Source organism: Salvia hispanica, chromosome 1, assembly GCF_029641045.1.
Source record: "Salvia hispanica isolate PSC_SH4W2 chromosome 1, Shi_PSC_v1, whole genome shotgun sequence".
Lineage (NCBI taxonomy): Eukaryota > Viridiplantae > Streptophyta > Magnoliopsida > Lamiales > Lamiaceae > Salvia > Salvia hispanica.
The window spans coordinates 20,580,004-20,704,616 of record NC_142692.1 but is presented as its reverse complement, the minus strand read 5'-3'; the positions used below and the strand labels follow the sequence as shown (position 1 = coordinate 20,704,616).

Below are 124,613 nucleotides of genomic sequence, written 5' to 3'. Positions count from 1 at the left end.
GCCTAATGTACTAGCGGAGAAGTTTCATTTGTGATATTTTCTCTTCAATGAAGAAATAAATAAATACGTAAAAATCAAATATCTAATTTGGAGCCCGATGTTGATAATTATTTAAAAAATAGTTGAAAAATATTTATTTATAATAATTTGACTTTAATTAGTATTATGTTTGTTAATTTTAATATATATTACAAAATATTAATAATAAGAATACATTTTCAATTATACTTTTTTTATACAAGTGATTGATTTCTCTTTTAAGTTCGTCCCACTGCAAGTGAGTAATTTTCATTTTTAAGCAAAAAAATAATGTTCTCTCCGCCTTAAAAGATAGACTATTTTACCATTTTTTGTCATCCTCTAACATTAGACCAAGTCTAAATATGGAAGTTTTTTTTACCAATTACACTACGTTTTCACTCTCTTTTTCTTACTTTTTACCATCTCTCTCTTACTTTACGAATTGCACATTAAAACCCATGTTATATACAAATTTGTCTATTTTTTTTGGACGTCTATTAATTATTTTATTCTCTCTTAATCTCTCATACTCTATTCTCTATCATTTGATTCAATATAATTTTCTCATTCGTTCTCATTATTGAATATTCTTGAATAAAACTAGTAAGGTAAAATTTGTACATATATTATCTTAATTCATAGTGTCCAATTTATATTATAATAATTTTTGCTAAATGTAAAAGTCTTAGTCCAGCTCAATTATCTATGTTAATGTAAATTAAATTGTATTGATTATTGTTTAGTCTATATAGCAATATTTAAATCATTCAATATATAACATTTCTTCAAACTATTTCATAAAGTCATCGAGTAAATAAAAATTAAATATAACATAATGACATAATAAACTAATATATTTAATTAAAACCATAATTAAAAGGAGAAATAATTAACTTTGTCTTTAGAAAATTTCTTGAAACCTACGAAACAAAGCCCAATAGTAATTATTTATTGAAACAAACCCTTAGGCATTAACTAAAATCTTACTATTAAATTAGGTCAAAATCCCACTGTGGGTTAAGTTTAATAGCACACAATTCTTCATTATACAGAAATTCTAATCAATCCTGCCGCCGACATTTCCTCTCCGCCGCCGCTGCTACCGCTGCCTCTCTCACCGGCTTGCACCATCCTGAACCTTCCTCTCACGGTTCTCTCTCCAATGTTTGCTTCTAATTTTACTAAAGCATTATATATGCAAATGTTCTTGTGAATTTTGATTGCTTTATATGAATTTCGTGCACATGTATTTGTGAATTCGCAATTGCAGATATAATATAGTTCCATCTGCAAATTGCTCTTAATTGATCATATTGCTTGTTAATGTTAATTAATAACTTTCATTTTTCTGTCTTTATTTTAATTCTAGTTGTTTCTTTATTTATTTTTTATATATTAATTGTTAATAGATGCTTCATATCATGTTTATTAAGTACATTTTTAATGTCAAATTTCTTTTATTATTAGAACGAGATATGAATGCAGCACTTGTGGATGTCAATCTCATGGGTGATGATGGGCACATACTTCTGGATGGAAGGAAGCAATTTCAAAAGGATACACATACTGGGTTTGGTAAGTGTGTAATATATAAAAATTCTTATAGTAGATTTATTATTTGTAGTAATGTTAGTCTTATTATATTTTGATAAATAGACGGCGGAAAAAGTTGTTCAAATCAATGACTGTGTGTATGAACCGTTCATGGTACGATAGAAGAAGTGAAGACTATAAAAGAGAGTATCAACTAGTACATGCCCCAGCAGTCCCAGCACTGTAGTCACTCTACTGTCAGTCTAGTCGTGATGATCTGCGGAATTAGTAGATTGACATTTGTTTTTTTTATTTATAAACTAGTATAGTTTAAACTTATAACGGTACCAGATTTCATTTTTTTTTTTAAAAGTACATTACTATTACTTTATCAATCTATATTACTTGTCTACAAATTGATGTTGTTTATTTTATATTTTGTTGGTTTGCTATAAGCAATTTGTTGTAACTGGATAAACAAACAAATAATTGAAACAATAATGTGTAACTTAAACTTAGTAGCAAAATACCAATCAATGATTTTTTTAAAATATTAAATTTGGGCTGAATTGAGCTTGTTGCTAATTTGTTGATAATTTTAGGACAAATTAAGTGTGTTGCTAACAGTTTGTAACGGACTAAGTTTGTTGCTAATTTTTTCGATCCCTTTTTGATGCCGATAATTTAGGAGCAAATTTGGTGCGCTGCTAATTTCGTTGCTAACAATTTGTAACGGACTAAGTTTGTTGCTAATATTTTCGATCACTTTTTGATTCCAACAATTTAGGAGCAAATTTGGTACACTGCTAATTCGTTGCTAATAATTTGTAACGGACTAAGTTTGTTGCTAATATTTTCGATCCCTTTTTGATTCCAACAATTTAGGAGCAAATTTGGTGCATTGCTAATTCGTTGCTAACAATTTGCAACATACTAAGTTTGTTGCTAAATTTTTCGATTCCCTTTTGATGCCAACAATTATCAACAGACACATTCTGTTACTAATTTGTTACTAAACCATTAGTAGCACAATTTTGGTTGTTGCTAAATTTAGCAGCAAGGAATTTACTAGCAGTGTTGATCTGTTGCTAATGCGTTGCTCTAATCCATTTTACTAGCGGAATTATGCGAATTAGCAACAAAATTTTCCGCTAGTAAACCGACAGTTTTTTGTAGTGTTACTCCTTGTGTCACTTTTTAATACTCATCTCATGTTTCCTTTTATGTGCATTTAATTAAATACTATATCACATTTTTAATTTATTATTTTTATTCAAAACATTATTTATATTTTATTATTACATGAAACACTAAAAAAAAATCTTTTAAGGACATCAAAATTGAGACTCAATTACTAGCATTCGGAATTATTTTTAAAATAATCATAATTTAGGATTCAAAAGAAAGCGTCCCTAAGTTGATGACAAACTATTTTAATATTTTGTTTTTTTTAGCACGATTTTATTTGTATCATCTAATTTTAGCTGGGACACCAACAATAAGAAAATTTTATAAAAAGTTATGGTATAATTAGACAGACAGCTAGCGTCCTTAATAACATTAAAAATGTTCTTAGCCCTTTTTTTATTGTAGTGAAAATAAGATATAGTACATTATATTAATTTTACTCCACTTTCATTTATATTTATAAAAATTCATAGAAAATTAAAATGGCGTTTTACAATTGTACTTTACTCTTTCTTCATTAACTCACACAATACTATATAAAATTCCGTGCTGAAAACCAAATACTTCATATTTATTGGGTCAGAAAGAGTATTACTTTGATCTTTTGTCCAAAAGAAATACCTCTATTTGTACTCCCTCCGTTCCATAGTAATAGAGTCATTTTGTCATTTTGGTACGTTCCATAGTAATAGAGTCATTTCTCTTTTTAGTAAAAGTCAACACATTTTTCCACACCTACTTTATTCTCTCTTACTTTTTTCTCTCTCTATCTCTCTACTTTTTCATTTTCCACTTTATTCTCCATTTATTTAACTCACCTAACACAATTTTTCTTAATCTCCGTGCCGATCATATTCATCAGTACATTCAACCTAGAAGGGACCTACAATGGGGCATGGGGGTCCCATGGAACCCCCAACTTTCAAAATTCAGGAGAATATCAAGTAAACGTAGAAATAGATCATCAAATTCGTTCAAGAAAGGGCAAATGTGTAGTGATTTTTATTCCTTTCGTCCCACAATAATTGTTACTCTTTTCCATTTCGGTCCGTTCCATAATAATTGTCACACTTAATTTTTACCATAAATGATAAGTAGGTCCCACATTCCACTAACTCACTTCACTCACATTTTATTATAAAATCAATATAAAAAATGGGGTCTCACATTCCACTAATTTTTCCAACCAACTTCTTTTTACATTTCTTAAAACTCGTGCCCACAATAAGAGTGGTAATTATTGTGGGACGAAGGAAGTACTATATATACTACTTCCTCCATCCCAAGGAAGATGACCTCTTCCTTGGGCGGTACGAGAATTTATGCAACTTTATTTTGTGTGGAGTAAAAAGAGTAAAGTAAGAGAGAGAATAATGTAGAGATAGATGTGTTTCCATTTATAGTAATGGTCATCTTAATTGGGACAAATCAAAAAGGAAAATGAATTATCTTCAATGGATCAGATGGAGTATTAATTTCAGATATTAACATAATTCTCCGTAAGCGCAGGTGGCTGACTCCTTAGTATCCCTTTTGAGAGGTCCAGGTTTGAATCCTATTTGGACCGAATTTATGCTCAGTTTGTGCTTTCATTTACATATGCACAAAGAGTCTCTGAATTTTATATTTTTTGTTACTTATCATCTTTACAAATACACAAGCTTTTAGTTTTAACTTCTTGCAATAAAAAAATATTCTCAGTTATTACCTTTCATTAAAATTAAAACAACATCATCTCTATTTTTCTCTCTCTTACTTTATCATTTTCTTATTTTACTTAAAAATTTTATGGAGAATACTTCTCATTTTATCAAATATACACAAGCTTTTAATTTTAACTTACACACACTTTTTTTTATTTTGCACACAATTTGCAATAAAAAAAAATCTCCTTATTTATTACTCCCCAATAAATTGGAAACATAATCATCTATATATTTTTTTTTCTCTTTATCATTTTTTAGTCAACTAAAAGAATTTAACACTATATAATATCTCGTGCAGAAAAACAAAGTGTTTCGCATAGTGGGACAGAGGAAGCTATTGTCACCACCCTTTTATTATTCGTACTAATTATTCATCTATATATTTCGTAACTTTCAACCATTACGTTGAGGATAAATATCAAAAAATACTTTATTACCGTTAATTGAAAAACAAAGTGTTTCGCATTTAGCGGGACAGAGGAAGCTATTGTCACCACCCTTTTATTATTCGTACTAATTATTCATCTATATATCTCGTAACTTCCAACCACCCTATACAACTACTTACGTTGAGGATAAATATCGAAAAATACTTTATTACCGTTGATTGTAAATTGGACCACATAGTCAAAATTCCGCGTCCGTCGCCGCCTGAAATTGCGCTAGTTCACCTTATCTTGATATTTATTTATGAGTAAAATTAAATGTTTCCCAATTTGCGCCAACAATTACAGGGTGTTTAATTACAATTACAGGGTGTTTAATTGTTTATTATTAATGCATGGACCTATCTAAAACAGGTAGGTAGAGTTAGATATCTAGTGGCAACAAATCGCAAAAATTAAGCTTTTATGATTCACACAAAAGCTCGCGCCGTTCCGCCACCCTACACCCTTCTTGCCCTTCAAATATATTTATAACCTAATTAAATTATTTATCTTGCAAGTTGCAAACATAAAACTTTTTTAATCACTGATTCTTCGACTTCTCCTCCCTCTGTTCTATTGTAGTAGAGTTCATTTGCTATTTTTTATGCTTTATAATAGTGAAATCATTTTTATTTTTTAAGTAAAAGTCAACACATTTCTTTTCACTTACTTAATTCTCTCCTACTTTATTATCTCTTCATCTCTCTACCTTTTTCATTTCATATTTTACCTTTTCCTTTACTTAACCTACTTAACACAATTTTTCTTAAATCGCGTGCTGAAAAGAAATGCCTCCACTAATATGAAACGAAGGGAGTATATGATTATTTATTAAAATCGGTTAATAAAATAGTTACCCATAATCTTCTTCATATTGATTATGTATGCAAAATGATGAGTTATAGCAAAAAGGATATATATAGTCTAGACCTGTCCAAGGTTTACCGAATCGCGATTCGGTTAAAACGGAAACCGTAACCACCGGTACGGTTCCGAATCGAAACCGTGAGAATTTACCCGAATCGAAACCGTCAATTTTCAAACCGTGGTTAGGTTCAAAAATTTTCGAACCGAAATCGTACCGAAACAGCTAGTTCCGGGTGTTTCCAAATCGGAACCGCTAATAACCGGCGGTTCGGAATCGTAAAAAACCGTTGGTTTGGAACCGAAACCGAAACTGGCGGTTTTGGAATCGAAACCGCAACCGTGAAACACCCTTGTAATTTGGTTCCGGTTCGTCAATTTCCAAAACCGGAACCAACGGTTCCAAACCGTAACCGTCGGTTCTGAAACAGTAGGCACCTCTAATTTAGTGCTGTTGTATTCCTAAACCGATTTATACGGAGCAGTATATTTTAGCAATATAAAAATAGGTTCTAGAATGTAATTATGTAATTTTCCTATAGAACTTTATAATCAAGAGGTACACACTAAATCATATAGATACAGGAGAACGCAATATTAATCACTCTACTTAATTATTTCTCCGCGATTGTTAATCTCCACATTAATTAATATTTTTCGCCACGTAAACCATAATTTTCATCAATAATTAAAAACTACCCTATATATATAAGTCATTTAACCCCCCCAAATCCTTCAATCCAACACCGTCCATTCATCCACACTAGAACAATCTAACATATTCTCAATGACCAAATATTGGGCTACTTTCATTGTGTTGTTTTTAAGTGTGATGTTGCTCGCCCCCAAGGCGCATGCCGTAACCTGTGACTCGGTGGCGAGCAGCTTGCAGGCATGTAGTTCTGCCTTGCAGAAGGGTGGAACCGTGTCATCGGGTTGCTGCAGTGGGATTAAGTCTTTAAGCAAATCAGCCAACACCCCGGCGGCACGAAAGACTGTTTGCCAGTGCGTAAGGGGTTTGGCTAAATCTTACAAAATAAATTCTCATACTATTTCCTCCATCACTACCAAGTGTAAGGTCAAAGTTCCCAGCCTCAGCTCCAACATTGATTGTAACAAGTAATATACCATCTCTTTATTGTACAAATATTCTTTTATTTATCTTATTTTAATGCCTAACTAATAAAGTTTTTTTTTTCAGGGTCTACTAATATATAATTGAACGGACGTGGTAGCAGCCTGCATTTGCTTTTTCACTTGTATCATAAATTGCAGGATCACGTTTTAAATAAACATTTTATGGATCTATGTAGTTATGATTTATTTACTATTATTAGCGTGGTGATACGGCAATATTAGTTATTGCTAGCATAAGGCGATATGTACAATAAACTTTAATGGTTTTATTTAGTTTTCTGTCGTTACGTTGTTTGGTGTTATTATAAGTATCAAAGTTTCTGTAATACTAGATGGTTGCTTTAATTTAAAAAAACTTTTTTTCTTTGTGCTATTGGTTTGAATCTAGAGGTAAGAGCATCCACAATAGCGGACATTCTGGCTGGCGTTCGACCGGCGACCGGCTCGTCCGTCGGGGACGTCCACTATTGAGGCGGACGAGCGGGCCGGTGACGGACGTCCCGGACGGATGAGAGGTTGTCCGTGATCATGCGCGGACGTCCGTCGGTTCGTCCGTCCTCTCGTCCGCTATTGTGGTCAGGAGACGGACGTCCTGGCGGGCAAGAGCATTTTTTGAATTTTTTTTTTCTTTGAAAACTCTATGTATACGGCTCGTTGCACTTCATTTCATTTGTACCACGGACGAACGACCGGTTAATACATGTATTGCCATGCACAACATGATCGTCGGAAATGAAGGCCTAAAACAAAAACATATCATAGCGTCGGGCCGAGCGAGACCCTCGTTCGACTAGCGGCAAACTATACAGATACAAGGCATACTAACATGTACTTTGTTTGAAGCGTTTTTTTTAATTGTACTATGTTAATTTTTTTTTATTTAATGAAATTATTATTGCACTTTCTCCATCCGTATTCGTGTCGAAATTTAATTCCGTATTTGTGAATTTGTTTAATTGGTTATTATTGTGCTAGGCTATTGAGATGTCCTAGAACTAATCCGTCATTGTGCAATGGGATGTCCTAGTGACGTAGCAAAAGGTGTTTTTGGAAGGTCCTAGTGCTATATGCTATTGGGATGTCGACGCAAGTATGAATGCTCTAAACTATTTTTAATTATAAATATATGGAGTACAAATTAAATAAATAAAAAATAAAGGTGGGCCAAGTAAGCCAATTTTGATTGGTAAGTAAAGCCTAGCTCATAAATTATCACCTCATTTAGGCTTACGTTTTAATAATCTAGTTCAATTCTATCATTGGGTAGGGATGTCGGACCAAGTCAGCGAGGATCAACTCAATTCATATTGCAAACTAGTTGGGTACTGGCTAATATGAATGAAACTTTATCAGATTATATATTTTTAATCTTTAACTCTGAATGTTCGACTACCGGTCTAACTTAATAGTCTAATAGTTGCTAACAACGAATTTAACATGCATGTGGCTAATGCAATATATATTGATAAAAATTAGTCATATATATAGAATGTAAACATTTTGTTATGAGAATTTCGGATGATACTAAAATCGAACGTGAATAAATACTAATTGTGTAATATATATGGCATGAAATAAGAACAATATCCTACTAACAATATCCTACGCTATTTGTCCCATTTTATGTGACACATTTTTTTAGCACGTGGTTTAAAAAAATTATACTAATAAATAGTTAAAGTATAGGAAAACTCAAGTAAAAAATATGTCACTTAAAATGAGACGAAGGAAGTATAGGCTAGTATCGACTAAATCTGAGCAGTGCAAATTCAATATCTTGCAAATGAAAGAATGTCATAAAATACCACAAAATACCAAATTTGTAATAACTTCTTTATTTAATATTTCCTCCATCCTATCATAAGTGAGACACTTTTTTTAGAAACGAAGTTTAAAAAATTGATATTTAAAGAGTTAAGTGGGAACATAGTAAAATATAGAAAAATGTACTCCAGAAAACCGAATTCGTGGGATCGAAAAATAATTAATAATAGTACACAATATAATATTTAAATAATTATTATATCATATATTAATACAATTTAAATATTGTATCTTTTTGTTAAGCACGGTAATTAATTAGTGCCAGTATCCATATTTTTGAAAATATAAAAAACACCTCATGCAATAATTTAACTGTTAAGGCTGTTCTGAATTTTTTAATATTTCATCCTCTTTAATATTCTAACTATACTTTCGTTTACTTCTTAGAATACTATTTATTTTATTTGTAATTTACAAATATTATTATTATTTAACTGCAAATAAAAATAAGAGGCAAATCAAATGAAATTAATGAATCATACTAAATGACAATTATTTTTAATATTTTACACATTTTAAACTTACTTGAACTATTAATAAAACATATTAAATCAAACAAACACTTGTTAATAATACCACTAGTATTTACGTTTACACTTAAAAAGAACAAATAAAATAACGCCACATTAAATTATATTCCGAAGGATTACTAAAACAAATTACAGCTTTGCCCCGCTTATTCTCCATTATTCTCTTTTCCAATTTTTCTTCTTTTTCAATTTTTTCATGAAGCTTTTTCTATTTGGCGAAAATATTTCACCTTTCCCCTGAATATGTTTTTTTCTAATTCTTTTCCTCAATTCTCGTCCATTGAGACGAAGCAGCCATAGTGTGGGGTCGGAGCCGGTGCAACGCTAGGTCGACGACTGATTTTGGGAGGTTCTCGGAGATATTCACGGACCGGCGGTGGGGTCGGCCGACCCCACTCATTGCTTTTTCCTAAAAGCGCAATAGCTCACTTATGGTAGAAGACCCCAAAAATAAAAGAGACTCCATATGATAGGACATGTGGAGTATTTTTTAATGTACCTGGAGTCAAATTATAGGTAATTTTATATGGATTTTAATGGAATTCTGATTCTAATTGTATATGTTTAGAGGAATGTTTTATAAAAAAATTATTAAAAAAATAAAAAAAATATGTAACGAAAATTTGTAATTGTAAAGATAAAATACAAATATTTGTATCAGTATAAAGTATATGGATCAGTATACAACTCAAATGTAACGTATTAGTATTATACCAGCGTGGATCATTATATAGGTCTATGTGGATCAGTATAGCTGCCACTAGGAGTCTCATTTGAGTTCGACACGGAATTTAAGAAATACTTCATCCGTCTTAAGGATGATTACCACTTTTTTGGGTGGCACGAAATTTTATACAGTTATTTTTGTGTATTATGTGGAGAGTATAAAGTAAGAGATAGAGAAAGAGAATAAAGTAGAGATAAAATGATTTCTATTTCTAGTATAAGTCATCTTGCGTGGGACACTTGGATCATCTTCAATTCTTAAGTGCGAGGTGCGACGGGGGGAGTATATGAATGAGAAAAGATAGTGGAATATGTGATCCTTTTTTATGTATTAATTTTATAATAGAACATGGATTAAATGAGTCAGTGAAAACTGAGGTATACCTACCATTTATTGTAAAAATGAACCGAGACTCTTAATGGTTAACAAACTAAAATAGTAAATCGGAACTCTTATAACAGATGGAAGGAGTATTGATTTTCGCTAAAATCCAAAAGTCATTCTCATCCATCTACATCTTATATTAGGTATCTAGATTTAAGCGTTATTATGATACATTGTAACATGGTGTGTGCGAAGGTTAATGCGCTATATTAGTATCCTTCATATTCTTATAACTCAAGAGTCATGACATATGCTTCATGAAAACTGTTAATTGCAAATGAATTTGTGGAACTACACACTCAACGAGTTTTTTAATTATCTTATGCTAAATATATATATATGTATCATGCGTCCAATTTATTGTATAAAATCGAAATATGTACGTCAATTCAAGCTGAAGCATAAATCGTAGGAGTAGAATTTATCGGTTTTAAAAAAATCAGATGCATATGACTTTTTAAATCATGGCCATATATGGATACGTCTAAATGTGAAATTTAGAACGAGATATTGATCCAATTAATTAGCGCATTAAATGGGATGCTAGTTCGGCCTAATTCCTAATTAATACCCAAACCAAATCCAACGTGACATGTTACTCTAAAACTTTGAACAATATGATCAAAATATATAGTTAATTATCTACATATTCTAAACCAATATACGTATACTACATCACCGATATTTAAACTATATAATGCGCATTAAATGGGATGCTAGTTCGGCCTAATTCCTAATTAATACCCAAACCAAATCCAACGTGACATGTTACTCTAAAACTTTGAACAATATGATCAAAATATATAGTTAATTATCTACATATTCTAAACCAATATACGTATACTACATCACCGATATTTAAACTATATAATATATGTTTGTGTTAAAATGACAACCTCTCTTAAAATGACACCGTAACACCACTTATTCAGCAATATTATAAATTCTACATAGCAATATTACAAACACTACACAACAATCTATAGATTGTTGTATAGTGTGTCGGATATTGTTGGACAAGAAATATTGTTGTATAAAGACCAGCAAATTGCTGACCGTCTTTTTCAGTTTTTCTTTTTTTTTGCCACGTGATATAATATAGGGGCATGTTAGGGTGCCACCACCCCTTAAAATAACACCATACCACCATTCCTAGCCAATCATTTGTACACGTGGACGAATAATAAGCTGCCGTGGCAAAAAAAAAATAAAAAAAAATCTGAAAAAGACGGCCAACAATTTGTTGGTCTTTATCCAGCAATTTTTCTTGTCCAGCAATATCCGCCACACTATACAGCAATCTGTGTAGTGTTTGTAATATTGCTGTGTAGCGTTTATAATATTGCTGTATAAGTGGTGTCACGGTGTCACTTTAAGAGGAGTTGTCATTTTAACACAAACCTATAATATATATATATATATATATATATATATATATATATATATATATATATATATATATATAGGATTGTGATCAATTGAGATTTTTTATGCTAATTGAGAAATGAGATGCAATATCAGCCACTCACTTTTATTAAATGAGTGGTCCAGATTTTTCCACATGGAAAATATCTTTAGATTAATTAATTATGAAAGGGCAGAATGATAATATCATGGTACATTTTATTCAATAAATATTTTTTAAAAATTTTTAATTTTAATTTTTTTAATATATATATATATATATTTTCAACTACATATACAATTCATGTCAACTACACACATATAATGTCAACTATGTGTACAATCCATGTCAACCACACACACAATTCATGTCAACTACACACATATAATGTCAATTATGTGTACAATCCATGTCAATTACATATACAATTCATGTTAACTACACAATATAATGTCAACTACATGTACAATTCATGTCAAATAGTATTTATTGAATAAAGTTGTTGACATTTGATGTGTAGTTGACATGAATTGTATATGTAGTTGACAAAAAAAATGATTTTTTTTTAAAATAAAAAATTATAAAAATTATAAAAATTATAAAAAATTAATAAAATTAATAAAATTACAATTATGCCCCCGTGTTGACATAAACTACATGCTATTAACATTTCACAAATATTTTGGATGAGTGGCTGAGATTGCATCTCAATTCTCAATTAAGTTCATAAATCTCAACCTAACAAGACTATATATATATATATATATATATATATATGTATATATATATATATATATATGTATATATATATATATGGGGAGATGATCAAAATAAGAATGCATTTAAATCCAGAAATGCAGCCCAAATCTTGGCCCTAAGATTAGATGATCTAATGGTCAATAATTAACCAAAAATACGGAAGGTCATAATTAAGTAGTTTTAGGTCATATTATAAGATTTGGGTTTATGTCATATTAAGATCATTTTAGGTCATGCTTTGTTAGCATTACCGAAAAATAAATTAACTATGACCTAAAAATGCCCTATGTATGACTTTGTTCTACGTTTCTGTATTTAAATTTGGTCTTTATAGATCAAAACCCTATATATATGACTGGATATTAAAATAGTAGTACTGCATATTGCATCATCAATTTATTTCATGTCTGTTTTTCTTTTTCTTTTCTTTTTTATTAACTAGCATTTGACACAATAATTTATTTGAGTATACTTGTCTAGTGATTTTTTTAGTGATTTGACTAAACTAATACAAAGGCTATTTAATATTTATCAAATCAGAAAAGCAACGTTTAAGATTTCAGCTCTATAGTTGATAAAGGTCTTCATGTAGAAACAGTAATATTAATGAAGGTCTTTATGTAGAAACATATAATAATGATAATGGTAAGTATTTGGCTTTATAATGAAGGTATTTAATAAAAATAAATATAATAAATTTATACTATTATCTAATTATTATACTTTTCATTTTGTCATTTGGATTCATCCATTAAAACTAGTCTACTTTTATTTTGAAAACATCTTGTACACCACATACTACTAGTCAGTCTCAATATCTACTAACAATGTGTATATACTTCAATTACTTTTTCTCATTTCACGTTAAAACTCGTATTATTCTTTTAGGAGACGGATGGTTTATTACCATGTACTAGCTCAAATTAATCAAACAAATTATACACATTACGGGTCCAAATTAACAAGATTTACCTGCAACTAAATTTAGAAAAAAGCTAGAAGTATAGAGTATGAACTATATGTATCGATGGCCCAATAATTTAATTTGTATAACCCATATAATTATTATTGGAAAAATAATTGAGCTCACATTCGAGTAATATTTTGTTCAAAAAATAAGATATAAGTGAAATTTTAATATGAATAGTTTGCCATGACGACACGTAATGTAATTGGTAGATGTAAATAAGATCAATAATTGGGCCAATTAATCCCATGTGATAGTCTACGTCGATTTCCTAATTTGCCATACAAAACCATTTCTATGTGGCGTGCATGTTAGATTCAAAACTACAACAATTTTTGATATTTGCTTCATCGTTTAATGGATGTGTATCAATTAAGTACTGAAGAGTTACTCTCTGCCGACGGAGCATATATAATTAAGTTATTCACGAATATTATTATAATGGGAATACTTCCACTAGGATTATATTTTATGACAATTTGAATATGACATGAGAGAAATAAATTGATGAATCATAAATTTGAATATTTGGAGGATAATTAAAATGTTCAATCAAGTTCAAAAATAGCAAATCTGCTAAAATACAAATGATTGATTAATTAGATTAGATTATTTTTTATCCATATAATCATTTACAGTAAGCGCCCTTACTTAGATTAATTTCTGCCGACAAGTAGTTGATCAAATTTGATAGTTACAAAATTGTTATAAACAAATACGCAAGCAGCTCATGCAGCAGTCTATATATAGTGACAATGCGAGAGCACTATTATTCACTCACAACAAATTCCAATCCCCCCTCAAAAAAAAAAAAAAAGTACACCATATATTTAAGGCAAAAAATGGGTGGTTTTGGAGAAGTTAAGGTAGTGTGTTTGGTGGTGATTGTGGTGGTGGCGGCGGCTGCGACTGCGGAAGGAGCCATCTCATGCGGGCAGGTAATGAGCAGCGTGTCCCCCTGCCTGGCATACCTCCGAGGAAGCGGACCAGTGGCGGCCTCTTGCTGTGATGGCGTGAAAAACTTGAACAAGGCCGCGGCCACAACGCCTGATAGGCAGGCCGTGTGTGGCTGCGTAAAGTCTCTTGCACCAAGCGTCGGGGCCAAGCCGGAATTGATTAATAGCCTCATTACAAAATGTGGCGTCGCCCTTCCGTACCGCTACTCCCCATCCATGGACTGCTCCAAGTAATTACAACTCTCCCTCGAATTAATTATTACTCCATTTTTCATGTGTCACCTAGTTCTATTTTTTATGCATTTTCGTAATTTGTGTTTATATGTGGCTGCAGGGTCCAGTAATGGAAGTTTGCAATGGAAAGTTTACATATTTATGATATGAATAAGATGACTGTAATTTATAAATTGTGATTGTACTATCTTTACGACCTCCGTCCGGAGTCCTATTAGTATTGTAATGATTTGTGAAATAGTGATATTTATTTAGTAATAAAGCGAACTTGTTTTTTCGCAACTATAGAAAGATAGTACTACTAATAACTTGGATATGATCTCCAAAACTGAAAATGGGTTAAGATTTAGATACAATCATCCATATACTATTGAAGATTACAAAAGTTGCGAATATGTCATCACTTCAAATTGTCTAGATATGTTTAACTCTTCTGAAATAATTGATTTGTTGGATGTTTTACATTTTTTATAATTAATTAAATTGAGATTAAATACATTGCCGGTGTTGTAAAACGTGGTTTGTCATTTCACGACTAAATGGATTCCAATTTCCAAGTTAATGAGTTTCGTTGTAACCACAAATAAGTTGAAGTATGCCAATTTATAAGATACGGCGTTGACCTTCGCCTTATCGTCGTGATGACCAAAAGATATGTTGTAAAGAATAGCTTTAATTATCGACAACCCAAGAAATACGATAAATATACATTTTGAGCAATTCATCTTATTCGTGTGTAAGCACAACTCGCCAATAATTTCTGCCATTTTGAGCAATTCATCAATTATTTGTGTGTAAGCACAACTCTGCCAATAATTTCTGCATAAGTAATTAAAGAGATATGTAGTTGCTACATATCGTTCCTCAGTAATTAAATAGGACGTGACACTACTTATTAAAACAATTTTCTGCATAAATCAGTATTCATTGATATAATTGAAATACGAGTACACACTATATAATTCGAAAGAACTTCATAGATAATAAAATAAAATTACAACTTCGTAAAATATAACTAAAATAACTACTCACTTGATAGAGACCTAGACTTTTATTTTATTTCGGAAGGAAGCTGATAATCTCTCTGTACATTTATTAGCTTATTTTATGTTTTATTATTTAGTTGTTATGATTTAATTTACTTTCGAAGTATAAGAAAGGGAAAAAAGTAGATAGAGTTAAAAGAAAATAAAGTAGATGAAATAATAAAGTAAGAGAGATGAAATATACTATCTCCGTCTTTGAAAAATAGAAACTTTTGAAACGACACGATTTTTAATACATAATTGATAAAGTAAGAGAGATGAAAAGAAAATTGAATAAAGTAAGAGAGAGTACGAGAAAAAGTAGTGGAGGTAGTGTTAGTGAATTATGGGATCTACGTCCTAAAATAGAAAGATTCAAAAGTTTCTATTTTTAAGGGACGGATGTATTACTTTTTGCTAAAAGGAGCAATAGCTCACTTATGGTGGGAGACCCCAAAAAGTAAAGTAACTGCATGTTGTATACCATAGATGGAGATTTTTTTAATATACCATATATCAAATTATTAGAAATTTTATAAGGATTCTAATGGAATTCTAATGGTATATGTTTAGAGGAATGTTTTATACTTCATCCATTTCCATAATAATTTACATTTGGTCTGAGTATGAGTTTTAAAAAAAGTAAAAAGTAATGGGTTGGAAAAGTTAGTGGGATATGAGATCCATTTTTTTATATCGATTTAATAATAGAATGTGAGTGAAGTGAGTCAGTGGAATGTGAGACCTACTTACCATTTATGGTAAAAATGAAATATGATTCTTATCGTCGAATGCACTGAAATGACAAAATGTGACTCTTATTGTGAAATAGAGGGAGTAAAAAATATAAAAATAAATGAAAAAAATGTAACGAAAATCTATAGTTGTAAAGAAAATACAAAAATTTACTAGTATAAGTATAGATCAGTATACAACTCGGTATGTAATATATATATAGTAAGTTAAATAATAATAATACACAGCAATATGATGTTAGTACATAGATTCAATTAGATCATTATACTGAATTATTACGAATGATTATACAATTTAATAGTACACAGATTCAATTAGAATATTATACTATTCCATTTTAACTATTTATTATAATTTTTATAAAATGATTGTGCAAAAATGACTTGGACTTTTAAAATAGGACGAAGAGATTCTAAAATAGGACGAAGAGAGTAATTCATAATACAAATTACGAATTACGAATCATTATACAGTTGAGCTGCAGAGCATGAATCAGTATATACATCATATGACATTAATACATAGATTCAATATGGATCATTAGTGATTCATAACGTATTATTACACTAGCGTGGATCATTATAGAGTTCAATGTGGACTAATATAGTTTCGTCCGCTATTAGGAGTTTCATTTGATTTAGTACAAATTTTAAGAACAATCCCTTCGTTTATAGGAAGATGACTCTTCCCTTGGGCGGTATAGAATTGTATGCAATTTCATTTTATGTGTTAGGTGGAGAGAATAAAGTAAGAGAGAGAGAGAGACAGAGAATAAAATAGAGATAAAAGTGTTTCTATTTTTAGTACGAGTCATCTTGGGTGGGACAAACTAAAAAGGAAAATGAGTCATCTTCAGTGGGACGGAGGAAACATAAAGGAAAGTAGGTGAGAAAAGATAGTGGAATGTGGGGTCCATTTCTTATATACTTCCCCCGTCCCATAAAAATATGAGCAATTGAAATGACACGAGAATTAATGCATAATTGGTAAAGCAAGAGAGGGGATGAGAAGGGTAGTTAAAGTACTGGAGAGTGAGACCCACATTATTATTAGTGTTTAAAAAAGTTGTAATGATGAGCCATAATGGTATAAGTTATAAATAAATTGATGTATATGGCTAATGAGTTGGGGACAAGTATCTATAAATGAAAATGCTCATATTTTAATGGTACGGAGGGAGTATTAGTTTTATAGTAGAATGTGAGTGGAATGAATTATTGAAAAGTAAAGCGTACCTACTATTTTTTATAAGTGAATCATGACTCTTAATGGTGGAGGACTAAAATAATAAATCGGGACTCATAATAACGAACAAAGGGAATATTGATTTTCGCTAAATCCAAAAGACAGTTTCATCCATCTACATCTTAAATTCAAGTACATAGATTTAAGTAGGGATGTCAATGTAGCCCGCAACCCGTGGGTTGGCCCGAATAGCCCGCTAAATTTATAGGGTTAGGGTCGGAAAATTCTAGCCCGATAAAAATAAAACCCGATAAGCCTGCACCCGATTAACCCACAACCCGTTAGGGCCAGACCCCGAAAACCTGATGGGCTGGCCCGATAACCCGGTAAAATTTATATTTTTTTAATTTTTTACTCCTAATTCGACACTTCGTTGACTAATTTTATGATATAGATAACTAAAAAAAGATAACTATCAATTTTATGGTAAATATATAAATTATATATTGAATTTTTATTAATATAATAATTGTTAAATAAATTAATCTCACTAAAAGAATATTTAAATTTTTAACATGCATTAAAATTTCATGAAATATTACAAATATTAGTATTTTATGATTGAGTTTAAGCATATATATTAAATTTATCATAATTAAATATTTTATATTTTATAAATATAACTAATTTTCATCATGATTTATTGGATTGACTAAACTAATTTTCGAGCCTTAACCTTATCGGCAGCAACCCCGATTAACCCGCCGGGCTAGCCCGAAACCCGAGCTTTTAAGGTTAGGGTCGAACTTTTATAACCCGAAAGAAATCACAACCCGACAAGCCCGCACACAATTGACCCGTAACCCAAATAAGGTTGGCCCGAAACTCGATGGGCCGACCCGATTGACATCCCTAGATTTAAGTATAAGGTGGTGTGCGCGGAGGTTAATGCACTATATTTGACTACCATTATCATTGGTCTGGTCTGTCCAGGCCACCTTTTCAATTAAAAGAAATATAAAGTAAAATTTTGGCCTCTCTCTTGACAGCCTGCAATCTCATGGTTGCCGATCGGTGACCATCAGGTCTCCCTTTCTTCTTGTCAACCAATGAAATTATGTCATTTAAAATTATATTTAAAATTTAAATATTTCTTATATATTACATTACATAATTATAAAAATTATATTAAAATTTATAATTTTTCATTCTCTACGAATAGAGACCACAATTGCTATATAATTTAAAAAAAAAAAAAAATTATCTTTTTTTATCCACATATAATTCCTTTTCTTTAATATTATTTCTTATTTTAATGTAAATTATTGTGCCTTTTTGCAAACTTTATTATTCAATGATATAATATTTCAAATAATATTATTATTATTAAAAATAATATACATAAATAAATAATGGTGTAGTTGGGTGGTCATTGATAAACCATATAGAAAAGAAGATGATTGGGTTGAATGAATATTAACGATGTTAAAGATATATAAAAGAGTAAGAAATTAATTAAATATTGAAAAAGTGAGTTAATTGGATTAAGTTGAGTGGTTACTTATAAATATAGTCTCCATATGCCGAGATTAGTGCACTATATTAGTATCCTTCATTACTTTATAACTCGTTATATATTCTACACTCAACCAGTGAATTGCAAATCAATTGTGGAACTACACACTCAACGAGTTTTTTAATTATCTTAGGCTAAATATATGTATCATGCGTCCAATTTATTGTATAAATTCGAAATATGTACATCAATTCAAACTGAAGCATAAATCGTAGGGGTATAATATATTCATTTTAACAAAATCAGATGGGCTGCTAATTCGGCCGAATTCCTAATTAAGACCCAAACCAAACCCAACGTGACGTGTCAGTTCCATTCATAATAAATAATCTCATTTGTAAACAACATGTGAATATGAATAAGTGAATTGATAAAATAAGAGAAAATAAGAAAATATAAATAAATAAATAAGAGGAAAAAAGGGGATAAAATATCAAAAAGCTAGGAAGAAAAAATGAATAAAGTAAAAGAAAAAAAACTTTCAATTTTTATAAATGAAACTATTATTTTATAGATATTCCAAATGACAAAACAAAATTATGTTTCGTGAACGAATATATAGTTTACTTATCTACATAGTTGATTACTCATAAAGTAATAAATGATTTTCATACGACATTAGATAATTAAATAGGAGTATTTGTTAATAGGGTCATAGAGTGAAAGAAAAAAAAATTCAGTAAACTAGACACACCAATGTGAAAATAGGATTTAATATGTTAACTAATAGTAATATTTTGACAAATGGAAATATAAAAGCTTCACGTTTAGCTGGAACTAAAAGTAAAAAGCGGCAATATTGTGAACTAAGGAAACTATTCTAAATCAATATACACGTAATATATCTAATTAAAGTGAATATTTGCATCACCAATTTCTTTCATGACGGTTTTTCTTTTTTTCTTTTTTAACTAGCATTTGACACAATAATTTATTTTACTTTTTTGGTAAATACACAATAATTTATTTGAGCATATTTGTCTAGTGATTTTTTTGTGTGGTTTGACTAAACTAATACAAGGGTATTTAGTACTCAATTAAGACTAAACTATGACAAAGGCTATTTAAGACTAAATTGAGCTTACATTTGAGTAATATTTTGTTCGAAAAATTAGATATTAGTGAAATTCATATAAATAGTTTGCCATGACGGCACATAATGTAATTGGTAGGTGTAAATAAGATCAATAATTGGGCCAATTAATCCCATGTGATAGTCTACGTCGATTTCCTAATTTTGCCATACAAAACCATTTCTACGTGGCGTGTTAGATTCAAAACTGCAACAATTAATTTGATATTAGGTTCATCGTTTAATGGATATGTATCAATTTGGTACTGAAGAATTACTCTCTAGTCTACCGACGAAGCATTATATTAAAATTCTTAAATCTTGTCCCACAACAATTTTGTGATGATCCTTGCTCATCTATATAAATGTGAATAACCCTCTTCTTTATAAGGTCTTTTAAGGGGTGAGTGACTCATTTCTAATATGGTATCAGAGCGGGCCTAAGTCGATGATTGATTTTATCTATTTATCTATTTTCTTGCCTACCTACGTGATAGAAGTCTGATGTATCATTCTGGCCCACATGTGAGAGGTCTGTTAAAACTCTTAAATCTAGTCCCACATTGACTTGGTAATAATCCTAGCCCATCTATAAAAGTGTTAATAATCCTCCACCTTATAAGGCATTTTAAGGAGTGAGCGACTCATTTCTAATACATTAATACATTATCAAGTTATTCATGAACACTGTTATAATGAGAATACTTCTAGTTATCTTCATATTCTGCAATCCTGTGTATGCAAAAACATTTAAAAACACTTAGCACTATTCACATTTATTTATTTTTCTTTATCATTCACAATTTCAACTTTTTTGATATAACGATAAAAATATTAAATTTTTAAATGAAATTTAAAATTATATAATTGAAAAAATTAAAATTATATAATTTAAAAATAAGCTAATTATGGAATTTGTGTAATGGTCCTAATGGAGCCTTTTGGGTAACAATAAACTAGTGCGTTGCTCGATCTACACTAAACCAGACAAATTTCTAGTCATCGACGTCGTGTAATACAGAGCTAGGAAGCTAACATAATTGGCTCGTTTTAGTCGTTATCCTTATAGTATTGGTCAAGGGAGTCAAAAGACGTAGATGTCGCCTTACTCTTTCTATTGTGCTTCATGCCTTCTACCTGATTGGGAGGCTTCTCATGGCGTTTGGCTCACCACCACCTCCTTAGGCAAATCTTTGTAAGCACTCTTCGATCTCTTCTCTCAGCTGCCCAAACCGTTAGCTCTCCTGATTTCCCGTAGTATTGCACCTTCGTCCAAGCCAAATGGTACTTGAAGGACGTCCTCATGACTCATCTCTTCTTCAATCAAAGGAGTATAATGTAGGGGCGGAGCTAGGATTTCATTTGAGGAGGGAAAAAATATATTATATAGAAAATATTTATGTATTTGAGAGGGGCATTTAGAGTATTTTGTTAATATAATTGAGAATTTTTATGTAAAAATAAAATAATGTTGAAGGCATGGTGGTGGGGTGGGGGCGGGGGGGCATTTGACCCTGCTCCATACATGCCGGCTCCGCCCCTGGTATAATGCCTCTTGGAGTGGATTTGGGCAATGGAGCACGCAGCGACGTGCTTTGGGGAGTCACTAAGCATGCCGTTGTACATGCTTTTAGTGTGTTTAGCGAAGAAAATAGAGTTAGAAATTCTATTTTTAAAATGTACATTTTGGAAGAAAAATATGACAATTTGAATATGATACGAGATAAATAAATTGATAAATCATACATTTGAATATTTGGAAGATAGGGTCCTATTCTAATGCTTATAGCACCCTGATCCAAAATCAAGACTAATCTCCATCCTTGGATTTTAAAATGAGTGGATGAGATTAAAGCTCACAAAATCTCAATAAATAGTAGACAAAATATCAACAAAAGGGTAATATCGTCATTATGTTATCATATGATAATTTTCGTGAGTGTTTTATTATATCAACATTGTGTATTACAAATATCAATAATATGACATTAGAATATCAACACAAGAACAAGAAAATATCAACACATTTTTATTGAGATTGGACATGCATAATATTGAGATTTTGCCTACAATATATTGAGATTTTTTGTTGTATTTGTTGAAAATAACTGCTTATCAACATGTACGAAAATTGAAATATAATTTATCAAATTTCATCACCCGAACATCGTCGGAACATATGCAATTGAGATCTCGTTGGAATCCTTATTAAATTATCTTTAATTTGATATATTTTTTGCTAACAAATAATTTAAATTGAGAGAGTTACGTAAATTTAAAGATTTGAGATGATTTTGAAAAGAGAGAAAGTAGTTAGTTATAATTACTACATATAAGATTTGACATTAATACCCTTTTAATTTAATTAATAATTATTTAAATTTAAAATATATTACACTTGGCATTATATTAACCACAAGATCTTCTAATCTAATGGTTGAAAATTAGTCTCAATTTGGGATTGATAATTAGTTAGCAATTGATTACATCCCTTGGAGGATCAAACAAATTCAAAAATAACCAATCTACTAAAATAAATGACTAATTAATTTGTTTAGATTATTTTTATATCCATATTATAATTTTATAGTAAACACCCTAACTTGGATTAATCTCTACCGAAAAATGGTTGCTCAAATTATCAATGTTTCAAAAATTTGAAACTATTGTTATAAACACATATGCACATGCAGCAGTCTATATATAGTGACAATGCAAGAGCACTATTATCAGATGCAACAAATTCCAATACAGAAAAAAAAAAAAAAAAAAAAGTAGACCATATACTTAAGGCAAAAAAAATGGGTGGTTTTGGTGAAGTTAAGGTAGTGTGTTTGGTGGTGATTGTGGTCGTGGCGGCAGCTGCGACTGCGGAAGGCGCCATCTCATGCGGGCAAGTAATGAGCAGCGTGTCCCCCTGCCTGGCATACCTCCGTGGAAGCGGACCAGTGGCGGCCTCTTGCTGTGATGGCGTGAAAAACTTGAACAAGGCCGCGGCCACAACGCCTGATAGGCAGGCCGTGTGTGGCTGCGTAAAGTCTCTTGCACCAAGCGTCGGGGCCAAGCCGGAATTGATTAATAGCCTCATTACAAAATGTGGCGTCGCCCTTCCGTACCGCTACTCCCCATCCATGGACTGCTCCAAGTAATTACAACTCTCCCTCGAATTAATTATTACTCCATTTTTCATGTGTCATCCAGTTTTAATTTTTTATGCAATTTCGTAATTCGTGTTTATGTGGCTGCAGGGTCCAGTGATGGAAGTTTGTAATGGAAAGTTTACATATTTATGATATGAATAAGATGATTGTAATTTATAACTTGTGATTGTACTATCTTTACGACCTCCATCTGGAGTCCTATTATTATTGTAATGATTTGTGAAATAATATTTGTTTAGTAATAAAGCGAATTGTATTTTCGCAATTATAGAAGAATTTCAAATTAAAATTAGCTATAGACCGTATATTGCAATTTCAACATCTATTTATGATTGAATGCTTAATCTTACCGGAAAATGTGTTTTCAATTGCCCTTGGAATGCTCTTAGCCATCGGAATAATTCATATCTCACACTTTTTCTTATCTACCGGAAAATGTCTCATTTGTAGTCATCAATCACCGCCTTATCTTATTTGTCTCCATTTTCCCAACCCGCTCTCTCCCCGGAACCCCTATACACATTGTTTCCACGAATTTGGTGAGATGTCGATTTGCATCCTCTATGTCTCTTCCCGCGAAGCCATTTTGTTCAACCCTATTGATTAAGGGTATCCCAAGTTGTTGGCCTCTATCTGCAGACCTGTAGGAATGTCCACAACATTACCATACTAGTGGAGTCATTTTCTTTTTTAATAAAAGTCAACACATTTCTTCTCAGTTAATTACTTTAGTCTCTCTTACTTTATTCTCTTTTCATCTCTTTACATTTTTTACTTCCAACTTTATTTTTTTTCTTTCCTTAACTCATTTAACATAATTTTTCTTAATTTTCATGCCGTAAAAAAATACATCCACTACTATAGAACGAATGGAGTGTCTTTTTAATATATAGTTATGCTCTCTCCATTTTATTACATATTTATTTAAAATCTTAAAAATTTATTTTAATCTCTTTTGAGTTTTAGTTTATGCAAAAAGTTTCTTTATTTTCTAATGTCTATTATGGGGATGTTCGGTTTGGAAGATTGTATCCGTGATTAAATTTGTAGTGTGTTTGGTTTATGAGATTCAATCCCACAACTCAATCCTAGATGGATAATCATAGGATAATTAGTCATAGTTAACTCCCTATAACTAAAATAATCTCACAACTCTATCCTAGATAGTATCTTGGTATTATTTTATCTTGCAAACCGAACACCACCTATATGTATATGGTCAAAGAATCATAATCTAGAGAAAGTTAAAGCATAAAAATTAAAGTTTAAACTTTTAATAATTGTCAATAAATAATACTCCCTCCGTCCCATAGTAGATGTCACACTTGGGGATTGACACGTGATTTTAGGAGGTGTTTTGTGTGTTAAGTGGAAAGAGAAAATAATATATATATTTATAATAATATGAGAGAGAACTTTTTCAAATAAGGAAATGTGACATCTTTTGTGGAACAAACTAAAAAGGAAAGTGTGACATCTACTATGGGACGGAGGGAGTACTAGTATTGTGTTATTTTTAAAATTTATTTCTCATAACAATATAATTTATATAAATAGAATAAAACTTGAAATATAATAATTTCGGATTTATAGGTACCCGATTAGTTGGGTTCGGGTACCCGCATCGGGTATTAGGGTATCCGAATTCACATACGGGTCGAGTATTGGGTATTATATTTTTTAGATTTCGGGTTTGGGTACCCGAATTTGCAGGCCTACGCTCAACATATCCCGATACGTCCATCCTTGTTCAACCCCTTGAACCGGATCGGCTAGTAACCCCCGCTGGTTACAGCCCATCAATGATGACAAAATTAATGTCTGTGTTGACCAGCAACCTCCACATGCATTGGATTGTTCCTATGAATAGACGTTGCGATCGGTTGCTCCGCAGGCCAATGCGGAGCCGATATACCATCGGCTGGGGCGATCACTCGGCGCGGGGTGAAGGCATGTGGGGGGGTGGGGGGACTAATCCCATGCATATATCAGCATATATACGATACGAATAATAGATATGGGGATTTGGATAAAATATTTAAATATAAAGATTAAATTTTAAGGTGTAATTTGATAAGTAAATAATATACTCCCTCCGCCCCAAGGAAGATGACCCCTTCCTTGGGTGACACGAGATTTTATGCAGTTAGTTTTTGTGTATTAAGAGGAGAGAGTAATAAGAGAGATGGAATAAAGTAGAGATAAATGTGTTTCCATTTTAATTAATGTGTCATTTTGGATGAGACAAATCAAAAAGGAAAGTAGGTCATCTTTAATGAGACGGAGTGAATAATTAATAATAAAATTGGTTTAATTAAAACCAGTTCGAACTGATTAACAACTCAAAGGGTATTATATATGTAGAATATATGTACATTTATCTTTTCTCAAATTACCAATATCTTTTCCTTCTATAGTATATGTCCAAAAATTATACGCACATAATTTATTTTTAGTTACTATATTAAGCTACTGAACATGTAAACGTTTAACTATACTATGTAAAAGAATAGAAAAATTAAATTATGGTCAGGGTTTTTATTTCTGTAGATTTTTTAATAGTATATATTTATGTACATAAATAAATAAGAAAAAGAAAATTAAAACCATATAATTTAAAATAATTCTAATAAATTGTTGTTGTATTATTAGAAATCTAGATAGGCCGGGGTTTTGATGGCCATAGGATTAGAAATATTTGAAGGAATTGGGCAGTATATTATATCTTTAATAGTCTAAAGAGTAAAGTTCTTTTTTTTCCCTAACATATGACGATTTTACGATTTTGGTCTAAAACATTATCTTATGAATTATTTGGTCCATCGCAATTGAAATGGGTCGTATTTAGTCCTTTTTGGACGAAACTGTTTAAAATTAACAGTGAACATCTATTTAATTGATTTTGACCAGATTAGAGATTTAATTAGAATTTTTAATTTTTTTCAAAATAAATAAAATTATTATTCTAGAAAATCAAATTAAAAAGAACCTCCCAATTCAGCTCAATTTCTCCTGAGAAATTTTGGAATAAGATTCTCAATTCACTTACAGATAAGGGATTAAATTCGCTGACCTTTTGAAATATGGGTCCGTGGCATGCGAATTTTTCGGAATAAGGATTTTCACCTTTTTATATTTATTCTCTTTATTTTCCTTATTATTTTCCTTCCAATAATTATAAATTGACTAAACTACCCTTTAATCCAATTCCTCCACCTCCACCTCCACCCTCCACTTCGCCTCCACCTCCACCTCCACCGTTTGCCACGCCCAATCTTTTTATTCTCTGCATTCTCTGATGACTTTCTTCAAACACATTCCTACAATTAAACAATCGACACTAAAACTTCGCTCATTTTCCGGCAGCGAAAGCCGGTGGCTTTTCACGCGCCTCCGCTGCGGCAGCTGTTATCCCGAATTTTGAGGCATTGACTTCGCGCCAAAAGCATCAAGTTCGTCTCTACATTGACCTCCTCCTCGAATGGAACCAGGTGTTACAAATACCATTATAGCTTTCATCGTGTTTTTTTAATTGGCTGGAATAAGAATTTGACGGCGGTGAAAGAGGAAAATGAGGTGATAGAGGACGAATTTGAGTGTTGTTGACGTTGGAAGTGGAGTAGGACTTCTGGGAGTGATTCTGGCTATGGCATGCCCTAGTACTAATCATGATTTGAATTGATTTTCAGGGAAAATGATTTTCTCTATAATTTTCTGCTTATGGCTGATTTTGTGTTGCTCAGGTTGGAAGGTGACTTCGTTAGAGTCCTTGAATAAGTGCCGGCGGTGACTGAATGAGGAGAATTTGTGAGAGAATGCAATTGGGTTAAAGGGTACTTACGTCAATTTATAATTATTGGAAGGGAAATACTTAGAAAAGTGAAGAGAATAAATATAAAAAGGTGAAAAGCCCTTATTCTGAAAAATTCGCATGCCTCGGACCCATATTTCAAACGGTCAGCGAATTTAATCTCTCATCTCAAAAGGTCAGCGAATTGAGACCCTTATTCCGAAATTTCTCATTTCTCCTTGAGTTGAAGGAACACAAGGGAAAGCAAGGAAATTAACCCATATTAGAGCTCCGCAGCTCAATCCCCGGCTGCAACAGAGCAGCACCGCCGCCAGCGGAATTCCACCACGAACAAGGGTGGCGATTCAGTGAGCAAAGCTATATAGCGCAGTACACCGTGGACGCAATGCTGCACTCTGTTTTCAAGCAATCCGGCGAGTCTGGAAGATCCTTTGATTACATACAAAGCAAGCTTAAGAACAGTCAATCAATCCGTCTCCGAGTAGCAGATCACAACTTATTTCTCAAAAATTCAGCGCGGAGGTCACATTCAACTGCTGTTTGGCGTATGATAGCTGTCGATGAACAGAGTTTTCGCGTCATTGCTTTCTCGACAAAAGCTCATAACTCTGACAATTGGCACCGACGACAGGAACCTCTTCACCCCTTCGAGCTCGGCTCTACTCGAGAGGGCTTTTGGGGCACGGGAGATTACTTTATTAAATCTAGTTCGGATTCATTCCAAGAACTCCGGTAAACCCTTTTACGCGATTTTGCACAGGATAGATGTAGGTATAAAAGATTTAGAGCATGCTAGGAAGGAGGACCCTGCCCTTTCCATAGCTGGGGTTGTACGGTCAATGGCTGCTTGCATATCCCGCCTTATGGCGAAATTGCGGTATGTGCGTCGTCTTCTCGAAGCCAGTTTCTCCCAGATCTACTAGGGTTCTTCAAAGAAGATGAAATGATGAACCAAGAAAGAAGAAGAAGAATCAGATATGGCTCCCAGATCTACTAGGGTTCTTCAAAGAAACCGATAAAGAAAAAGAAAAATTAGATATGCAAGAGGTAATTTTAGGTTTGGGTTAATTATATATTAGCCATTAATTAAACATAATAAAACTCTTAATCTGGTCAAAATCGATCTAAAAATTGTTGACCGTTAAATTTTAACAGTTCCGTGATTCCGTCAATTTCGGACTAAATGTGACCCATTTTTTTTATGGACCAAATAATTCAAAAGATAATGGTACACGAAAATCATAAAATCTATGTTAAGGACAAAAAAGAGACTTTATACTGGTTTAAAATATTTGGTGGCCCATTAAGCTATTGATAAAAAAGATCTCCCACTCCAAATTGTAACGGCTAGTTGGTTGGGACATGCGGCCATAAATGTAATTTCGATGCAGCGTTTTGCTTCAATCGATGAATCAACTGCAGCCATGGACGCTCAGCTTCAGAGCAAAGGCAAAGCGATTCAATTTCATTTTCGATTTCAATTATTCCAAAATCTTGCCTATTTGCAAACTCAGGTTCAAGCTCCGCCGCTATACATTCGAGTTCGAATCTAAACCCCAATCACGAAAATTTCCAGACCTCAAATTCCTGCGGATGTTCAACGGTTTTCGCCGCAAGCGATCCCGATCCAAGATCTGGCTAGATCGAGAGGTAACACTGATTTGGCCTCATTTTTAGTTTCAATTTCGTCTTGCGATGTGTATCAATTATTGAATTTACTTCTTTGGTTTGAAGAATTATTGGTTTGGGAGAAGAAAATTTGGAGTTCGGTTTCGGTTTCTGCTTTTCGCGGCGGTGAGCTGTTTCCTGATTTTGCTGCTGCGATCTCATATCCGTACAAGATTTTTGTGGAATTTTGTTTGGGTGATTTGGAATTATGCTGTTTTCTTGCACCAATTTTTCAAGGTAATTTAATCTGTTTATTATTTATGCATTTATTGTTTTTAGGCCTCCACTCCTACAGCATGACTTTTCTCCCTTTTTTTATTTGTAAATTAAATACAATGATATTTTTCAGGTTATTTTTCAAGAGTTTTCTGGATAGTGGGAAGATTTTATGATATGTATCATGTACTTGAATGAGAAAATATTTATTTAAAAAGAAAATATCATTGATATAGTAGAATATTTCGGGACTACTATGGATTTGCTCAATTCATTTTCCACCTTTGTTTATTTACATTCTGCCTAATCTTTTTGTTTTAAGTCTAATAAATTTATCCCCTTTTCATACTTTTCTTCATCCTACTCTCATGATTGATTGTGTTTTGTAGTACTTGTTCTGGGACAAATTTGATGCCTGTTTTTGTAGTGAATTCTAGTTGAATCTTTCATAACCATGTAACATGATACACCCCATTTTAATACTCCCACACTTCACCACTGAACCATGGTGCAAGAGGTCAGTCCTAGCAAGAGGTGTTCCCCACAACTCCCTGCCTGTGGTAGAATGAGAAAGAATAGACATGGTGCAAGTAGAAGTATCTCACATCTTTTTATTTACACTTACACACCATCCCCAATCAAGCACAAATAAAGCAAGGAGTAAGAGATATAGCAATTGGAGTTTCATCCTGCCACCTGAATTTCCATCCCTCACACCAGGTAATTCCCCACACCCATGGTGTTCTTTTTGTTATGAACTAGACACACGTACTCACAAATATAAAAGAGGAGCATGAGGAATCGTTTACCAAATTCGATAAGATGTGAAACTACGTATAGGTGAGATGCCGAATCCTGGATTTACAATGAGAAAACAACTCTACATATTGAGAAAATAGACGGCCACAATTTAGGGACACACGTGCCCAAAATACAGGCTCCACAACCCAACAATCTCTCACTTGAAAGTACATCCACTCCTGACATTCTCTTTCACTTTCAAGTCCAATTGAATCTATGCATAACTTTACCTTCTTTAACTTCTCTAAGGTCACCATCTTACTCTCATTGTTCCGCGGTAGTAGAGATAGTTCTTTTTGGCACGTGATTTAAGAAAAATTGTGTCAAGTGAGTTAAATAAAGAAAAAATAAAATAGGAAATGAAAAGGAGTGTGAGATGAAGAGAGAATAAATTAAGAGAGAGTAATGTAAGTGAGAAGAAATGTGTTGACTTTTACTAAAAGAGAAGTGACTCTACTACTATGGAACGTACCGAAATGACAAAATGACTCCACTACTATGGAACGTAAAGAGTAGTAAATATGTCTGTAGGATCCTAACTTCCACTTATCTTCTCAAGTTGCAAGATAACTTCACACATAAATCTTTTTACAGAGACGATATATAATTTTATACTCCCTCCACCCCAAGGAAGATGATCCTTTCTTGGGCAACACAGGATTTTATGCATGCAAACTTAAAGTGTTTAGGAAGAGAGAGAGAAAGTTGTTAGGAGTTTAAAAATATGAAAGATGAATAGAGTAGGAGAGATAACAGGTTGTTGATGTTTAAAGTAGGAGAGAGAAAAAGTTGTTGAGTGTTTAAAAGTAGAAGAGATGAATAAAGTAAGAAAGTAGAAAGATAAATTGAGTATTTTCAAGATTTCCTAAATAAGAAAGGGGTCATCTTGGTTGGGACAGATGATGAAAAAGAAAAGTGCGACGGATGGAGTATTTTCTAATCTCTTAAGGTGGTGTTCGGTTTCCTAAATTAAATAATACCAAAATACAATCTAGGATTGAGTTGTGAGATTATTTTAGTAATGAGGTTAGTTATGAATAATTATCCCATGATTATCTACTTAGGATTAGATTGTCAGATTGAATCTCATAAACCAAACAGACTACATATTTAATTTGGGATACAATCTTGCAAATCGAACACCCCCTAAAAAGATGCAAAAGCAATTATAATAATTCACTCAGCACATAAGCACATAAATACAACCATTTACATTGGTAACTTATCCAAATAGGATAATTAAAATCTAAAGAAACCATGTCCCTTGTCTTGTCTTTTCTTATTTAAAGAAAATCTAAAAATTACTTTATTCGTCCCTTCGTAGTTGAGTCGTAATTCTTTTTGAATTGTTCCATTGTAGTTGAGTCATTTTCTTATTTAACAAAATATAGTGGGCATTGATTTCATCGGCCCTTTTCCTCCATCTAATGGGGTTCTAATACATCTTGTTAACTGTGGACTACGATTCAAAGGTGGTGATCAAATTTGTTCAATAACATATATTTTCATGCAATTCAGTGTACCACGAGCTATATTATAAGTGATGGAGACTCCCATTTACGAAATAGGTGGCTAGAGGCAGCCTTAGCAAGTGAAGCATGAAGTGAAGCATCAGGTAACTACTCCTTATCACCCACAAGCTAATGGTCAAACTGAGTTGTTCAATAGGGATATCTACTAATCTGGCGGGTGATGAGGCGGCCGCGAGGCCATGAAACTGGCTAGTAAAGGATTATGAATTGCAATTATGTTCAAGAATAAGATAAGGCTAACGTCCTCTCCTATTACTACTATATCCACTAAGAAGATTCAAGGAGACTGCGAGCAAGTTCTAAAAACATATTACATAGTTGATGAAAAATCACACAATTTTTTTTTCCTTTTTTTTAGAAAGAGGGAACATCTTTTTTTGTCCATGAACTTTGCCAAAGTATCATTTTAGGTCCGTGAACTTTGAAAATATCATTTGAGATCCATCAACTATTGGTTAATATCATTTGAAGTACTTTTTTACTATTTCCAAGTTTTTTTCTGGACGAAAATACCATCAATACCTCAAAGGGTATATATTTTTAATAAACTTATCATATACTCATATTTTTTATAAATATCTTTACAATATATTTTTTACGAATTTTTTAAATATAATTTGGTCTTCAATATTATCAATTAAAGAACTTTTCTTTAATAATAAAAAATTGAGTAAGGATCTTTTCTTGCATGTCACAAAATTAAGTGATAATATTGAAGGTCAAATTATGTTTAGAAAATTCATCAAAAATATATACTCCCTCCGTCCCGGCTAAGATGAATATTTTAATAGGAGTGAGTATTAATTGGAGAGAGAAAGTTACCAAAAAAGGAAATGTATCATCTTAGTTGGGACAAACTAAAAAGGAAAATGTGTCATCTTAAGCGGGACGAAGGGGGTAGTAAAGATATTTATTAAAAATATGAGTATATGATAAGTTTATTAAAAATATATACCCTTAAAAATATTGAGGGTATTTTTGTCTAGAAAAACTTGTAAATAGTATAAAAGTATTTCAATTGATATTAACCCATAGTTGGCAGACCTCAAATGATATTTTCAAAGTTCAAGAACCTAAAATGATACTTTGACAAAGTTCGTGGACAAAAAAAGATGTTCCCTCTTTTAGAAAAGATATGGTCTTAATCCTCACAAGGTACTTTTTGGCAAAAGACAAACCAACGAGCAATTTACTTTTGACAAATCACAATTAGGAAACACAAGACTTCACTTAGCTAAATCAACAAGTTTTCGCAAAACATTTTTAACCACATTTCATCATAGGCGACTATCCAACAAACATGCTTAGTTCATCTTGCAATATCACCCAATTTCCATTCAATTTCATCCAAGGGAGTTTACAAACAACAAAAATCATACAAAATGAAAAACACTAAAAATAAAAAGATAACTATACGACTAACACCCACACAAAATGCCATCATATCATTTTAGATACAAGATCACTCAAATCATCACGAATTACATAACGGGGAGTCACAAAATAGGGAGAAGGGTTTGAAAGAGACTCAATTTCACTAGACACCCCCAAAACTTATTCAAAGCAAGGCAAGGATAAGTTTGAAAGAGTGGAATTGGGGTGGACCTCTACTGATCTGGCGGGTGATAAATTTCACTAGACACCAGCTGGCCATGCAGTCCTGTTGCTGCACAAAAGTGACCCATTTTTCATCATACTGGGTATAGAAATTCCAAACTGGGCATTGATGCTCGACCATTGATCACTGCTCTGTTGGTGCCACTAAGCTCCATTGTCCTCTCGCAGTTGTTGTTCATTCTGTTTCACGTTGTCTAGTCTGTTGTTGATCGGGTGATATCCTCCTCAAGTCTATACCCGCGGGAGAAATTACCAAAATGTTTTAACACGCCAATGGGTTTAGGGTTTAGGGTTTAGGGGCCGATGGCACAATTTAAGGAAATATTTGGATTCACGGGGGAGGTTACCAAAATGTTGTTTGAGTTCAGTCACCGTACAAACAAAGTTGAAGGACATTACAAACAAAAAGAAGTTTTGTGCCGCCAACAGGGCAAAAGGTTCTTCTATTAGGAACTCCGTCTTGCGTATCCCTTCAGAAGACATATGTTTGCCCGTGTATAGCACGGAAGTATAACAGAGATGAGCTCTTTCTATTGTGGTAGATCTTGTACAAACAACCACCCCTGAACTTAGGCCAATTTATGATCAACCACCCTGAACTTAGGTACACTGTGTGTTGGTGCAGTGGTATCTACCATAGGCACTCCACCTTGTTGGAGCACTGGGAGGTTTGGAATCCGACATTGGTGATCATGGCACGTCTTCAACCCTGTTATTGGACATAACCTTCCTGGAGAGAACTTATGTGATCAGACTCGGATAGGCGCAGCTAGGTCTACTTGAAGTGAAAGGCAGATGATCATTTTCCCCCGACCCCGACAGCATAAAACCCCGGGGAATGTGAATGTGAGCTTGAGCTCAAGTGATTACGAAGGAGAAGAAGAGAAGAATGAAGACGCATCAACCCAGCAAATAGAAGATGGGCCAGGCCAAGCACCTTAGGACAGAGAAACCACGGGAATAGACTTGAGAAGGATATCACCATGATCAACAACAGCTAGACAGCGTGGAGCTGAATGAACAGGTGTGAGAAGACAATTGAGCTCAGTGGCGCCAACAGAGCAATGATCAATGGCCGAGCATCAATGCCCCAGTTGGGAATTTCTACACCTAGTACGATGAAAGATGGGCCACTCTCTTACAGTAACAGCAGGACTACATGGCCAGCTAGCGGCCGTCACATCACCCCCTAGATCAGTTGAGGACGCCCCAATTCCACACTCTTTCAAAATTATCCTTGACTTAGCTTTGAATAAGTTTTGGGGGTGTCTAGTGAGATCGAGTCTCTTTCTATTCCATTCTCCCTATTTTGTGACTCCTTGTTATGTAATTCGTGGTGATTTAAGTGATCATGGCATGTACTCTAAACTGATATGATGGCATTCTGTGTGGGTGTTGGTAGTATAGTTATCTTTTTATTTTGGGTGTTGTGGTTTTTTTAATATTTTTTTTTTGTTTGTGAACTCCCTTGGATGAAATTGAATGGTAATTGAGTGATATTGCAAGATGAACTAAGCATGTTTGTTGGATGAGTTGCCTATGATGAAATGTGGTAAAAAATATTTGCGAAAACTTGTTGATTTAGCTTGACTTGTGTTTCTTAATTGTGATTTGTCTAAAGTGAATTGCTCGTTGGATTGTCTTTTGCCAAAAAGTACCTTGTGAGGATTAAGACCATATCTTTTCTAAAAAAAAAGAAAAAAAGTATTTGTGTGATTTTTCATCAACTATGTAATATGTTTCTAGAACTTGCTCGCAGTCTCCTTGAATCTTCTTAGTGGTTATAGTAATAGGAGAGCATCACGTTAGCCCTATCTTAATCTTGAACATAATTACAAATCATAATCCTTTACTAGCCAACTTCATTGCCAGCTGGTGGCCGCCTCATCACCCGCCAGATTAGTAGAGGTCCGCCCCAATTTCACACTCTTTCAAACTTACCCTTGCCTTGGCTTGGAATATAAGTTTGGGTGTCTAGTGGAATTGAGTCTCTTCTTCTCCCTATTGGCCAACTCAGTTTGACCATTAGCTTGTGGGTGATAAGGAGTTGTCACCCAATGCTTCACTCCATGCCTTGCCTTTAGCTCACCTATTTCGAAAATGGGAGCCCCCATCATTTACTATAGCCCGTGGTATGCCGAATTGCATGAATATGTTTTTTTGGACAAATTTGATCACCACCTTTGAATCATTGGTTTTGGTAAAAATGGCTTCCACCCACCTCGATACATAGTTCACGCCAATAAGAAGTATTGGAACCTATTAGATGGAGGAAAAGGGCCCATGAAATCAATGGCCCACTATATTTTGTCAAATAAGAAAATGACTAACTACAATGGAATAAAAGTTCTTAGAGAGGTTGTTCCTTCTAAGCTCTAGGCAGAGATCTCTCACTTTAGTATCAAGAGCCAAGAGTCGATGTTCAAAGCAGGGGAAAGATTAAATGCTTTGTTGAAAAAATGTCCCAACCATGGTTTATCTCTAGGCCATCAAAGCAGTGGATGCTCGGACTTCATGGAAAGTCAACTAAACTTTGGCTCCCGGGGGTCATTCTTGGATAGAACTTAGTAACTCATATTCAAATCCATAACACAAGAAACATGTTGTGGAAATTCAATATATAGAACACAAAAACGGATATCTAAAAGTCGTGATAAACACTTTCAGATCAAATCAATTTGACAGTTCTACCAAACTATTCGATCGGATAAAATTCAGAAGATTGGTTTGAACTTTTCGAATACAATTGTTGAAGATGATCATAACCATAAATAACGATCGGATCGGTTTATAAACATGAACAGACGCATCTGTTCATTTCCTAACCGAAAATAACAGAATTTTAAAGGTTTTGGAAATTGCAACTTGGTCCTTTTACTTTTCCGAAATTACATTTTCGGATGAATTTCTTATACAGCTCCACCCCAGCTAGGGGCTCTGCCCCTTGGACCCCGCTATCCGGGGGCGCTGCCCCCGGACCCCCGTTCATCTGTTCAGGGGCTTCGCTCTTAACATCATAACAAATTCAAATAAGTGTGCACTCCGCACCCTCCATACTTATATGATGTATCGTTATGATAATACCAATCAATCAAGTTAATCCAATTACACTAAAATATCCAACAAAACATCTAAGGAAATAGAAGAAAACATAGTAAATAAGGGAATAGGAACTTCCAATAGGTGGAAATGATGTGGAAAGTCTTCTTCCTTCAATACTCTTGGATGGGTGAAACTCTTTTGCCATCAAATCAACTCTAGGTCTTCGATTTGGATCAATTTGTGTGTGTGTGAGTTATAGGATCGAGTATGTGAAAAGTGGGCAAAATTGGGCGTCAGTAGCAATCGCCCGACCAACCAATTTTCATATATGAAAACGCCGCATTCTCTCGATATCCCATTTTTCAAGGAAAACCCCTGGCCGGGAACATTCTCTGGAACTCCAATTCTATTTTCGCCAGAACACTCTAGTGGGCATTTCTTTGCCTAGAAAACGATAGGGCAGGCAAACTCTCTGTATTGGCCCGTTCAACCCCGTTAAAACTCGTTTAACACGTTTTTGCTTAAAGACTTCGACAAACTCGTTAGCTCTAAGAAGTAGCAAATAAGTGGATGAAACTTAAACTTTACACCTCAAATTACTCAACAACTTGTGTCAATCACCCATACAAACATCCTAAACTATGAGTTTGTCACCAAACCTCTTGATCTTTTACTAATTAAATTGAGCTTCGATTAAATACAAGCTGAATAGAATATTATAACCAGTCACTACATAAAATAATATTAACTGTCCATATTAGGAGTAATCCGTGGCTTTAGTTCTTTAATTTATTATTTCTCATTTTTAAGATATAAATATCCATTAATTAATTTGTCTACTATTTAACATTAATTAATTAATACCTTTTTCCAAGAATTGTCTACTTCAAAAACATTATTTACAACTCCATTCGTTCTGCAGTAGTAGAGCCATTTCATTTCTTGCACTCGTTTTGGAAAAATAATTATAAGTAGTTAAAGTAGAGAAAGAGTAAAGTAATACTCCCTCCGTCCCAAGATATTAGACCCCTTTCTTTTGGGCACAGGAATTTAGGAGATGTTGTTTAGTGGTGTAAGTGGAGTTGGTAGTAAAGTAAATTTTTACCATAAATAGAAATGACTTGAATATGTTGGGACACCCCAAAAAGGAATAAGGGTCATCCTGGGACGGAGGGAGTAGTATTATTATGGAATAAATTCCAACTAATCTGATTACTGAATAATAAAACCTTTTTTGAACACCTCTTGAGGGTATTATCAAACTTGACTCACCCAACACACGATTCATTGCAATAAAAATACTTGAACCTCTAGATATTGATCACCACTATCCAAGATATTAAGATTTTTGGATTACGAAAAACGCACAATTTGATAAATCAAAGTAGTGCATAATCAATTTGGTATAATCATGTGAACAATGATTATGAAACAACAATCATCTAGACCTTGTCTTTCAGTAAAGAATAAGAATCCTTCATTGTTATACCACACCAGTGTCGTTTATTTCCTATGGTAAGAAAACATGCAGACTGACACTGCAACATTTCAAGAGTGGTAGTCAAAGCCTATCAAGGTTGTGAAATTCTATTTCTCTTCTACAAAAAACGATAGCGTCGCATTCTATTAATGTCGTCACATTCTATTAGACTTTTCGTTCACAACTTGTCTACTATACATTTAAATGTTTGAGAAACATCATTGACAAGTCATTTTCTAAGCCTTGGTTACTGGTTAGGATGATCTGCTTAATCGGATATTATGTGCAAGAAAGTTGCTAAAGTGTGCAGGTTAGGGTACAAGTCAGGAAGAAAGGGGTCGAAGATGTGTAAAGTGAAAATGATGCTAGAATGGTGCAATTTGAACAGGATGCATGCCACAGAGCTTGAGCAGGAAAAGGAAGGGAATTGCAAGGAAACAATCAACTATTGGGAAGGGCAGAATTGTTACTTCAGAAGAAGAGAAGCTCTAGAGATTGAGGCAAGCCAACCTATAAATAGAAGATCAAAGGAAGAAGAAGGAGGACACTTGGAGACTAGCTCAATTCCACTCCCATAGCTAATTAGATCTAGGAGTCTCTCAAGTGTTTACATGAATTGATCGGTGTAATCTTTAGGAAATGCATGAGATCTGTGTTTAGTTCATTTTCGTCACCTTGCATGTTGGTCAACGTACATAGTAGTGGATTTCTACATGAATTGGTGTTCTTAATCTATTATGGAATCTAGATCTGGTTTTATAATTTCGATTTCAAGCTTTCGTCCGTGGAGTTCTAGATTTTCCTAGTTTTTGTTACTTGATGAAGAAGACACTTTGCAAGAGTTTGGGACCACATTATGCCTTTAGCCACCTTTTACTTCTGTCCTTTCACTTTTTTCAGTTTATCTGGGTAGTTAGTTGGTCAGTGCAGTCGATTATTCCATTAGTAAGTTTTCACTTTTCACATGCACATTGGCAGTCCATGTACACATTCCACAGCACGAAGGATTCGATTACATCTGGATAGGTATAGTCACTTAAACGTTAACTAAACTGAGACTATGTTACAGGATTAACGACAAGATGGGATAACTACTCCGAATTTGGTTCGGGTTGAGATTATGTTCCTATCTCGAAATTAAGATTCTGTGTTTCAAGGATCCACGAGAGTCTTAGACTCTTCCGCTGATCACTGATCAAAGAATGGTACACCGAGGATAAGCTAATTATTTTCCCAAACTCTACTCACTAATCCATCACCCACCCCTACAAGATGCATAGACAACACCTTAGTAACTTATCACCCCTACAAGATGCATAGTATGCACCAAAAATAGGTTAACGATTCATCCTATTAACTATAACCTCACACGCTTCTAGTTCATAGGGTTTCCAATCTATGTTAGCTCCTAACTCTAAGTTAAAGAGACCCGAGATAAAGAGCATGCATTACGGTAAAAGCCTAAATGGGCATGTACTATTCATCGGGCATGTACAATAGTAAAGAGACATCAAATAAAGGACATGTTACTACAAACACACATTAAATAAGCCTAATAGAAAGAAGAGAGAAACTTATGAACACAAGAAAACTCAAATTAATCAGTATATGGAAAACAGGTTTAGCGAACCCTTCTACAAACTAAGATTAATTTAAAGAACTAGCCCCACATCGTGATCGTAAATCATTGATGCACTTTTTATTAGCACTAAATAAACCTACAAGTATACAAAGTATATATAGTATAGCTAAAAGTCAGTACCCAGATATCGATCACGGGAAAAACTATCGCAGATTGTCTATCTTCTACTAAGCTTCTTTTACTATTTGAAAAACAAAGAATCGGGTTTTGAAAGTAACATTATAAAAACAAAGAAAGAAGTAAACAATCACAGATAAATTCACATAGAAAATCCAGATGAGAAAAGGGAATTCATGGGATGTGCTTTCACATTTATGGAGATAAAAGTTCCAAATACAACACCCCAGCATAGTTCATGCTTCACTAGAACGAATCACATAAATATTGTCCATGCGGCACAAAGTAGATTACAGACACTAAGGGCGTCAATCCTAGATTTACAACTCCTAAAAGCTCTTAAAACTCCTAATGTTCTCCCTTTCAATTAACAGTATCGTTTTAAGGGAAACTGATTGTAACGTCAATTAAGTTCTTCTAATTCGCAAACCTCCTCTCACAAATATATTGCAAGTCAATAGATCATCATAGAATGTGTCACTCAAACATGAAGTAATTATCCAACACTTAGAATAGAAGCAAAGTAATGAACAAAGCGGATATTAAATAAACAGGAACTGTATAAACCAAAGTCATTACTAACACATCCTCGAATTCTATGAGTTTAGTTACACATGATTGAATAATCAAAAAAAAATAGTTTTTAGGGAAAACAGAGAAAATATAAGAACTAAAACAATAGAACCCAAATGTTAAACTTGTAGTCTTGATCATCTCTTGAATCCGCACTTCAAACACCTTGGATCTTGATGAACAGTGGAAGGAACTGTCACGACCGCACTTTCTAAGGATAGAAAGCCCGGTTGATCGTGACTAGGGGAGGATGAAAGAAGCGGGGAAGAAAGGGGAAAACTGTGGCACAACTGAACTTGAACTGAAATAACTTGGAATATATATAAATCAGAGTGCATGGTACAAGAGAATGAAATCTCGACTTTTACATTGCAGCGGAAGAGTCAAGAGCAGATGACATCGTGTATGGAGACACGACGCATCCAAATACTATTCTATCGAAGGATCTTATGCTCAACACCGCCCGCCGTCATCACTGCTCAACCTGCACATTTTTTAAAACATATGTAGGGCTGAGTACTTGGTGTACTCAGTGGACACGTGCCGAAATATATTTTACTAAAAACTAATTTTGTCAAGTCACTCCTAAGTAAACTCGGGATTTTAAGTAAAAGATCCGAGAACACTAAAACATTTTCCCTTTTCCTTTTTTTTCAAAAGCAATCTGTCAAAATATTTTCCTAGAACTTATGCCATATCTGAACTAACTCCTGGTGAAACGAAGTCACAACTCCTGGTGAAACGAATTCACAACTCCTGGTGAAATGAATTCACAAACTCCAAACTCCTGGTGCAACTAATTCACAACTCCTGGTGAAGTAAATTCACAAACTCCTGGTGGAACTAATTCACAAACTCCTAGTGAAACTAATTCACAACTCCTGGTGAAACTAATTCTCAAACTCATGGTCTAGTAGGGACATCGCCTTTGCTAGATAATCAGATAGGCAAAGTTCAAAACAAAACATGGCTTGACATAACTTTCAAAAACTTCCTTTCCTCATAAACATTTTCGACTAAAACTCATTTCTATCGGTCAAAGCCGACAAAATATCAACGAAGGCTGACAGTTCACAAGCGCCCGTAAAGCAACACATAATGTCACATAACTCAATAACATCACTTTCACTTGATGTAAATAGCACTCATCATAAAATATTGTTCATGAAACTGTAAACGTAAACTGTACTTTTCATATCACCTTGGCACTCTTCATAAAAACCATACTTTAAACAAAAAGGCAACAATCGTATCTTAAATAGAAAGCCCACCTCGTTTACTTAAAACTCCTTAAATTGATTTTTCCCCACTCCGCCTTTACTCGCAGATATAGCCTTTTGAAAGCAAACAACGTACTAATAAGACTCAAGAAGTTCTCATACTTATAGGAATGCATGCCCCTAACTAATTCTCTTATCCTTCGTTCACTTCTAGGAAATTTTTAGAAACTTGCATATTAATTAAATCGGGAAATTTAATTAATAACACTTCTTTATTAAACTTAATTATTTTCCTGGCTCGAGAACGTCGTCTCTCTTTCCTCCTATTTCCTTAGCAGCCGTCCGAGGCGTCGCGGGAGGACGCCGGTCGGCCCTTCGCATCTCGCAGTTAAATATCTTCCATCTTCGGAAACTTAGCAAATTATTCGGGAATTAATCAATTGAGCTCCAACTCAAGTCCTTAAATTAATCCCGTCCAACAAATAACTTCTTAAGTCCAAAATTAAGAGTTCTCGGCCCAAACAGTAAATCCATCGGCCCACTAATTAAATAGCAATCCCTCAATTAAAACTAGAGTCCAATATTTTATAATCTCTAGGCCCAAATCTCCCTTTTATTTAAATACTTACGGCCCAAACTTAATTAAATAGGGACCCAACAACAATAATTTCTTTGGCCCAACCTCTTAATCAATTACTAAGGCCCAAACATAATATTACAAAGTCCAAATCTAGACTCCCTTCCATCCATCGGTCAAACTCTCTCTTCCTCTCCTACATTTCTCAAAATCAAGAATTGGGGAAAACCAGATCGGAGAAGAAATGGTGGTGCCTCCTCCACTCTCCGCCCCGCGACCTCTCCGGCGAATCGCCATCTCCGGCGTTGCCGGAGCTCCCTCCTTCTTCTCCTAAAACCCTTTCTCTTCTCATCATTTAACCCCACAGTAAATCCCCAAATTAAAATCACATCGAAGAACCCGGCGGCGTCTCATCCTCGTGCTCGCCGCTGCTCCGGTCGGCGCCTCCTCTGCGTCGCCGGCAGCGCATAGCACGCACCGCCGCTGCTCCATCATCTTCTCTCTCCGTCCCTTCTCTTCCTCGGCGGAATCGCGCCTCACCTGCGTCGCCGGGCGAACTCGCCTCAGCGTTCTCCGACGAGCGCTCTCCGTCCAGCGCCGGCGTCCTCGGCGAACCCAGCAGTAGAGAGGAGGCATCGCCTCCTTCTTTCTCTCTCAGCCGCGGCCTGCAGCTGCTCCGCGGAAATTTTCGGACTCCGTCGACGCTTGCTCGTCGCCCGGCAGCCCCTCCGCCTAAGCTAAGCTTCCTCCCCTTTCCCTTCTACTCAATTTCTACAATAAAAACAAAGCTTTGGGGGCTCTCTAGTGCTTATTGATTCGAAACTTGGTTGTACTTAATCACTGGAAGGAGCTTGCTATTGTTTTTGCTACACTTAGTCTTGTTTCTATGATTGTCATACTTGTAGTTTACTGATTTGGGAGTATCCCATACTTGACTAAGCATTGGTACCATCTGTTGATGTTTGGTTCTTTATGCTTGCTACTGTTATGAATATTCTATTGAGCTTCTAAGAATCTAAGTTATTGGCTATCTATTGTGGTTGATCTACATGATGCGATGGAGATGGTTGTTGAGGTTGTTACCTCACTTTGATGAATCCTCTCGGATGGGACCGATGTCCTGCCTCAAAATCTCCTCCTTGCTCCTCCTCCCTCCCTTGCTATATTCCTTGACTTATTTGGTGAAATTATAGAGTGTTGAGAATGAGGGGAGGAGAAGGAGATTGGGGCTGCTTATATAGGCTTCCATCTTTGGCCTTTTGTGCTTGAGACTTGGAGGCAAAGGCTCCTATTTTGGGCTGCTAGCTCTCCTTCTTTCTTGCTGGTATATTTAGCATCCATTGCCTAATTCATGATAACCTTGGGGAGTCTTATTTTGACTGATATTGGTGATGTTTGCTTTGTACTATATGTTCTCTTTTGGCTCTATCATGAGCTCATTCCTAGTCACCAATTGTCTTTACTCCTTTCCTTGGAGATTTTGAATATCTTGACTCTTGACTCTTGACACTTTGCAAAGGCTCCTGCAGGAGCTTGTAGATTCTTACCCTTTCCTTGCTAAGTCTAAACCTTGAAATTTTGGTTGGCATATCTTCTAACCCCTCTTTTGTGTTATCATGACAGGTATATAGTTGTCAAAAGTTGGATTCATGTGGTGCAAGGACCGAGAGGGATGGAGAGAATCTACTAAACTTCTTACTTTGATTTATTGCTAGAGTTAGCTAATGGTCAAGCATTAGACCTTGAGCCCCTCTCCTTTAGGCTTACTGTACTCCCTAAATTCATGCAAGGGAAATGGGTCCCACAACTTGTAGCATTGTATGCATGTTTAAGACTTGTACTTTCCATAATCCTTGTATTTCTATTTCTTCACGGTGTATCCACATTTCTCTAATAAAGCATTTTCTCCACTTTTATTCTTGAAACTTAAATTTTCCTTGCACTTTATTTCCTTCAACGAAGATACTTAAATTACTCCAAAGTCGAATTACAACGAGGAATGTACGATTACACATCTTCTAAACGGAAATTAATTAAGCTAATAAATCCGATTTATCCCGAAGGAAAGGAACAAAATTCTGGGGCGTTACAGGAACTCTCAAATATTATGCTCTGGAAATTATGTAGCAAAAGGTTCATATGATGAAGCTTGAGGGGGTATTTATAGCCTCCAAGTTGTGTGCCTTGATATGGTAAATCTTTCTTCTAGTATGGTAAGTCTTGGAGAGAAAATATGGCAATTTCTATGCGCCGAGTTTTCCTAGCGGGCCGCTACACAATGTTCAGCGATCACCGCAAATCATCTGTAGCTTCTCTATCTCGATCAGCGGTCGATGCACTTGTTTCAGTGCTCACAGGCAATCATTCCGTAGCTACTGGATCTAACTGAGCGGTCGTTGCACACAACCCAACAGTCGCTGACGTGTTCTTCTTTTCAGCTCTAATTTTCCGAAGCGGACCGCTACAAGGGCAGCGGTCGTTGGCGACCAGCACTCGCTGCCTGTCTCAAATACTCCAGATTTTCAGCTTCGACTTTTTGTTATCTTTTTAGGCTCTATTTTGCACATTTCTCACAAAACACGTTAAAATGCCAAAATAGATAAAATATGCAAATAATGGACATGTAATGCAACTTTAGCACTCAAAACAGACCAAATAAACACCTTAAAATAGTGCAAAATCCAAGCATATCAAATATCATGGAGTACAAGTCATAGTTGGATGGAAGTTCTACTCTTCAATGTCTTTTTCTCTATTTTTACAAGCGTGCTTTAAAAATGTATACCAGATCTATTTATACTCTTAGCTCAAGTTTGTTCGAGTTTGAATAGAGAAGGCTCGTCTATGCGTCCCAGAGAGTCGCTAGGTTCAACATGGTGTTGAACTCTGCTTCGTTTCTGGGGTCAGAAGGTCTCCAGCGAGATGTTGAGTTCAACACCAACATGGTGTTGAACACAACAAGTCGCCAATTATGGTCGATAGACCAGTGAGCTTCCAGTGAGTCGTTGGGTTTGACTTGATGTTGAACTTAGTGACTCACTTCCGGCTATATTTTTTTTTATTTCAAACTCTTCCTTTTGTCTTGTTTACCTGTTTTAGACCTTTTTATCACCCATTCTTGTATCTTGTTCAAACTTAACTCCTGGCCTGAAGTTGTTTCAAACTGGGTCTAATCTTAATCTTAAATGCGAATTTTAGCAAACAAAAAAAAAACTCCAATTTGATTCACATTATGTGAATGGAGTAAGTGAAATGTGGAACATACTTATCATTTATAGTAAAAACAAATCGAGACTACTAATTGCGAACAGGGAAAAATTACAAATCGGGACTCCTAGTATTTTGACTCCATAGTGCTTGAGAAATTTCTGTCTTCTTTTATTCGAGTCCTAGTATTTTGATAAGATCAGTCCACCCTGATATCGAGATACAGTTCGGGAACCAGTCAGAAGATCCATGGTCTAGTATTGAAGATCATCGTGGAGAAGGCGCAAGCAATCGTCGATTCTTTGGAGAATCAAAATCGGTAACCCTAAACAGTAGAAATCATGTTTAGGATTTATATTTTCTAAGCATGAATTATTTGCGTTCTAGCATGCAATTATCTGTTTAACTTGTGAATTGATTAATCGCATAATCGGTCAAATAGATCCGTGTCTGATTTATTTGTTTTGTACAAGTCTTCCGCTGTGCAAGGGACACCAAACCCCATCAAAAACTACACTCAAATCTGTAAACCTAACATGCAAATATGAGCCAGGTGTGTGTGAATTCCGCCATATTCAAAAAATGAACAGATCAGTTCAACGGACGAGCGGATCAAGAAATGAAGTCAAAAAAAAAACTACAGTGCTCAGTTGATCAAGTCAGAATCAGACAGAGCTAGCAGGAGCTTTACGCATAGGAGATAGAGCTAAAGACGCCACCACAAAAGTGAAGGGCAGGAATGACATTTTTGAGAGGATGGTACCCTAGGGATCAGAGCCCTACGCCTCTCTATGTATAGAAAGCCCAGTACGAGTGGAGAGGGGGGGTCACGTATACGCATGGAGAAACTTTTTAGGAATTCAGCTATCTTTTAGGACTGAAATCGGAGCTCATATTACTTCATCTTCCTGAATTCTATCACATACACAATTGGTTCCATTCTAGTTTAGTTTAGTGTTGGTTTCATTCACCCTAAGCATTTGGTTATGTAATTCCACTTCGATAAGGGGCGATGAAACAATTTCTGTCTTTGTTTATGTCTATTTTCAGTTTATGCCTTTTGTTGCAAACTCTTGATGTTTGGATTCAGTAAATTTAGTGTTATGATTTCCATTCTCGTTGGAATGTTCTGTTATCATGCATAAATTCTCTGATCTACTTTTGATTTCCGATTTTTGATGCATATCTTTGCTCAAGTGTTTTGTTTTGGTTCGATCTGGTTAGATCTGAGTTTTAAATTTATGTTTTGTCTAGTTGCGAAGAAAATTATGGATGTAGTGTTTTAGGATGTTTAGATCTGATAGATGAGTTGTTATTCCTGATGACTATGGTTTAGTTTCTTATTTACATAAGTGTAGTTTAGTTTCTTATTAACGTAAGTGTAGTTTAGTTATTAGGGGTAGATTTAAATTCACAAGTCATTATGATAGCTTCGTTGTTCGCAAATGTTCAAAGATCTGATTGTGCTCTATTTTTCATGTTGATTCGGTGATAAAGATGAAGTTGTTAGAAAAGTTTTACTTTATCGTACGCTTTGCAGGAGATTGGCAGTCCTCTACTTTATTCTGCTTGTCCATTTTAAGAAATTTCATGATGAGTTGATCAAGTAGAGTTTATTCCTTTTAGATAGTAGATCAGTTTATTTAGTTTAGTCTCTCAAGTCAAGTAGTTTAACTTAACTCACCCCTTGGAAAACGTGGCTGCAGCCATTCCCATTCGTGTCTGCAACAAATGTAAAACACATCGTCTCTGTGGGATCGATCCTTACTTCCCTATACTAGTTAATAGTATTGTGGGTTAGAGTTTTGAAAACGCTTTTGAGCTCTCACTCAAGTCGGATCTAAATCAAGTTGACCAGTCTAAATCTCCGCTGGATCCACTCACCGGCATTTTGCAGGTAGAAGACATACACCTGGCTAGCTGGATCGGTTTGGCGATTTAACTTGAGTAATCCAAAACGACAGAAGACATAAGAAGAAGAGCAAAAGAGCTAGAGGATTTTCAATGTATTGAACGGATAAAAAAATATTTCATCCACCATTTTAAAAATTACTCTCTCTATTCTAAATAAATAGACTAGTTTTATCATTTTGAGTCATCCCCATAAATTAGACAAAATCTAAATATGGAAAGTTATTCAACAAATAATAATCATATACATCATTATAATATGGACTCCACAATCCACTAGCATTCATTTCACTACCTTTTTTCCTCTCTCTCTTATTTTTTCTCATCTCTCTCTTACTTTATCAATTGCACCTTAAATCTCACGTCATTTACAATTTTTTCAATCTTTTGGGAACGGAGGGAGTATAATTCTGTAATTTTGGGTTGTCCATGATTTAAAGAACCATTTATTTATTTCTATTTTTGGTATGCTGATTTCATATTTCAATTAATTTTTACGCTCACAGTCCTAAAAATGGGTCTCACATTACGTTTACTTTCTCCATTAACTTTTCTTTATAAAGTCAATAAATTTCTTAAAATACGTGTTGAGTCAAAGTAATTCTTTATATGATAGACAGGGAAGTAAATTTTTACTTCCTGATAGGACCCGTCTAGGCTTAACGTGCGCACTAGTGCAAATATATAGATTATGTGTGTGTCGCGGTGCTTCAACTTGGCCAAGAGAGTATCTAGACCTAGTTTTGTCGTTGAATCTATGCCTAAACCCGTATCAAAAATCTCAACCCACTTCTACTGGCTAGTATAGCGGAGTAAGGATCGATCCCACAGAGATGGAGAGGACGTGTATAGTCGCTTTGACATCTTGACGGGTTTGCTACCACAATTTATGGGGTTGAGACTAACCTAAGAAGAGTGAAATGGAAACAGATGTTAAACTTAAACTGACCAGGAGGTCGGGGGTGACTTAACTAAACCATGACTTGAAATGATGTGCGAAAATATACGGCATTAACTACTTTTCCACCTGGAATGAAAAGCAGAAAACTGAAACTTACTAACCCTAACCAACTACCTAGCGAAAGCTAAAAAAGTAACAAGTACTAAAAGCATAAGGAATATTTTTGGTCCCAGACTTGATTTGGACATTTTCTTCTTCACCAAGCTTCAATGGTTGAATCTCTAAGCTCGAAAACGTAAAAATGCAAGATCGAACTCGGAAACACAAACGAAACCAGATTCACCTTGATCAATCAAACTGACCAACAGATAAGAGCTTACTGAACAGAACAACTTGGAATCATGCAATGAAATCAAAGAAAAACATGCAAACACTTAAGAAAACAGTAGATCTACTTTTGAAATGAAGCTCGCACGAAACAACAACAGATCTTAGCTTGAAATACGAAAGGCAAACCAAACAAAACAACTAAATAACTTGAACTAAAGCAAGATCGGAAAGCAAGGCATAAACGAAATCAAAGTACAACTAAACAACGAGTTGAAGATCAACTACAAGTTAACTACGAAAGACTGAAATCTAGACAAAAGCCTAGAACTAGAAACGAAAATGGAAATGAAAACGGAAACGAAATGCTTAAACTCTTAATAACGTCGGAACTGCTGCTTGGCTGACTACGTCGGCTGGAATGGAAGTGGCATGGTTGAACTTCTCCTTCGGCTGGTTGCCGAAGGTTTTTGGAGGTGGTAGGTTGGATGGATCAAGGCTCTCTTCCTTTCATGTTGATCCTTCTATTTATAGGGCAGTATGACACAAATCCCTAGAGTTACTTCTCCTTTAACTGGACAACTTTGCCCTTAGGATTTTATTCAGCTCAACTTCCTTCTTCACTCTGAGTTCATGGTGTAGTCTCTCGTCCAGATTGCATCAACCCTCTTCAGTGATTTTGCCTTTGACTGGCTCCGCATCACGCAAACGCTGCACGAATTTGATTATGCTCCACTTGATCAGTTTTGTAGACATTTAATTGTATTTTTGCTCCAAACTTTTTTATCCTCTTGGTCAAGTTGCTTCTTGTAACTGATTTAATAGTAAACCTGCACATTTAAACTCGAAATTCATGTATTGTCTCTTAAAAAAGCGGGTAAAACAGTCAAAAGCCAAGGCATTAAATGAGCCTCATCACTTCCTTAGTCTCATCAAAATGAAACGTTTTCCTTTCTTAATTGTTCCATTAAAAATAAAATGTTTCCTAAAATAAAAACATCGTCTCTAATTTTTTTTATCTCTCTTATTTTATTCGCTTCTCATGAACTCAAAAAATAACACTATATAAATCTCAGGCCTGCAAGCAAATGTTTCATATCTAATGAGATCTAGGTCTTATATATTACTTCATCCGTCCTACAAAAATATTTTTTTTTAGTCCGTCCCACGAGAATATGCACTTTTTAATTTTGAAAATTATTTTCTTTTTATTGAGGTGAGACTCATTCTCCACCAATAATAGTCTTTCTTACCTTATCAATTTTGCACTAAAACTCGTGCCTATTTCACAGTGCAGGGAGTTATTTTTTTTATTTTTTTTACTGAGGGAGTAATATAAAAGAATTTGAAAAAAAAAAAAAAAAACATAAACAAAAAGAGAGTGAGGAAAAAGGATGGTAATCATCAGCGCACATCTGTATTCATTTGACTTGCCTGTAGGGTTCTTCTCTTTCCACTAAATTTGAAGTTGCAAATTTTGAAATTTCACCTCATCTATTAGAATTGGATATTTTACATCATCGATGCTTGTATATTCCGTGGATATAAGTAATAGAAATTATTCAATTCTTCCCCCAAAAAGAGCTCAAGTTTCAGCTGAATTTCGCCTTCCTGTTAGTTCTCTTTTCCTCTTTCTTTGCTGATTAATTTACCTTTCGCTTTGTGATTGCCATTTCGCGGCGAATTAGTCTGGAATTTGGGCGGAATATCTAATCAAATCAATACATTTCTCTGAATTTCATATTGTTATTATTGGTGAAAATCTGGATCTTGGACTCGATTTCAATTTCATTACTCTGTGTGCTTGTTTGTGTCTACCCTACGAGCTGGACTAAAAACATGGCAAGTTCTTAATTTGCTTCACAAATCTTTAGAATTTAATAAATTCGAGTCACGAAATTCGACTATGAATGTATTTATGTGATATTTTGGAATCAGATTGAGCACACCAACCATTTTGGGCGTTGGTAAATGAACAGAAATGCTGAAAGATTTAGTGCTTTTAGTTTTTTCTGTTTAGCATAATTGTTATGATCAATTATGTGTTTCCATTAGGAAAGTTCAATTAGAAATCCAATTGCTGATATTTATGTGATACGAACTTCACTTCTTGCTAAGCTAAGTTATATGGTTAAATGCATAAGTTTTTTCTTCTTTAAAATCAGTCTCCAATAGTTGCAGAATTTTGGTACTCTCTTGTATGCAGAATGGAACATTTTTGATCGATTTGTAATGAGAATCAGATATATAGTTTGCTAGCATATTAAATGCCTTTCATACAATGTCCTTTGGCAGGAACTTGCTTCCTGAAGTTTGTTTATCTTTCTCTTGCAGCATGGGTTGCTTTACGGTTTTAAAGAGTAAGAAGAAGAAGAAACCCGAGAAGAAAATCTATGTTAAACGTGTTAATCCACAGGAGCATTCCCCGACTGCATTGCCTGAACCCCAGTGCCAGACACGTTCTTTACAGTCTGCGCCACCAAGTTTTAAAACCAGAGTAAAACCTGTTCAGTCTTTTAATAGAGTAAGCAGTAGCAGGGCACGTGCATTATCAGCACCTTCAAGTCTTGATATTGCAGAACAAGATGCACTTGCATCTACAGAATATGAGGAACAGGGAGAGTCTGGGAGTCATCTTGGGTCAATGAAAGAATATAATTCACCAAGTTCTCAGCCTCTTCCTCTACCGTCGCCCCGTGGCACAAATACTTTTAAGGCTACGACGAGTTTTAAGATGATAAATTCTAGTGGCCCGCTTGATATGTCAGGGCCGCTTCCGCTGCCTCCTAATCCACATCCAACTCTGGCCGTTAAAGGAATACCTGTTAACTTTTCTTACGAAGAGCTTGCATCAGCTTGTCATAACTTCTCTCCTGAGAGGTTCATGTCTGAAGGTTTCTCTTCTGTCATCTATCGGGCTTCTTTTGCAGAGGATGCATCTGGATCAAGAAAACTCGAAGCCACTGTAACCCGTCTTCACCCTTGCAATCAGGTACTATAAGTTTGTAGGATTTCATATGTCTAGTTTGGTATTTGAATTTCAGTCCAGCTTATTTGTCGAAGTTATTGGAGTTATATTCATTGGGATAGAATTGGGGGATTCTGTTATCCACATTGGTTGTGCTGTGTTTCTGTCCACTCCAGTTAGCGCATGGTTTCTACGCTCTGTGTGATTAGGGGGACTGATATATTGTACTGGGAGTCTAGGATAGAGATAGAGAGCCTATTACCCTTCAATAGCAAGCTTCTGTCCACATCATAATTCTTGTCTTCAAGCTCTTGTGCCTGTTGTATTAGATTTTGTCATGCAGATTAATCTGATATTGTCATGCTTTTCAGGGGTTGAAGGAGTTTGTGAATGATGTGAATACTCTTGCTTCTTTGCAACATCCATACCTCTGTAAATTGATTGGTTTTCATGCTCGTGAAGGCTCAGACCACCGCATGTTAGTGTACGAGAGGCTATTCCATGGGAGTTTGGATAGGCTTTTATATGGAAGATCAGATGGTCCACCCATTGACTGGAATAGTAGAATGAAAGTTTCTTTATGTGCTGCTCATGGTCTAACCTTTCTACATGAGGAAGGACCCTTTCAGGTAACAAAAAATATACAGACGTTACATACACCCCTTATAAATTGTAAACTATCTTTGGTCCTTGCTATCATCAATTGGCTACTATTGTTATATAGTTAACTAACTTATGCTTTTGCTCCTTGACAGGCGATGTTCCATGAATTTTCAACTGCAAATATACAGATCGACAAGGATTTTAGTGCAAAACTTTCTGGATATGGCTGCATAAGCCACATTCCAGAAGGGGATATCTCCAATGACTCTGTTGTAAGTGCTATTGAGACTTATATCTAGCACATTGTCCACCACGTTGATGTGGGTGCGGGAGGGAGAAGTGCATAATATTGTGCTAAAATTACACATTGCTTGTTTCAGGCTGTGGCAAATCTTTCACTGGAGACACTGGAGAAGGGTTTACTTACCCCAAAGAGTAATGTCTGGAGTTTTGGTATTGTGCTGCTTGAATTGCTTACAGGCAGGAAAAATCTTGACAGCCGGCATCCTAAAGAAGAGAGGAATCTAGTGAAGTGGAGTCGGCCGTTCCTGGCTGATGACTGTAGATTGTCTCTAATTATGGATCCTCAGCTAAAGGGCCGCTTCCCTGTGAAAGCAGCTCGGACAGTAGCTGATATTGCTCAACGATGTCTCCTAGTAGATCCGTCAGAGAGGCCAACAATGAGAACTGTTGTGGAGCATCTCAAAGCTGTACAAGACATGAAGTATACCTCTCGATTTCCTCTGCAAGAGCCAGGATCGGTTAGTCAGAAGAATATGTCAAGATCACCTAGTCTGAATGGGATCGTCACTCCACCTACTAGATCAAATTGTTCTCCTACGCCTCCAACTAGACCACTCGTGACCCCTCAAAGTATGCATGCGCTGCCCTTGGCTCTACCTCCTAGATCAAGTTCATCTTCGTATACATTGGAAGAAATTGATCGACAGGAAAGCCGGAGATCATCATCCTCAACTGTTCGTATATCTAGTGTGGAAGGATTTCAATAGTTAGCGAGATTTATTTTTTTTAATTCATTCTCCTTTTTTTTCTTTTTCCATTATGAAATGTGAGTAAGTACATAGTATTATAAAGAAGATTAGGATAGCTTCACATAGTTGGCCAGAAATTTATCTGGGGCATAGTTTTTTGGTATACTACCTCCGTATTTTAAAAATATCAACTATTTTCATTTTAGTCTATCTCTTAAAAATAGAGACTTCAGAATCTTTTACTACTTTTTTCTCTTCGTCTTTCTTTTTCATTCATTTTTTTTCATTCTCTTTCTTACTTTACTAATTTTTCTCTCTTACTTTACGAATTGTGCATTAAAACCGGTATCATTTCAAATGTTTCTATTTTTCAAATACGGAGGTAGTATAATGTATTGTTGATGATTATATGCTCTCTCTCTCTCTCTCTCACACACACACACAACCACAGTTTTTATGGAAAGATAATTACCATATCAAATATTACTTCTCAATCCATTTATACTTCACTCATGGCAAGATTTCAGTACACAAACTCATAAGAGAGAGATCATGATGTGTCGTCTTCTCTCTGATCTTTTTCCGATAAGTTACTGCTGCCCTTCTGCTCTTGATCAGCAGTCCAGCAACCAACATCGTCTTGTGCTGGTGGGGTTGTCGTCTCCCCCGAGGCCTGAGCTATGACAGGCGTTGAACTCTCTTGCTGCTCGAACACCAAGCATGTAAGACCGTTGGCTTGTGCTTGTCCTTCCCACTGGGGGGCTGTATGCAGACGATGCAGGAGCAGCCCGGACGATGCCTAGGATGTCTTGAGGTTGTTGCCACAGATGAAGATCCTGGCTCGCTCATGTTTCCCCCAGCAGGTGCTCAGTTTGTCTGTGCTTCGACGTTTTCCTGATATTCTTGTCCGTATACTGGTTTGAGGCTTGTTAATGCTCTCCTTTTGGTGAAATCTGCATGACAAATGAAAATTTGTATAAAATGCTGATTTTCACTAAATCTAAAATCACAGAAGCCATGAATGGTGTTGAGTGATGCATACATACCCTTGTGCATGACAAGATTCTCAAGTACCCTTGAGTCCAATTCGTCGGGAGCAGAACATGAGCATCTGATTTCAAAAGCATGTCGGTAAGAAGCTCAAGATCTTGCCTTTCGAAAGAAAATTCAAGAATCCAACGAAACAAACCTCATTGGGTCGTCGATATTGTCTTGACATGACATGTCCATTTGGGAGGGAGCAGAAGATCAAGTGGCAGTTTTCGCCATTTTAAACAACTGTCGCATTGAGTCCATTGTTCTTGTTCCCTATATTAGAGTCGTCGTTTCATAAACAATCCAATCTTAATCAGTAATAAGAGGTATAGCAAAATAATAAGACAGCAGCATCAGAAAAAACTCCATGATTTAGGCATCAGCCCATTCACCTTAATTCTTCAATTTTATTTGAAAAAAGTGAAGATCAGATTTAAGCATCCTAGTTCAAACAAAATTAAAGCCACGATTAAACAAGATTTCGTTCAATTAAACCTAACTATTCAGAGAGAGATGAGACATACTGATACGGATAGTCTAGCCAAGTGAGTGCCAGGAGGATAGCTCCACAAATCTAGCTGATTGATTGGTTTGTTCAAGCTAACTGATAGAGAAAATATGGGAGAAGGAATAGGCAATCTTGTTAAGCTTGTTATTTGATTTGTTTAGCTGCACTAATCGTCTATAAATATAGAGATTTTTAGGAGATAGAAATTATCTTTGAGAGTAGATCGGTTTAGGGATGGCAGTAGGCCTCTGCGGAGGATTTATATTTTTGTTTTCTTTCCATTCCAGTTCTGTAATCCTTCTTCATAATTATTCGTTCCAGATTTGTTGGGTAATCCTTTGGTGCATTTTATTCAAGCTGATTGTATGAGTGAATTTATAAGATCAAGCACCTATCGTGCTTGATTTAGACGAGTGACAGCCTTTACTCCTCACAATTGGTGCGGTGAGCGATGGTGGCTCTGTGTAACACAGATACCCATTTGGATGGTTTGGAGAAGGTTGTCGGTGATCTGGAGAGGAAGACGGAGACGTTGACCACTATGGTCAATGAATTGAAAATTCAATGCCTGAAAATGGGCGAAGGTGTATTGGCGCTGGGTTCTCAACTCAGAAGTTTAGGGCGGAAATGGGGGCTGCTCTCTTTTATGGGAATCCGAACAGACTACTGGTTTGTTCCCTAAAGATTCATCTAACAGGCTGTCAGGATTGTCGGCGTCGGCAGTATTAGTTTGATATTGTCCACTTTGGGTCAAGCCCACACCACGGATTTGTTTTTGGGTCACTCCCAAAAGACCTCAAACTAATTGGAGTTGGACAGGAATTATATACACCTTCCAACTTTCCTCAAATGTCCGATGTGGGATAGGTTTGTACTGACAAACCTCCCCCTCAAACCGAGACCACATCGAAACACATAATGGGCTCCGAATCAGACGGATCGTCGGCCCCACTTAAACATGGGTCTCGCAAATCGGACCAGACCCGACGCCAACCTAGCTCTAATACCACTTGTTAGGATTGTTGGCGTCGGCAAACATTAGTTTGATATTGTCCGCTTTGGGTCAAGCCTGCACGGATTTATTTTTGGGTCACTCCCAAAAGGCCTCACTCACATGATAGTAAACAGTACTTCCAAAAACTCTCAGCAACGAGTAATCTGCAGGTGTATTAGACCATACCTCATAAGGTGTCTTGCAGTCAATGCCTGTGAGGTCCACGGTTGATCAAGTAGCACGCCGTGTCTACTGTTTCTGCCCAAAACTTCCTAGTCAACCCAGCCTGGAAAAGAATGCATCTCGCTCTTTCCAGCAGTGTTTGATTCATGCGTTCTGCCACACCATTCTGCTGCAGCGTATGTCTAATAGTGTGGTGGCGAACAATCCCCTCGTTCTTGCAGAACTCATTGAACTCAAACGAACAAAATTCCAAACCATTATCAGTTCTTCAGAATCTGAGTCATCAGCTTCTGCCACAGTTGTTGAACCATTGGCATCCCCTTTCTTGCCCTCTTTCTTTTTCTTCTTCGGACTATCATACTTCCAGTGCCCTGGTTCTTTGGAATATCGGCAGATGTTGCCGGGTTGGAAACCTTTCAATCCACCTTTTGATTTTGACTTTTTCATTCCAGATTTCTTCTGACCTGTACCCGTAGCAGATAATCCCGACGCCTAACTTTATGTGGCTGAACTAGTTGCCTGTTGTCGATCTTCTCTGGTGTGGAGAGCAGATCGAACATCTTCCAGAGACAGAGTTTCTTTCCCAGTCATAAAAGACTCAACGAAATTCTCGTACGACTCGGGCAAAGAAACTAGCAGAATTAAAGCATCATCCCCATCTTCTACTTTAACTTCAACGTTACGCAAATCCAATAATATTTTATTCAGATTTTCCAGATGGTCCCGAAGGGGGTACTGTTAGAATTGGTATACTGAAAAGCATGTTTCAAGCAAGTTTCGCTCGAATAGAATTTTGCTTGTATACGTAAAACTCTACAATCCACTTTTAACCTGATTCGGTATTATTCGAGCAGTTTCGCACGAATAGATCACTATTATTACTACATTGTGTTTGCTTGTGCATTTATAAGATGTTTTTTAAACATTTAAATGTATAAGAAGCAAACAAAGTCTAAGTCTTTTGCTTAGTAGACTGGTTGTGGGCGTCGTTCACTTTAAGGTAACACAGTCGGTTCTATGCAATGCTTTGCTTAGTAGACTGGTTGTTGGGACTACCGCAGCGGAAGACACGGAAACCAAACAGGTCCTAGACGGATCTATTTAGGTGATTATGCATTCGACTCCAATTTCATGCAATTTACATAGATCTATAGATATAACATCAAATAAACAAATAATCATGCATATTCGATGTAGATTCGATTGTTACCTCTCGATCCATCATTGGATTGACGTTGCTAGTTGCACCACCTGGAGATCCTTGGTTTATCGACCGTGAATCTTCCAACCTATTCCCTTGTCCTTGGTTATTCATCTATGTGGGCGGATCTTGAACAACCAAAATAGTCTTGATGAGATCTAGGAGGAACACTACACCAAACTATCTATCTCAATTCAATTCTATGGATTAGAATGAACAAGACAAGATCAAACCAAAAACCCTAGCTCCCTATTTCTTGGAGGCTCGAAAATCGAGCCAAATGAGGGAGAGAGAGGCCACGCTAGTGGCGGCTAGGGTTAGGGTTGAGAGGTGTGACTTGTGGTGTGCTAGGGTTTCCACATCTCATCACTATTTATAATGGACTTGTTGGGCTAGGATGGGGATCCATGAAATGACTTAAGTGTTGAGCTCACCCATTAGATAATTAACTAATTAAATCAAATGACCCATGATTTAATATATTATCAATGGAATATTATTTTGTTCCACTAAAGAATAATATTGCACTCCCACTTAAATCACCAAATTACAAATAACTAGGGTCCATTTTATTTTATAATATTTCCCGCGTTTAAGATTATCTTGATCCGTCAATTTAATTCTTTTGTCTGCTATGTGACTAGAATTAAATTAATTCTCCAAAGAGTTTTTCTAGTTTGAAACTTTATTTATTATTCGTGGAATAAATTCCAACTGCGCAGTTTTCTGAATAATAAATTCATTTTTCAAACACCTCTTGGGGATCACCCCTTAGGGATTTAATCATACCACACTGGGCACGCGAATTCTATGAAATAATATTCCAATACCTTCATGTTATTCAATTACTACCACCCAAGATATCATGAACTTGAGTTACGTACAAACTCTCACATATTGATAAGTCAAAGTGGCGTTTGATTGAATAAACAATATTGATATTAATATCATAGACTAGAAAATACAAAACTTTCTGAAATATATTCTTTCAGTAGATAGCAATAAAGAATACATTTCGGATTAGATCCTTTCAGTGCTTTACCACACCGGTGTTACTAATCTCATCTTAGGTAAGAGAGAATTATCACAAACACCGCAACCGTACCAATAGGTAGCCAAAGCCTATCTAGGTTGTGAATACGTTTTTCTTCTTACTAGATCTGGCCAAGTCCCCTACTGGAAAACTCATGAGGAGATTCATCGAATTTCCCTACTTGACCTTCATGGTAAAAAGCCTTAGACTTGTTTATCATATTTCAATAATAAACCATTATATTATATTATTTATTCTCATAATTAGGTAAACAAGTGGACGTGGCATTTCTCGTATACATGCACAAGCTGACTGTACAAAGGCATGTACGCTCGAAGCATCTTTTAGTATACAAACCCCAACATAGACTACCTATCGTGAAAGGGTGCAATGTCAATCCGATTATTTCTAAGCCTTACTGAAATAAGATGACGTTGGTGTGGTATAGCACTGAATGGATCTAACAGCAAGACGTGTCTTTATGCTATCTACTGAAAGACTAGGTCTTGATAAATAACTATTTCTTAATCTACATACGTTAGTATTGAGCATACGGTATTGATTATGCACTACTTTGACTTATCAAATGGTGCGGGTTTTTCGCAACCCAATAATCCTAATATATTGGGTAGTGGTGATTAATATCTAGCGGTGCTAGGATTGCTATTATGTTGAATCGTGCGCGAGGTGAGTCTCGTTTGATAATGTCCTCAAGAGGAGCTCGAACAAGGTTTTATTATTTAGAAAACTGGCCAGTTGGAGTTTTATCAGTCTATAAATAATAAATAAGTGTTTCTTGCTAAGTCCACTCTTGGAATTAATAAGATGTTAATTAGTTAAGTCCATAGCAGACATTAATTTATTAATGGACATTTATATCTTAAGCGCGGGAAATAAATAATTAACAAGCAATGGAAACCCGGAATACTTATAATTTCGGATTTGGATGGGGAGTGCAATATTACTTCTGTAGTGGCTGCTCGTAATATTCCAATATAAGCTTGTATTAAATTGTGGGTTCAATTTAATTAGTAAAAAGCTAATTGGGGGAGCCCATATCCAAAACCTTCCATAGATCTCTGACTGGGCCCAATATGAACTTAATACAAATAGGAGAATAAAGGAAAGACAGAAACATAATTAGTAGTAGAAATTTTCGTCCCCCTCTGTTTTTAGAGGAGCTCGAAAATTCTCTCAGCTCTCCTCCGTGAGATTTTTCTGTCTTCTTTATTCGAGTCCTAGTATTTTGATAAGATCAGCTCACCCTGATATCGAGATACAGTTCGGGAACCAGTCAGAAGATCTGTGCTCTAGTATTGAAGATCATCACGTGGAGAAGGCGCGAGCAATCGTCGATTCTTTGGAGAATCAAAATCGGTAACCCTAAACCTAGAAATCATGTTTAGGATTCATATTTTCTAAGCATGAATTATTTGCGTTCTAGCATGCAATTATCTGTTTAACATGTGAATTGATTAATCGCATAATCGGTCAAATAGATTTGTATCTGATTTATTTGTTTTGTACAAGTCTTCCACTGTGTAAGGGGCACCAAACCCCAGCACGTACCTTCCAGCATGCGTAATCGGAACAAACGTTGCTTTAGGATCAACTTATTGGTTAGAGACTTCGTCATGTATAGACTCTCCAACTTCGTCCAGAGGGCAGCCGCAGTTTCCTGATCAGCGACTTCGATGATAACTTCGTCAGATAGGCACAACATGATTGTCGAGTGAGCCTTTTCATCTAGGGTTACCCACTCGTCATCCTTCTCGTCTGCGTTTTTCGCCTTTCCTTTTTCAGTTAGCGGCGCCCACAACCCTTGTTGCTTCAACAAGGATCGCATCTTGATCTGCCACAGACCGAAACTATTTCTCCAAGTGAATTTGTCGATCTTCACGTTCAGAGCAGACATTTTGATCGATTAACACAGAAACCCTAACAGATGCGGAATTCAGAAATCCTAGTTCAAAAACCAGGCTCTAGATACCAGTTTGTTGTGACAGAATAGAGCAATTATGTAATCGAGATAAACAGAAATGTAAGGAAGACACATATTTACGTGGTTCACCAACGTTGCGTTGGCTACGTCCACGGGCGGAAACGGAGAACAGATATTATTCAGAGTGTTTTTCAGATTACAAAGTTATGCGCCCTACTTCTATATAAATAGGCACACAAACGACGGGCTAGAGCCCAATACAAAATTAGGACCAAACATATTGATGTGAGGTATCATTTTCTGAAGAATGAGAAGAGAATTGAGGTAAAGAAAGTAGGTACCACTGACTGCTGATATGTTCACCAAGCCGGTTCCACAGAGCAAGTTTCAACATTGTTTGGACTTGCTTAACGTCATGAGTTGTTAATAGCCCGAGGAGGGCAAATCTGAGGCAAGCTATTCATCTGGCATTGTATTGATGCGTCTGCAAGGGAGAATTCAAGTCAAGGTGGAGATTTGTTAGTATGCCTTGAATCCGTTATAGTTTGCCGCTAGCCGAATAACTCTGTAATCTGAAAAACACTCTGAATAATATATGTTCTTCATTTCCGCCCGTGGACGTAGCCAACGCAACGTTGGTGAACCACGTAAATCTGTGTCTTCCTTACGTTTCTGTTTATCTCGATTACATAACTGATCTATTCTGTCACAACACAGGCACGGCTCCAACATGAAAATTCTAGGTGGCACACCACCAATCACAATCCCCACATTCACGGATCTGAGGCTCTCCCGTGGCTCGCGCGGGCAAACCAATATTTCCTCATCAACAAAACCCCATTGGATAGATGTGTCGATGTAGCCATCAACGCCATATCCGGTCCAGCAATGCCCTGGCTAAAATTGCTCCTTATGCGTTGGTCTTCGTTGCCATGGGACAAATTCACGCCAGAGTTGTTGTGACGCTTTGGAGATGCTGCTGATCGTGTTGCCAAAATCTAGCCAAAAATCACACCCACATCCAATGATAGTACCGCAACTATCCTACCTTCCCTACCCATCGTGACAGCACCATTGATGTCCTCTTCCTCTTGTCCACCTACAACAACCCTGCAGGAGTTACCAGCTATTAACACGTCAACACACCACCCTGATCTCGATACCACGACATACAATAGCATCCCCTGTCCTTGCCCTTGCTAAAATAGCATCCCATTCCACCTTCATTTTGTATATAACTCTATCATTTCATATTTGAATGCCTACACCAGCAATGGTGACAGCACCACTACTATCCTACGGCCCTGATATTCTGCAGTTTCAACCTTCCTTCTTGCCTTTGTTGCAACATTTCGATCCTGCGTCTGCTGACCATGCCAAACTCATGGTTTCCTCTGGTCCGCCTACAACAACCATGGTTTCAGCACAACGGTTGTCCTCCAGCCCCGATATTTAGATTCGGTCTCCTTTCTTGCCTTTGCGTGGTTTAGTTTTTGCTGTTGTCCACAAGTCTATGCAGTCGATGGTTTCCTTTCTGAACCCCCCATATGCAGCAGTTGGCGCTCCATTCTCCCATCTGGTCATGCTGGTATTCCTTCATATAGTTGGTCATCTTCTATGGTTCAATGTTCTGGCTACTATCCAAAAGTATGAGTTTGAACCTCCACCAGACGAAGTACTTGGTTTCAATTTAGACCTCAGCCTTGAGGGCAAGGCTGTTTTGAGGGTGAGGCAGTTGATACGGATAGTCTAGCCAAGTGAGCGTCAGCTGGATAGCTCCACAAATCTAGCTGATTGGTTAGTTTGTTCAAGCTAACTGATGGAGAAAATATGGGAGAAGGAATAGGCAATCTTGTTAAGCTTGTTATTTGATTTGTTTAGCTGCACTACTCGTCTATAAATATAGAGATTTTTAGGAGATAGAAATCATCTTTGAGAGTAGATCGGTTTAGGGATGGCAGTAGCCGTAGGCCTCTGCGGAGGATTTATATTTTTGTTTTCTTTCAGTTCCTGTTTTGTAATCCTTTTTCATAATTATTTGAGAGTTTCATTCCATATTTGTTGGGTAATCCTTTGGTGCATTTTATTCAAGCATATTGTGTGAGTGAGTTTATAAGATCGAGCACCTCTCGTGCTTGATTTAGACGAGTGACGACCTTTTCTCCTAACACATACCCACAATTATGACAGAGAGTAGCAAAACCACCGGATCGCAGAGGCAAGCCCTTTTTTCCAATTAAGCGCAAATAGTAATCATGCACATTTAAACTCAAAATTCGTGCCAAAGCATGAAATGAGCCTCATCACCCCCCCCCCCCCCCGTCTCATTAGAGCATCCGTATCAGTGCTCGATGCTAAGAGCAGGTGTCGTGTCGTGCCATTGGCCCGGCGAGTACCCAGCTTGTTGTTGTGCTCTTGCCGACGGCACGGCCCTGCTCTTAGCATCGAGCACCCGTGCCGAAGAGGAGCTTGAGTGACGCTGCGTGATTGCCAACGGCAATGCCGTTGGCTATTTTCCTTCTTTTTAAAAAAAATCGAAAAATATAAAAATATCTGTTTTAAATTTAAAAAAATATATTATTTCCCACTTCCCAATAAAATGTATTCATTTTTTCTCCATTTTTAATTTATTTTCATTATTTTTACCCAATATTCACATTTTCATCTATAAATACCCCTCATTTCAACACAAAAATTTAACCACACTACACAAAACAATTCTCTCATCAATAAAGCTCTCAATAAATTCTCACTCTTTCTCTCTTGCAAAAATGTCCGGATCCGGCAATCACACCTCTGACTCCCACGGATGGAACCACGAATGGTTCGGCGCATCGTCATTCCCTTCGTCCGATACAAATATCTCGCCCCCTCCTCCTACCCAATGTTCGCAAATTCCGGGTGGCTACCGGCCTTACCTGGTGGACGAGCAAGATGCCCCCGAGGGGCAATACGAGTGGGCACCCGAACAAGGTTTGGGAGGGAGCACCTCGACACCACCGTTGTCCCAAAATCCAAAGGGCGATTCCGGCAGTCACGGCGCTCGTGCTCGTGGTGCTCGTATCCGTACTCTTGGCAGTACCTGTGACCCCAACATTTGCACCCTGTACACTCCGACCGAGATGGAGAAGATATTCGAGGCCTATTTGAAAATCTCCGAAGATGAGGAGGTAGGCATGAACCAAACCGGGGACAGGTTATGGTACCGTGTCGCTCCCCGATACAATGTCGGCCGACCGGCTGAAACGGTGTTTATTACTGCAAGAGCGAAAATAGTATCGGTATCCTATCCGACAACATAGGAGTAGTACTTGCTAAAGCTAAAGGGTTTCCCCCTCTCATGAGTGATTGGAATATATATAATCTGCTCAACAATGTGAGGATATCGAACAATAAATTAAGCGGAGCGCAATGAGAGTATGGTGCGCAATGTCATCGGAAGAACCAACGAAGAAATCCAAAAGTTCAAAAGTATTACCTCGAGGAACAGCGGTCGGTAGGGAGCGGCACGAGCAAGATTGACATCATCACGGCCGCCATATCGACCTACCAATCAATGCATTACAAACCATTCAAGAGGTGCGTCATCATCCGAAGTATCAGGGAGACGTTCGATCCTCCTCCAACTCCTCCAGCAAACGGTCAAGGACCGCTATCCCTATCCGACGCCGGCGAGGACGAGGTGGCAAGCCACCTTGTCGGAGCTCACTTGGATAACCCCGACGCCGGCCCGAACGGTTCCCAACGCCGACCGCAAGGAAGGAAACAAGCCGCCGCCACGCCGCGACCCCAGCCGATCCGCCGGCTCCCACTACCACTCCCTTTGTGTCGCCTCTACCCCCACCAACAGTTTGTGGGCCATTTTGTATCAAGCCACTAACGTCGATACGTTTCAAATGACCCCCCAGTAATTTGATGCACATCATGCAATGATACGAGCTCTACGACAACAATTGGGGGTCACCATCGGATTAGTCTTTTATAAATTTCCACGGATGTATTTTTTAGGATTTAATTATGTAATTTTAATTTGTATGATTTTAATTATGTAATTTTTTTTTTAATTTGTAATAGTAGTTCGGGTATTTTTAATGCATTTTAATATTGTGGAAATGTTTTTAGTTATTGAAGTATTTAAATTGAATAATAGAATGGTGGGATCATTGAGCATGCTCTTGCGGAAGAGCATAGATGTGGGTGATGTGCTCTTGCGGAAGAGCAGTGAGTAAAAAATTATTAAAAGTGGATCCGGGTCCTACATCCATGCTCTTATATGGACGCTCTTAAAATGAAATGTTTTTCTTTTTGAATTGTTCCGTTAAAAATAAAGCGTTTCCGAAAATAAAAACTTCCTCTCTATTTTTCTATCTATTTTACTTTATTCATTTCTCATTAACTCACAAAATAACACTATATAAAATCTCAGGTCTATAGGTAAATATTTCATTTCTAGTGAGAGAGAGACAGTATATATTAATATAAAAGGTAATTTGTTAGTCCGTAGAGATAGCGAGGGTCGGAGTGGATCTCCTATTCCAACTTTCCTAATCCATTTATACTCCACCTCTCACAACTTAATAAAATAAGAGTAAAACATGCAAGTGATGGTTAAGTGATAGTGAGATTATTTTATTAAGTTGTGAGTGTGGATTAGGAATGGAGTAGGAAAGTTGGAGTAGGAGATCCGCACCGAAGGTAGATGGCCACGAAGGGGGCTGCAATGAAAGGTAATTTGATAAAAATTTAAAAAAAAAAAAGAAAAAAAAGAAAAAGAAAACATAAGCAAAAACGAGAGAGTGGAAAAAATGATGGTAATCATCAACGCATCTGTATTTATTTGACTTGCCTGTAGGGTTCTTCTATTTCCACCAAATTTGAAGTTGCAAATTTTGAAATTTCACCTCATCTATTAGAATTGGATATTTTACATGCTTGTATATTCCGTGGATATAAGTAATTATCCAATTCTTTCCCCAAAAAGAGCTCAAGTTTCAGCTGAATTTCGTCTTCCTGTTAGTTCTCTTTTCCTTTTACTTTGCTGATTAATTTACCTTTCGCTTTGTGATTGCCATTTCCCGGCGAATTAGTCTGGAATTTGGGCGGAATATCTAATCAAATCAATACATTTCTCTGAATATCATACTGTTATTATTGGTGAAAATCTGGATCTTGGGCTCGATTTCAATTTCATTACCCTGTGTGCTTGTTTGTGTCTACCCTACGAGCTGGACTAAAAGCATGGCGCGTTGTTAATTTGCTTCACAAAGCTTTGGAATTTAATAAATTCGACTATGAATGTATTTTATGTGAAATTTTGAAATCAGATTGAGCACACCAACGATTTTGGGCGTTGGTAAATGAATAGAAATGCTGAAAGATTTAGTGCATTTAGTTTTTTTTGTTTAGCATAATTGTTATGATCAATTATGTGTTTCCATCATTTCGATTTACGATCTTTGATGTTGGAAAGTTCAATTAGAAATCCAATTGCTGATATTTACTATGTGATACGAACTTCACTTCTTGCTAAGCTAAGTTATATGGTTAAATGCATAAGTTTTTTCTTCTTTAAAATCAGTCTCCCATAGTTGCAGAATTTTGGTACTCTTTGTATGCAGAATGGAACATTTTTGATCGATTTGTAATGAGAATCAGATATGTTGTTTGCTAGCATATTAAATGCCTTTCATATAATGTCCTTTGGCAGGAACTTGCTTCCTGAAGTTTGTTTATCTTTCTCTTGCAGCATGGGTTGCTTTACGGTTTTAAAGAGTAAGAAGAAGAAGAAACCCGAGAAGAAAATCTATGTTAAACGTGTTAATCCACAGGAGCATTCCCCGTCTGCATTGCCTGAACCCCAGTGCCAGACACGTTCTTTACAGTCTGCGCCACCAAGTTTTAAAACCAGAGTAAAACCTGTTCAGTCTTTTAATAGAGTAAGCAGTAGCAGGGCACGTGCATTATCAGCACCTTCAAGTCTTGATATTGCAGAACAAGATGCACTTGCATCTACAGAATATGAGGAACAGGGAGAGTCTGGGAGTCATCTTGGGTCAATGAAAGAATATAATTCACCAAGTCCTCAGCCTCTTCCTCTACCGTCGCCCCGTGGCACAAATACTTTTAAGGCTACGACGAGTTTTAAGATGATAAATTCTAGTGGCCCGCTTGATATGTCAGGGCCGCTTCCGCTGCCTCCTAATCCACATCCAACTCTGGCCGTTAAAGGAATACCTGTTAACTTTTCTTACGAAGAGCTTGCATCAGCTTGTCATAACTTCTCTCCTGAGAGGTTCATGTCTGAAGGTTTCTCTTCTGTCATCTATCGGGCTTCTTTTGCAGAGGATGCATCTGGATCAAGAAAACTCGAAGCCACTGTAACCCGTCTTCACCCTTGCAATCAGGTACTATAAGTTTGTAGGATTTCATATGTCTAGTTTGGTATTTGAATTTCAGTCCAGCTTATTTGTCGAAGTTATTGGAGTTATATTCATTGGGATAGAATTGGGGGATTCTGTTATCCACATTGGTTGTGCTGTGTTTCTGTCCACTCCAGTTAGCGCATGGTTTCTACGCTCTGTGTGATTAGGGGGACTGATATATTGTACTGGGAGTCTAGGATAGAGATAGAGAGCCTATTACCCTTCAATAGCAAGCTTCTGTCCACATCATAATTCTTGTCTTCAAGCTCTTGTGCCTGTTGTATTAGATTTTGTCATGCAGATTAATCTGATATTGTCATGCTTTTCAGGGGTTGAAGGAGTTTGTGAATGATGTGAATACTCTTGCTTCTTTGCAACATCCATACCTCTGTAAATTGATTGGTTTTCATGCTCGTGAAGGCTCAGACCACCGCATGTTAGTGTACGAGAGGCTATTCCATGGGAGTTTGGATAGGCTTTTATATGGAAGATCAGATGGTCCACCCATTGACTGGAATAGTAGAATGAAAGTTTCTTTATGTGCTGCTCATGGTCTAACCTTTCTACATGAGGAAGGACCCTTTCAGGTAACAAAAAATATACAGACGTTACATACACCCCTTATAAATTGTAAACTATCTTTGGTCCTTGCTATCATCAATTGGCTACTATTGTTATATAGTTAACTAACTTATGCTTTTGCTCCTTGACAGGCGATGTTCCATGAATTTTCAACTGCAAATATACAGATCGACAAGGATTTTAGTGCAAAACTTTCTGGATATGGCTGCATAAGCCACATTCCAGAAGGGGATATCTCCAATGACTCTGTTGTAAGTGCTATTGAGACTTATATCTAGCACATTGTCCACCACGTTGATGTGGGTGCGGGAGGGAGAAGTGCATAATATTGTGCTAAAATTACACATTGCTTGTTTCAGGCTGTGGCAAATCTTTCACTGGAGACACTGGAGAAGGGTTTACTTACCCCAAAGAGTAATGTCTGGAGTTTTGGTATTGTGCTGCTTGAATTGCTTACGGGCAGGAAAAATCTTGACAGCCGGCATCCTAAAGAAGAGAGGAATCTAGTGAAGTGGAGTCGGCCGTTCCTGGCTGATGACTGTAGATTGTCCCTAATTATGGATCCTCAGCTAAAGGGCTGCTTCCCTGTGAAAGCAGCTCGGACAGTAGCTGATATTGCTCAACGATGTCTCCTAGTAGATCCGTCAGAGAGGCCAACAATGAGAACTGTTGTGGAGCATCTCAAATCTGTACAAGACATGAAGTATACCTCTCGATTTCCTCTGCAAGAGCCAGGATCGGTTAGTCAGAAGGATATGTCAAGATCACCTAGTCTGAATGGGATCGTCACTCCACCTACTAGATCAAATTGTTCTCCTACGCCTCCAACTAGACCACTCATGACCCCTCAAAGTATGCATGCGCTGCCCTTGGCCCTACCTCCTAGATCAAGTTCATCTTCGTATACGTTGGAAGAAATTGATCGACAGGAAAGCCGGAGATCATCATCCTCAACTGTTTGTATATCTAGTGTGGAAGGATTTTGATAGTTAGCGAGATTTATTTTTTAATTTGTGAGTAAGTACATAGTATTATAAAGAAGATTAGGATAGGTTCACATAGTTGGCCAGAAATTTTTCTGGGGCACAGTTTTTTTGTATATATTGTATTGTTGATGATTATATGCTCTCTCCCATCTCTCTCTCTCTCTCTCTCTCACACACACACACACACAAAAACATGCCCCCTATTGTTTGATGAAGCCAGTAAATGTGAGGTTTTATGGAAAGATAATTACCATATATGAAATAATTACTTCTCAATCCATTTATACTTCACTCATGGCAAGATTTCAAGTACACAAACTCATAAGAGAGAGATCATGATGTGTCGTCTTCCCTCTGTTCTTTATCCAATAAGTCACTGCTGCCCTCCTGCTCTTGAACAGCTGAGCAACCGGCATCGTCTTGTGCAGGTGGGGTTGTCGTCTCTCCCGAAGCCTGAGCTATAACGGGCGTTGAACTCTCTTGCTGCTCAAAAACCAAGCTTGTAAGACCGTTCTGTCTTAGGTATGTGTCCAAAGGCAAACTAGCTTCTTGAAGCAAATTCATCATGCTTATGCGTGCAGTTCCCTGTCGAACCGGACAGCAGTTCAAGTCCAATCCTCCATTAAAATTATTAGCATTTTCTTGAGCTGGGCCATCGCAGCTCTGGCATTTCAAGAGATTCTCACTTTCCGATCTCTTTGCATTATCCGATGGTGCCTGACTGGGGACGCTGTCAACCTCGGCTTCCTCCTTGGCAGCAGATTGATTCCTCTGTGCGATTTCTGCTTCACGCTCCGACTGGCGCTTCTTCTTGCGCATCATCAAGGTTTTGAAGCGTCGTTTGACAGTCATGCAGACGTTGCATACGCACGTTGGTTTGTGTTTGCCCTTCCCGCTTGGAGGCTGTATGCAGACGATGCAGGAGCAGCCCGGACGATGCCTAGGATGTCTTGTGGTTGTTGCCACAGATGAAGATCCTGGCTCGCTCATGTTTACCCCAGCAGGTGCTCCGTTTGTCTGTGCTTCAACGTTTTCCTGATATTCTTGTCCGTGTACTGGTTTGAGGCTTGTTAACGCTCTCCTTTTCGTGAAATCTGCATGACAAGCGAAAATTCGTATTAAATGCAGATTATCACTAAATCTAAAATCACAGAAGCCATGAATGGTGTTGAGTGATGCATACATACCCTTGTGCATTCTGACAAGATTCTCAAGTCCCCTTGCGTCCATTTCGTCGGGAGCAGAACATGAGCATCTGATTTCAAAAGAATGTCGGTACGAAGCTCAATATCTTGTCTTTCGAAAGAAAATACAAGGATACAACGATACAAACCTCATTGGGTCGTTGATATTGTCTTGACATGTCCATTTGGGAGGGAGCAGAAGATCAAGTGGCAGTTTTCGCCATTTTAAGCAATTGTCGCATTGAGTCCATTGTTCTTGTTCCCTATATTAGAATGGTCATTCGTAAATTATCCAATCTTAATCAACAATAAGAGGTATAGCAAAATAGTAAGACAGCAGCAGCATCAGGAATAATTCCATGATTTAGTACAAGTCTTCATTCATTCTTACCCGGGGAGACGAACGATGAAAATACTTCTCTTTCCGAAAACAGGTGGTTCCTGAAATGAATACGAACACCAAACTAAAAATTGAGAATCTCAAATGCAGGATGACTGATGTCGATTGAAAAGAAATTTCTTACATCAAATTCTTCGATTTCTTGATCCTCAACTGAGACAGTGCTTGGCTTGACAGTTGGTGATGGCCTGAGCAAATCCTGCACCTCTTCCCACGAGAGTCTCAGCTCCAAAGAATCATAGCCGTCAATAAGTAGTCGTTTACTCTTTGCCCCAATGTTTCTTCTTTTGCGCTCAGAAGGCACCAACGCGAGATTGTCTCCTCCAGACTTGCAAACATTCATTTCGGTGATTTGGGGGCTGATATTCCCGGGGTAGATGTGCTTAGGAAATAGAGTCATCGAAGGACTCCTGCTTCCTTTTAGCGACTGAAGAAGGCCAGAATAGCCGAGGCTTTCGGCATTTCCCATGACCGTTTCGCCTTGAAAAGCACCCATATCAATTGGATAAAGTGAATCCTGCTGCAAAGCAAATCAACAGTCATTTTTTTTTAATTTAGAGTACCATCAAAGATAACTCTTAGAACAAATTGAATAAGACCATAGCTACCTTCTGTACTGAAACGCTGTTACACGCTTTGCGGAACCCCATTAGAAGTTTTCCTTCTGGATCCATACGACTGAACGTAACTGAACAAGAAAACTTAAAGAAGTGAGCAAAGGAAGGACTGCACTGCCAAAACAGCTGTTCAAGATTGAATATTCAAACATCATTGCAAATTACTGGAATGTGATTATTGATAAGAACCATTAAACTAGAGAATCGCTATTATCTACTGATTTAATATCAAAAGAGAGAATTTATTGTTTTTTATGAATTATTGAACTTCTGATGAACAAAACTTGATCACAGTACCGGTATCTCCAGCTTGTAATTGCATCGACTGAATGCAGGGGGTTACACCCTCCAAAACATACATTCTGCTATTATTATTTGGCCAAAATCGGAACTGAAATACCCATTCTTTGCCCTTCAGATCCTGAATCCTCAAAGGAAGGCCCTCCGGTTGAGAGATAGGCGGGAAATATGCCTGAAAAGCGAGTTAGGCTAATCTCGTTAGAGAACCAAAGAAAAAGGCTAAAAAGATAAACACAACTTATGCTTATCATTTGTAGTGAGAAAACGAGGGCGAATAAAACAATACTTTCAAGAAGCACTAGCTATATTAGAAACATACTTCGGCACATGCTTTAGGAAGAACCAGACGACCAATACGGCCAGCATCACTGGCACTTAAGACCTTTTCAAACAAGGGAACAATGGTGGAATTTGAGCTGGCAACGACCAAATTAAGGATACACACTGCTTAAGAAGTAGTTAAAAAAGAGAAAAAGCATATAAATATATTAGTAAAAAATCTAAAAATTAGGATACTCTCCGGATATCTGCTGCAGCTCCTGGTCTGTTATCCGTGGCCAATAGCGTGGAAGCAATTGACTTTTAACTCTTCCTTCAACAGGTGGCCTTGCAACACGTAATTGTGAAATAGAGCTAGAGTTTGTTTCTACTCCTGCAGCCAAAATGGTTGGTACCCTTGGTAAGAGATGGTGGGGCCTACAACCCTGTTGAAAGGAAGAAATTGCAGTGTTCAATTGCCTTTCTTCGGTGATAACCCCGGACATGGTATTTGAGTTTGACGAAGCAGACAAGCTGATGCTCAGGTTCGTCTCAACTAACGACTTATGTAAGCTTCTACTTTCTTGGAACATGTCATAACTTTTTGATGGTCCAAAAGTTGGCTGATTAGAACTCGACAACAATTTATAACCTATTCCTTCAGGACTGGCAAGAGATTCTTCGAGTTTCCTTGAGGTCACATTGACATTCTGAGATGGTAACAAGTATTCTTGGCAGTCCATTTTAGTATCATCACCAGATTGTGCAGGTACCATCGTATCAGAATTTCTATCAGTGCCGTTTTCTGTTGAAAGATCACGTGCTTTATGTTTTTCTTCTAAGGGGGTCTGCATAGGGCTTTGGAAGAATCAGAGTATGTCTCCGTTAGAGAAACTAAAACTTAGTGCAGTTAAAAAGATTATATAAAATTCTGCGTGAAACTGCAATATTCCATATAAAGAGCCAATTTCACACATGTCAGATACATAAACAGAATAACAAACAATGCAGCACCCATTGTCTAGTGTCTCATTACGAGCATCCGTAAATTGCTCTTACGCGAGAATGTGGAAAACTCTTGCTGCAGCCTGCACATTTCACCCCACCAGTGTCGAGTAGCTCTAGCAACGTACTGGAAGCAATGCATCCACAATGAAGACGCTGCAAAGCTTTTGAGTCAAGCTCTACCAGTAAATGACAAGAATCCAAAAGAGAAGACAGTGTATTATAAGAAGCCACAGGGAAAAAAACTGAGTGCACACCTTTCCGCATGAGGTGCACTCCCTCCAACCTGTTTCCTCTAAATGGAACGTTTCACAGAAGACCAAATCTTTATAGGCAGTCCTGTAAACAGCCATTATGTTGTTAATAGGAATAACCACTGCTAGTTTCTATTCTTAACTTTAATATTGGGGAAGGGCAGCAGTGGTGATTGAACTGAAACCTCTCCTTTTACACTAAGAAGTTCAGCCCTTTTATCTCCCTAAATGAACCCATTTTTTTTATAGCCACGGAGGTAAATTGCTCCAACTCATAAAAAAGACAATAAATTATTGATCCAGATAGAGAGTGATTTCTTCCAGAGCTTACAAAAGATGAACTTAAATTGTACAACAATCCATTATCTTGATTAAGACTTCAACGGAGTAAGGTTAGCTCCCTCGAATGAAAACCAAATGTTGTTTTTAGAGAAACTGAGAAAAGCAACCTTTCCCATACATTAAGATCTCCCAAACTACTAGAATTAACACCAATTGAAGGACTGATTATGCCAAGTATTATACTGGAATTCACATCATCAGCCCATTCAACTTAGTTCTTCAATTTTATTTGAAAAAAAGTGAACATCAGATTTAAGCATCCTAGTTTGCTGCTATCTGAATAGGTTAGGAACTTGACACAGTTACATTGTTGTTCTACTAAAATCTGCACTTATTTTATTCCCAAACAAAATTAAAGCCACAATTAAACAAGATTTCTTTCAATTAAACCTAACTATTCAGAGAGAGAGATGAGACATACCCACAATCATGACAGAGAGTAGCAAAACCACCGGATCGCAGAGGCCAGCCCTTTTTCCAATTAAGCGAGTAGGATGCAGCGCAAATCCCATTCATGCACAACCCCCCACCCTCCATTACAGAATTACCAACTAAACTAGTCAAAATTGGGGAAGTAAAATGTTAGTAAATCCCTAAAAAGTGGCCCAGTTCGAACAGGGAGGAGAAGTGGGAGCTTTTGAGTTTAAAAAAGAAAAAAACATTTCTTTTTGCACGAGCAATTTGTGAAGTGATAGTAATGATTGGTCTACATATTGCGGCCGTACTTAAAATCCAACTAAGCCGCCGCCGCCGTCGATGCGAGGGCGGCGAAGTGATTCACCTCCAAAATATAAGATGATTGGTAATCGTAGCTTCTAATTCTTCCTTAATTGGAATTATAATTACCTGTGTTGTCAATTATTATGTTATGAAATGTCAAGATCGAATTTGGTAAACAACAATTCTCTCTTGCAACTCACTTTTTTTTTATAATGAATTTGAGAAGCTGCATTTTTCATTTTTCTTCAAGTTACTGTAACTTGTTACTAATACTTTCAATTTTGTCATGATTTTCAGAAATTGCTATCTTAATATCGAAAATTAAATTTATTACTAGTGTTGAAATTGACTTAGCACCGAAATTTGATGATGTAGGATTCAAATAGATGATACAGTGCCTCTAATAAACCCTGATAAGATATGGTTTTGGTTATGAGAAATTAAAAATGATAAAAAAAATAATACTACTCTTTCTCTTTCCCATTTACGTTTTTTTCTTTTTAGTTTATTTCAAATAAGATGACATATTTTCTTTTTTGAAAACGTTCTCTCTCCAATTAATACATTCAATCATTTTTTCGCATTCCTACTGAAATATTCATCTTTCTTTTTTAACACTTACACCCACTTTTTCTCTCTTCAGTTAAGCACATTAACCAATAACTTCTAAAATCATGTGCCCGCCAAGAAATGTACTATTTTAGCTGGAACGGAAGAAGTAATATGGGAAAGGTAGTTTATACGGCCAAGAAATGTGTTATTCTTCATTCACTATTCACTCTTTAAACATTATAACAAAATGGAGGGATATCTATTTTTTAAAATTATGATAACATTTGAAACTAATAAATACTTCATCTGTTCCATAAAAATAAGGACAAGTCTCTTTTTTCGCCCATCTCATAAAATATTTCATTTTCTTCTATTACAAGTTGTCTCAAACTCATTACTCATATACTTCAATTTATTTACAACTTTCTATATCATTAGGGTCCACCGTTAAACATTAATAATAATATGGGTATTACTATCTATTGACAGTTTGACATCATTTTAACTACCATTCTCATCATCTCTCTTACTTCCCACTATAAGCGAAGCAATACTCTATTTCTCTCTTACTTTATCTTTTAACCTATATTTTTCTCACATCTACTTTATTCACTTTTTTTAATCATTAAATATATGAGCCATAAAGGAGTATTTGATGGATGTGCAACCAATAAAGTGGTGAGTGCATATGGAAGAATGTCATAGTGAAGCAGTTAGGTGGAACTATACTCTTCTTGCATAGGAGTAGTAGTAATGTAATTATATATAGGCATAATAATTTAATGTGCATTTTCCTGGACAGCTGTGCACGCTGCTGTTTTGGTGATGAAGCAATCATCATTAGTTTTTTTTGGCTGGCAAGTTCGGTTGCTTTCAACTATGCTTGATGACGCCATCCACACCTCACGATAGCGTCACTAATCCTTCTTGGGCCTTGTTAAATTCCCCATTTCTAATAGGCCTCCCTTATATATTAGGCCCAATAATAATTCTTTTAGCATTAGTCGATACAATTACAATTATACAATCTACTCTCTCGGGCCGCTATAAAATATCTTATATTTTATGTTTCCGTATGTATATTAATAAATGTTTTATTTTACTTTTATTATTTTTAACAAATAATTTCCACATTCTAATAACTTATTATACTCATATTTTATTATAAAATTAATATAAAAAGTGAAGTTCATCTTCCACTAAATTATTTCTACCACTTAAGATTATAAAGTCAAACAATTTTTAAAATCCGAACCAGTCAAAAATGGGATATCTATTATTGGACTGAGGAATTACTAGATATGATTGTTACTTTATGCTTCTTCAAAGTCTCGAGTTTAGCATGTGCATGTATGGAAATAAACTTATGATTAGAAATGCAGCTGCAAGATTTTTACATGGGATAAGAACTTGTCCTATTCTTTAAACATTCCAAATTGTAATCGGTAAAATTCACGTATTGTGAAGTCTTTTTGCATATTACTATATGTTTTTATAAACAAATTTCACAGACCCATGCTTGATGACTAAACGCAGCATGAAAAATGACAGCAAAGAACACACACATAAAGATTGAAGAATACTCCTCCATTTCTTAGTTACCTAGATTTTCTGCAAGGAAGAAAATATAGATATGTGAAAATTACTGCTATCCTCATTAGTAGCACAGGAAGAAAAATAAGTAATTCAAGAAGCTAAATATCTTGAAGAGACACATGAGGATAGAATGACAACCTTACATATATCTGTCTAAAGAGAATAGAATTTGTAAATCTCCAATCTTTATCCAACAAATCTTTACTAGTAGTACTATATAGAAGCTCATACAAAGAGTACAACAGAAGTCTCCTATATTCTTTAGGTTTGAATATATGATGCATTTACACTCATCATTTCAAGCTCATGGATACAAAGTAGTATTCCAAATTCATCTCCAACCAGACAACTCTCAAACATACATATCTATTCATTTTAGCATCCAAGCTTCTTCTCTATTCAGAGAGTTATCACATTTACTACTCACATCCAGAAAATCAACATGCATATCAATTAAGCAAGGCAGCACATAACAAACTATACAAACAGACTCTAAATATTCTCAAAATGAATCGATCCAACGAGTTAACACGGTAATATGCAATATACAATGATAAATTTTTCTTTCTATGCCCAATGTAATTAATTTTATGATTGCAGGAGTCAGCTCAATATCCTATCTAATTATTCAGAACAAAAGAAATCTTCTCCGAATCCTGACAATCAGCAACCAAAAATACGAAGATCAGTCCCACCAAATCAAGATTACTTCTTTGAATCATTATCCCCTAAAAATCTTCCTCTTTTTCCTTCTTCTCCGACTCTTCCCCAGGGAAACGGTCCACCCTGCGAGGCAGAAACAAGGAATGGGTCTCAATTTTCTCATTGGAGATGGACAGATTACTACCCCGGCAAGGCGCGAGAGTTGGTTTTTGGTGGAGCAGAAAATCGATGCTGATTCAAAAACCACCTATGTCGGAGAAATGAATTTCGCCCATTACAGCACTCAACAGTGCGAGCCTTCATTTAATTCTCGGGCTGGTGAGAATTATCTTTCACACAGAACCCCCATTAATGCATAAATATGACCACAAATCTATGCATATCTAAGATACTGAACAGGTCCTTAATTGAGGTTTCCACTTTGGCACCAGACCTTTCTTCAAAGCAAACCCATAAACACAAGCAGCCTCCAACACCTTTCCTTGCAGAATCAACTCATCAATCAATGCCTTAAACGGTATCCCTCTTGCCTTTCTGTGTTTATGCATCATCGCCAAAACTGCCAAAGCCTTGTCCACCTCACCGCAGCAACAAAGAGCATGAATAGCAATGTTGAAAGTGAAAGTCTTGGGTGAAAACCCAATCCCAATCATCTCATTCAAAACTTCAAAACCTCTTCTTTCCATGTCCCTCCCATTGCAGCACATGGCCTCAATCACCAGCTCATATGATTCTTGATATATGGGATACCTCCCATTCCTCATCTCATCAAACACATTGTATGCATCATTCAACACATACTTCTCCTTCCTAGCATGCCTGCACAAGCCCCTCACCAAGGTGTTCATCATCCTCTCATCCACGCGATACCCGTCTCCAACCATCTCCTTGTACGCCTGCATTGCAGCTCTAATTTTGCCCCATTTCAACAGCCCGTGCAGCAACGTGCTGTAGCTGATGTAGTCGGGGCTGCATTTCCTCGCTCTCATCCGCCTCAACAGGCCGAAACCGCGCAAGGGCTTCCCCTCCTTGAAGTAACCATTGAACAGAGTGTTGTACGTTACGACATTCGGCGTCAACTTCATCCTCAGAGCTTCACCGAGCAACTCGAACGCCTCATCCGAACGTCCTACTTTGCAAAAACCATCCATCATTGCAGTGTAAGTGTAGATATCCGGCTTGATTGAAGAGTTTTTTACGCTTAATAACAAGTCATAAGCCTCCTCTATTCTACCAACGTAGCACAGACCTTTCAACAAGCAGTTGTACGTGTTAATTGTGGGCTCGCACCCTATTTTAGACATTTCGTCGAACACCTCATATGCCTCCTTCAATCTTCCACTCTCACAAAAGGAGTTGATTACTGTGGTGAACGTGGCCACATTTGGCTCGAATCCATTCTCCAGCATCTCGTGAAGAGCGATTCTCGCTTCTATCCTCGCCTTGTTCTTGCAGAAACCGTTCACCAAAATTGAATACGTCCGCACATCCGGGAATAAACCAAGAGACGATAAGGTAGACTTGAGCTTCCACGCCAATTCAACCTCATCCGACGAAATTAAGGAAACGAGTAGACGATTGAATTCAGCAATAGTTCGAATTTCCCCATATCTATTGACTTTCGCCAGTGCTTCGAGCTGTTTTGGAGATGTGGTAATAGTTTGAAGAAAATCTTCGAATTGCAGTGTTGTGGTGCTCGTGTGTCCGTAAAGATGGTGTTTATCTTTGATGGGAGCGGCGAATAAATGAAATTTCCGGTGATGGATTGTGTTGGTGGAGTAGAAGTATGGCGGATTGAATGCAGAAAAATCGGGTGATTGATGAAGGAAAGTGGAGGGTGTTTGGCATCGGGAAGAAAGCATGGTTTGGGGAATTGAGAATAATGTGATGCAGAAATGGTTAATGGATAAGGAAATGATTCGTGAGTTTAATTTAATTTATTTTCGACTTCGGTCATATACTCGTATGTTGAGATGCCCACGGTTCATGAACCGGCGGTTCCGATTTTAGGAAATGTGGAACCAGAATCGAACTGTGAGGCTATTTCACGATTTCGGTTTCGGTTCGAAAATCGGCGGTTCCGGTTTTGATTTCGATTTTTACGGTTTTTTTGGTTTTGAACCGGCGGTTTTAGGCAGTTTTGGCTCGATTTCACGGTTTTTCAGCGATTTTTCCCGGTTCCGACACGGTTTCGGTTCCGGAATTTTGGAACATGAACCGAACTACGGTTCCAAGAGTGACAGTTTCGATTCGTTTTAAATCTCACGGTTCCGGTTCGGAACCGAAACCGCCGGTTACGGTTTCACGATTAACCGTCTGAACCGAAAACCTTGGGCATCTCTACTCATATGCAATTGCACTCTGACTTGAAAATATTTATAAATTACTTCTAGTAATTAGGAGTATCTTTACAATTTTGAGGAATGTAATTAACAGAGTCCACATGAACTATAGTTTTATTAAAGAGAGTATTAAAAATTTAATCCTTAAATTGTGCACTCCATCCGTCCCATTTTAGGAGTCCCGGTTTACCATTTTTTAATGTCCCACTTTAGGAGTCCCGGTTGAAATATTCTAAATGGTATTAGACCTCACATTCCATTAACTTTTTTCCAGTCACATTTTATTATAAAACTAATATAAAAAAGTAGGACCCACATTCCACTATCTTTTTTCACCAATTTTTCTTTACATTTCTTAATACTCGTGCCAAACTCAACCGAAACTCTTAAAATGGGACGAAGGGAGTAATAATATTAACCGCGGTCTCCATTCTTTAAGAATATAGTAAGATGGGTCTTATATTTGAAGTAATATTAAACGTGGGTTACATGTTTTGTTTTCACTTAGTCTAGTAGTATTGAAAATTAATATGATTGTAATATGTTTTAGTGTATTTGATTCATCACTAGGTTTGCCTTAATATAGGCCATATTACAACCGTGTGTATGGTAGGAAATAATCTATACATAGACAATGTAATTGTGTATCAATCACCTATTAATTGTGTATCAATTACTCACTAATTACATATTTTTCTTCCTTTCATCGTGTGCTTCTTTTGGTAAGTCTTTGTGACAAGCAATACTCCATCCGTTCCATTGAAGATGATCTCACTTTTCTTTTTGGTTTGTCCCAATTAAGATGGCACATTATTTAAAATGGAAATCTCTTTATACAAGTGAGACTTTTATTCCAGTAACTTTCTTCCACCTACTTTTCTTAACATTTCTTAAAACCCGTGCCGGAATGAAATGGGACTCCTATTCGCGGACGGAGGGAGTACTTCTCTAGAGATATTTACTAAATCCTCCCGCCAAGTGACTCCCTCAGGCCCCAAAAAATATATACTTTTAGTTTGACACGAGTTTTAATGCAAAATTGGTAAATAAGAGAGAAAAAATAGTTAAAGTATTGTTAGTGGAGAATGAGTCTCACCTCAATAGAGAGAAAATAGTTTCCAAAATTAGAAAATGCATATTCTTGTGAGACGGACTAAAAAGAAAAGAATGCATAGTCTTGTGGGACAGATGAAATATTTATTTCTCCTAAATAAGGGGACGATCAATTGTTATACTTAGTTAATCTTCGCTCTTATCATAGCATTCACAATAAGGGGACGATCTCATCTCTGGACGATTGATTGTTAGATTGATCGTCCTCTATTGTGGGGTGACCCGCCGATTGACGGTCCCTCCCCAACGCCCTATGTTTCGCCCTTGCCGCATGCGATCAACGTCTATTGCAGGCGCAACCACCGATCTGGCACAATTTTATATTTTTTAAAAATTTTTTTTATTAATTTTACCATCTATATATACCCATTTTACACCACTATTTACCACCCCATTTTCTAATATTTCTCTCTCTAACAATGAATCCAGATGGAAGTCCTTCGTACCCCAACGTTACCCCATACTCAGGCCGGCCCCCTTATCCCCGCACACCTTCGATGTACCCCAATGGTACCTACTACTTCTTAGTACGATAAAAGTACAATGGTTTTTCTTATAGTAGATATCCAAATATGTTCTAACTCTCTCCGTCCCACTGAAAATCAATTATTTTCTTTTTTGGTTTGTCCCAATTAAGATGACTCATTACTAAAAATGAAAATACTTTTATCTCTACTTTATTCCCTCTCTATTACTTTATTCTCTCTACTTAACACACAAAATTAAGTTGCAGAAAATCGTGTGCCGCTCAAGGAAGGGTCATCTTCCTTGGAATGGAGGGAACTTCTTATTTATAAAGTATATAATGATATTATTTCTTATTTTGTGTGTGAAGTGGAGAGAGTAAAGTTAGAGAGATGGAATAATGTAGAGATAAAAGTGTTTTCATTTTTAGTAATGGACCATCTTAGTTGGGACAAACTAAAGGGAAAGTAAGTTATTTTCAGTGGGACGAAGGAAGTATTTCAATTGATTAATTGACACAATGAAGGTAGTGCTCGGAAATGATCGAGTAAAATTTACCTACATAAAAGCATCCGCAGTGGTGCTCTTGCGGAAGAGCAGGAGCCGTGCCGTCGGCATGGTGAGTGACGTGCTCGCCGCTGCACTCTTGCCGTCGGCACGGACGTGCTCTTGGGCGTCATTTTTTATCGTTAATTTTTTTTAATTCGTAAAAAATCGAAAATAATCCAAAAAATAAAAAAAAATACTATATATTTTCTGATTCCGAAAAGTATAGCCGTTTTATGGCCTTTTTTCAATTTATTTTTATTTTTTTTATTGTTTATCTCCAAATCATCTATAGATATCCACATTCATCATCCATTTTCTACATCAAATAATTTCTCACTCATATATACTTCTATCAGTTTTTAACTTTTAGGATTTTAATTATTTAGTAATTTGTAATAGTATTTTTGGTATTTTGAATGCATTTTAATACTATGAAAATGTTTTTAGTAATTAAAATATTTAAATTGAAAAATCAAAATGGTGAGACTCATGAATAGTGTAAGCATGTCTTGCGGAAGAACACAGATGTGGATGTTGAGCTCTTGCGAAAGAGCATGAAATTAAAAATGAATAAAGATGGATCCGGGCCTACATCCATGCTCTTGCGCATGAGCATGGGCAATTAAAATGATGTGTAGTTACAAAATCTAGTTGCCGGAATTTTCATCTTTATTATAGTAATAATACATACATAAAGTGTGAGTAAAATAAAAATCCGAATAATAAAAAACGATTAATCATGAAATTAAACCCTCAAAGATCTGCTAAAATTCTTGGAAAAAAAGGGACTCTTGTTGGTCTCAGATTGTCCATCTTTTGTGGGCCCTTTTCTCCCAAGAATCGGAGTGAACAACTTCCTCATCACCTTCTGAAATCCGGCAGCCCTCCGCGTTTGCTTCACCTTCACCGGCGGCGCATGACGCCGCGCCACCGGCGTCTCCGACAGACTCCGCCCCAGCATTGCGTTGTTGAGCTGCACCTCAAACGACAGCCGCTCGTACTCATCCAGCAACGTGCTTTGCTCGTCCCCAAATCTCTTGAAAATCTCCGCGATTTCTTCCACTTTCGCCATCGATCCCAAATCTTCACTTACTACTATATGTCTATATAGGGATGTAATCAAATGCTAACTCTATATATATAACATGCGAGTGTTGTTTCTGAAAATCTTGGGGGAATTTAGACAGAGGGAATCAGTTATAGACAAACTCACAAGCAAAGTAACTGGTGAACAAAAAAAAAAGCGATCAAGAATCGGACAGTAGTACTATTTAAAATGGATAGGTGATTTTTAGTTATTGAGATTGTCAGAATTTTATTTAGTGTAACAATTATTATTATAGGTGGGAATTTATAGCGATGGATGCGTCGTTCAAACTTGTTTGTGTGCATGTCGTTGAGTTATTTAATTTTTGCATTCGAATTTTGATTTTTAAAATCTGATTTCGTCTTAATTATGAATTTGTATCTTTTCAATACGATTGTTGTTTAGTCGTATTAATAAATTATGCCCAATTTGTGAGCTCGATCGATTTTATATAAACCATGGCAAGCGTATGATTAAACACCATTAATCGAGGTTGGTGTTTTGAGTAAATTTTAGTTCACCATGAGCTTCGATTCGAGAGAATAGAACATAATTTATGAAATGTAAAAGAAAGTTAGATTAAAAAAAATAGTAGGATGTGAATCTTATTTTTATATACTAGTTTTATAATAAAATGTAGTGAAATGTGGGATTTATAACCATTTATGGAATATTTCAATTGTGACTCCTAAAGTGGACACCCAAAAGTGGTAAGCCGAGACTCTTAAAGTGTGACAGAGGGAGTACTAATATATAATCTAGGATTGAGTTGTGAGACTATTTTAGTTGAAGGGGGTTGTCTATGACTAATTATCCCATAATTATTCATCTGAGATTGAGTTGTAGGTTTCAATCTCATGAACCAAACATATTACATATGGAATATCAAGATACAATCTCGTAAACCGAACAACTCCTATGAAGATATATGTTGGGATGTGATAGAAATCCATGGGTTCCATCCTAAAACCAATTGGTGATAGGAGGAGGGGGCCATGAGAAGGAGGGGCCCATGAGACTTATATACTAGTTTCAGTTTTCTCTTGACACCGATGTGGGACAGTTGTTATATTTTTAATTTCAATTGCCAACACCCTCCCTCAAACCCTTCAAGGTGAACCTTGGAGGTTGGACTTTATCTAATCGATTGGACAATCAGCCCAATTGTTTCTGATCGGTTGGACCACTTGGCCCAAATTTTTAAGTCCAGATATACTGTCGGGTCAGTCATTTTTTCGGTTTCGGCCCAGATATACTGCTGGGTCAGTTAAATTTGACCCACAGTCGGCGACCCGCTCTGATACCATGATAGAAATCTATGGGTTCCATCCTAAAACCAATTGGTGATAGGAGGAGGGGCCCATTAGACTTATATACTAGTTTTAGTTTTCTCTTGACACCTGTTATATTTTTAATTTCAATTGCCAACAGGATGGTTAATTTAAACAAATTAGTTCAAATTTCAATCGGCAAGTCAATTAATCGAAACAATATCATTGTATAATCTGTTACTACTATTATTTTATTTAGATAGATTTTTCTGTTACAATCGATTACTAAATCTTAATCACTAATTGGAATAAAAATTTTAGTTATCAAATTACCGATAATCATCTAACTGAAGACTCATCCTAAATATATTTATCATTGTCCGAAAAATGACTTTGACGTATAATTATGTAGTTTTTTTAGTGTTTTTTTTTTTTTTTTTTTCCTGCAGTTATTCCAACTTAATTAGCGTGTAGTAAGGGCGCTTGAGGCCAAAATAACTGTTATTGTGCCACTTTATGCTTTCGTGAATTCCTTTGTGTTTCATTGGAAGTAGAAGTTTCCTCAGCAAAAAGGTCAGGCCATGCAACTTTATATTTCACTTTTTTACACAAAATTAGTTGGGGTTGTGGTAAAAAGAAATGTGTAGACATAATTATAGCACTACACTATGGTCCTCTAGAAATATTCTTATACACAAAATCAATCATCGAGTCAGAAAATCTATTCTCGAACTAAAATAATTGGTGTTGTAGTAAAAGAGATTAATAACTATAAGAATATGGTAGTGTATAAATTTATAAGTTATAAAAGCACTCACTATGAGACAGGCTCTGGGATGGGCTCTCATATCAGGGAGATAGACCCGGAGATTGGCTCAGGAGATAGGACACCATTGTAAATGCACTAAGGTGCGTGTGATGATATTTTACTCTATTTTAATTTTCTAATAATCCAAATGCCTATGTCGCAACATGTAGGCCTCTAGTCAATCAATAATTATATATGTGATTATATCTAAGGTATTCTATCTTTTTGATAGGATTTGAATCCTATCGAAGTGATTAGAGCACACGAAATTGTGAAGAAAATGATAAAGAAACCTAGTTGCGTCAATTAGCGTTTCGAAACTTGGGTTTCAAGAAAAGATTTTTATTTCTTTGTTCTTGAATGATTTTTTGACTCTCTAATGGACTCTTTATTTATAGAGTCCGGACCATGCTTGATTCGACTCTACGATTCGGGAAAGAATTAAGAAGAAAACACGAAAAGATTTATATAAATCCTATGCTAAAATACGGTAGATATCTTGCTTGAGGAGCAAGGTTTGTGTTCCAAAAATACTATAGCTAGACAAGGAAATAAATAATAAGCTAACAATAAAAGATGTAGGGCCACGGCTTAGTTGGTCATTTGGGCTTGGGGCTCGAGGTCCCTATCAACTCCCTCCCCGATAACAATCGTCTTGTCCTCAAGGCGGAGATGACGAAAATGTGGCAGAAGATCAATTTTATAATTTCATGTCCCAAAGCTCGAAACTGAAGCAACACACATAAGCTACAACGAGCAGCCACATATGCTTCCCTCACACCTGATTGCCTAGTGATCAATGTTGCCCTCTCTAATGGAAATTGGACCCTCAGCTTTTTCTCTGCACTATACAGATTATTTTCCGGCTCGGTCTCGCTGCTAGTAGTCATACTCTTTGTAGCTGGAGCTTGAATCCCCTGCAGGATGTAGCGCCAATCTCGACCACCCATGATTGAAGTGGCAGCACCACTCTCCTCAGCCTGGTCAGGTCTCACTCCACGACTCGTCAACTCTGGAATAGTCAATCCCATTGCCATTATTGTTGCTTCAGCAGTAGCAAACTTAACATGAACAGATCCTGGAAACGAATATTGCACAGTGGGTGAGTCTGCATCAACCTTGGAAAAGATCGAAGCAATATTCGAGCGTTGCGAACAGACTATCTTCTGCGCATCCCCTTGTTGTCTTACAATAGTACCATACTTCAAAATCCCACGCTCCTCCGCAATGAGAAATATCGTCGCACCATGCCTACTCCTAGGTATAGAAGATGCAAAAATGCTTCCAAAGTAAGACAAATTATCAGAATTCCTTGGGTACGAGATAAACTTGAGAAAACTTCGCACACCCTTAGAGACCCCCAGCAAGCACCTTGTAGCTTGCTTTGTTTTATCCACAACCTAAAGAGAAGCATCCACACTGACTTGGATGATTTTCTCCCCGTCAAAAGCTCCTGGGTCAAATATGCGATCCCCTTCAACCAGCAGTTCAAATTGTCGTTTACCCTGGCCAGCTATTCCATGATCCTTTCCATGCTCGTCCTTGTGAAACAACTTGTTAGAGTGTGCAGCCCCTTCAGATTCCCGAATATAAACCTTCATGTCTTGCGTCGCCTCTATAGTCCTGGAATCCAGCAAAACCAAATTGGTCGGACTATCCCTTACAATATCCAGCCGAAGCAACAACAGAATCAACCATGGGTGAATCTGTGTCCACCAGTCATTGCATACTAATCCACTCTCCAATATTTTCATGACCGTGCACAATCCCTCGATACTTATCTGTTCATCTGCCTTGAATCCAAAAAGGTCTCAGGCAGTTGTATCGACTTCAGTCCTGGAGAGCCCAAAATGCAACATCTCCACTCGCAAATTTCTGCGACAGCTTAGGGTAACTGCATATGCCTGAAGTTGCATCGCATACCAAGTCAATGGTGAAGAACCCGCACCTGCAATGAATAAGCTGGAAAGAGTGGTGGAATCTGCAATATAATCCCCTTGCATTTCTTCCCAGACATCATAAAACAGACCCAATGGTGCACCATATTCATCTTTGTCCTCTATCTCAAATGCACTGTCGTAATAGACACTATAGTCGGCCCTATAATTACCCGGGATGGTTTCAGCACGCACAACAACATTGTACTCCTTGTGCATCTGTTGAACACCAAGAAATGGAAAGATTTCCATAAGAGGAACATAACCTCCTCGATCAAATTCATGAGCGCATTTGTCTGCACCAAACAAGAGAGAGCTATTGCCGCATTCACCATCTCCTTGTAATGTACGAGTCATAGTGAGCTCTGAAACATCATTCAAAGCATACACATTCTCTACGAGAAATCTATGTTCATCGCTGGAACCGAGCCTGAGAAAGGGAGAAACTGACCTGTTCATATACACTTTTAGATGGAGTGGATGAAGGGTCAGATCCTCCGAGATAGGAACCTTTACTTCCCCAAAATCGGCGACCCTGTCCTCCTCAGCCACATCGAAGCTCGAACCTTCGAGCTGCTCTGCTCGATATGTGGAATGAGCTCCCTTGAGACATGAAAGTGCAGGATTGTCTCGGTCAACGTGTGTAAATGCAGGGGTATATCCAACTGATCAGGATGAGATTCCCGACCTAGTTGAGTCGTTGGCACGATAACCGGGGCCTGGTATCAAACAAATTAACTCAACCCACTTCTACTGATTAGTATAATGGAGGTAAGGGTCGAATCCCACAAGGATGGACACGTTCGGATAACTGTGGTGATATTCCTGGGTGTTTTTGGTTAGCTACCACGCTTTTGGGGTTGGGATTTACCTAAGCGAGAAATAAAGATGGTACTCTACTGACTAGTAGGCGTGAAAGTAACAGGCATGTGGTTGTGTTCGTGAAAATAGGGGACAAGGTATCTCAAAGGCATGTGAAAAGTAGATAGTTACTAAAAGAGGAAATTTAGACAACAAGGCATATCTGGTGGCTGTTTGGCTTTCTGACAGGTCTGGAAGGTACAACTGAAAAGTAGGAGACAAAAGCAAAAGTAACTAAAAAAGTAAAAGTGGTCCAAGGCAAAAGTTGATTTTGACGTTTTTTTCCTCACCAAGTATTAACAGAAATCATATGAACACAAACTCCATGACTAAACTCAGATTCATAACTTCAAACTCAAGATCCATTGATTAAAATGCTCAAACTTAAGATGAACGGCGGAACTGCAGTTTACCTCTACTGACTAACATGCAAGGTGGTGATTACAATGCAGAACAAAAGACTCATGCACGAAAACTTAGACTGAAACATAACTACAACCTTAGATCAACAACTCCAGATAAGAAAACACTTAGAAATTAAAAGCAACGACTAGATCTAACTTTCCTAGGCAGAATGAAGCAAACTTGAACCAAAGCGACATGCGAAATAGAAACTTCATAACTTAAACGATTGGATCTTCACAAGTACTTCAAAAGGCAACAACGATAAATGTTTGCAACAAATCCAACGACGAAAACAGGTAAAGATTAAACTAGAAAGCAAAATAACGATTGTTTTGCCACTCCGGGCGGTGATACTGCTATACTACTGCGACAAACTGGCTGGAACGGTAGAACGATGATTTCTCCGGCAGACTCTTGGACGTCAAGTGACCATAGCTGTGGCGAGGAACGAGAGATTGGATAATGCTGAAGGACTGATCTTCTACAGAGAATTCTACTAAGTGTGTATGAGAACCGAGAGCTTGCGAACTTCGAACCGAACTCTTTTTCTCTCTCCAGATGGCTCTTTTTATAGGGAGGCTTGCCCTTGTTTTTAGGGTAGACTTCCTTCACGATTTGACTTTTCTGCCCTTGTTAATGATTGACGGCCAGAGCTTGTTCCTTTTCGGGTTTTCGTATGTGAATTTAGAGTGTTTACAACTGATCAGGAAGAGATTCCCGACCCAGCTGAGTCGTTGGTACGATAACCGGGACCTGGCCTCAAACAAGTTTCCTCAACCCACTTCTACTGATTAGTATAATGGAGGTAAGGGTCGAATCCCACGAGGATGGACACGTTTTGACAACTGCGGTGACTTTCCTGGGTGTTTTGGTTAGCTACCACGCTTGGGTTGAGATTTTACCTAGGCAAGAAATAAAGGTGGTACTCTTCTGACTAGTAGGCGTGAAAATAACAGGCATGTGATGGTGTTCGTGAAAATAGGGGACAAGGTGTCTCAGAGACATATGGAAAGTAGACAGTTACTAAAAGGGGAAATTTAGACAACAAGGTATATCTGATGTCTGGGGGCTTTCTGACAGGTCTGGATAGTACATCTGAAAAGTAGGGAACAAAAGCAAAAGTAACTTAAAAGTAAAAGTGGTCCAATAAAGTTGATTTTGACGTTTTCTTCCTCACCAAGTATTGACAAAAATCATATGAACACAGACACCATAACTAAAACTTCAGATTCATAAATTCAAACTCAAGATCCATCGATTAAAATGCTTAAACTTAAATTAAACAGTAAAACTGCAACTTTACTTCTACTGACTGACATGCAAGGTGGTAATCACGGCGCAGAAAATATACTCATGCACGAAAACTTGACTAAACATAGCTACAACTTCGAATCAACAACTCCAGATAAGAAAGCACTCAGAAATTAAAAGCAATCACTAGATCTAACTTTCCTAGGCAGAATGAAGCAAACTCGAACCAAAGCGACATGCGTAATAGAAACTTCATAACGTGAATGTTGGAAAATAACAAAGTACTTCAAAAGTGCAACAGCGATGAGTGTTTGCAAATAACCAACGATGAAAACAAGTAAACTTTAAACTAAGAAAGCGATTAAGATTGTTTGTGCCACTCCGGGCGATGATACTACTACACTACTACGATAACTGGCTGGAACGGCGGACTGATGACTTCTCCGGCAGACTCTTGGACGTCAAGTGACCATGGCTGTAGCGAGGAACGAGAGGTAAGATAATGCTGAAGGAACTGATCTTCTAGAGAGAATTCTACTAAGTGTGTTGAGAACCGAGAACTTCGAACCGAACTCTACGGAACCAACTCTAAAGGGGCGTTGATCGAACTCCTTCTCTCTCTCCAAGTGGCTTCTTTTATAGGGAGGCTTGCCCTTGCTTTTAGGGTAGACTTCTCCCGCGTTTTGACCTTTTTGCCCTTGTCAATGATCATCCCAGCTATCCTCCTTCTCCATTTCGAGCCTTCTCTCTGGCATGCATCCTGGTCAGTATCGCACCCTTCTGGCGCCCTTTTCACTTGCGTCACCTGAATCGTCTCCTACTGACTTGGATCCTTTAATCCTGCACACTTAAGCAACTGTTTTGCAGATAATACGTGCATTTCACGACATACTGACCAGTAACCAAGGCTTAGAATACGACTTATCAATGATCATCCCAGCTATCCTTCTTCTCCATCTCGAGCCTTTTCTCTGGCGTGCATCCTGGTCAGCATTGCACCCTTTCTAGCGCTCTTTTCACTTGCGTCACCTGAATCGTCTCCTACTGATTTGGATCATTTAATCCTGCACACTTAAGCAATTGTTTTGCAGATAATACATGCATTTCACGACATACTGATCAGTAACCAAGGCTTAGAATACGACTTATCACGACACTTGCGACATCTTTGGCAATAAGAACAATATCCTCATTATTGGGAACAAGTAATTTCTCTTCAACTTCTACTTCCTCATTTAATTTTGGTTGACCTATCGCCAAAGCCGCAAGCTGTTGGTCCTCGGCAGTAGAGATATCAACGCCATTATCGGAAACGACATCTACAGAGGATGTCTGCTGCATGGCATAGTCTTCATATGAATCAGGGTCAAATCGCTGCTTGACTGGCCGAAGAAAATCATCCCAACTCTCCCCGGCATGATTATATTTCTAGGATGTCATCCAATCTGACGCAGGTTGATCGAACAAGTATTTAGTAAGGTATAGCCAATCAGATAGTGGCGTGTAGCCGTGGTTGTAGTACATCTGTATATTACGAATCCACTCGAGGACATTCTCTCCGTCGAAACGAGGGGGATCAAAATGAGGGCGAGTGAAGGCTATGGGCACCACGCCTATCGGTGGTTGTGTAAGCGACGGATGAAATTCCCACCCGCGTGTATCCGAGTGACAAGCAGGTGGATCGGCGGTTCGATCATTGATTCGGTGCTCGCGCCAAAGCTCATGTAATCGTTATGTAAAATTGGATCAAATCGATATTTGACCGCTATCAGAAAATCTTCCCAGCTTTTTACCGTGTTGTTGTCCTTCCAATATGTCGCCCAATCATATGCCGGTGGGTCAAATAACAACGTGACAAGATAGAGGCGATCAGATTCCGGAGTATAACTGTGATTGAAGTGTCTCTGGATCTTGATAATCCAATTAGAAGCATCTCCACCCGTGAAACGTGGCGGCTCCATGCGGATACAAGGAATTGACCTCGGGGTGGTGATCGCTGGGGTGACAGTCTGCGACGGTGGTGGTTTCCACACATGGTCTGCTGCAGGCATCTCCGTAACCGGGTCCGGCGGTTCTTTATGTTTGCCCGCTGTCATATGTCTGTCAAAAGCCAAGGTTTTTGGCTTCTGAATCATTGAAGCAGAATCAATGAACTTTGGTGGGGGTGAGAGTTTGGAAAGCATCGTTACGGCGGATTGAGGGAGAAGAGTAGTCAATGGAAGCACCAATTGATAGGATTTGAATCCTATCGAAGTGATTAGAGCACACGAAATTGTGAAGAAAATGATAAAGAAACCTAGTTGCGTCAACTAGCGTTTTGAAACTTGGGTTTCAAGAAAAGATTTTTATTTCTTTGTTCTTGAATGATTTTTTGACTCTCTAATAGACTCTTTATTTATAGAGTCCGGACCCTGCTTGATACGACTCTACGATTCGGGAAAGAATCAAGAAGAAAACCCAAAAAGATTTATATAAATCCTATGCTAAAATACGGTAGATATCTTGCTTGAGGAGCAAGGTTTGTGTTCCAAAAATACTATAGCTAGACAAGGAAATAAATAATAAGCTAACAATAAAAGATGTAGGGCGACGGCTTAGTTGGTCATTTGGGCTTGGGGCTCGAGGTCCCTATCACTTTTCTACTTGGATAGTTTTTGAATATGAGAATTTACACAATTATGACTTCGTTACAAATTTAAAACTCTCTTCATCAATGAAAATTAGTCTTATTTTGCTAATTAAGATATCCATAAAAAAAAGTCTCATTTATAAAAATAGAAGGTTTCTCTCTCATACTTAACCACTTTTTCTCATTTCCTCTCTTAGAGCATCTGTAATGGTGCGAAGATCGTCCGGACAAGGCCTCTCACTCGTCCTCGTCCGCGATCGTCTGACCAATGTAGGTCGACAGACGATCCTTCGGATGAGCGAAACGACCAAAATTTTGGTCGCGGACGAAGGGGCGACCGAAATCATTTAGAAAATTAAAAAAATTGATTTTTAATTTAAAAAATCATTTAGAAAATTAAACAAAAAAAACTATAATTTCACAATGATCCATACTAAAAAATGGATCCGTGAATAAGTGAAAGATTATATCTTGTACTCCGTAGAATATATTCTTTTACACTAGATGAGCAAGTTTTGCATTGCTTGAGTAGTAAACCTTTTATAGATAGGTTTTAAACTCTGACTTTCATTGTGACCTCGATGTGGGATAAAAGGTAGTTTTATAAATAGGTTTTTAACTCCAAGTTTCTTTGTGATTTTGATGTGGGATAATTAGTTTTACACTTAAAAGAGAGTTTTTGTTGCTTTATGTGAAACTTTGGTTGATTTCAATACAAAATCTATGTTTAGCCTAGTGGTAAATATGTCTTGAAAAATCGTAGAGGTTGGGTTCAAGCCCCAAACTCAACATTTTGTTTTTAATTTTGACATTTATTATATTTTTCTCATTTTATTCGATTCTACTTTTGTTAATACTTTTTTTCTATAAACATGTTTATATTTTATGGTAATGTAAATTTAATTTAAGTAATGTAAGTATTTTTTTAATTAATGTAAGTGTTTTATTTAAATTTGTTGTTTTTATAGTATACTCCCTCTGTCCGCAAATAAGAGTCCTGTTTTTCTATTTTAGTCCGTCCGTGTATAAGAGTCTCAGTTCACTTTTAACATAAATGGTAATAAGACCATGTTTATCAGCAAACACCAACCCAACCCAACCATTCACTTATTTAATTAATTTATATCTCTTCCACATCATCTTCCACATCACAATATTCATCCAACCAAACCATACATATTTTGAAGGTTTATCAATGACCAGCCAACCACACCATTATATATTTATTTTTATATTATTTTATAAAAATAATATTATTATATGAAATATTATTTTATAAAAATTAAGTAATGTACGTGTTTTATTTATTTCTATTTAATTTTATTATTTATAATATGTGAAAATAAAAATAAAAAACAATAACATTAAAAATTAAATGAAAAATGAGTTTAATTGATAGGGCGGATATTAGGGCGAAACCACTGCAGAAGGAAGGGCCGAACTAAAAAATGCTGATGGGGCAACCATTAAGGTGGACTAGTATGGCGACCATTATGGATGCTCTTATTAGACTAATTTTTTATTAAAATATATACTGTCTACAAATGAAAACTGAGACTATTTTTTGTGAACGAGAGAAGGGGGGGACTGAGGGAGTAACAGAAACAAAATAACGTTTCGATTGATTCAGAAGCCCAACAAATGTTCCTTTAGACCTTGAAATTGATTGGGCTATACAAGTATAAAGCCCAATTTTGCAAATAACACGTGTCAGATATTGATTGGAGCAGCTCGTAGAAGAACAAATATTGACAACGAACTACTTGCTGATTAACATTGGCGCGATCTCGTTTTCTGTTCACGTTTTAGATCCATCGATTCGCAAACCCTAAATTCATTCGATCATCAATTTGCTTTAATCCCCTAATTTCCAGCTTAAATTTTTTAAAATTCCTCCTTTTGGATTCATTGTATATCCTAATTCGTTTCTTAGAAACAACTCTGCGTGAATCCGAAGCCTATTTGGAAGGGATAGCTAAGTTTGAAGATTCCGCTGGAAAATGAGTTTTTTGGCTTCGTTTCGATTGGAATGATCGGAACAAGCTAGAAAATTTGCTGGAAGTATTGTCGAATGGATAAAAATCGGTCTATCGCAATCGTCTTGGTATTCCTATTTTTGTCTACCACTTGCAAATTGATCGCTAGTGACGGGAATAATGCTCCTGCGGATTCTCAGGTAAGCTTCTTCTCCGCGCGCTTCTGTATATTGCGAAAATCATAGATTTTTATGAGTGGTTTTTTTGGTTTAGGTTTCACCAATTGCAAGCCCAGTTAATGATTCGAATACGAATATGAATCCGAATACGAGCTCGATAAATACAGAAAATCCTCAATTAGACAAGCCGAAAGAATCCGAAAAGCCTGAATTAGAGAAGCCAGAGGAATCTCAGGCGGGCAATCAGACTAATAGTGATTCGACATTACCAGTTCATCCGGAGGAATGGAAGAAACCTGACAATGGCACTAAAAGTTTAGGTGCTCCTAGCCCGCCAGAGGGTGAGAAGAAGGGCAATGAAGTTGTTGGAGGCAATGAGAAGGCCAATGTGACCATGCCGAAGCCAGATGACAACGTCAGCTGCGATGGATCTGTCAGCAGTTGCAGGGAGCAAACAATGCTTGCCTGCATTAAAATGTCGAAAGATGGCGGTACTTGTTCTCCTATTACGTGTTAATGTTGGTAGTATCTAATTCTTTTGTTTGAATGCTAGATGATGGTTTTTGTTCACAAAGAAAATGTCTAAGATTATATGAAGATATTAGTTATTCCAGTGGTAGTAGCAGAATCTTGGATGTAGGAACCTTTTCCCCCTAGTAGGGCTAAACTTGGCCATCCAAGTCATGAAGGATTGTGCAACGCTCGTTAAGGAAGTTCATGGCCATGCTAGAGCATCTCGATTCTCATCATACAGCATTTAGTGGCTATCATTGACATTGTTATTAGATATTGCTGATGCACTTCAGTCTCTTAGTATAGGACTCTGAAAAGAACGAAAATAATTCACAATATATGTTTGATAGACAAGGAGAAAGAATACTGGCTTGCTCCTTCGACTTGTAACTCTTTGCTAGAGATCCTAAAATATTTGGTTCTCACTTGTGCGGTTAGGAAAACTGATGGTTTTCATTTCCTTTTTTGGGTCAATTGCTTTACTTATCCGAGCTGCAAAGAAATAACTACACTTCATTTTGGCAGGGATAGATAGTGTGTTTCTTGTAGCGACGAATGAAGGAGAAAATACTTTGAAAGTCAACATCAAATTACCTAATTCAGTTGAATATTTTGTGTCAGATGTCGAAGTACCCAAACATACAAGTAAAAAGGTATGGATCTTCATTGTTTGTGTGCATAGAAATATTTCAATGGGTTGTTTGTCTCACTTGTAACATATGAATTATATGATGTTTGGAATATTCTATTAGGCTGTTTGTTATGCGAGGTCTACAAATAAGAATGATGTATTTTAACTTTTCCTTCGGATTTTAAAATGGATTTTGTCAAAATTAATATTTGTATGATGATTAAGGAAACTATAAGTTGTATACAGCAAATGACCATTTTAAAAAAAATTAATAAAAATATTTGGAAGTTATTTCCTTATAGTTATATGTGATCGCGATATACATTATAGCCTGATGCTAGTCCATTGCAATACTTGTATATAAATTGAAAACTGAAGACAATAAGTATTATGATTTCTCTATGTGTGATGCTGGAATGGTAAGTGGGAAGTTAGTTTCATTCTCAAGTACTAATACAAGGCAGTTCTGTAGCTCATAGGATCGTAGACAAATAGGATTCATGTTTAAAAAAAATATATTTATAATTCGAAATACTCATTCATGCATAAATGTGGTTATAGAATATGGGATAATTCATATGAAAAACACGAAGTATTTATTTCGTATTTTTGCTTTATTAATGAATCCATGCTATGCAGATAAACATTTCATCTGTAGTTGGCAAGAGCAACAAACTGATAGTGAGTTCTGGAGGTGCCCCATGCAATCTTGTTTTATTGCAGTCTGCTTCCGTCGACAAGATTATGCAGCAGCTCTCTTTCTACTCTAAGCAAGTGACTCCTATATATGCCGTGTATGCTTCTTTCCTCATCACATTTCTTTTAGGAGGGACATGGGCCTGTTGCAGATTTAGGAAGAGAAACCAGCAGGATGTAGTGACTTATCAAGAGCTTGAAATGGGCCTTCCAGAATCTACTGCTAACGTGGATAGCTCCGAAGGCTGGGATCAGGATTGGGACGATGATTGGGATGAGGATGTTGAAGTGAAGTCCCCATCTGGACACCAAGTAAGAAGTGTCTCTGCCGATGGACTCACCTCTAGGTCTCCAAAGAGAGATGGATGGGAAAATGGCTGGGACGATTAGGATTACACAAAAAAAAACCCCCACAAGAGTGTAAGACATACAGATTTTGCTAAGCGCAAAATACTCCACGCAAGAGTAAGGCATACAGATTTTGCAAAGCGGGATAACAAACGACAGAGCCATTGGTAAATTATGAATCTTTTTCCTCGTTTTGCCATGATAGGAAAATGTAAGCACTGCTTTTTATATTGGATCTTTTGTGCAAGATCAGTTTTGTGCTAAAAATGGAAGCTCTTGTTTGCAAGTTAGAGCATCCGCAACATGGACCAGCCGCGCCTTTCATGTCAGGCATGTGCAGAGCGCGGTTGCGTTACATGCATCAAAATCGACGGGCTTTGCTAGAGTGCAGGCATTAATTTAATGTTTTTTTAATCTTTTTGAATATTACTCCCATAAAAATATAACCGCTTTTGTGCTTTTGGTCAGTACAATAAAAATATGCATCCTTCGTAGTTGAGTAGTTGAGCTGTTTTTCCATTTCGGGAACTTCGTTTATAGTTGATCATTTTCATTTGGTAACAAGTAGTAACCCATTTTTTTTCTTTACCCCATTCTTTCTTAACCCATTTTCGGGAACTTCCTACTTTATTCTGTACTAACTCACTTAGCACAATTTTTCTTAAATTGTGTGCCGAAAAGAAATGTCTCTACTACTACGGAACGGAGAAAGTATGATTTATTCAAATCATTTACACTAAATTCAAACTTAAAAGAAGATGCTCTATATTATTCCTTTTTTACTCACAAAATTTTAAAAAGTTTTTTTATTTTGTTTTAGTGTAAACCTAAAAAAAAAGGTATTCCTGCTATTTAAAAAAGGATTGGTTTTGGAATATTATTGAAGCTAATTATCTATCTTATTTTAAGTTTTAGTGTACTGTTTGAAATGGGTTTTTTTAATTTTATTTCTTTGTTATTTGTTAGTAGTGTGACAAATGGTTAAACTATAGAAATATTTATATTTTTTATTTTGAAAAGTAGGTGCGTGGCATATGACAAAGGAAAGGAAAGAAATGGCTGCTCTTATAGCATTTTTTTATCTTTTTTTTTTCGTTTGCTAGTAGTCTGATAAATATTCAAAATCAAATCACAAGATTATTCAATATTTTAGTTTGGAAAGTAAAGTGGAAGCGTGCAATTGTTTATATATCATCCCAACATCATCAATACAATGTATACCAATAATGAAGATTGTAGTTGATGAAAAATTATAATGTATGGTTTAGTTTTTGGTGGAGTATGGAAATATAAAGGGCATGCTTCACTTTAATAAATGAAATGATTATGCCAAATGAGCATTAACATTGAATGTGTCCCCACTTATATCACACCTTTTGACATACTAATACTCATCATGCTTATGCTTATGCTCCATCCAACTTTCCCTATTCAAATAAAAGATGTTGCATGGCACATCATTCTGTCTTATAAGCAATACACCCCTATAACCTCAATGGAACAATTTTTTAAACATTTTTCGCAAATTCCCATAACTCTCCCTTTTTTCCAATCCTTTATAGTTATTTGATTGGTGGCCCACTCTATGAGCATTGCTTTCAGGAGACAATATGAGATGCAAAGCCTGAAGCTGTGCTTGAAAATTCACTTAGATAGTAAGCAAGCAATGATCACAAGATGGTGCTGATTAATTTTGTTTGTTAATTAGAATCAACAAACATTAAGTTTGCTTAGCATCCAAGTTGTAATAATCGAACAAACCAAACTTAATTTACTGTATATGCCTTAAGTTAGACCACGTGTCAACTTGCTCGATTCATGTCTCGTTTATTACATATATTGAACACTTCATTCTTGTTTCACATCGACTTGACGATGATTATGTCTCATTTATATGTCCTTGGACGTGAATGACCCATTTCTAAAACGTAAAGGAGATAGACAAATCCTCTTCAGTTTTCACTAGATAGTTGAAATATTGTAAAATTTCAAAATTTCGATGTCAACACAACGTCAACTGTTAACCATTGATATTGTGTTGATATTTTCTGTTGATGTTATTTTGTCATCTATTTACATTTTCTAACAATCCAGATCATATATTGAAGTTTGTACGATATTAGAGTTTGCATTTGGTTACACCACAACCTAACCAAAAAGCAAATAAGTAATGAAAATGAGGTGTCATATTTTCAGACAACTTAAAGACTCTAGTGATCAAGATCAATCACAAGTATAGTATTACTATTACTAGAGAGATCACATGAACAAAAATCCAGTAATGTAAAGAATAAAGCAAAGGAGATTTCAAAACTTATGATAGATTTCATAGCAAGCCTACTTTCTTTGTATATTGAACACAAACTGGATTCCTCTTCACCTGATACCAACAAATTTTAACTTAAATCTTCCTCTTGCAGATTATGATTCCATTTCTTCCTTCTCTGAAGAAGATAGGATGAGTTCCAAAATCCTTATGACCTCTTCCATGTCGGGGCGATTTGATGGCACTTGCGAGGCACAAATCAAACCGAGCTTTATTACCGGAATCGCCTCCTCCACCGGATAGCTACCTTTCAGCCTCGTGTCAATACATTCCTCTATCCTGCCTTCGTCTAACGCTTCCCTCACCATGTCACTCAGTACCACCACATCGTCTTCCATGTACTCCACCGGTCTTTTCCCAGTCAGCACTTCCAGAGTCAAGACGCCAAATCCGTAGACATCACATTTCTCAGTGATCTTGACACTTTGACACGCAAACTCTGGGGCCATGTACCCGAGTGCACTCTGAATCTTGCTGCTCAGGATATAGCGGTCCAATGCTGGGAGCAGCCGGGCCAGGGCGAAATCCCCCACCTTCGGATCACCAGAAGTATCTATCAGAACATTGCTCGACTTCATGTTATAGTGAATGACATCCATCCGGTGCAGATGAGCCAGCCCTTTAGCAATACCAAGGATTATGTTGAATCTTTGCTGCCACACGAGGCAGCTATCGTCCCCTCTGTCGTGGAGATGTTTGTGCAAACTGCCACCCGAGACATACTCGTTAATCAGCAGCTGCAATGAAGGTGTCCAGTAATACCCTTCAAGTGTCACCAGATTCGGATGTCTGATTTTTCCTAGTGTTTTAACCTCCCTCTCAAAATCTTCTTGACATTTCACTAAACTCGTGGTGTTAAGCTTCTTGATGGCAATGGAGCGTCCCGCTCGAAGCTCTGTCTTATAGACGGCCCCAAAACCCCCGCGGCCGATCTCACACTTCTTATTGAGCAGAGATTGAGCCCCGGTAGCAAACTCAGCTTCTCCAGAGAACATGACAAGCTTCCCGTAGTTGGCTTCAGTGTCGTGGGAAGGGCTTAAATCCTCGCCCCCAGAGAATGTGAGTGCAGCAGCAGACCGTGCCATGGAGGTGCGCGCGTGCATATTGAGAATAGAGACTGTAACCACACCAAGAGCAATAAAGACAGCTGCACCAATGGCCACAAGGGAAGATATGCTGAGCACAATTCGCTTGTGGCGAAGATTTGGTGGAAGAGGGCCGTGATTTGAGACGGATGAGTTGGGGTTGAGGACCAGAGGCTTGGGATGGACAGCCGGGCACGATTGCTTGACTATGGAGCCACATAAAGATGGATTTCCAATAACAGATGACGAGGGAATGGTGTTGAAGAAGCCTCCAACTGGGAGTTCCCCCTCAAGGTGATTGAAGGAGACATTAAACGAGACAAGATGAGAAAGATTTGTCAATTCTTTCGGCAGGCTTCCTGATAAATTGTTGAATGACAAATCCAACACCTCGAGGTTTGATAGGTTTGTGACCGAACCAGGCAGAGGACCGGTGAGATTATTCTGCGACAAGACCCTATATACAAAGCAAGATCATGTCAGATCAAACAATGTCACAGTTAAACATAGTATTTTAAGACAACTCACAATGAAGTTAGAGATGAGCAATTCCCAATCTCTTTCGGAAGGGCTCCATTTAACATATTGCTGTCCAATCTCAACTGCTGCAGTGAAACAGCGCGCCCAACCTCAGGCGGGATGCTCCCAGAAAGCTGATTGTGACTCATATCAAGAACACGAGTCATGTTAAGCTCCCCGATACTTGCTGGGATCAAACCAGCTAAAGAGTTGCGCGACGCATTCAAGGACTGCAGCCTACTGAAATTCCCAATAGCTGCTGGAATCCCACCGGTTAACGCATTGGACGACAAATCTAACGCTTCAAGGCTTTCAAACGACTGCGACCAAGAAGCGGGAAAAGTGATGCTCCCACTGTATCTATTACCATTAAAAGAAGCACTCTCCAAAGCCAACACAAAAAGCCATGAAGGAAGATTGCCAGAGAAAGAATTGTGCCCAACATCAACAACTTTAAGGCTCACACATCCCCCAAATGACTCAGGCAAGCTCCCACTAAACCTATTTCTTGACATATTAACTTGCTTTAACGATTGCAGATTGCCTAAAGAACTAGGTACCCTACCAGAAAACTTATTACCAGAAATGTCCAAGAATTCCAACCTTCCCATCTCTCCAATCCAATCAGGAAACTCCCCTGTCAATGAATTCATACTCACATCAAGATACCTGCACAAACCAAGTTCCCTCATTGAAACAGGAAGACTGCCCCTAAAATAGTTACCACCAAAATCAACACTCTTAAGATTCAAACACTTGCCAAGACTCTGAGGCAGCCAACCAACAAGAAGGTTGTTTCTCAAACTAATCACTTTCAAATCAGCCACACTCTCAATCCCTCCCGGAATCTCCCCCTCCAACAAATTATCAGACAAATCAAGAAACCTTAGCGAAGTCAAAGACCATAGCCCAGGTAGCAACTGACCTGAGAGGCGATTGGAAGACAAATTGAGCCTCTGCAGATTCAAGCAAGAGGTCAAGGACTGCGGCAGTGGGCCAGATAAACTGTTCTTAGCTAGCGAAATCGACTTCAATCGCCCACATTGCTGGAAAAGCTCATCAGGAATTGATCCTGAGAGAGTGTTGTAACTCAAATCAAGAACCTCTAGAGATGGAATTTGGGCGAGAATTGGAGGAATCGTCCCTGAAAAATTGTTTCTTGACAGCTGCAAGTGCGTGAGCGACTGCAGCCGGAGCAAGCCTCTCCCAATGTGGCCGGAGAGGGAGAATCCGTCGAGGATTAGCTCGGTGACCCGGTTGGTATTCGGGTCGCATTTCACCCCGGCCCATTTGCAGGCCACGTTGTCTTCCTCGCTCCACGAAACGAGGCGCGATTGCGGGTCGGCGAGGCCCGCTTTGAAGACGATGAGGCCCAAAACGTCGTCGTTGAAAGACGTGGGGGAGAGAGATTGAGCCGAAACCAACCAAGATTGAAACAAAAACAAAAAAGCTACTAACTTTATCTCCGGCAACAGCATTTCTCAGTTGAATTTATTCAATTCAAAAAAGCATTCGCGGCAAGATTGTATTTTTTTGGGTTAGAGATATCGGGAAAACGGCGGAGGAATGTGGGAGTGGGAGAGGGAGATGTTCATCGTGTTTGGAAGAATGAAAACGAAATATAGAAGAGAAGGAGAGAGTGATGATTTGTGGTGATTAAAGGTAATGTCAGTGCGGTTGCAACTTTGCCTTGAATGCTCTTACACTTTTGCTTTTCTCAATCTATCTGTCTCATAAATTCTTCAAATTCTATGCTTTTCATTATGACTATGTATACTCTGTTCTCTTCTCTCCACGCACTCTATAATAAAGCAACCTACAATATTATTATGTCAAAACTTCAAATGTAAGATATTACTACTTCCACTAAGCAATTATTTTTCTACTATAATTCCGAATCAATTAAAAAGTTTATTTAATGCTAGTTTCACATAAGATATTTGACTAGCGTAAAAGGCATAATTTTTTTTGCAATAGTCATGCTCTTAATGTAAATTCATTTTAACTAAATAAGATTATTATTTTGTCTCCATTAAATTTATTAAAACTCTTTTCATTTACTAAAAATATAAACTTTTCAGATGACATCAGTTTCAATGTAAGAGAAAATTAATTAATGTAGTGTTAGTACTTAGTAGTGAGTGAGACCATCTTATTTGAAGTTTAATGTATGCTCAAATGGTTTTAAAAAATTAAAAATGGATTAATTTTATAAAACTGATTAAATGGTAAGAGCATCTCCACCGGCGGACGTTCCGGTCGGACGTCGCGGAAGTCCGACCGGACGTTCGCCGTTGTGAAGGAAAAGGTCGGACACGGACGTCCCGTGAGGACATCGGATATCCGCGCGACGTCCGACCGGACGTCCGCCATTGTGGCCGCAGTCAGGCGTCACGGGCGGACGTCCGAGTTAAAATTCATTTTTTAAAAAGAAAAACTCTATAAATACGGCTCGTTGAACTTCATTTCATTCACACCACTTGTGTTGACAAGTTTCTCTCTCTAAACTCTATTTTCAAGTATATCTAGAATGACTAGTAGTCGTGCGGATGGTAGTGGCGGGGGCGCTAGTGATAGTGATAGTGAGAATGAATTGGATGTCGTTGTGGAAGGGGCGATTGATCGATTGCTACGGCAGAGGCAGCAACGGCGGCAGCAGGCAGCGGTACCTTGGCCGATCCATCGGCGACATCATGTACCCCGGGACCACATTGCTGCACATATTCGGTTGTATCAGGACTACTTCGCTCCGCAACCGCATTTTGGGGATGCCTTATTCCGGCGACGTTTTAGGATGCATCGTCCGCTGTTTATGCATATTGTGGGTGCTTTAGAGAGAAGATACGAGTATTTCAGGATCAGGGAGGATGCGGCTGGCAAACCCGGACACACGCCCTTACAGAAGAGCACTGCCGCAATCAGGCAACTGGCGTACGGAGGCCCGGCCGACATGTTCGACGAGTACCTCCACATTGGCGAGTCGTCAGCCGTCGAGTGTCTGCAGAATTTTTGCGCGGGCGTTAGAGCGATATTCGAGGATCGCTATCTTCGGAGTCCGAGCCCCGAAGAATGCCAGCAGCTGATAAATATGCACGGGTCGGTGCACGGGTTCCCTGGGATGTTGGGCAGCATAGATTGTATGCATTGGGAGTGGAAGAACTGCCCCGCCGCCTGGAAGGGGATGCACACTTCCTGCTTCAAAGCCAAGCATCCCACGATGATCCTTGAAGTTGTAGCTGACTACCTGCTGTGGATATGGCATGCTTATTTTGAAGTCGCCGGGTCGAACAACGACATCAACGTCCTCCAGTCGTCGCCCCTGTTCAACGATCAGTACAATGGCGTTGGTCCCGCCATCAGTTTCGTCGCCAACGGCAACCAGCACAATATGGGATACTATTTGGCGGATGAGATATACCCAAACTGGCCCGTCTTTGTGAAGACGATCAAGCATCCGATCGGACAAAAGAAGTCCTACTTTGCGAGCCGTCAGGAGGCAGCATGCAAGGATGTTGAGCAGGCATTTGGTGTGCGCCAGAGTCGATGGGCGATGGTGAAGGGTCCTTCACGGATGTGGTATATTTCCAACATCGGCGGCGTCATGTACGCATGTATCATTTTGCACAACATGATTGTCGAAAGTGAAGGTGACGAACTGACTCAGTGGACCAACGAAGATGATACGGGTGTCGGTCCAAGCCACGGCGTGGCCAGCGCGAATGTGAACATGGGGGTACCTCATGGAGAGGTTGAGCGGTTGCGCGCATTTGCCGACATGCGGCAAAGAGATGCCCATATTCGACTTCAGGAGGATATCATCGAAGAGGTTTGGATGCGGAGGGATGGACGTTGATGTGGTTAATTTTTTTTATTGACTATGTAATTTTTTTTTCCGAATAATGTATGTTTTTTTTAATGAAATATTCGCATTTCCCCGTTCGTATTCGTGTCGAAATTTTAATTCCGTAAATTGAATAATTGTGAATTTAATTTTATTGCGGGAAGTTCTAGTGGGAATTCCTAGTGCAGGGGAAGTCCTAGTGATGTGGCAGTGGGATGAGAATCCTAGTGATGACGTGGCAGGAAGTTTTTGTGTGAATTGCTAGTGGAAAATCCGCCACCGGAGATGCTCTAAACTAAATGGTAAAGAAAATTATTTTTAGAGACGGGGGAAGTGTATTTTGAAAAATGATACTATCAAAATTCTTAATTTAAATATAAGTATATAACTAAGATGTAATTAGATTCCTGATAAAAATACATTTATTTGATATATTTTGTACGAAAAATATTTAAAATCGAAAAACTTATTCAAAAATATATGTTAACGTTTCATCCCTGCCATCTTATTTACATGGTCAAACTAAATGCATCAACAAGACAATTCAATTACTATGTTTGTTTCCTTTCGTCTCATTTTTCAGACTTTTTGAAGCATTACCATTATGCCTATGTGGGTAAACGAGACTTGAATTTGAAGTTTGCTCACCTTTTTCCACAATTATTCAATGTGTAATTATGCATATAACGTGATATATAATTCTACTACAAACACACCCATCAAACTATACCTTTATTTTTAAAAAAACTTCTAAACTAATCCAACACCACGTTGGGAATTTAAATTTTGAGATCTGATCTAAAGTATTAATTGGCCTTGGTCCTTGTTGACTAAGTTGGAAAATAAACAAATAATTCATACTATAACCTTATTTTAGTTAAGCAAAAAATCCTTGTTAGATAATGCCAATTAATGTTTGGCACGATAAGATCGTTAATTTATAAGATTACGTAATCCAAGATTATAGTGGAAATTCGTTGAATAAAGTTAGCACATGCAAATGGAATTAAATTGGCGTTACGTGGTAGTAAAATCTGAGTAAAGAGTAAATCCAAAGATATGTGTTTGTTGATATCGAAAAGCCCAATAGAAATCGGGTCAAATCCAAAATTTTACTCTGCTCTATAAATAATAGTTTGAAGAAAAAGGGCTCATTTTTAGTTTTTAGAGACACAAAATGACAATTTTTTCATTGACTGCTTTTGAGACTCTCCATTAATACCTAAACTTAAATACTTACTACATACACTAAGCTAATACTCCGCTAAATTATGTAAGGAAAGCCGCTTATTTTAAACAGTGTTAATTTTTCACAAGCACTGTTGGAATTAAAATTTTGAGTTTTTTTAGAAGATCAACAACGTGATGACTCGAACCCCGATCTATAGATTAGAGGTGAAGCGTCTTATCAATTGACTGTACTTTCTTGCCGAATTAAAAATTTTAGTTGGTTACAGTGCTAATCACTTGAATTTGGAATCCACTATTTTTTTTTTCACAAGTTTAACTATTCTTTATTATATACAATTCACTTTAATTAGGAATTTTTTAATAAAAATAAACTAAAAATTGATCTCCATGCTATCTAAAAATAGTATGTATATTTTGTTTTTTTTTTGGGTTGTAGAGTAAGATTAAGTTTTGCATATCAAAATCCTAGATTCTATATATATTATTATCTCATATTTAAGGAATAATATTTTAGGCTTCAAATTTTCTCATATATTGTCTAACTTGTAGAGACTAGAGAGGAAAGAGGAAGGGAGTAGTAGAATTCTGTTTTATTTATATTTATAGTTAGGTCATATATAATTTTTGAGCTTTAAAACCTTTGACAGTATTACTATTTATGTTTTTTATGAGTACTATTCATATTTTTTTCGCTCTAAAAATTGAATACCACACCATTCACCTATTTTTTTTAATTCTTTCTTGTTGTATTTTATAATTAAACTAATGTATAAATAAAAAAAATAACTAAAATTCATTAAAACAATGAAGTTTTTATAACTGAAATAAAAAAAAGCACAATTAAAATTTTAAACCTTAGAATAAAGAATTAAAATTTGTGACTAGATGTATAGCAAAGAAATAAGAATTTGGATAAGTTTGCCTTGACTTTATTTCAATTCATTTGGTGAAGTAAAATAAAAATGAAATGGTATAGAGGAGGAGACATTTAGGTGCAATGTTCTGGTTGAATGAGTGTGCAATTCGTGGCCTCTTTTGATTGACATTTGACTTGAGGCTTGAATTAAAAGTTGAAATTTGGTGTGTATTGCATGGGATTTCGCAAATAGAAATTGAGTGCCGTGAATGGTGCGTTGTCCTCATATAGAAAATTGAGCTTCTGCAGAATTAATATATAAATGCAACCTTCATTTAATTTTGATAGTATGATACATTGATACCGTAGTTTACTTTCTATATTTTGCGTGTCCATAATTGGTCCACTTCCTATTGGGCTTTTACATTTGTAACACAAGTAAAAGGTTCCAGGAACCGTTATCAATTGGGCTTTTAAAACAATATAAATATTGTAGGTTGGCCAGATAATACGAAGCCCAATATTGCGGCCCGCCTGAGTTGTACTTTTATTGATTGGGAGGGAGGTTTTGAATTTATGCCTTGCTTTGCAGCATACATTATTAACATCTTACTTATGACTTTTGCTTGTCCATTTTCACTTTTAGCATGCTTCTTTCATAAAGATACATTCCTTGTCTATACCATTTTTTTAGGACTGTCAATATCCTATATCCTATATCCTATATCCTAATCCTAAAAATTTGGGTATTTGGATACTCAAAACCCAATTTTTTAGATTTTGGGTCGGAATCGGGTAGTGAGATTTTTGAATTATAGGGTATCATGCTACCTAGTACCCAACCGAGTATACCCGAATCATTCAATTTTTTTTTAAAACTAAAAAATTATGTATTTATTTTGTTTTTTAAAAATTTAAGCAATTAAATATAATATCTTTATCGTCTTTTTAGAATCAAAGTGCTGACAATTATTCAACAACACTATATTTATTCAACAAAGTGATAAATTCATTATAGATTTATGATCAAAGTGCTGAAAATTAAATTGTTCATAATTTTATTTGTCAATTGTGGCAATGCTCGGTATATCAAAGTGGCAATGGCGCATTGCTCGATTAATATATATAGCTACAAGTTTAAAAATACTACTATAAATTCTGGTCAATTTTAAGTAAATAGATTGTTTTATTTAAATTTATTTTAATATGTTTTAGCGAATTTTGAATTTCTAAAAGTTTGAAGTTATTTTCTCTTATATTTTAATCACTTCAAGAAGTTTGAAGTTTGTAGTTATTTTCTCTTAAATACTAGTACTTCAAGTTTGTATTAAATTCGAACTACAAGTTTGTATTTCTAAAAGTTTATAGTTAATATTTTTAAAAAAATTAAAATCAAAATTGGAGCTGGTACCCGAATTTTCAGGATTTGATACCGAGTCGAGTAATTGGATACCCGAAATCAAATTCGGATCAGGTATTAGTTTTTGGGAAATTCGGGATCGGGTATCCGCGGGTACGCAATACATGCCTAATTTCTTTGATGAAAGTATCAATCAATCTTAGAGCATTCGCAGTCGTGGAAATAAATCAGCCCATCTCCATTTTCCTCCTGCCACTTCAGCACTTTATCATTCAGTCTAAATTCCTGCAATAGTGTCTTACAATTCTACCTTATACATTAGCCCATCTTCATTTCCATGTTAGCATTAAATCTAATTCATTTATTAATTATTAGTGTTTATCAAATAAAATAACATACCAAAATTAATTAAATTGAAGGCTAAACATAGAAAAACAAAACCTACTCAATTAATATAAACATTAAAAAATGTTATAAGGAAAAAATGAAAAATAAAACACTGATACGACATGCGGAGTTGTCTCGTTCCAACATCGTAATACATTCCCAACCTTCTCTTGGTATGTTTGAGGAGTTGAGTGAGTTGGGATTTGGAGTGCTCGTCTTCTGCGAAACTGAGCATCCTGATGGTAACGAACAGTGTTCTGGTCAATGACACTTGAAAATTATCTAGGAATCCCAATGCTTAAACGGGGTAAATGTATCATTGCTCGAGTACTCCTTCATGGCCAAGTCGCAGATGTCTTCCTATGGCAGCTGCCCAACATCTTATAGGCCTTGTGGTAAATTGCCTGGAATTTTGCAATTTCATTCTTCATTCGCTCCCAGCGCTTGCGGAGGGTCAGCGTTGTGGGCTTTTGCCCCAAGGAAGCTTCGCTGCATCATACTTCTCCTCGATACGCCCCAAAATCGTGTCATCTTCTGCATGTTGGACAAGATCAGATCCTCGGAGACGTCGACCCAATACCTAAACAAAGCTATCGATTCTTCTGGCGTGTAGTTCATCCACTTCATCTTCCCTTCGTGCTCGGGCGCATCCACCGCTTTCGCCTTTCCCCTACCCCCTTCCATTTCTGAGTGAGATCCTCCTTGGGAGGAGATGACTCCATGTCCGACATCTCGTACTTGTCAGCGCTGAAGGTTGGATCAACCTCGGGTTCGGTCTCCGGGATAATGTTGGAATCGTCCGACCCCGTTGGTACATATCATGCTCGGACGATAAACTTCGTCGCCACAGTGTATGTCAATACCCTGTCCGTAGCACTAGTTGTAGAAAGCGGTTGTTGCCTGGGGATTCATGGGGCTCCCACCACCAAAGTAGGGACCACTTTGGTACATCAGGCCCCCCGGGATGCGGGGCCTGCCGGAGTACGAGACTCTCCCATCGGGATTCATTGTTTAGTAGAGAGGAAGAGAATGGAGGAATGAGGTCGCGCCTGCAATGGGTGCCGATCGCCCGGCAATCGCATTCAGCGCGGATGGGATGTCGGGCGTCAGGTCTCCGTCGTAGAGAGGCGCTTCCTCTGCAGCGGGGGACAACCAAACCGCAGATCGGTCAACGATTCAAACATCCTCATTATAATTTCTGTTAACTTAAAAGAAAATAAAAACTACACCATCTTTCATGTTTTACGGACAAATGCCATTACTTCATTTATAAAATTACAGTGTCAATCCAATGTGTACTATTAGAATTACCCCACATCAATTGATAGATTAAATTTCAATTTTCATATAAAAGCTGAACCGAATCAAACTGAAAGCTAAATGTGTTTTTAACTGCGATATGTTTAATTGAATTTGTTCTAAAAAAATTCAAATGTAAAAAAATTAAAGAAATGGGTCGGATCTTTTTATTGCGAAGAGAGTCGCCCCGCTACCGGATTCAGTGGGCCCCGCCTTGGCTACGTGTCACTACTTTTTTTTTTTTTTGAAATGAAAAATAAGAGGCATTTGTTTTGCGTGCGCACACTGCGCACGTTAAATACAAACATCCGTATCGCGTTCCTTTTAGAGGTTCATCACCGAAGCCAAAACCCTCATCTCCCTAATTCCTACCTACACACAAACACAAAGCAATTCCATTAGCGAAATGAGCGTTAGATTGGAATCCATCAAATTCAGAAACTCCTTTCCTAACATCAATAGACCTGCTTCAACAATGCCGCTCTGCCACGCGCCGCCGACTACTCTAGGGTTTCAACCTCTGCTCCCCCCTAAAATTAATGTCAACTTGTCACTTCCCAGGCTGCTCGGCGTTAATCTACGCCAAATTACTCTGAGGAATCGCACCGTTTTCTCCTTTGCTGCATCCCATGAGGAATCGGTGAGCTCGTCTTTATTTTTATTTTTTATTTTTTTCGTTTGTTCAATTACATTTACTTGAACTGTTTTTCTATCAGATTCTGCATTGTGTCAATATATTAGATACAATGGTGCTATGTTAGAATATGCCTAGCTATTCATATTGATTTTCCAGTCGGTATCCACTTGTATTTTGAGATGAAAATGTATCCATTTATTTTTTATTCTTAAGGACTTGGTGTCATTATTCTCTCAACGCTTTCTCTGCGTTCTGAGGGGAAATTACATAATTCGTACAACATGTTTTGCCATTGTTTCATATTGGTACAAAAAAACAAAATGTTAAAATTCTTAATATCTTGTCCCACATCGGCTTGGTAACGATCCTAGCTCACCTATTAAAGTATGGTCATGGATAACCCTCCCCTTAAGACCCCTTTTAAGGGCTGAGTGGCCCATTTCTAATATGGTATCAGATCGGGCCCAAGCCGATGATGGATTTATCTCTTCATCTCTTCTCTTGCCTACCCACGTGATGGAAGTCCGATGTGTCATTCCGGCCCACACGTGAGGGGGCGTGTTAAAATTCTTAATATTTTGTCTCACATCGGCTTGGTAACGATCCTAGCTCACCTATTAAAGTATGGATAACCCTCCCCCTTATGACGCCTTTTAAGGGGTGAGTGGCTCATTTCTAATACAAAATGTTATATTTACGTTTTGTTTTAATACATTTTGTCATCTATGTTTAGACGTCGTCAATCCTTTACGTACGTGAGGTATAAAACATGAATAAAGATGAACTTTTTATACCAATATGTAACAACAATGAAACATTTTGTACCAACATAAAACAATGATTTATCTTTTTGTACCAAACATGAAATAAAGAACGAAACTTTTTGTCCTCCACACAGGTAGAGAGTTGACCACGTTTAAAAATAGATGATGGAATGTATTAAAAATTAAAATGAAACACGGATGAAACAATTTTTATTATTTATGCAAACTTCAAATATTTGTCCATGAAACATTTTGTATGCATGGTGTAGTTACCGTGCTTTGTGAGCTTAAATTATTCCAAAATATTTATTGGATTAAAGATTGATGCTGCTGATCCAATTCCAGAATTAGCTGAAAATTATATAAGAGGCTAGCTGATATAGTGAAATTTATTGTTGTTAGGAGTCATTATTAAACTTTTCTTATTCCTTTTTGTATAGTTTCAATATAAATATTTAATATATAGTTTTGTTTTGGCTTGGTCACCAGAAGCCTTCTGATATTGGTATAGAGAAAGAAAAGGAGGATCTGAAAGGGCAAGCTCAAGAATCAGAGGAAGCATGGCAGCAGGCTCTCTCATCTTTCAAGGAGCAAGCTCTAAAAATGCAGAGCATGTCTAAGGAAGCTTATGAGTTGTACTCTGAGAAGGCATTCGTCGTTCTAAAAGAAACTTCTGAGAAGTTAAAGATTCAAGCAGAAAAGGCGAGACAGGATTTGGTTGAGATTGCTAAAGAAACTGCTGATGAAAGTAAAGAATACTTGGCCGCAGCTGCTGAGAATTCCCCTGAACCGGTGAAGGATATTGTAGAAACTTTTTCTACATCAACGGATGAGCTCAACGATGTGTCTAAAGTCCGAGACTTTTATGTTGGGATACCTTATGGTATGGATGCAAGTGCATTATTTAATTCATCCAATTGTCAGACTTGATTAAGTACAATTGAGATTTATATCCAAAAATTGTTCTGTTTCATCAGGTGCACTTCTTTCTGTTGGAGGCTTTCTTTCGTTTATGTTTACTGGAAGCATCCATGCCATCAGGTTTGGTATTGTACTTGGTGGTACTCTTTTGGCCCTGAGTATAACAAGTTTGAAATCATGGAAGAAGGGGGAGCCGTCGTCCTTGCTTGTGAAAGGACAAACAGGTGTTGTTTAGTCCACTGTAATTTCATGATTATATACTGACCATTATGTCATTATCTATTGCATAAAAATTTTAAGTTTACAGTGTCTTTCTAGTGAATAAATAAACATGGTTTTATTTGTGTAAAATTTAGTGGTATCTTCTAGCAATTGATTGGTTTTATAATTTATATAGTAAAAACTTGTAGCATACATGATTCAGTTGCATTTAAGGTTATGTGCTTACATTCTATTTGTCATAAAAAAGTTTTTTATGAAAGAAGATCTGTGCAAAAACAAGATCAAATCCAGTAATGCATTGACAAGAAGTCATGTATATCCTGACCAAATGGTATCTTTGGAGTGTGGACTCCTGATACTGTTTGCGTAATACTGTTAAGGCGCGGTGTGATCAAGCATCTGAGAATTTATATGCACTCTGTCTGGAATGTCTCATTGTTAGATGAAGTGGAATTGTTTAGTTTTGTTTGTTTAGCTATGCTAGTTATCAATCTTGTGTTGATTACTTCCTTATTTTATTCTAACTCCTGCCTCGACTTCATGTTGTCTCTGCAGTAATTGCTACAATCTTTTTTGTGAGGGAACTGCGCCTGTTGGCCATGGTAAACCTGTCGTGCCTAAATTCTAAGCTAGTCATGCACATCCATTGTTCTAACTCAGTCTCTCTTTGTTTTTATTTGCAGCGACCATTTATTTCCAACTTCATTACAACACTTATCAGGTCCGTTTTCTCTCATCCTGCATTTCATAAACTTTTATACAGTTATTCCAGTTTTAAAATTAATCATTTAATTCCATCTGAAATGCCGTTTTTTAGAAGTAGAAGTAGTGTTGTGCATTTTGTCTAAATGTGGAGCCGAAGAGGTATAAGACTGGTTAATTTGGGTTAGCCCTTTGTTGCTCTTAAGAGGATGGAAGTGAAGGAATTCCATAACATGAGGAACTTTTTTGAAGGGTCTAGAGCTGAACATAGCAGATAAATATGCACGCTAAAATCTTAAATTAGTAGCAGATGGCACTCATATGATAAACATTTGTTCTGATTTTTAAATCAAAGAAGTGTTCGTCCTCATTTTTTGATGTATGAAACGTCTTGCTCCTACTTAACGTCTAGCTTATATTTATGTAGTGGCGGAGTACTTGCATTCTATCTCTATAGGATCATCAGGGACAGAGAGCAGACGGGAGGGTCCAGTCAGGAACTAGGGGCCGAAACTTAATCCTTGTGGCGATGTAAGTCGTGATCACACGGACAAAGTACTTTGCATCAAGTAAAGGACGACAGGTGGGAGGAAAGCCATCGATATATGATGTGCCAAGATTTGCGATGCTTTGTAGTAATAACCATGGTTTGAAGTGAGTTGAAGGAATAGAATGAAGTTGTTTTCAGTAGGGGTATCAGTTAAAGGAATTCAGTGGAGGGATATTGTTAGTTTTGCTTTTAATATGCTAAATAAATCTGTAGAGATAATCATATCTGCATATTAGAAATGAGTTATTATATTGAATCTTCCAATATATATATTGGGTTTCTCTGGCTGAAACATGACTTGATTCAATATTTCAATTGTTTGCGGTCATTTTGTAACACATTTTTTGATTAAAATAATATTTATATAAATCATATGTTTGATCAAATTTTAGTTAGCCCCCGTTAGATATAAATACAGTCATTTTGTAAACTACATCCAACCCACTGTAGTAGAGAAATTTTGTTTAGAGACTTTAGTAAAGGACTAAAGGCATTTTATATTTAGCACTCGCTTTGAAAAAGTGATAATTAGTTGAAATGAAAGAGAATAAAGAATTAATAATGTAGAAAAGTGTCTTCACCTGATCTGCTCTTATTGAAATTCTAGGGGAAAGTCAAGCTCTCATTTTCCATCCCTCAAATCTGTTCCCATCAAATTTGGGGAACTCAAACCTCATTGCCTTTCCCGGTACTCTATCTTCCCCACACATGGGTCCATCACCTCCATCGATGTAATTCATGTTCTTCCCGGCATTCGCTTAAGTTTGAATGTTGAGAATCGTAATTGCTTGCATCATTTCTTCCAACTTCACGTCCGTCATTGCCTGTTGAGCCCACCTCTTGGCATTGCTCAAACACTTGTTCCTTACGCCTCTAGGCGCTTCCTAAGCTCACTAATCATCTCACTAAATTGCTTTTATGCCTCGTGCATTCTCCTCTCCGCATCTTGTGAATGAGTTTCCATGGCCAAGGATCACAAAGCTCTGGATAGAGATGCCGACAGTTACAGTTTAGAACTGCCGGTTCCGATTTTGAAAATTGTCGAATCGGAACTGAACCACGAGGCTATTTCGCGGTTCCGGTTCCAAAACCGCCGGTTTCGCATTTGGTTCCGAACAGGCGGTTTTGGCGATTTGGGTTTGATTTTCGCAGTTTTTTTTTAAAGTTTTGAACTTACAAAATAAATTGGAACAAGACAATGAATAATTTAAATTGAAGTAAGACGAGTAAAGTGAAAATAAAATCAATTTCATTGAATTAGAGTTGTAGCAAACAACGGTACATTACAATTTACATACACAAATTACAATGCGATATAATTTACAAGTGTCGTCGAAACGTTAATAAAAAAAACACGAAATGGGAGGGAAAAGAAAAAAAATTGAAAATGGCTTGAGCTCAACTTAAACTTTCAAAGTTAGATTTTCAAGTTTAGATTTTCAAATAAAAATTGAGTTGCCTACATGCCCACAATTTTAATGAGGAATCAAGGCCCACGTAGTTCTCTTACCTCGCTTACCTTTTTGGTCGGCCATGCTCACCGCTCACGGCCACCCGTCATTGATATTGTTATGCGGCCTCACTTCCGACCTCGTCATCAGTGGAAAACTCTTCACCATCACTCTCTACATGGAAGTCAAAATCCGACTCTTGTGCTCTCATATCCGCCTTTGTCCAATCATAGAGTAACACAGTGACTTCCATGTTTTTGGCTGAGAAGTTGCTCCTTTTGTCGTCTAGGACACAACCGCCGACACTAAAAGTTGCTCAACGGCGACGGTGGAAGCGGAACAATGAAAATCTCCTTAGCCATTACTGAGAGTATAAGAAATTCTTTGTCATGTGTTGACCACCAATCAAGGACGTCGAATTGTTGATTAGGATGACCTACATCTTGAAAAATAGAGCGTGATTATAAGTACTACTATTAGCTCTAGTCCTATTGGTTGTAGTACTGTATAGATCTTGCAATTGTGACACCACGTCTGGATCAATCATGACGTTACAATAGTTGTTAGGGTTTGGTGCCCCTTGCACAGCGAAAGACATTCATAAACAAATAAATCATGCATACAGATCTATTTGACTGATTATGAGATCAATTGATTCACATGTTAAACACAAAATTGCATACAAGAACGCAAATAATTCCTGTAAAAGGAATTAAAACCTAAAACACGAATTTCCTACGGTTTAGAATTACCGGTCTTATTCTCTAAAGAATCGACGATTACTTGCGCCTTCTCCATGAGATGTTCTACGTACTCAACCACGAACCTTCTAATCTGTATCCCGAACTCAGATAATGACCTTTGGGTGGGCAAAGCTTATCAGAATCGAAAGGACTTAATTAGAGAAGAAGACTGAATTTCCAGTTCTGGAGAGAACTGAAAATCTTGTTCAATCTGAGAGGAGAGAACGAAAATTTTGAAAATTTTTAATTAATTTGTCTTCTCCCTTATCTCTTTTATATAGAGAGTTATGATGAGCCAGATTAGGGATCCATGGAGGTCGGACTTGAGCCAAACCTGTTGGACTTTTCCTAATTAAATTGAGCCCAATTTAATACAAGTCCAACAGAATATTATTATCAGTCACTACAGTAAAATAATATTGACTACCCGTCCAATCCCAAATTACGAGTAATCCGGGCTTTACCTCTTTATTATTTCTCGTGTTTAAGATATAAATATCAATTAATTAATTTAAGTCTGCTATTTGACTTTAATTAAATAATATATTTTCCAAGAGTTGTCTAGTTCAAAATCTTTATTTATTATTCTGAAATAACAATCGTCCGGGTTTCTGAATAATAAAACCTTTTTCGAACACCTCTTGAAGATATTATCAAACTGAACTCACCCAGCACACGATTCATTGCAATAACAATACTAGACTAGTACCTCTAGACATTGATCACCACTACCCAAAATATAAAGATTCTTGGATTACGAAAAATCCACACCTTTTGATAAATCAAAGTAGTGTATAATCAATATCGTATGCTCAATGTTATACTCCCTCCCTCCCATTAATTATGCAACATTTGTTTTTCGGCACAAGATTTTATGTAGTGTCGTTTTGTGAGTTAATGAAGATAGAGTAAAGTAAGAGAGAAGAAAAAGTAGATAGAGTATTGTTTCCATTTTTAGAAACGTTTCATTTTTAACGGGAAAAACCAAAAAGGAAAACGTTTCATTTCTAATGGACAGAGAGAATATTAACAATGATTAAGAAATAACAATCACCGAGACCTCGTCTTTCAGTAAATAGTAAGAAAGACTTATCTCAACTGTTAGATCCTTCAGTGCTATACCACACCAATGTCGTTTATTTCCTAAGGTAAAGAAACATGCAGACTGACACTGCAACCTTTCGCGATAGGTAACCAAAGCCTATCTAGGTTGTGAAATTCTATTTCTCTTCTACAAAGGACCGACTGCGTCACCTTCTGTGAACATCATTCATGACCAGTCTACTATGCAGAAGAATCAGACTTGTTTGCTTCTTATACATTTAAATGTTTGAGAAACATCTTATAAATGCATAAGCAAACACAATGCGATAAAATTCCTTCTTCTCGCCTTGGGTTAAAAGTGGATTGTAGAGTTTATTGTATACAAGCAATTCTATCTGTGCAACATGCTCAAAATATGCTTTTTCAGTATACCACTCCTAACAATAGTTCCCGCCACCATGTAGGACTAGGAAGATGGCGTACCTGGTGAGTGTTGTTATACCGCATTTCATATTCAGTGTAGAGAGCATGAAATGCACTATCTAACAGTAGTTTGTTTTCTTCTAACATTAGGAAGATTTAGTTCGAAGCCTTCTCCTCTTGTCAAACTCAAATCTCGAAATTGAGAAAATTCCAAATCGCACAAACAACCATAGTACATATCTGAAATTTTATGAACTTCGTGCAACTTCCACTTTGGATCCAAGCATTTTGCAATAAAAACACATTTGGAATACGTGGAAAATATTTTAGCCATTTTCGACCATAAAAAATAAAATAGCATTCAATTCTAAGAATGTAACCACGCTGTACGCACACTATATGCAACCACACGCAATATCTGCTATAGATTTAACCACACACCCAATACACACTGCATTAACCACACTGTACGCACATTGCACACATTCACAGAATATACACATACAACACATTGCGCACACACAATATGCAAACCCACAATATACACACACTACGCACACACAACACATATATCATACTCACTGAATACACATTATGCCTAGATAGCGCGCGCACACACAACACACATTGCATACACACTCAGTGAAACAACCACACTACATGCACACAACTGACAACAAAACACTGTGAACTTGTAATATAAGGTTCGTATTCCAATTCCACCTCCAATTTAATAGTACCAAACATAGTCTAATCATATTTTGAATGATTTAACTGTTGAAGGTTTGTTCTAAGTGATCAAAGTTTGTTGGAATTGGATCATAAATTTACTTTTTGTGCAAATTTTACTCCTCTTTCGAGCTTACAATTTGTTTAACAAAATATAGGACATAAGCATTGCTCATTTGTCGTAACTGGTAATGGTAATTTGATTTTTTTTTTTCCAAAAAAATTTAGATGAAAGTTTGAATTAAGGTAATCCAATTTTCAAATAGTTTTGGTACTCGATTAATATTTGGGCCAAGTCTCAGTAACTTGGGAACTCGATTAATCAGGTACCTCGAATAATATTCTGGTCGAGATCAAATACTCCTTTCGTCCGTGAAATAATGTCCCATTTTGCTATTTTAGATTGTCCGTGATTTATCCCATTTGCTTATTTATTTCATTTTACGTTAAGGGACTCACCATTCACCTAATTTATTACACTCACATTCTATTTAAAACCAATATATAAAAATGAGGTTCACTTTCCACTAACTCATTTCCTCATTTTCCTTCACAAAATCAAATACTAATTTCTTAAAACTCATGCCGAGTCAAGATGAAATTACGGCGAACGAAGGAATAACATATTATGTATACTTTAGATTCAAGATATCATTTTTTCTGCTCGGATTCTCGTGATTGTCCGATTAGATAGCCTCAAAACAGAATATCAAATTAGAAAATTTAAATATTTATTAATTATCTTATTTCTATACAAAATACTTTAATAGTAATATTCAAAATGATGATATATTAGTATTTAAAAAGGAATAGAAAAAATTTACGAAAAAGATTTCTTATTGTAGTGAAACAATATCCTTTTTGAGCATCCCTAAAATATCATTTTACACACTAGTACAAATGAAACATGATAATTTAATATTCTGTTTGAAATAGGTCTGCTTATTAAGTCGGTTCCGGTTCTAACCGGATCGATTGATCGGTTAACCAGTTCTAATTTTCATAAATCTTAGAATTGGAACCGGTTTGAAACAGGCCGATTAAGAACCGGTCGATTCCGGTTCCGAACCGGAAACGATGTGTAATTTTAATCCAAATTTATTTATAATTTTAAATAGTTCAATACTATAAAAAAAAATCAACATCTAGAAATATAACAAATAATACCTAAAAATTCAAATATATACATAAGAAATACAAACCAACAATACAATAACATTTATGTTAGCAATTTTTTTATTAAAAAAATAGGAGTTCTAAACTTTAGCAGTTTGTTTTAAAAATGAGTTTTAAAATTGAATTTCATTTTCCTTTTTTTTTGGCTAAGCAAATATTTAATGAAATTTCCAATACTAATTGATCTTATTGTAACTTTTTGGTTTATAATGAAACAGTTAATAAAATATTCACAAACAAGTTAAAATCATATGTTAAATAAATTGTTATATAAATTTGTTATAAAGTTAAATTTCTATCATATAAAATGATATTGTAGTTGTATTAAGTTCTTTTGAAAATTAAAAACAAACTTATGACGTCCTACTCATTGTAGTTAGTTCACAAAAGATGGATTGGATAAATAATTGTAGATTCAAAGTCACGGTTTAAACATTTTAAATACTTCAAAAAACAGAGCTCACAAATCTAACATTGTTTAAATCTAAAAATCACTCAATGTTTCAAACTATTTTAATTTAATTCAATTAAATTAGATTTGTTAGTATATTATATTTTTTTTAAAATAAAATAAAATTATAATCCGGTTCCCAATTAGGAACCGGCCGGTCCGATTCCGAACTGGAACCGATTTTATTTAAAAGGTTGGAACCGGTCCCGAAACCGGAACCGGAACCAGTTCCAGTTCCGATTAACCGAGAACCGTTTAAGCACCCCTAGTTTGAAACCTTATAGTATTAAATAAATTTTTACCAAAATTTATGATTTAAATTGCTATGAGATCTAAATAAAATATAAATCCAACGAACATTTTCCATGAGTAGGAGTTTTTATGTAAGCTAGATAGTAAAATGTACAGAAATCATTAGGCGGCAAACGGAAGCAAACATCACACAACCAAATAAAGCGATGGTGACTTGCTTTGCTAATTTACAATAAGGTGCTCCTTAAACAGGCGTGTGAGTCGGCACCTCTCCTTGATTGTCCAAGGGCATGTACTGCGCCATGATAGCCCGGATCTCTGAGTCCATGTATCGCTGCACAAATGTTCAAGTAGACACATTTACTTAACAATATTCAAGCTCACAAATACTTGCAAGATTTAGTCAAGAGACGAGTATTCAAGATGTCGTCCCTGTTACTTACTCGGATCCTGTACTTGTATAGAGCATATCCGGTAAATCCAGCCACAGTCAAACCGAGAATAATCACCCATACGAAGTTCCAGCTGTATTCTGTTACAGAATCTTTACCTGACCGGACGAGTAAGTAAAGGGTAAGTTATTCTGTGTCTAACACACAAGTAACAACACTATTTTACCATCAGACATCTTTCATGGTAAAAAAAAGATGACAAAATCTGTGAGTAATTAGATAGATCGGAGAAAACATGATCGAAATCTGCTTCTCATATAGTAGTATTCTTAATCTTAATTGTGTTCCTTTTTGGTCTGTCTCCTAAAAATAGAAACTTTCTATTTAAGGGAATTTCTTTCCCTCTAATGAGGTGAGACCTATTTTCCACTATCACACTTTTCTTTCTATTTTTAACTTGACCAATTTTACATTAAAACCCGTGCCGTTTCAAAAGTTCATAATTTTTGGGGACGGAGGGAGTATGTGTGAATAAGAGCTTTTACCTATACATGTATCATGCTCGTGTATGTACAATTGGTTGCTACTGCAGCTGCATTCATAACTTCCCCAGGTGTTCTTACATTTGCAATCGGAACACTGGCAAGCCAACTTGTCCTTGCATTCATCAATATCTAAATGGCAGTCAAGTTAAACCAAGTCAATAACTGGTCAGATTCAAATAGCAACCTAAGTAAAAGTGCTGATATCTATCATCTTACCTTCACAGAGATTAACTCCATCACCCTTGAATCCAGGTGGACACTTGCAACCTTTTGTATGGTCATCCTGAAATATAAATCGAACATCAACATATTGAAAAAAAGCCTACTCTTGTGTGATGGAAAAAGAAAAAGGAACTAACAATGCATGCGGAGTATGTATGTCCATTCTTTGTTTGCTTCCAACAACCTCCATTGTTAATTCCGCATCTTAATGCACCAGAAGCTGTCATATCAAGAAAAGTATGAGGAATCCATGGTTAGCGTATAGCATTTGAATGTAAGCCGGCCAATTTGAGGCAAGAGTGAGGTAATATCTAATTTTCTTTTATTCAGTATATATATCTCCGTGCTAATGATGATTCAGGGAAAATAAATTACCTTGGCAATGAGTATAACCATCACCGGAGAATTTCACTCCCTGCACAACGGGGCACTCGCAGACCCTCCCCCTGAAGGTATCCTGTAAACCGTTGTTACTTAGATAGGACAAAAAATGGCAAAGCAACCTAAAGATTAAAATGAGTCTGATTAAAATCTGGATACCCTGCAAGCAGTAATATTAGAAATTGTATCCTGCCAGCACCCGCCATTGTTAGTCAAACACTCGTTTGTTTGTATATCTGGCCACCAAACACAAAAGAATAATTATATTTATAGCAAAGCAATGAAGGAAATATACAAGGGTGGGTGCCAGCATTTATTGATGGGCATGAATGCTCTTCATCCATAAGTATCCACAACTGCTAAAACAAAAATAACCTTGAGTCAAACAGATTGCAGGTTCTGTAGTCTCTTCAAAACCTGAACAAATAGCCTTGAGAACCGCCCCCTTGTCCAGCTTCCCTGAACCAAATGAACACGTACCTAAGATTTCATATCCTTTTTCGTTGCTAATCTTAAGGGACAACTGATTCTCCAGAGCAGTTACCTCTATATTGTCTATTGTTCACAACAAGAGTCGGCAAGATGGTAACGTCTCCTCTTGAGCCCTTTCCAATCTGAGATCAAGTATCATTCAAATTTAGTAGATCTAACAGAGGATACTTACTGAAACCGACATGAGATTTTTTGACGACCAATGAACCTGTGCTTCCTGTTCAGCTTTCAGAACAGGGTTATCAACATCTGCCTCTATGTCTCCAATACATTTGTCTATCTTCTTAAGATCAGCTCCTACAGAGGAGGTACAGCAAAACGAATAAACTCAAATGAAAAGTCCGGAGGAGAGAAGCAAGGATTATCACCTAATAGTAACTTAACCCAAATGAGTAACAGCATGCAAAAAGAGAACCAGATACCTCTAACCCCAAACATATAAAGAATGAAAGGGAAAATGAGAAAGGGAATTGGGAAAAATGAATAACTCCGCCATCACCTTACGAGGAAGATGCCACATCAATAAAAACACAGCAGTTCCCAGCATGGAACGCATAATCAGAAAAAGTAAGCATGTATGGTACCAAAATGCAAAAACATCACTAGACTTTCACTGAGAGAAAAATAGATATTTGTGTAAGCACAAAACTTCTTTGCAGATACCAGAGATTTCAGTGATTAAACCTCGATAATAGAAGTTAACAGAACTATAAATACTTATCAATATACGTATTACGTAAAAGCATGAAACCTACCAAGTGACTTGATTACTTGATCTGCACACTCTTTATTATACTTCTTCTCTTTCATTGGACAGCGGATTGAAAAATCTGTAGCATAGTCCCACCACTGCCATGGCTTTCCGCTTTCATTTGCCACCTTAAAGAAGCAGGCTTGACGTAGATTTTGTTCAACAACATCCTTCCCATCATATCCTTTGCTGAAATCCTGCTCAGGATCTGGTGCACAATACCTCCCTTGGTTGATGCACTGTGACTTGCACTGTTTGCTTGACTTAAAAGCGTCAGGACAGTACCAGGTTATATAACGTGGGATGAACTGAGTGTAGCCTTTCTGCTCAAGTATCTGAGCAGCTCCTTTGAAATCTCTGACGAAATCTAACTGGCTTTCACACTTGGGGCCACACTCATCATTGCTATTTGTCCAGAACTCGTACTCAACCCGCTCATCAGGATGTGGAAGGGCTTCTCTCCAATCAAGATTAATACTCACCATTTCTCCTTTAGCTAATTCTTTTTTGATTCTGTCTCCAAGATCCTTGCTGATAAGGGCTGATGGAATAGTGATGTTCTGCAGATAATCAGGACTTGCATCTTCTTGCTCGGGATTATCCATGGTGATAAGAGGCTCATTCCTGTCATCAGCCACAAGAATAGCTGCCGCACCACCATTTTGCGCATTCCATGCCTTTACCGTAAAATAACACTCTGGAAGAGATGCAAACTATATAGATAAGTTGAGGTAATGCAAACAATTCATCAGGAATCATATAGAGATAATTCAACATTGAATGTAAATGCCTCTTGTTGTTTCTAGATTTTAAAAAAGAGGTCTTGCAAACTCAAGTACTACCAATCACACACTTGATATTGTTGGAGTAAGACTAACAAGGCAATCAGAACCAACAGAAAGATGTAAATTGAAGAAAGGTTGTGAATTCCAGATGCAATCCCTACGAACCAAATACTTTTTTCTTTTTTTTCATCCGTCCCATAGAAATAGTCCATATACAATTATGGAAACTTTTTCTTCTTCTCTTTTACTTCACCAATTATGCATTAAAACCCGTGTCATCCTCAATTAGCCTATTTCTATGGGACGGAGGGAGTATTACCCTAACAAGTCTACACAAATCTTATGAAAAATTCTCGATCAGCTCATAACAACATATATATATTGTCCCATCTCAAAATTTATAAATTCATAGATCTCTAACAACCAAATTGAACATATACACCAGAAGTAGAATTCAACACCAAAAAATCAAGCACAATCAACATAATATCCATACACAAATGATGGTTAAATCAATCAAAAAAGGGGCGAAATTTACCCCCTCTATCAGCAAGAAGGAAGATTGGAATGCCTCCAGGCTTCTTCTTCAAGGAAGCTTCGACATCTTCAAAGCTACTGCACCCATTCTGATTCGATTTAGGGTAGAAAACAGAGCCAGTCATCGTTCCTCCATATTGAGGAACCCCAAAATTCCCAATTGCACTTTCATAAACACCTTTCAGTGAATCGGGCGATGTCACCTTCAAACTGTTCTTCTCCACTAGAAATCTTCCCAAGCAGGAACTGCAGAGAACAAACAACACACAAACTAAAATCCCTAATTTCTCTCTCATCCTTCTAACTCTACTCAATCGGATCAGATCAGATCAGATCAGATCAGAGGCAAAAGAGGATTGCTATTTGCTAGAAAACCTAAAAATAGCGATCAATTTTGAAACTGATCAACTAAAGAAAAGATTGGATCTTTCTTCGATAAACACAAATTGTTAAGTATAAAAAAGTGGATTGGTGGCAGCCCAGATCGTAAAAACTGCCGAACTAGCGGAAAGATCGATACAACCCGCAGATAAATCCTAAACAGATTTTGCAACTTCAGTAAGCCAAGTGAAATAGCTTAATAGAGGAGTCAACTTTACTTAAAATATATAAATATCTCGAATTCCTTAATACAATGGTTAAAAACTAACATTCCATTTGTCACATTATAATGATATTTTATTTTAGTAAAAAACGACATATTTATCCATGCTAATTTTATTTTAATTCTGTGTTATATTTTTCTTTATCTCTCTACTTTATTATTCTTTCCTAATTTATTTTCTTATCACTTAATAAATTTTATTACTTAAAATCTCATACTAAAAGAAATCAATCATTTATAGCATAAGAAGGAGGTAGGATTAGATTAGTAATATAGTATGGATCTATATGCATATAACTACAATTCTTATAAGTAATTTTGACCAATTCTTGACGTTGATTTAGTCTTAAGACGCACCCTTAATTAGCAAGAAAAGTTATTAATATTGATTATAAAGTTTAACTTAGCTAGATGTAACTAAGAAAAACTATTTCTTCATCCATCTCATTCATACTAAAGACGTATTTCTTTTTTGATACGGGTGTTAAATGAAAGCGAATGAAATATAATAGTAAGAGTGTAGAGACAATGCCATTTTTAGTATTAAAAGTGTGCTCATTTTTTATGGATAAGGAGTAACTGTTAAATCCATCAACTTTGGCCGACATCTGATATTTTTCATGAACTTTAATAGCGATTGTAAATGTTACAAACTTTAAAAAGTGTGCAATTTTTCTATGAAGTTAATTTTCATGACCAAATATTTCATACTAATAAGAAGCTCAAATCAAGAAAGCAAAACTTGTAGATCTACTTTTGAATAATAACAATTACTGTATGAGATAAATCACTTTTTTATTAATATATATTTTGGATTTCTAAATACTACTACTATGCAATAAGTTGGGTGTTTGTTTGTGATCGATTTAATTTATGTAAACCCCTAACTTTTTATTGGTGTCCTTTACCTGGGAGTTAGTTGTATTCATTGAAAACTGTTTGATTGTATCTTGTAATCCTCAAAAAGAAAAGCAAGATGAAAGAGCTTGTTTGATTTTATCTTTCATCCTCAATGATAATCCAGATGAAAGAGCTTGAGCATGACAAGATTCAACCCCCGCTCCCATGTCTGCTCACAATGATGGACGCAGGATTTTAACGATGGAGGGTCCAAAAATAATTTTTGGAATGCGGATAGATGAAAATCACCTTTATTTTTGTATTCACTCGATAACTCTTAAGCTAGGAGAAGTGCATGTTCATCCTTTAAATTAACTTTATTTTTATCTTCACTCGATAACTCTTATGGTTTGAAAGCGAGTTAGTGGATAGTGGAACTTATATTATTAAATTGATATAATTTTTTAAAAATGGAATACACATATTTTTGGGAGACGGACAAAAATTAGAAAGTATATATATTTTTATGAGACGGAGGAAGTATTAATTATCTAGGTTTTACTTTAATTTAATTATAATAGGAAATTACTAAAATAATCTAGGAAATAATTTAATTATGAGTTCAACCCAAACCCACCATTATGATTTTAATTTTGATTTTATTATATTTTTCCAATTTTGTTACATTCTCTTTTTCTAATAGTATGTTTATTGTTTTGTTATCACGTGAATTTAATTTGAATATCAACTTGAAATTTTAATTAAAATTCATTTGTATGTGAATATATTATTTTTAATGAATATCGTATTTTAAATAATTTGTTTAAAATTTTAAAATATAAAATGAAAAAAGTGAATTAGTGGGATCCATGAATGGTTAGAGAAGAGATGGACGGCGGTTAAGAAATGAAGGATTGCAGGTAGGGCTGGTTATTCGGTCGGTTAACCAACCCCAAAATGCCTTCAAAAAACTAACCGGAACCGACCCGATCTTCGGTTCGGTTACTTAATTAACCGACTCGGTTAGAACCGGTCGGTTCTCGGTTATAACTGAACTAACCGAATTGATTTAACTTATTCAAATGTTTATTTTGCACGATTAAGGTTGTGATAGATAACTCAACCTACACCTAATCACACTATTAGTTTATCACCGAAAGTTAAATTAACTATTTCATGGTCATCCTTCAATGATCAATCATTCAATTCAATGATTCAATCTATAATATATAAAATTCTGAAATTTTCTCACAAAGATTGTTAATTGATTTTGTGTATTCTCAATTCTACGCATTTCTTCATGATTGTAAAACCGAAAATGTCAAATTTTTTATCATATTTTTTTGCTTTTTAGTCATAATAATTCAATTTTATCCTACACCATAATAAATTAATTCAAATTAAAATAGACTTTTTTGACATTGCAAATTTGCAATATGAGACTTTTACAAAATTTAGAAGTAAATTACAGATGATTATTATTATTATTATTATTATTATTATTATTATTATTATTATTATTATTATTATTATTATTATTATTATTATTATTGTTATTATTATTATTATCATTATCATTATTATTATTATACCTATTTACAAGCAATACATATATGATATATTTTTTAGGCTCTTTAATAGACTTAAACTTTAA

At 36.6% G+C, this 124,613-nt stretch overlaps 10 protein-coding genes, 1 long non-coding RNA gene and 1 pseudogene across 14 annotated transcripts; 8 read left to right on the top strand and 4 right to left on the bottom strand.

The window, feature by feature from the left end:
• The first annotated feature begins 6,471 nt into the window (after nucleotides 1-6,471).
• LOC125224009 (non-specific lipid-transfer protein pseudogene) lies at nucleotides 6,472-6,863 on the top strand (annotated as a pseudogene).
• A 7,383-nt stretch (nucleotides 6,864-14,246) lies between these two features.
• LOC125224176 (non-specific lipid-transfer protein-like) lies at nucleotides 14,247-14,663 on the top strand. The gene has a single exon (XM_048127535.2). It carries the CDS (start codon nucleotides 14,316-14,318, stop codon nucleotides 14,661-14,663), a length of 348 nt encoding a protein of 115 aa, XP_047983492.2. The 5' UTR covers nucleotides 14,247-14,315.
• An 8,356-nt stretch (nucleotides 14,664-23,019) lies between these two features.
• LOC125217563 (non-specific lipid-transfer protein-like) lies at nucleotides 23,020-23,426 on the top strand. The gene has a single exon (XM_089062348.1). It carries the CDS (start codon nucleotides 23,079-23,081, stop codon nucleotides 23,424-23,426), a length of 348 nt encoding a protein of 115 aa, XP_088918474.1. The 5' UTR covers nucleotides 23,020-23,078.
• Nucleotides 23,427-29,023: 5,597 nt separating this feature from the next.
• On the top strand, nucleotides 29,024-34,582 carry LOC125219077 (uncharacterized). Its single transcript, XR_007176076.2, has 3 exons — nucleotides 29,024-29,154; nucleotides 29,267-29,853; nucleotides 31,453-34,582. It is a non-coding gene; the product is annotated as an uncharacterized LOC125219077 (long non-coding RNA).
• A 14,910-nt stretch (nucleotides 34,583-49,492) lies between these two features.
• Nucleotides 49,493-52,848, top strand: LOC125185241 (putative serine/threonine-protein kinase PBL11). 2 transcript variants are annotated; one of them, XM_048081747.2, is made up of 5 exons: nucleotides 49,493-49,693; nucleotides 50,415-51,072; nucleotides 51,420-51,677; nucleotides 51,804-51,923; nucleotides 52,032-52,848. In XM_048081747.2, exons 2-5 carry the CDS (start codon nucleotides 50,416-50,418, stop codon nucleotides 52,659-52,661), a joined length of 1,665 nt encoding a protein of 554 aa, XP_047937704.1. In that variant the 5' UTR covers nucleotides 49,493-49,693; nucleotide 50,415; the 3' UTR covers nucleotides 52,662-52,848. The 2 variants fall into 2 exon arrangements, with proteins under 2 accessions (XP_047937704.1, XP_088921832.1); XM_089065706.1 differs by having other exon boundaries at nucleotides 50,376-51,072.
• An 11,517-nt stretch (nucleotides 52,849-64,365) lies between these two features.
• On the top strand, nucleotides 64,366-67,664 carry LOC125221254 (putative serine/threonine-protein kinase PBL11). 2 transcript variants are annotated; one of them, XM_048123382.2, is made up of 5 exons: nucleotides 64,366-64,551; nucleotides 65,247-65,943; nucleotides 66,291-66,548; nucleotides 66,675-66,794; nucleotides 66,903-67,664. In XM_048123382.2, the coding sequence occupies exons 2-5, from the start codon at nucleotides 65,287-65,289 to the stop codon at nucleotides 67,527-67,529; spliced, it is 1,662 nt and encodes a 553-aa protein (XP_047979339.1). In that variant the 5' UTR covers nucleotides 64,366-64,551; nucleotides 65,247-65,286; the 3' UTR covers nucleotides 67,530-67,664. The 2 variants fall into 2 exon arrangements, with proteins under 2 accessions (XP_047979339.1, XP_047979338.1); XM_048123381.2 differs by having other exon boundaries at nucleotides 64,367-64,551; nucleotides 65,286-65,943.
• Nucleotides 67,665-67,760: 96 nt separating this feature from the next.
• Nucleotides 67,761-72,779, bottom strand: LOC125221253 (B3 domain-containing transcription repressor VAL2). 2 transcript variants are annotated; one of them, XM_048123377.2, is made up of 12 exons: nucleotides 72,311-72,779; nucleotides 71,551-71,632; nucleotides 71,348-71,449; nucleotides 70,547-71,136; nucleotides 70,350-70,446; nucleotides 70,028-70,202; nucleotides 69,722-69,801; nucleotides 69,238-69,633; nucleotides 69,105-69,154; nucleotides 68,863-68,976; nucleotides 68,717-68,784; nucleotides 67,761-68,623 (listed from the first exon to the last, which is right to left on the bottom strand). In XM_048123377.2, the coding sequence occupies exons 1-12, from the start codon at nucleotides 72,424-72,426 to the stop codon at nucleotides 67,863-67,865; spliced, it is 2,631 nt and encodes an 876-aa protein (XP_047979334.1). In that variant the 5' UTR covers nucleotides 72,427-72,779; the 3' UTR covers nucleotides 67,761-67,862. The 2 variants fall into 2 exon arrangements, with proteins under 2 accessions (XP_047979334.1, XP_047979335.1); XM_048123378.2 differs by having other exon boundaries at nucleotides 69,238-69,630.
• A 2,456-nt stretch (nucleotides 72,780-75,235) lies between these two features.
• On the bottom strand, nucleotides 75,236-77,322 carry LOC125219521 (uncharacterized). Its single transcript, XM_089068562.1, has one exon. It carries the CDS (start codon nucleotides 77,280-77,282, stop codon nucleotides 75,804-75,806), a length of 1,479 nt encoding a protein of 492 aa, XP_088924688.1. The 5' UTR covers nucleotides 77,283-77,322; the 3' UTR covers nucleotides 75,236-75,803.
• A 14,585-nt stretch (nucleotides 77,323-91,907) lies between these two features.
• LOC125224046 (uncharacterized) lies at nucleotides 91,908-94,728 on the top strand. The gene is made up of 4 exons (XM_048127389.2): nucleotides 91,908-92,314; nucleotides 92,388-92,784; nucleotides 93,332-93,459; nucleotides 94,077-94,728. Exons 1-4 carry the CDS (start codon nucleotides 92,210-92,212, stop codon nucleotides 94,521-94,523), a joined length of 1,077 nt encoding a protein of 358 aa, XP_047983346.1. The 5' UTR covers nucleotides 91,908-92,209; the 3' UTR covers nucleotides 94,524-94,728.
• A 1,970-nt stretch (nucleotides 94,729-96,698) lies between these two features.
• On the bottom strand, nucleotides 96,699-100,153 carry LOC125224246 (leucine-rich repeat receptor-like protein kinase PXC2). Its single transcript, XM_048127611.2, has 2 exons — nucleotides 98,421-100,153; nucleotides 96,699-98,349 (listed from the first exon to the last, which is right to left on the bottom strand). Exons 1-2 carry the CDS (start codon nucleotides 99,887-99,889, stop codon nucleotides 96,903-96,905), a joined length of 2,916 nt encoding a protein of 971 aa, XP_047983568.1. The 5' UTR covers nucleotides 99,890-100,153; the 3' UTR covers nucleotides 96,699-96,902.
• Nucleotides 100,154-107,641: 7,488 nt separating this feature from the next.
• On the top strand, nucleotides 107,642-111,433 carry LOC125223803 (Transmembrane proteins 14C). Its single transcript, XM_048127098.2, has 6 exons — nucleotides 107,642-107,985; nucleotides 109,236-109,629; nucleotides 109,724-109,891; nucleotides 110,445-110,491; nucleotides 110,573-110,610; nucleotides 111,019-111,433. The coding sequence occupies exons 1-6, from the start codon at nucleotides 107,752-107,754 to the stop codon at nucleotides 111,107-111,109; spliced, it is 972 nt and encodes a 323-aa protein (XP_047983055.1). The 5' UTR covers nucleotides 107,642-107,751; the 3' UTR covers nucleotides 111,110-111,433.
• A 6,062-nt stretch (nucleotides 111,434-117,495) lies between these two features.
• LOC125221992 (vacuolar-sorting receptor 1-like) lies at nucleotides 117,496-122,093 on the bottom strand. Its single transcript, XM_048124362.2, has 12 exons — nucleotides 121,517-122,093; nucleotides 120,198-120,890; nucleotides 119,651-119,739; nucleotides 119,495-119,564; nucleotides 119,326-119,409; nucleotides 119,110-119,186; nucleotides 118,945-119,026; nucleotides 118,707-118,789; nucleotides 118,564-118,630; nucleotides 118,348-118,476; nucleotides 117,854-117,960; nucleotides 117,496-117,744 (listed from the first exon to the last, which is right to left on the bottom strand). The coding sequence occupies exons 1-12, from the start codon at nucleotides 121,809-121,811 to the stop codon at nucleotides 117,655-117,657; spliced, it is 1,866 nt and encodes a 621-aa protein (XP_047980319.1). The 5' UTR covers nucleotides 121,812-122,093; the 3' UTR covers nucleotides 117,496-117,654.
• Nucleotides 122,094-124,613: the final 2,520 nt, after the last annotated feature.

Bases quoted from the DNA above. Each gene is read 5' to 3' on its own strand.
- LOC125224046 (XM_048127389.2), top strand. From the start codon at position 92,210: ATGGATAAAAATCGGTCTATCGCAATCGTCTTGGTATTCCTATTTTTG. The intron at 92,315-92,387 runs GTAAGCTTCTTC...TTTTTGGTTTAG, and splicing joins ATGCTCCTGCGGATTCTCAG to GTTTCACCAATTGCAAGCCC. The intron at 92,785-93,331 runs GTACTTGTTCTC...TCATTTTGGCAG, and splicing joins TAAAATGTCGAAAGATGGCG to GGATAGATAGTGTGTTTCTT.
- LOC125224176 (XM_048127535.2), top strand. From the start codon at position 14,316: ATGGGTGGTTTTGGAGAAGTTAAGGTAGTGTGTTTGGTGGTGATTGTG.
- LOC125221253 (XM_048123377.2), bottom strand. From the start codon at position 72,426: ATGGAGGGTGGGGGGTTGTGCATGAATGGGATTTGCGCTGCATCCTAC. The intron at 68,785-68,862 runs GTTTGTATCGTT...TTTTGAAATCAG, and splicing joins AATATCAACGACCCAATGAG to ATGCTCATGTTCTGCTCCCG. The intron at 68,624-68,716 runs GTATGTATGCAT...CTTGTCATGCAG, and splicing joins TCTTGTCAGAATGCACAAGG to ATTTCACGAAAAGGAGAGCG.
- LOC125224246 (XM_048127611.2), bottom strand. From the start codon at position 99,889: ATGCTGTTGCCGGAGATAAAGTTAGTAGCTTTTTTGTTTTTGTTTCAA. The intron at 98,350-98,420 runs GTGAGTTGTCTT...CTTTGTATATAG, and splicing joins TGCTCATCTCTAACTTCATT to GGTCTTGTCGCAGAATAATC.
- LOC125185241 (XM_048081747.2), top strand. From the start codon at position 50,416: ATGGGTTGCTTTACGGTTTTAAAGAGTAAGAAGAAGAAGAAACCCGAG. The intron at 51,073-51,419 runs GTACTATAAGTT...CATGCTTTTCAG, and splicing joins GTCTTCACCCTTGCAATCAG to GGGTTGAAGGAGTTTGTGAA. The intron at 51,678-51,803 runs GTAACAAAAAAT...GCTCCTTGACAG, and splicing joins ATGAGGAAGGACCCTTTCAG to GCGATGTTCCATGAATTTTC.
- LOC125219521 (XM_089068562.1), bottom strand. From the start codon at position 77,282: ATGCTTTCTTCCCGATGCCAAACACCCTCCACTTTCCTTCATCAATCA.
- LOC125217563 (XM_089062348.1), top strand. From the start codon at position 23,079: ATGGGTGGTTTTGGTGAAGTTAAGGTAGTGTGTTTGGTGGTGATTGTG.
- LOC125221992 (XM_048124362.2), bottom strand. From the start codon at position 121,811: ATGAGAGAGAAATTAGGGATTTTAGTTTGTGTGTTGTTTGTTCTCTGC. The intron at 119,740-120,197 runs GTAGGTTTCATG...CCTCCTCTGTAG, and splicing joins TCAAGTAATCAAGTCACTTG to GAGCTGATCTTAAGAAGATA. The intron at 119,187-119,325 runs GTTATTTTTGTT...TTTGGTGGCCAG, and splicing joins TGCAATCTGTTTGACTCAAG to ATATACAAACAAACGAGTGT.
- LOC125221254 (XM_048123382.2), top strand. From the start codon at position 65,287: ATGGGTTGCTTTACGGTTTTAAAGAGTAAGAAGAAGAAGAAACCCGAG. The intron at 65,944-66,290 runs GTACTATAAGTT...CATGCTTTTCAG, and splicing joins GTCTTCACCCTTGCAATCAG to GGGTTGAAGGAGTTTGTGAA. The intron at 66,549-66,674 runs GTAACAAAAAAT...GCTCCTTGACAG, and splicing joins ATGAGGAAGGACCCTTTCAG to GCGATGTTCCATGAATTTTC.
- LOC125223803 (XM_048127098.2), top strand. From the start codon at position 107,752: ATGAGCGTTAGATTGGAATCCATCAAATTCAGAAACTCCTTTCCTAAC. The intron at 109,630-109,723 runs GTATGGATGCAA...CTGTTTCATCAG, and splicing joins TTATGTTGGGATACCTTATG to GTGCACTTCTTTCTGTTGGA. The intron at 110,611-111,018 runs GTCCGTTTTCTC...ATATTTATGTAG, and splicing joins TTCATTACAACACTTATCAG to TGGCGGAGTACTTGCATTCT.